General features: G+C 33.4%; 13 protein-coding genes, 1 long non-coding RNA gene, 1 other non-coding gene and 4 pseudogenes across 17 annotated transcripts; 10 read left to right on the top strand and 9 right to left on the bottom strand.

Moving 5' to 3' along the window:
- The first annotated feature begins 13,026 nt into the window (after window positions 1-13,026).
- LOC120171407 (polyol transporter 5-like) lies at window positions 13,027-15,139 on the top strand. The gene is made up of 3 exons (XM_039179110.1): window positions 13,027-13,281; window positions 13,373-13,719; window positions 13,809-15,139. The coding sequence occupies exons 1-3, from the start codon at window positions 13,140-13,142 to the stop codon at window positions 14,922-14,924; spliced, it is 1,605 nt and encodes a 534-aa protein (XP_039035041.1). The 5' UTR covers window positions 13,027-13,139; the 3' UTR covers window positions 14,925-15,139.
- A 1,993-nt stretch (window positions 15,140-17,132) lies between these two features.
- Window positions 17,133-18,215, bottom strand: LOC120171555. Its single transcript, XM_039179238.1, has one exon. The coding sequence runs from the start codon at window positions 18,213-18,215 to the stop codon at window positions 17,133-17,135; it is 1,083 nt and encodes a 360-aa protein (XP_039035169.1).
- A 4,066-nt stretch (window positions 18,216-22,281) lies between these two features.
- On the bottom strand, window positions 22,282-25,229 carry LOC120171470 (ATP-dependent Clp protease proteolytic subunit 6, chloroplastic-like). The gene is made up of 9 exons (XM_039179179.1): window positions 25,129-25,229; window positions 24,991-25,052; window positions 24,643-24,712; window positions 24,090-24,291; window positions 23,896-23,961; window positions 23,611-23,751; window positions 22,754-22,807; window positions 22,576-22,668; window positions 22,282-22,402 (listed from the first exon to the last, which is right to left on the bottom strand). The coding sequence occupies exons 1-9, from the start codon at window positions 25,212-25,214 to the stop codon at window positions 22,355-22,357; spliced, it is 822 nt and encodes a 273-aa protein (XP_039035110.1). The 5' UTR covers window positions 25,215-25,229; the 3' UTR covers window positions 22,282-22,354.
- Window positions 25,230-40,187: 14,958 nt separating this feature from the next.
- LOC120171642 (class E vacuolar protein-sorting machinery protein HSE1-like) lies at window positions 40,188-41,827 on the top strand. Its single transcript, XM_039179320.1, has one exon. The coding sequence runs from the start codon at window positions 40,279-40,281 to the stop codon at window positions 41,710-41,712; it is 1,434 nt and encodes a 477-aa protein (XP_039035251.1). The 5' UTR covers window positions 40,188-40,278; the 3' UTR covers window positions 41,713-41,827.
- Window positions 41,828-46,384: 4,557 nt separating this feature from the next.
- LOC120171554 lies at window positions 46,385-49,271 on the bottom strand (annotated as a pseudogene).
- A 4,343-nt stretch (window positions 49,272-53,614) lies between these two features.
- On the top strand, window positions 53,615-61,391 carry LOC120171671 (annotated as a pseudogene).
- Window positions 61,392-67,053: 5,662 nt separating this feature from the next.
- LOC120171553 lies at window positions 67,054-68,777 on the top strand (annotated as a pseudogene).
- A 443-nt stretch (window positions 68,778-69,220) lies between these two features.
- LOC120171552 (proliferating cell nuclear antigen-like) lies at window positions 69,221-69,991 on the bottom strand. The gene has a single exon (XM_039179237.1). It carries the CDS (start codon window positions 69,989-69,991, stop codon window positions 69,293-69,295), a length of 699 nt encoding a protein of 232 aa, XP_039035168.1. The 3' UTR covers window positions 69,221-69,292.
- A 1,394-nt stretch (window positions 69,992-71,385) lies between these two features.
- Window positions 71,386-73,196, bottom strand: LOC120171417. Its single transcript, XM_039179122.1, has 4 exons — window positions 73,115-73,196; window positions 72,545-72,901; window positions 72,327-72,413; window positions 71,386-72,130 (listed from the first exon to the last, which is right to left on the bottom strand). The coding sequence occupies exons 2-4, from the start codon at window positions 72,779-72,781 to the stop codon at window positions 71,423-71,425; spliced, it is 1,032 nt and encodes a 343-aa protein (XP_039035053.1). The 5' UTR covers window positions 72,782-72,901; window positions 73,115-73,196; the 3' UTR covers window positions 71,386-71,422.
- A 5,226-nt stretch (window positions 73,197-78,422) lies between these two features.
- LOC120171611 (gamma-glutamyl peptidase 5-like) lies at window positions 78,423-80,111 on the top strand. The gene is made up of 4 exons (XM_039179291.1): window positions 78,423-78,848; window positions 79,429-79,584; window positions 79,671-79,838; window positions 79,929-80,111. Exons 1-4 carry the CDS (start codon window positions 78,537-78,539, stop codon window positions 80,028-80,030), a joined length of 738 nt encoding a protein of 245 aa, XP_039035222.1. The 5' UTR covers window positions 78,423-78,536; the 3' UTR covers window positions 80,031-80,111.
- Window positions 80,112-81,529: 1,418 nt separating this feature from the next.
- On the bottom strand, window positions 81,530-83,202 carry LOC120171551 (coiled-coil-helix-coiled-coil-helix domain-containing protein 10, mitochondrial-like; the record flags this gene model as incomplete). Its single annotated transcript, XM_039179236.1, has 5 exons — window positions 81,530-81,782; window positions 82,012-82,169; window positions 82,273-82,356; window positions 82,501-82,563; window positions 83,157-83,202. Coding segments are annotated over 5 exons (450 nt in total), but the record flags the coding sequence as incomplete, so codon positions are not given.
- A 1,072-nt stretch (window positions 83,203-84,274) lies between these two features.
- Window positions 84,275-89,314, bottom strand: LOC120171609 (synaptotagmin-1-like). The gene is given in 13 exon segments (XM_039179288.1): window positions 84,275-84,599; window positions 84,977-85,108; window positions 85,516-85,866; window positions 85,954-86,200; window positions 86,296-86,372; window positions 86,712-86,786; window positions 87,018-87,119; window positions 87,233-87,351; window positions 87,759-87,882; window positions 87,981-88,031; window positions 88,143-88,165; window positions 88,168-88,240; window positions 88,967-89,314. Coding segments are annotated over 13 exon segments (1,614 nt in total). The 5' UTR covers window positions 89,078-89,314; the 3' UTR covers window positions 84,275-84,470.
- A 1,688-nt stretch (window positions 89,315-91,002) lies between these two features.
- On the bottom strand, window positions 91,003-93,864 carry LOC120171610 (GATA transcription factor 28-like). Its single transcript, XM_039179290.1, has 7 exons — window positions 93,386-93,864; window positions 92,979-93,062; window positions 92,765-92,898; window positions 92,560-92,676; window positions 92,272-92,377; window positions 91,452-91,523; window positions 91,003-91,342 (listed from the first exon to the last, which is right to left on the bottom strand). The coding sequence occupies exons 1-7, from the start codon at window positions 93,671-93,673 to the stop codon at window positions 91,232-91,234; spliced, it is 912 nt and encodes a 303-aa protein (XP_039035221.1). The 5' UTR covers window positions 93,674-93,864; the 3' UTR covers window positions 91,003-91,231.
- Window positions 93,865-96,402: 2,538 nt separating this feature from the next.
- Window positions 96,403-96,946, bottom strand: LOC120171493. The gene is made up of 3 exons (XR_005520877.1): window positions 96,794-96,946; window positions 96,563-96,625; window positions 96,403-96,467 (listed from the first exon to the last, which is right to left on the bottom strand). It is a non-coding gene; the product is annotated as an uncharacterized LOC120171493 (long non-coding RNA).
- Window positions 96,947-106,259: 9,313 nt separating this feature from the next.
- LOC120171461 (mitochondrial uncoupling protein 4-like) lies at window positions 106,260-106,833 on the top strand. The gene has a single exon (XM_039179170.1). It carries the CDS (start codon window positions 106,276-106,278, stop codon window positions 106,831-106,833), a length of 558 nt encoding a protein of 185 aa, XP_039035101.1. The 5' UTR covers window positions 106,260-106,275.
- A 3,989-nt stretch (window positions 106,834-110,822) lies between these two features.
- On the top strand, window positions 110,823-110,925 carry LOC120171672. The gene has a single exon (XR_005520890.1). It is a non-coding gene; the product is annotated as a U6 spliceosomal RNA (small nuclear RNA).
- Window positions 110,926-111,613: 688 nt separating this feature from the next.
- LOC120171460 (transcription factor bHLH143-like) lies at window positions 111,614-115,115 on the top strand. 3 transcript variants are annotated; one of them, XR_005520875.1, is made up of 5 exons: window positions 111,614-111,749; window positions 112,536-113,131; window positions 113,227-113,388; window positions 113,488-114,822; window positions 114,897-115,115. XR_005520875.1 is itself a non-coding variant. In XM_039179168.1 (4 exons), the coding sequence occupies exon 4, from the start codon at window positions 113,503-113,505 to the stop codon at window positions 114,616-114,618; it is 1,116 nt and encodes a 371-aa protein (XP_039035099.1). In that variant the 5' UTR covers window positions 111,614-111,749; window positions 112,536-113,131; window positions 113,227-113,388; window positions 113,488-113,502; the 3' UTR covers window positions 114,619-114,848. The 3 variants fall into 3 exon arrangements, 2 of the variants coding, with proteins under 2 accessions (XP_039035099.1, XP_039035100.1); XM_039179168.1 differs by lacking the exon at window positions 114,897-115,115 and having other exon boundaries at window positions 113,488-114,848; XM_039179169.1 differs by lacking the exon at window positions 114,897-115,115 and having other exon boundaries at window positions 113,464-114,848.
- Window positions 115,116-121,515: 6,400 nt separating this feature from the next.
- Window positions 121,516-122,854, top strand: LOC120171549 (annotated as a pseudogene).
- A 1,622-nt stretch (window positions 122,855-124,476) lies between these two features.
- On the top strand, window positions 124,477-125,937 carry LOC120171548. The gene is made up of 4 exons (XM_039179235.1): window positions 124,477-124,623; window positions 124,762-124,868; window positions 125,126-125,411; window positions 125,878-125,937. Exons 1-4 carry the CDS (start codon window positions 124,477-124,479, stop codon window positions 125,935-125,937), a joined length of 600 nt encoding a protein of 199 aa, XP_039035166.1.
- The last annotated feature ends 1,609 nt before the right edge of the window (window positions 125,938-127,546 follow it).

Raw genomic sequence — 127,546 nt, 5'->3', positions numbered from 1 at the left:
CAAATAGACGACCCGACGCCATCCCCTATGACGTGCCACCGCCTTTTCTATTGAGGTTAGTTAAAAAGGATAAAAAGACTAAGGAAAAGGAAATATTAGACATACTTCGGAAGGTGGAAGTTAACATACCTCTCCACGAGGTTATCCGAAAAGTTCCAAGGTATTGCCGATTTTTTAAGGATCTCTGTACGACTAAAAAGAAGCTTACCGGGGTCGAGAAATTGGATTTAGGCGTGAACGTCTCAGTAGTTTTCCAACGACCGCTTCCACCGAAGTATAAAGACCAAGGTATGTTTTCAATACCTTGTAAAATTAGTGAGGTTAAAATCAAGCGAGCTATGTGCGATCTAGGTGCCTCTATCAATGTAACGCCTCTCTCCGTTTATAATTTAATTTCCACCAAGCCTTTGAAGGAAACGAGAGTTACACTTCAGCTAGCTGACAAATCAATTATTTATCCTGAATGACTCATAGAGAATGTTCTAGTAGAGGTAGAAAATTTAATTTTCCCTGCTGATTTTTATGTGATTGATATGGAAAATGATCGTAGCAACATTGGTTCTGAAATCCTCCTCGGTCGTCCCTTTCTGAGCACGACAAATGCAAAAATTGATGTTCGAAGCAGTATTCTTACTATGGAGTTCGACGGCGAGATCTTAAAATTTGATGTTTATAAAGCAATGAGATATCCGGATAACGTTCATAGTATTAATTTTGTTGGCATTTTTGAAATTGTTGATGGTAAATCTAACTTGGTTGATGATTTATGCAAGGAATCGGATGATAGCAAAGACGACATAAGGGAGTTGAAAAATATTTTAGTTGTTGATTCAAATTTGATCTTAACTCCTTTAAAAACTAAAGATTTACTTTCCTTTTTGCAGACACCAAAAATTAAGTCGAAATCATCAAGGAGCCGTTTGAAGAAATCATTTTTTGGTAAAAAAGATGTTTTGACGGCCATTCTTCTGGACAAGATTTTAAAATTGGGAAATATCCGAAGAAATCTTTGTGAGAATTTTCAAATTTCTCATAAAGAACTTCTTAGTTGGAAAAAGCGAATGAAGGGGAAGTGTCTGTCACAGAACATGTAGTCTGAATCAGGTCGTCGAGCTAACGACGTTAAACAAAAGCGCTTCATGGGAGGCAACCCATTATTTTCAATTTCGTTATATTTTTATTTTTATCTTCACTTTTTGTTTCATTTTTATTCGATCAAACATGTTTAATTTAATTTCTATTTTTATTTAGTAGGAACCAAATATTTTTTTCAAACTTAAAAGACGAAGAATTATGGAAATTTCATTCAAACTATGCCAATTTCGGAACCCACAGAGCAGTGAACAGTCGCACAAAGTAGAAAAAAAAACCCATCCCATACGTACCGTTTCATTAAACGGCGCATGTTAGCAAAGCCCTTGGAGGAAGGTGGCGCATGTTAGCAAAACCCAAATGGATGAAGTCCACGACCGCTTCCACTCCATCTAGACAAACATCACAGAGATCTTCTCCTACCTACGTCCTAGCGCCTCTCATCGTGGCGAGGACGTGGCCGTGGTCGATATTAAATCTGGGGAGTACTATGTTCCTTCTCTTGCACTTTAATTTTTTCGTTTTGAGGAAAAACACTTTAAGTGAGGGGGAGTAGAGTAGAGTGTATGATTGAATTTCCCTTTGCTTATCTTTATGTTTCGATTCAAGTATATGTTGGTTGAATTTGCGGAAACTTCACTGAATTTATTTATCTTGTTGAATTTTTTTTTTGGAATGCTATGCTTGTTTGGGAACACATAATTGTTTAGGTTAGGATGTTTGTAACACCCCCAACCCGTATCCAACCCGGATACGAGCCAGAGATATTACATTGACTTTTAAAACACAACTCATTACAAATAATAGTAAAATACTTGAACTTATATTACGAAAAAATACAATAATATACATATGGTAATATAAGTTTACCAAAATATTCAGAGCATACACAACTTAACTCTTTAATTACATGCCAACATCCATTTTCATAACAAAATGACCTACTAATTAAGTTGCTTCTGATCTGATAGTTGCAGGAGTAATGTTGTCCAGCTGCTTAACCTCGATCGTCTACTTTATCAGATCCTACGTGTGAAACACTCACACGCTAAGTCATCGACTTAGTGAGGCAATATAATAATAATATCAATAAATATAAAGTAATTGCCAAAATGAGATGGGTTGCAATAATAAGATGTATGTAAACAATGCAATAACCAAAACCATGTTTCTTACACATATACTTATCAATTTCACATTCATAAGTTCGTCTTAGTAAGTTCATTAGCCCATGGTACCATACAGAGAACCTAAGGTATGTGAGTATTGTGAGGTTGTGCATTATGCTGTCACCACAGCTCATATAATTGCACCTAAGTGCCACATAGAATTGCACCTGAGTGCCGCGTAGAATTGCACCGTAGTGCCATATAATAATGTCCATAAGGACCACATATCATTCCTTAAGAATCATATACATATGCCAATGATCAAGTATGTGTCTCACCAGACCTCACACATGTTCCAAAGAATACATATATGTCCCGAATGACCACATATCATTCTTTAAGAATCATATACATATGCCAAGAATCAAGTATGTGTCTCACCAGACCTCACACATGTTCCAAAGAATACATATATGTCCCGAAGGACCACATAGACCCTCTACCCTTGGCATGCCAACTATACCTATAGTTCTCATTTACATAACATAGGCTTTCACAATTTATCTTATTTGTATCACGTAGACATATTATTTTCATACCTTTATCACATAACTCATATACCTTTTTCTTGCATATTAATGTCCCATAATACATATGGTATGAATTCATGTCATATATCATAATATGAATTCATGTCATATATCATAATATGAAATACTATCATGTATCAAAATATTGAATCTAGACTTATCACAAGTCTAGAACTGAATAAAATACATATTCATGCTATGCATATGCACTCACCTAGATTTCTTTGTCTTTCCCTCGATTGATCCTACTTGTTGATGGTTCCGAAACTCGTTTAGGCTCAATATCTACATAGTAATTCATTGATACTTATCAGTATACTAATTAATATATTCTAAACTATCATTTCTTAGGCTAAAAGAAAAGCCATTTTCATCTTTTAATGGAGGTATGCATCGATGCACTACACCATGCATCGATGCATAAATCCTATTCTATGTTTGTATTTAATGGGGATGCATCGATGCACTCCTTATGCATCGATGCATAAATCCTATTCAATGTTTTCTTTTTAAATTAATGCATCGATGCATTGCATGTGCATCGATGCACCTTAAATAATTTATGGGATTTATCATTGATGCATCGGTGCACAATGAATGTGCATCGATGCACATTGCCCAGAATTGTCATTTTAGCACGAAAATCTCTTCTTAGTCTACTTAACACTTTATATTTCCCCTCTTTATATATCCTTAACTTGCATACTCTTACTTAAACTAATTATTATCCATTTCATACTTTTGAAACTTAAAAATCCAATTCTCCAAGTAGAATTTAAGAATCTAACCCAAATTCCAACATGTTCTAATTTGAATTCTAACACCTCATACTTCTTAGTTAGCTTTATGACAAGTTAAATTCCACTTCTAATTATTATTAGGAACTCTAATCCAAGATTTCACTTTTCTACTTCCTTTCTTTGATTCTTCATATTCTCCTCATCTTATGGTTTTAAGATAATCTAAGCTTTCCTTAAGCTTAGTTATCAACTAAGGATTAATAAGAAACTTTAAATTCATCAAGAATTTAATCAACAAGAAAACTCACCTTTAGCTTGGCTTCACGGCAGAGAAGGAGAAGGAAGAAGAAAGAAATATCCAGAACCTTGTTTCTCTCATTAGCTTTCCACGTGGTTTATTAAATATCCTTAAGAAACATTTAATTATTTCCTTGTCAAAAGACTCATTTGCCCCTTTAGTTCCCCATGCTTTGCTAATTGATCCTACACCAAATATTTCAATCAATTCCCTCAACTTTCAATTTATCAACTTTGATCGCTAAATTATAAAATTTCACAATTTGATCACTAACCCGGTATGGAGGATGTTACAAATCTCCCTCCCTTAAAAAAAATCGTCCTCGAATTTTCATTGTACGAACATATAGGGATATTGAAGTCGCATATCTTCTTCACGTTCCCACGTAGCTTCTTCTACTTTGTGATTTCTCCAAAGAACCTTGACCAACGGAACTGTCTTACTTCTTAACTGTTTGACTTCAAAAGCCAATATTCTCACTGGTTCTTCTTCATATGTCAGATCCGATTGGACTTTTACTTGTTCTGGTGCAATAATGTGAGAGGGATCGAACCTATATCTTCGTAACATGGACACATGGAAGACGTTATGGATCTTCTCCATTTCCGGTGGCAAGGATAACTGATATGCCACGGGTCATATTCTCTTAACAACTTCATATGACCCAATGAATCTAGGACTTAACTTTCCTTTCCGACCAAAACGTAATACCTTCTTCCAAGGAGATACTTTAAGGAAAACTTTATCTCCAACCTCGAACTCAATCTTTTTTTTAAGATCAGAATAGGACTTTTGCCGATCAGAGGCCACTTTGAGGTTATGCTGATTTTCTCGAACTTTTTGTTCTACATCTTGAATTAAATTCGGACCAAGAACACTTCGATCTTTGAGTTCATACCAATTTAATGGAGTACGACATTTCCTCCCATATAATGCCTCATATGGGGCCATCTTTATACTAGACTGATAACTATTGTTGTAAGAGAACTCTGCCAGGGGCAAATACTTTTCCCATGATCCTTTGAATTCCATTACGTATGCTCTCAACATATCTTCCAATATCTGAATAGTTCTCTCTGATTGCCCGTCAGTCTGAGGATGAAAAGCCTTACTAAAGTTTAAACGAGTCCCCAACGCTCCATGCAAAGATTTCCAGAATCTAGAAGTGAATCGAGGGTCTCGATCAGAGACTATGGAAACAGGCACTCCATGCAATCTAATAACTTCTCTAATATACAGCTCTGCATATTTTTCCATAGAGAAATCTGTTCTAACCGGGAGAAAATGCGCTGACTTAGTTAATCGATCAACAATTACCCAGATTGATTCTCTTTTATTCGGAGTCAAGGGTAACCCCGAAACAAAATCCATCGTAACATTTTCCCATTTCCATTGAGGAATGACAAGTGGTTGTAATAATCCTGACGAAACTTTTCTACCTTCTTCAGGGCCAGTGAATAATTTTATCATTGTATGCTCCATCGGGAAAAAAAAGGGTTGAATGCGGAAAAAACAACAGTTCAAACGAAGAAAAAAAGGTTGTTCAAAAGAAAAAGAAAAAAAAAGATGTGAAATGGAAAACGAAACAAAAACAAAGAGAAAAAAATGCATTTTGTTGTTTGATATATGTAGTCTTTTTATATTGTTGTGCTTAATATTTGTTTTGATGGAGTTGAAATTATTATTTGTTAGTTCCTTGCCTTGAATTTTTTACCTTATATTTAGCCTTTTCCCTACCTTTACCTAAGCCCCGTTACAACCAATAAAATACCCTTTGATTTATGCATCTTGTTCTTATTAGTAGTGGAGATTTGATTTACTTGCAGGCTTATGGTAATACAGTGTAAATTCTGACATTGAGCGTTTCTTTACCCCAAACACGTTGAGTGATTTGAGTGAATCCCGGTAAGGTGTTGAGTTATGAGCATTTAGATTAATGAATGAATGTATATTACAATTGCACTTGACTTGTTCCAATTGGTGATGTTCAATTGATTGATTTCTTGACTTGAATAGTTATTGTGGTCTCTATCTTACTTCCTTGAATGTGAAACTTGACAAAGAACGTTTAATAAAGTGTTTGACTGATTTGGTTAATCATACTTGAGGACAAGCATGAGATAAGTGAGGGGGAATTTGATGAGTGTTCAGAATCGTTAATCTTTGTTCGTTATTTCTTCGATTTTGTAGAGTTATTGCTGCTGATTTGGTTGTGTTATGCCTATTTTCGTGCAGGTCCTTACTTTCCAGAATTAGTGATAAAACATGCAAATTCTGCATTTTTTTATTATTTGGTCACGGCTGGAGACATGGGCACGACTCTGGGCGCGATGCGGTCTGACGTGGCAGTTTCTAGAAAGTCCAGTCAGCGGCGGTTTCTAGAAGACTTCATCTGCACACCTTCAGGAAGATTGACGAGTATAGTTGCATTAGGAGACTAGTTTAAGTTTGAATTTAAATTTAAAAACAATTATTTTTTGTATTATTTAATTTTTTTTTGCTTATCCTTTAGGCTTTGAGAGGCTATAAATACCCACTTGGGGTAAGCTTAAACTCATCATTCAGAATACATTCTTCTTTTCTCTCTAGTTTTTATAAAAGTTTTCTCTTTTTTCTTTTCAAGCTCTTTTATTTTTCTTTATTTTCAAACTTGTTTTTAATATGCTAAGCATGACTTTTGTCATGCTTAGCTAAACTTTTCATAAACCGAGAGTTGTCGCGATGACTCAATTCCAACGGGAGAATTGAAACATGTCCCTAATATCTTCGAAAATCTCTCTCAATCTCTGTGCTTATTCTTTTTCAAAATCAAAACAGTTTTCAAAATCAAAGATTGACTTTGGTCAAGAGGTTGTTGTGATTAAGCGTGTGGGAGGAAGATTCGGCTTATAGAAAGTAATTCGACTTCCTGGGAACACACTTGGCGAGATATCTTCGCCAAGAGGGATTTGAGATCGGAATTGACGGTTATAGAAGCAACAATCTGAGTCGGTCGCCACGAACTTAAACGGTAATTGGTCTACGACAATAGATGTTGATAGAATCAATTCCCAAAGTCGGAATCAAAGATTGTCTTTGGTATTCAATATACAAGATAGAGTCACGGGGATAGCCCTCGTAGACAAAGTAACCGACGTGAATCCCGAAGAGAAAATCTTATTCGATGATCTAAAGGAAATTGAGTCAAAGCAAGGCTTGAGGTTATTTTTACCGTATTTATTCACAACCTTTATTCTCTTATTTTTTTTACTTTAATTGCTATAAAAAAACCCCATTTTACTATCTTTCACGCCTGACATAGACCAATCAAACATAAATTACGAATTTTCCAAGTTCCTGTGGATCCGACCCTACTTCTCTACGCTACGAATTTTCCTTTATTTATTATCCGAGAAGAAAGAAATTATTTTGACATCGAAACGAAAGTTGTCACATATTTCAAATTAACATCACATTATTTAATTAAATCCATATTCTGTTTGGGTATAACTATCGGTATTCAAACTATTGAATTTGGATCGTGTATTATATAAATTTATTATAAGGATGACTTTTTTAATTCAGTTTGTTCTATTCATAACGTCAAGATTCAAATTCTAAACCTTGTATAAGAATTCTAATGTCTCATCTCGTTAGACTTGTTGATTTTAAATTCAACTTAATCACTTTTTGGATAAACTGCGTATTCAGTATCTAAACTATCGGTTTTGGTCCGTTTTAGTAGTTTAACTTTTAATCTTTTCAAAAATTAACGTTAAATTTTTAATGGGATATTAAAATGAAACAAAGCTAAAGTTTTTAATGACGGCGTGCTAAAATGAAATAAAAATTAAACTTTAGGTACGGTTTTAAAAAAACCTAAAAGTTTATATACTAAAACGGATCAAAACTGATAATTTAAGTACTGAACATATAATTTACCTAACTTTTTCAACTATTACGTACTAATCATTTTATTGGTTTATCGAATCTATAGAGACTAAAAATGCTTTATCATTCTTTCATCTATGGTAGAAGTACGAAGCGAATATTGAATGGTGAGAAAGGTAAGATTCTGGAAAAGTATCCACCCCATTGAGCCAAACCTGAAATTGCACATGCACATATGGGGTTCCCCCCAAAGCTTAGGGTCGGTGCCCTATAAAGCTGGAGACACTCCAAAATAGTGGTAGCAAAGGACTACTCCTAGTCTCCTGTCATGTCCATTGTTATCTTGGAACTTAATTTCGGGTCGGAAACAAGGGTCTAAACCATACGTAATATTTAATTTTTCTTTTATTTTAATATCTGTCGTTAAAAATTTAATGCATGATTTACATGTGTGGTACATTTTTTATAGATAAATTATATCATTCATCACTCAACTATATTTTCACTCCTATCTTGATTTCTAAAGTTTAGTTTTTTTTTAAATTTAATTACTTAACTTTCAAATTACTCATAATTTAATCGTTCTAACTTTCAAATTTATTTTTTTATTTTTAATAGTATATTAATAAAATAATAAAAAAAATATCATGTCACATAAATTATTGAAAAAATAAATTAGAGTGATTAAAATTGGAGCAATTTGAAAGTTGAGTACTTAAATTGAAAATGTTTAAACTTTAATACTAAAATAGGAGTGTCAAGATAGTTGAGTGATGAATGATATAATTTACCCATAAAAATGCATTGTCGTTACATTTTTAACAGCGATATACTAAAATGAAACAAAAACTAAATATCGTGTATGATTTTAAAAAATTAAAACTTTGAATAATAAATAAGACCAAAATTAATAATTTAAGTATTAAACGCATAATTTACCCTATATAAAAAGCTAAGTATTAATTATTGATGTCAAGTTAATTTATTAAATATTTTAAAATATATATTTTATTTTTAATTTATCAATTATTATAAAGTTTTAAATTAATTTTAATTTAAAAACTCAAAATGTAAATGAATTATTTTAAATGAGTTGTTGTTATTCTTTGAGGTCCTAAGTCCGAGCACCAGTAATGCTAGGAGTGTGAGTGTTCAATGTCAAATGATTGATAGTTATCTTCAAACGGATATTATATTATACTTACCCCACATTAATTAAAAAATATATAAATATAAATATTCAGTTGACTCTCTAATCGTCGTATTTTTTAACAAAAAAATTAATTCGAGAGCCAATTAACCCTGAATGACCTACGTGGAAAACGTTACACCTCTGAAATGAAAATTGCCAACAAATTTCAAACTCATTAACTTCACTTATTTACTTATTTGGTCAATTGACTGCAAACAATTTATTCATTGTTTGGAATAATTTCTTGTATACAAAGTAGTGACCATCTTATAACAGTTTAATAAATTTAATAATCATATCATAATTTTTAAAAATTTAATGATCTAAATTCAAGCATAGTTCATTGATTTTTATTGTACTTTACCCTAATTTCTTTCGTATAGAATCAGTCGAACGAGCAAGTATATAATGTTTGAAGCACTAACCAGATTACCTCAACGGTTAAAGGAATTTGTTGGTGTTGTTGTTATCTCATCTGTTCCTAAAAGTATAATATTTGAAAATTAGGATACTCGTTATCAATCAGGGGCGAATGCACTAAGCTCCGATAGGGGTTAAGTGTATCCGCATTATTTTGAAAAATGATTAAATTTAGACCTCATTTTTAAATTTTTATCCGCTAATATTATCAATATTGATAATTAATCTCTCATTGTAGGTATTTTATGGAAAAAGTAAATAATTAATCATGAAATATATTTTATTTTTACAAACAAAATTAAACTTCCTATTAAAAGAAATGGTGGGTCCATTAAAACTTGAGGATGGGAAGATGCTCACTCCAAAATTTAAATTTGTTTAGGTAATTATCTATTTTATTAATTGTATGCATAGTAATTTTTTATATTACTCTATAAAAAAAATTATGTCGTTAATTTATGTATATATATTTATGTATTTATCTTTCAAAATATTTTCGAATATATTATTAATTATAAATAAAATGATAAAAATAAAATTGTGAAATCTCCAAGGCCCCAATGAATGGGTTAATAAATAATAAAAGGCGAGAAGGAAGTTAATGATGGTGGAGAAACTTACAATTATTGGAGAGTCGGCAGAGAAGTATATTGGCGGTGAAGCAAAATTCAAAGGCACGTGAGTTGGACTCACAAAAATTCAAAGGGCAAATTTCATTTGTAATTCTATTATTTTTTTGGTAAACTATCTATTTAGTACATAAACTATCAGTTTTAGTCTGTTTTAGTATCTAAATTTTTAATTTTTTTCAAAATTATAATTAAAGTTTATTTTTGTTTCATTTTAATATCATGTTGTTAAAAACTTCAGTTTTTGTTTTATTGTAGTTTTTGGGCGTTGTGGGGTGCTAATCATTCTCTGCGCGTAATCGACTCCCGAACCTTTTTCAAAATGAGTTTCTGGTTAAGCGCATATCACTTTTTATCTTTTAAAATTATTTTTCTTAAAATTATTTTAAAGGATAGTTTTAGGTATTCGACCTACTAATCCAAAGGTCGATGGCGACTCCGAATTTATTTATTTGTTTTTTTTAAAACCTAATATTTCCTAAAATTAAGTTGGATCGCTCCCCGCCATAACCTTAAAAAGCTTAAGAACCGTTCCGACAGGGTGTTTACAAGTAGTAATATCTATTTTAAAAGCTTTCGATCATTCGACAATAAGCATTCAAATACCATGTACTTTCTGGTACTTGAATCTAAAACTTTTAAAAATAACAATCATTCATTTGACTATTGAAGAAGCTTCGTTCATGTTAAAATTATTATTTTCTAAATTTTATATTTAAAATATGATGCAGAATATATTGGGACCAAATGGGACAAATACAAAAATACAAAATCATATTCACGTTTATTTCACCGCTGATATAAATGTAATTTCAGTCTTAGTTTTCGCCCAATCATCTGTGAAACATGTACATAACCTCATCTAATTGGGTGTGAAATGGAATAGCTCTCACAAATCCTACCTTAATAGCATCCTTACATGTAGTAGATATATAATTATAATTTTGAAAATATAATATATATATATATAATATATATATATATATATATTAATTCCTTGACGTTGAAGAAGCAAGAAAAGTATACGTGCAAACTTGTAAATATGATTGCGAAATATCTGTAGCATTGATTTTAGGGTAAATTACGTGTTTGGTACCTAAACTATCAATTTGTTCTGTTTTGGTATCTAAACTTTTATTTTTTTCAAAACATACATAACTTTTAGTTTTTGTTTCATTTTAGTACCCCAATTCAAAATTTAACGTTAAGCTTTAAGAAAAACTGAAAGTTTAGATACAAAAATAAACCAAAACTGATAGTTTAGATACTAAACGTGTTAAGTTTTTAACGGCAAGGTACTAAAATGAAATAAAAACTAAACGTTAGGTATGATTTTAAAAAAAATTGAAAGTTTAGGTACTAAATGGATCAAAACTGGTAGTTTATGTACTAAATGCATAGTTTGTCCTTGTTTTTATTATTTTTAATAATTAATTCAAGGGTAAACTATGCATGTAGTGTCTAAACTATAAGTTTTGGTCTGTTTTAGTACTTAAACTTTTATTTTTTTTAAAACTATATCAATGTTTAGTTTTTATTTTATTTTAGTACCCACCATTGAAAACTTAACGCGTTTAATACATAAACTATCAATTTCGATCCGTTTTAACATTTAACTTTTATTTTTTTTCAAAACCTAACGTTTAATTTTGAACGGGTGCTGAAGTGAAGCAAAAACTAAAGTTTTTAACGGGATACTAAAATAAAATAAAAACTAAATTTTAGGTATAATTTTAAAAAAAAGTAAAAGTTTATATACTGAAGATCAAATTGATAGTTTAGATACTAATAAGTAATTTACCCTCCATTTAAATATTGATGAGAAAAAGGAGTAAGGTAGAGAGAATTATTGAGTAATATATATATATATATATATATATTAGGCCGTCTATGTGGACTGAGAAATCAGAAGTTGTGGACTGGCGATTGGACAAACAGGTGGGAGATCATTTGGATAAGCTGTCCACCCCTTCCTTCTGGAGTTGACTTATTGACTTAAAATAAGAGAGGGTGTAAAAAAAATCCTGAATTTTATATATAAGAATATAATTATCCTAGTAATTATATTTGGTTGGATGGTTAAATTATTTATTTTTATTTTTTTATATTTTCTTAAATTATAAATTTATTAAAAATATTCTTCTTTCTCTTAAATTTTTGCATTTTGCTCTAAATAAGATTAAAATTAGATTTAAATTTTATAAAATAAAACATTATTGTCCAACGTATCAATATTATAAAGACAGCTAGCTTGCACAAGAGTCTTGTACCATAAGACAGCAGAACTGAGGGTTTATTGATAAAATATACTAAGAAATCAATAACTAGTTGGTTTAAAATCCGATCTAGATTTTCAATTTTTGATGTTTGCATATAGAGAAAATTAGGCTGGGAAAACCGCCTCTATAATGGATTTATGTAAAATTCGATCTAGATTTGATAATAAATAAATCAGATATAAGTCACTGATTCAAAAAAATAAAATAAAATAGATTTTTAAAAAAGGTGAAATGTATAAAATGATGACCATTAAAAATTAGTCACACGACTATTCATTATATTTTAAACTCATCACTTTTCGTTAAAAATATGGATTTGATAAAATAATATTTTATATTTGGGGACCGTTTATGTACTCTACCCTTAAATTTATTAAATTATGGTAAAATAATTATTAAATTTATTATCATTTTAATATTTTAATTGTTTTTATAATAATTTAATAAATTTAATAAATATTAAATTTATTATCATTTTAGTATTTTAATTGTTTTTATAATAATTTAATAAATTTAATAAATATTAAATTTATTGTCATTTTAATATTTTAATTGTTTTTATAATAATTTAATAAATTTAATATTTATTTGATAATTTTTTTAGAAAGTTAGAAGTTGTTTGTTTAGCTATGAATAAAATCATTCAGCATTCAACGCTTTTATTTTTTATCTCTAAATAATTCAGTAATAATTAATTTAACGAAACAATACATTGATTCAACACATAAGTAAATTTGACTTAGTGGTTCACGAAGTAAAAGAAAGCTTCTGGTCTATTTAAGCAAACTCTGCATCTCAACACTGGGCTCTGCATAGCAGATTCATGGCTGGTCTGAATCTGTAATTTTACTGTATTCTCCTCCACCACCAGCTCAGTTTTTTCTTTCCCTTTCCCTTTCCTTTTTTCTCGTCTACCAAACATGGCTGGCCTTTCGACTCAACCAGCTATAGCAGACAACAAAACCCTTGCAGATTTTGAGCCTGCAAATATACCTAAGAGAAACAAGTTTGCTTTCGCTTGTGCCATACTTGCTTCTTTAACTTCAATCTTACTCGGTTATGGTAAGTCAAGTTCACAGCTTAAGCATAGAAGAAGAAAAAAACTGGGTAAATTTTATGTTTTGATTTTTTTTTTGGCATGATGTGTGTGTAGACATTGGCGTAATGAGTGGAGCTATTATCTTCATACAAAAGGACCTGAAAATCAGCGACGTTCAAGCCGAAATCGTTACGGGTATTCTAAACCTGTACTGTTTAGTGGGTTCATGCGCCGCCGGTCGGATCTCCGATTGGATAGGCCGTCGTTACACTATTATCGTCGCCGGTGCCATTTTCTTCGTGGGAGCACTCCTCATGGGATTCGCTACGGACTACGCTTTCTTAATGGTTGGTCGTTTTGTTGCCGGAATCGGCGTCGGGTTTGCTCTCATGATTGCCCCCGTTTACACCGCCGAAGTCTCCCCCGCTTCCTCTCGCGGCTTCCTCACCTCATTCCCCGAGGTACTAAAAACTCCGGTCTTTCATATTTATATAGGAGTGTATATATATGCATGTGCAAGTATATATGAAATTTTGTTTTGTAATTGTAGGTGTTCATTAATGGCGGAATATTACTGGGTTACGTTTCGAACTATGCATTTTCGAAGCTGAGAACTGACTTAGGGTGGCGGCTGATGCTCGGCGTCGGAGCAATCCCATCGGTTTTCTTGGCCGTCGGCGTTTTAGCGATGCCCGAGTCGCCGCGTTGGCTCGTTATGCAAGGCCGACTCGGTGAAGCGAAGAAAGTGCTGGACAAGACATCGGACACCATTGAAGAAGCCGAGCTTAGACTCAGTGACATCAAACAAGCAGCCGGAATCCCACAAGACTGCACCGACGACGTCGTTCAGGTCCGAAAACAATCCCACGGCGAAGGCGTGTGGAGAGAATTACTTTTATACCCCACACCCGCCGTTCGCCACGTCTTGATTTGCGGCATTGGGATTCATTTCTTCCAGCAAGCTTCCGGCATAGACGCCGTCGTTTTGTACAGTCCGAGGATCTTCGAGAAAGTGGGGATCACTTCTTCCGACCAGAAGCTACTCGCAACCGTAGCCGTCGGATTCGTGAAAACGATCTTCATTTTGGTAGCCACGTTCTTACTCGACAGAATCGGACGGCGACCGTTGCTCCTCAGCAGCATAATCGGCATGGTGGCGTCACTGACAACGCTCGGCTTCTCGTTGACCGTAATCGGCCATTCCAACGAGAAAGTCACGTGGGCCATCGTGTTATGCATCACGATGATTCTGGCCTACGTGGCTCTGTTCTCCATAGGTATGGGGCCGATCACGTGGGTATACAGCTCGGAGATCTTCCCGTTGAGGCTACGCGCGCAAGGAGCAAGTATCGGAGTTGCTGTTAACAGGGTGACCAGCGGTGTCATATCCATGACGTTCATTTCGTTGTACAAGGCGATATCGATCGGCGGCGCGTTTTTCTTGTTCGCCGGGATCGCGACGGTGGCGACTTTGTTTTTCTACACGTGTTATCCGGAGACGCAGGGGAAAACGTTGGAGGAAATGGAAGGGCTTTTCGGTAAATTTATCGGGTGGAGGAAAGAGGCTAAGAAGCTGAAGGAGATGAAGACAACAACGAAGGAATTTAACCGTGACGATGGAACGAGTAACGGTGAGATTCAGCTAGGGAACACTGTTACTATGTAAGGGGTAGTTTAGTAATTATGTAAGTAGTCTCTGAGCTTTAGATTATGAGGTGGGGAAAATTAGTTTTTCATTTTAAAAAAAATATTTTTAATTTTCTTTTTCTTAAATAATATCCCCATGAAAACGAAGTTTGAGGTGGGAAATGTAGGCGTTTTTACTGAAATATCACATGTACAACCAATAATTATATGTCAGACATTCTCATTTTAATATTATTGATCAACGTGAATTTTCATCCGCATCTTTAAGAGATTTTGTCCGAACTAATGTCACGTAAGAAAATATGCGAATGACGATCTATGCCTCTCGGGATTTCTTACACGTACGAAAGCCTTAAAATCTCTTATAATCGTATCAAATTAATAAAAAAGTCTTAATTATATTATATCTTATTAAATCATGAATTAATAATAACTAAAAAATTCCTTTTGGAGGATTCATTTTAAGTAAAAGATATAGACCTTGGTCGGCGTTGATTTTGACTGAAAACCTCATTTTATACGTTTTTCGACGTCCTGAATTTGATTTTGTGATTTGTTTCGTCAAATTATGACATGAAGGCACCGAAATAGGCAAGTTAATCCGAAAATGTCTAGTATTTTTAGCATTTCTGCATGTTTACTTGGACATTAAATATGAAATTGATCTGACATTATATTTTTATGAAGGAACTCGCGATTCTTCTTATTGAGGATCAACCAAGTCTAAAATGTTTTGATAAAATAAAATATTACTAACAGACGGTACAAATTGCTATTTCATTAATAAACGATGATTACAAATAATAAACGATGATTACAAAGCTGTATTTTGACCAATTACCTAACAAGAAAATTAAGCACATATTACAAACAAGTCAATTTTTATTATCATAATAAATTATACTAATTATTATTATTATTATTTCAATATTCTCCTCATGGACAACATCACAGCATGTGTGAGTGTGACGGTACAAATCTCTTGCGACAATATCTGATGGGGCCGCCCTGCTGAAGCATGGCAATCCGTTGTCGAGTATAAGCAACACCGTACTGATGATACGTCTATGTTTCGACGCAAAGAAGTTACTTACCTTACAAAGTGATCCAATGTGATGCGGTTTGTGCACATGTAGGTAGGGGCGTTCATGCCTAAGCCAATGTGATGATGTTTGTGCCCATGTTTTTGGTCTAAACCCGAATTCAACCGAAAAAATTTAGTTTACACTTGACCCAGATTTAAGAGATCCCCATTCTATGTAAAACTCGATTCGTCTTTTAAATAAAATTCGAACTTAATCAAACCTCTAAATATAATTTATTTTTATTAGGTAAAATAAGGGCCTAATTGAGACACTTGTGTATCCGACAATTCAAGTTACTGATCGCTTTCGAAACATATACCAAATTGCATTGCTTCAGGGTTTTATTATTTCCCATTTTTTTCAATCTACTTCTTCGATTTTGCATAATTTTCTCATTTCTTCAATTCATCACTCGTTTTAACAAAATTTAAACTACATGCTTCCCTACCATTATAGAATGCCTATATAACTTCAATTCTTAATTTTAACTATAATTTCACTCTTTTTCGAATTTAGTCTATTAACATTGTATTTTATTCAATTTAGTCTTTTGACTGTATGTTTTTACAAATTTTTTCTTCTCATCAATTCATTGACTCTTTTATACTCCCATCAATACTTTATACTCAAAATATCTTATTTGAAAAAGTAATATTATAATTTTATATTGTATATGATACACTACAATGCAAAAAAATATGGACAACTACACATGTATATCTTTAAAGAAAGTTTATAAATTAGGACCAATTCGTATCATAATATTATAAATAATTGCGATTAAATTTATATATAAGCTCGAACAACTCAACTCGAAGTTCATACATTCAACTCGGAAAAAAATTCAAATAAAGTTTGAGACATAAAACGTCTCATAAACTCGAATGCTAAAAAAGACAATTTGGTTCCTAAACACCTGGATTATAGAAGAAACACCGTGACTAAAATAATCGATCAAGTTAAGCTGTCCCTGTAAATTCACCACTCACCCTGCAATTCTGCTGCAATATTACATGCACGATCACAGTACTAAATGATCGGCGCCAACACATCGTAACGATTGTATCGTAACATTTTTTAATATCATTACGATATGGTAACCGCATTTGCAATTTAGTACTATGTGCATGATGATCTTAAGCTTACCTGGTAAAGGGACCGGTAGGGTCTAGTTGTTTGCAGATAGAAAGGTAAGCCAGATAAACAACCCTATCTTTGGCACCAGTGCAATGGTTCTTGGTGTGCTTGCAAAAATACTTTAACTGCTCGAGAGTACAGCATCCGATCATCTGTCCCAGGAACAAGAACAGCCAGTTGATGGATTCCTTCTCCTCTGGAATCAATGGTTTTGCGCTGTTCACTTGGTTGCAGAGCTCGCATTTCGGTAGCGCCGGGTTCATCCAGATTTCTGGAGCCCTGTCGTGCATGGCGTTCCTGTTTTGCGCTATGAAGGTCCCGATTTCATTGAACTTTTGTTCCAAATCGTAAGCCGTCTCGAACTTTCTCTCGCACCTCTTGCATTGAACCTCGCCGGTGATGGTGAAGATGTCTTGGGACAGCAGATGGTTGAGGGTGTGAACCGTGGCTCGATACTCGGTGGCCCAGGGGAATGGAGGAGTTATCGTCTCGATTTTCCCTTCTCGTGGTGCTTGTGTAGAGTTCCTGCTCCGTGCACGTGCGCCCCGGGTAGTGCCGGTGCCAGTACTCGAGATGGGGACGGATTCAGCCGCTGCTGGAGACAGTGGAGAAACTGACTCTTGGGGATAAAAGAGAGGGACAGAAGAGGAAGAATGTGACACGATAGTCTCATCGTTGAAAAGAGGATGGGAGTTTGATAGCCTGAGTGCAAAGGAAGAAGAAATCATTTGTTGGGTGAACTGCTGAGGTATTGAAGGCCGAGAAACTTGATTGGGCGGTGGTGATGGTGGTTGTTGACTCGACAATGATAAAATTGGAGAAATTACTTGTTGAGATAACGGCGGCTGTTGTGGTGGTAGAGTTAAAGGTGTTATTTGTTGGGACGACAATGATGGTTGCAATGATAAAACCGGAGACGGCGGAGTAGGAGACCGCTTTGAGGGTGGCTCTGCATTCCTCAATGACCCGTTACATAAAGTTAATTCTAAGAAATCTTCATCTTCTTCTTTATTGGATTCTTCTAACTTCCTGGAAACTTGTTCACATTCTTGATCACATTCACCATTGTTCTTTCTTTTTCTCGTCATGATTTCATAAGAGTGATAAACTGTAAAATGCAGTCTTTAAATTGAGAGAGTGATAATGTATTCAAAAACTGAGTATATTGGATGATATTAAAATTTTTAAAATTTTCAAAATGTTATAAAAAGTGAGTAACGATATCTTGTGATATCTTCAAATGTTAGGGTTAGGATATCCCAAAATCAGATTATTTTTTTTCAAAAGTTTTATTTAATTATTAAATTATGTGAAATTAAAATTAAAATAATTATTTATTATAAACTATTTTTATATTTAATAATTATTTTTTTGTAAATTATTGTGCTTTTTCTAGTTTCGTTCAATTTATTTATTTAGTATGGAGGCTATGTATTTATCATATATGTAGATGTAATTTTATTATGTCAATTAAACATTAATTCATTAATATTATTGTTATTATAATATTTACAGTTAGGAAAAGTGTTAGAATATTGAGATAAAATATATTTAATAACAAAAAATAAGATAATAAAATCAAAGTAAATTAAAATTAAAATATAATTAAATATATATCTATATTTTAATAATAAACAAATTATAATAGACATTTTAAAGTAAGAGTAGAGATTAAGAAATATAAGAGACGTAGTAGATTGAATGATAACAGACATTTTATTCAATTTTCAAAATGTTATTTAGAGTGAGTAATGATATCTTCAAATGTTAGGGTTAGAATATTGTTCAAATCAGATTATTTTTCTTCAAAAAAATTATTTAGTTATTAAAATTGCATGAAAATAAATTTAAAAAAAATCAAATTTAATAATTTGTTTACTAACTTATTTTTATATTTAATAATATTTTTTAACTTTCCATGGTTAAAATATAAAAAAACTTTGATAATAATTAGTTGAATATTAATATAATTTATATTGATTAATAAAATATATAATATAATTTGTTAACATGCATTGTGTAAAGAAATAACATTTATAATTTAAAATATAATTAATTAAATAAATTTTACAAAATATTATTATTATAATATTTATAATTAAAAAGAGTCAAGATATTAATTTAAAAATTAAAATATAGATAATAATAGAAAATTAAAATAAATTAAAATTTAAAATTTAAAAAATTTAAAAAATTTAATAGTTTAGGATAATTATAAGTTAATATTTGTTTATAACTTTGTTAAACTATTGACAACACATCCTGAAAAATGTTACTGCTTGAAATCGGGACTTCTGTAGAGATCAACATTCATACCTAGATCATTTGATGAGTTGAATTAGAAAATCTAATTGAATATTTATCTATATATTCTTTTAAATAATAATAAAATTTAGACAGTGACACAAAATGTAGCATAACTTTCTTTAAATTATATATAATTTTAACAATATAATTTATTATTTACCATATTATATCTAATAAATCCGATATTTCTTTTGTAAACTTTTAACATTTAAAAGTTCTATTAATTAGAAAAGTGTAGAGATGAAATAAAAATTATTATTAATAATTAAATAGTAAATTGGATGATAATAAAAAAATTATTTTCAAAATATTATGAGAAATGAACATTGACTTTTTTTTAAATTAATATTATTCTATTTATGCACGAATCAATTTATCTCATTGGTTAAAAGAATTGTTATTGTTCCTAGAGGTCACAGGTTCGAGCACCAGCGGCTATAGCAGGGTAATTGATCTTTCATTGAAAATGGTTGAGAGTATTTAGAATATATACTACTTTGTAATCACCTTAGCTTAATAAAAAATATTATTCTATTTATTTTTAAAATTATATTTATTTTTAAAAAATAACTTTATCTTACAAAAATAAAAAGGGTAAACTATGCATTTAGTACCTAAACTATCAATGTTGATCCATTTTAGTACTTAAACTTCCAATTTTTCAAAATCATACCTAATGTTTAATTTTTATTTCATTTTAGTACCTCACTGTTAAAAGCTTAACGCATTTATTACCTAAATTATCAAATTTTGTCCATTTTAGTACCTAAACTTTAAAAAAAATTCAAAATTTAACGTTACATTTTGAACAGTGGAACTAAAATGAAACAAAAACTAAACTTCATGTATGATTTTGAGAAAATTAAAAGTTTATGTTCTAAAACAGACTAAAACCGATAATTTAAATACTAAACGTATCCAAATAAGAAGAATCATTTAAATTCTATCAAATATATAATTTAATACCATATTAAAACAATTAAAAATAAGTGATATTAAAAGATAACATCTAAAATTCAAAGGTATCCGATATGCTTTACCCATTTTTTGATTTAATTTATGAGTAATTACCATATATGAAGAAGATGACAAATCAAAGGGAGTAACGATATCTTGATCCTACCTCTCCCACTGATTTCAATTTTATACTTCAAATTTCTTCTCCTCTTTCGTCTTCGTTAACTTCAGTTTTTTTTTTCAATTTAAAAGGTAATTTTTACGGATTTATATGCTAAATGCGTTTATTTTATCCTATTTCAAAAATAAAATTATTCAGTTTTATGAGAAAATTAGATAATTATTGTTTAAATTAGGGTTTATGGATCCTTTTTGTCGATTCGGTTTCTCATTCTATCAGAATCGTTATATTTGGTTTTAAATTGGCAGTAAAAAAAATACTTAAATAAATCATTAAAATACTCTTTTTTTATTTGATTTTCGTAGTTTGATTTCAAAGAGTGATGGACAAGGTCGTGGATTGCTTAGAGAATGCTTACCAAGAGTTCGTAACTGCTGCGACCACCGTGTTGGAATCGAAAGCGGCCTCCGATGACGATCAGGCGGCGGCCGATGCTGCCTTAGAAAGCTTTAAGAAGAAATGGGAGGCGTTCAAAGCGGCTTGTGATCAAGCGGACGAGTTGGTGGATTCCGCCAAACAAAGGATAACAGCGAACACCACTTTCCCTGTTAACGAGGATATGATCGATATCTTCGCCAGTTCCGTCGTTGATTTTGATGGCTAAAGAAGGTGTTTCATTTCATTTCTTTTATTTCCGTCAAAATTATCGTGTTCGATCTTCGAACTTTAAATAAATTTAATGTGAACTGTTACTAAATTAAATCAAGATGTGTAAGGTAAGTAGAAGGTTAATTTCAATCCATAAATCTTTAAAAAAGAATGAAATTAGATGATAGATAAAAAACATATTAACTAACTAGAGATGAATATAGGTAAAGTACATAAATGGTCCCTCAACAACAATATACTATTTTATTAAGTCCTTCGACTATTCAAAGTTACAAAATGATCATCTGACTATTCATTATGTCTCAAACTCGTTCTTTTTTGTTAAAAAGTTGGCAGTATTTTGAGTTAAACGTTAATACGCTAATTGTGATATGATAAAAATATAATCACATAATATCAAACGACTATCGTATCTCAGTCATCATGTTAATGTTTAGCTCAGACAATCGTCAATTTTTTTTATGGAAAATGAATAGTTTGGAGCATAATCTCTAGTCGGGTGAACAATTTATAACTTTTAATAGTCGAGATACTTAACAAAATATCTAGTCGGGTGAACAATTTATAACTCTTAATAGTCGAGATACTTAACAAAATAATATTCTATAATTTAAGATTTAGGGTTTAAGGAAATAAATTTTTTTAACACAATATCTATCTTACACGATAATAGTATGCAAGTATAAGTTTTGTGAATTTGATATGTTTAATTTTATGATTTTCTATAATTTTATTATTATTTTAGGTTTAGGGTTTCAAGTTTGAGTCTAATTTTAATTGTATATCATGTATGAAAATTATATATATATATATATATATATAACCCTATAAATCTAAATCAAATAATTCTGTAATATTATAAATATTTGTAATTAAATTTAAACAGAAACTCGAACTACTCGATTAAAAAATTCAAATAAAATTTGAATTATAAATAAGACTTATCAACTCGAATAAATCGCAATTTTTTTACTCAACTTGATCCAACACTCACCCTAAAATCATATGATGCATAACAAGCTAAGCTTTGTACTGAAAATATGCACCACTTTGCCTTACAACTGTTATGCAAACATCTTAACTATGAACTAAGCCCATTTCTCCACTAACCATGAAAGTAAGGTCTAGAATTTGCAGAGCATAGCAATGGATGACTCGAACCCCAAACTGAGTTCAATATTCTGTTTCAAGCACACCATCTATGAGTCCAAACTCCAAAGCCTGTCAAAGATGAGCACACCGGTCAGTCTTTCTTTCAATTGTTGAAAGTGACATGCCTTAGCAAATGGAAAATCGGTTCGACCCTGGCGGTCATTATCGTTTTCCCCCTACTCGAACGAAGCAAGAACAAGCGTCGGGCATAGTGTTTACGGAAAACCAGGAAACAGCATTACCTCGGATACGGATAAGAAGCGGTCCCTCTCTGTGTATTGTTGCACTTTCTCGAGTGGTTGGCCGGTGAAAGCTGCGTACATTTTGTCGATTTTCTGCAAAAAAAAAAGGCATAACAAGGAGTTTGACCAACATGATCCGTTGGTAGCTTACTGCAAAATAAAAGGAAGACGGAATTACATGGCGAGATTGAACTGCTTCATTCACTTGACGTCGGACATCTTCAACATTGCCCTTCAAAATGAAATAACATGTGGAAAAATCAATTCAATAAGAACTAGTGTCGTGCCCTGACCGATTTCAATAAGTACATCGATAATTAGATCAAATTTCAAGCTTGTTACAGAGAGTTCAAGAACTTCAAAATGGTTTAGGGTCATCAAATTTGTTACAAGATGCATGAGCTTATCTTCTACGGCAAAACGTGCACCAAAATACCAACAGGGAAAGGTGAAAACTAATCAACAAAATCAAAGAGGCATCGGGAGTCAGTGGTATACGAAAAGCCGGGATATCCGAGAAATGATGTAAGTTAACCACGTCGTCTACCCGGGATATCATAGAACAATGAAAGAGAAGCAAGAAAACAAACATTTTTAAACTAATAATTCAAAGCTTTAATTGGAATAAATAACATAGAATGTTCTGTTAAAATTATTGTCACGAGAAAGCATTCGGTACCATCTAAAATATCAACTATAAAAGAAATCCACAATGTTTTAAATTTAAGGCTTTAGCATCGATCTAACAAGAACAAGCAGATCCGGAAGGAAATATCTCCAGGTACATTAGCTGTTGCAAAATCACATAATGAGCAATCGATCAAGAATGAAATTTCTTCACTTACAAATGATGATTGAATTATAGTTTTCGCAAGAATATTCCGAAAATTAATACTTCTGTTATAGTAATAACCATTCCTCTTGAACAAGTAAAACAGATATGTTGTACTATCCATTTCAAATCTTTTCATCCACCTTTACCAAGTTTTGTTTTCTAAATGCAGCAACTAGAATGTAAACGAAGCCAAATCATACCCCACATCCACTTTGCGGTTGGTGTATCATTATGCGTGCATTTGGCATTGCATAACGCATCCCCTTCTCTCCACCAGCAAGGAGGAGTGCTCCTTGGCTTGCAGCTACTCCGAAACAAACTGTGCCCACCTTTGGCTTTATCTGAAATAATGATGAATCAATGCTTGCAAAATAAGACGATTGAATAAAGTATGCAGTGGCATTTTCATCAAAATAGAAACTGATATTCATAATATGAAGTGGTATGGGTAAGAAAAAAAGGCTAAATGAAGATTAAAATCTCACCCAAGACATGCCATCATAAATTGCCAACACCGAATAGGTGCTTCCACCGGGGCAGTTCAAATACACCTGGCATGGTATAGGTTAAAGTTATAAACTCATAGCAGGTTCTGGAAATCTGGATATAAAGCCCTACAACCTAGGTAACAAATGGAAAATAGCGAATGCAGAGAGGATTACTAAAAATATGACCACACCAGAATATCCGCATCCTCGTTAATAGCGGCCAGAGTCACAAGCTGTGATATAACTCTTTGAGCAACCTGTGAATTGACTGGTTGACCAATAAAGATGATAAGATTCCGGAATAACACAGTTGAAAGGTCCAAAGGCCCTCCCGGAGTCATTTCTGCTGGCATCACAGGTGGATTCCCCGTTTTAGCTTGTATTGCATCATGGCTGTACATAGGAGTATCATGATGTCTAATATCATATACACAGAAACTGATGGTATGTTTAGAAGACGGGTGCAAACATTGTCTCATCCAATAGCTAACATACACTATAGGTTGGAAGGTAACAAAACCTAACGATTAGATCAAACGATTTTCCTTCCTAATGTTGTTTACGGGAAGCGTTTCAGCTTCATACCTAAACCATCAACGAATTTATCCCACTAAAACAGATTACTAGAAGTCCAAAACTAGATATTACCAGTGGTTTATTCTCGAAAAACTTCGTATACATCGTTCATATGCATCAATGACATGTAGCAGTAATATGAAAACTGAAACAAAAAGAGTAAGGAACCTTGGATCGGACTCATGGAAACCCTTCTTGTTGATCTCCAAGGATAGACCAGAAGTTCTACTAGATAACCCTGAAAACACAACAATCCAATTTATATGTACAAAAGCAGAATATCCTAAAACAATAGCTTGAGCATAATTAACACAAAATTATAGCTCTACAAAGACACTGACAAGCAAGCACAATATGAGATAAACAATTAAACATAACTACACATTTAGAAAATCAATAGTATATTTGAATCTTTATCTTCTTACACTTGAAAGATTTTAACCAAAGATAAAGCAGAATTAAAAGAATCAAAAGGGTGCAACATAAATTGATTAAATTCAAGAAATGGGAAGTTACCCATTGTAGAAGAATCTCCATAAGGGGATGGAAAAGCAGAGACTGTCAACCTCCTCGAGTTTCTGATGATTAAAAGAACACACAAGCAGGAAAAAAAATTACCAAATGCGGTGAAAAGCAGCAGAAGAAACCATGTACCTCGGAGAAATGGATGAACTAGACGTGGGTCTGGTTCGAGTAGATATAAAGAGACTCAGAGAAGAAGAAAGAGCCGAAGCTGCCATTATTGTATATGTTATCAACCCAAAGAAGCAAATTTGGTATTTTCAGGGAAAGTTCAGATTTTTTTTTTCGGGGGACGAGAATTACAGTTGCTTTGTATACTGGCTTGACCCCATTGTTCATTTCTTGCCAAAAGCCCGAATTCTTCCTTCTTGGATAGATTGGACCAATCGATTTCTCCCTCAAATTCTATTTTACGAATTGGGCCTTTTGCCGAAATACTAGTTTTGTTGTTTTGGGAAGGCTAGTTTTTTAACATGAAATCTTAAAATCAAATGGCAAATGAAAAAACGATCATTGGTGTAGTTTCTCCCATGTATATGTGGGACGTACAAGGTGCAAAAGGAGTGTAGCCACGTTTAAACCAGTCCAACCCCACCAAAGAGCCCCAATTATTGGGTGAAATCCATGAACCCCATTAATGGTGTTGAAAAATAAGAGGGCAGGAGTTGAAAAACTTGAGCTTTCTCCAAAGTCAAATTTGTTTGCGACTGAGAGATAGCTACGGGACAACAATATTCTGCAAGACGTACAGATATATTAGTGAAATTTTGTGTTTGATGATAAATTTATAAAAATTTTGAATAAATTAAATTTATAAATCTTAGAGGTTTTATGTATATTATCAATATAAAATACATATAAAATATAAAAAATTTGAAAATTTTAATGGACAACATGTCTCAACTTATCCCTTCGGCCTATCCATTCGGTAAGAGAATCATCGGTAGTCGATGTTTGAAGGAAGGAGAGTGGATTATTATGAAAAGGAAGAAAGATGGTATGTCGGTTATGAGTGGTCCATCCTTTTTAATAGAGAAAATAACATCAGTAACAAAAAATGTCTTATAATATACGAATTTAACTAACTTTTTTTGGATTTGTCAAAAATGTCCAACAAATTCGCAACGCGAATTTCAATTTCGCAACCCAGTTTCCAATTTCGCAACGCGAATATGTAAATCGCATTACGATTTTCCAAATTCGCAACGCGAAAATCAAATGTTTTTACGCGAAACATAATATTAATTTCGCAACACAAATGTAAACAGTATTATCGCAAATCACCACTAACCTAAAACCCTAGAGCACAACTCAGTCTCATCTCCATCTCTCACTCTCTACGACGACATCCGTCCCCATCTCCGACGAAATCCGTCCCCATTTCCGACTAAATCCGTCTATCTCCATCTCTCAGATCAACCCTCACAACCATTCACGGTCAGAAATGGAAAATCAACCACGAGGGTTAGTTTTTTTAATCTCTTATTTTTATTTTGAAATTTTTGTATTATTAGATTAACCATTTCACTGAGATTGCTAAATTCATTCGGTTGCTGCCAATACTGCTAAATTTGTTTAGTCTTTAACCCTGTGAAGTTAGTATTTGTCTTTGTTTTGTCTTTTTGTTGAAGAAACCCTAAATCGCAACACCAAATTCGTGTTACGAATTTAAGTTTCAGAAACTTCTTTTATTCTGCAAATTGAAACTTGAATGAATTACATTATTTCAACCAAAAAACAAAGACAAATACTAACTTCACAGTGTTGCTAATTTAAGTTTCAAGAATAAACTACTACTCTTTATGTTGTCCTTGAACCTGCACTAAACCTATATGTTGTCCTTTTAAATGTTTATATAAGTGCTTACTTCTGGAATGTTATCTGATGCATTTTGTGAACTATGATAGAATAATGACTTTGGTGAATACCGTGCTAGTTTGAAACATATTTGGCTTTGTTTTCACTGTTTAATATCATGTCTATTTATAGTGTATAATTTGTAGTTTTTGGTATATCTAACTTGGTATGTTTATTGTTTTTGTAGAAATTTTTTTCGGCTACATTGACCTTAAGGAATAAATTGAGCCTAGCCACTAAAATTGCGTCGACGCTTACACCTCTACAAAGAAAATTGTTTGAGGATACTTGCTTCGGGCCATGGCTGAAAGTGCAACATACGGGTGGAGATGCTATGTTGACACATTTGTTTCTTCAGACCATAACTAACGATCTACCCGAGGGGGTACAACGTGGTGATGAGGAGATATGGTTTCATTTTCCTCCGGCACCGGCGTATACTTGTTTTGGGCGGGAGGTGTTTTACTTAATCACCGGTCTACGCTTCAGACACGATGATGTAGGTCGGTACACTAGTCATATTGCTCGCCCATCATGGTTATATCGGGTTTTTCCTGAGCTGGCAAAGTCGAAGCCGAGTATACATGTCGACGACTTGAAGAGATTATTTGATAAAGATGGTTTTACTCGGATGGATGACCTTGATGTTGTCCGAGTATGCCATTTACTACTTTTGCATGCCAGCTTTTTAGGCAAAGAGGGCAGACAACCAATCTTCGAGGACCTAATATTATTGGTAGAGGACCTAAATGCATGAAACCTGTTTCCGTGGGGTTCATATATATGGAAAGCTACCTTGAAGAAGTTGTCGTCTGCCTTCGATGGCCGAAAAAGTTTGCGGGGCGATGGTTCTAAATACACTTTGACAGGCTTTACTTGGACCTTTAAGGTAAGAATTTCTATATAATGTTTCCAAAATTATAATTAATTAGTTAACAATTACCAATGTCTGTGTATTATATTGTTTGTAGATTTGGATATTTGAGGCTTTCCCCAGTATGCGAACATATGCGATAAAAAGATCAAATGATATTCCTAGGGCTATTACCTCGAAGAGGATCCGCATGTTGGATTGGGAAGACTTACTCCCATATACGACGATTAATGATGTAAGTTAACACACAAATACTACCATATATAAACAAGTTATTACTAGTACACGTTTAACTTTGTTTGAGCTTTTATATTGTTAGGTGGCCAACTACCCATTACAGAGGCTGACATCCTCAGATGCTGAGCTTGCCACTGATTGGTGACAAGCTAGTAAGCGGTTTTTTGATGGGATGGATGACGAGCATCTCACACTTCGAGAGCCATCACCCCATCGGGCCGATTCTATAGCTCGACACCCGGAGCCATCATCTGGTCGAGTCTCTTCTCCACCTCCACTATCACCTATTCCATCACATCATCGAGCCTCTTCTCCACCATCACCTCATGATAGGCGACCGACAAAGAGGCTCCGTCTATCTCCATCTCCCTGTTCTCTACCTCCACGGGATGAGTTAGGGGAGTTACGTGATGAGGTCGGTGCTTTGCGTCATAAGGTCGATACTTTACGTGAAGACAATAGTGCATGGCATGACGAGGTTCGTTCTTTACGTGGTGAGGTGGATTTTTTACGTAATGACAATGGTGCGCTTCGTGGTAAGGTATCTACTTTACGTGATGAGGTGGCCGCTCTACGCGAGATTGTTTCATCGTTGCAGAATGAGGTTCATACTCTACGCAATGAGGTAAATTTGTTTAATACAATGCAAATAACCTTTTTTCGGTATTATTTATTTATTTACTGATTTATGTATTAATTTATTTTCAGCGGGCCGATAAGGTAGATGCTTTACGTCGAGTTTTTCTTGCAAGACGGGGTTCACGCATCAGATGTCGTGCACATACCATTACGTCTCTGTTCACCCCACTAGTGCCAAGACTCTGTAAGAATAAGCCTGATGCACCTATCATCATTCAAGAGGCGTCTCCTATCGTTCAAGAGGCCCCTTTCATCATCGAAGAAGCCCCTCCCACCGTTCAAGTGGTCATGCCCGCTGTTCAAGAGCCCGATTCACATGGCGTCATATGTCGACATATTGATAAACCCCCTCCCATACCCGATATGATGGATGCGAGTTGGCTTTCGTATGTGTTACCGGCCAGTACCATTCCTCAGGAGGAGAGGAAACACTACCGGAAACAATTACGGATAATACCCTTTGGGCTAAGACCGCAGTTGATTTTTATCTACATGAGCGGAGCAAGGGGTGTTATTCTGACCTATGCCAAATCGACGATGCATATCATTTGTTTCTTGATCGGTCTTGGTGGGATATTTTATTAGGGGTTGAAGATAATGGCTATCTCGAAGGGGTGATAAGTCTTATATTCTTCTTATATTGCATTTTGATTAATTTTTTAAATTTATTAATAAATTCACTAATATATGTATTTTTTTATAAAACAACATATTGATGCATGGGTGTCACGTCTTCTAGTAATAAGGAAATTGAAGAAAATAAAAAATACTCGATGGACTATTATACCGACGTCTTTTCACGCAGCTCACTTGAAGGATCAGAAAGATGCTTCATATAAGTTGGCTAATGGAAAAGCTAAATTTTATCCTGCGTGGTGGGAGGTCGATAAGGTTAGTATTTATTTTTTTTGAATATTTTAAAGGTTTTCATAAATTTTATTTGATGTGCACAATTATTTATGATTGCAGGTGTTTATCCCTATTTTAGAACATCGTCATTGGCTTCTCGTCAAGCTTTAGCTCCCATCCCTGAAGACAATGGTATATGATAGCATGTTGAATTATATATCATTGTCTGATTTGAGAGATATTATTGCAAAGGGATGGAGCGATCATTTGGCTAAATACTTGAATGCACTTGATTATTGGACAAATTCTGGAAACAAGAAGCCAAAGAAGTTCAAAATTACAATGATCAGAGACGAGACTGAGCCACAACAAATGCAGCGAGCCAGAGGGGATTTTGGTCCTCTAGTATGCTTATGCTTGGAATGTTTGACGACAGGAAGTATACAGTATCTACCTCCCACAGATAGAGATAGAGCTGCAGTAGGATTGTGGTTTTGGCATTATATGGCCAGATCGATATATGCGAGACGCTGCCTGCCTGCATCCGCATGCTGAAAGTTGTACATAAACAATTGGTAAGTTTGAGCAAGTGTTGTTATATGTACTCTTTAATTGGTTTGAAAATATTTGGTTAAGTACCTATAATTCAGTAATTTGTTGTTTGTTGGTTTTAGATGTATAGAAAGTGTTGTTTGAGCAAATGTTTGGTTTCTTCAGGTTAATCTTGAAGTGAGTTGCGTGAAATTTATTTGTGCATAAATAACAGTCTGGGTACACTTTTTTTCTTTGTTTAATTGAATTTTATATTGAAAGTTGATTTGTTTAATTGATGAGGAAATAAAATTTATTTTTTGATTAATTAATTTGTAAAAGTTTATTTGTTTAGTTTGATTTGTAAATAAAATTGATTTGTTGTTTCTAAAAAATTCAATCTGCATTATGTTTGAAGGCAAAAACCCTGTTGAAAGTACAAATTCGCAACGCAAAGTCAAATTCGCAACGCGAAATAAGCGTTCCGATAGTAAAATTCGCAAATCGAAAAAAAATTCGCAACGCGATTTTTGGTTTACGAATTTGACTTTCGTGTTGCGAATTTAACTTTCGCGTTGATCGCAACATACAACATCAAACACATTCCAAGCTATAAATACAAGCTAAGGACACTTAAAGAAGCAAGAGAACAACTATCCAAAAATCAAACACAAGACAAAATCCCAACATGATAACAACTGAACAGATCATATCAATGTTCAAACTCAAGTTGTAGATTTTGATTTCCTTTTGCTTGGCACCATATGTGATTTGGATTTGGATTTCCTTTTGCTTAGCACCATATGAGCTTTGGATTTTGATGAGCATCAGAAGCATTTCAGACTTATGATTTGGGTGGTACTCAGAAGCATTTCGGACTTATTATTTTTGTTATTATTACAAGGTGTAGCCCTCAATTATCAGGATTTTTAGTTTTCATTTGTTGCATTTCTCGTATACCACCCAGATCATACGCCCGAAACGTTTCTGACGCTTTAAAGTTGACCAAAAAATACGATGGTCGGGATTTCCCTCGCGTTTAAAGTTGAAAAAAAACAATTGAAATTAGGAATAATCAATGATAACATGAATATTGGCTTGGGCTAATATTTATAGTGGAGCCGAAATTTATATTAAAATTCAAACTCAAATTGAAATTGAAATTCAAACTCCAATTACATATGAAATGAATTTGAAATGCAGTGTTAAATTGAACATGGAAATTGCATAATTGATTCATATTGTTCAAGTAACATGCTTTATGAACCATCATGCTAAAAGAAAATATTGATTGAGTTCAAAGCTGAGTTGTGAGTTGATGAGGTTGTCACACTTGTCACATGGTTGGAATAAAGTACTCACATGGAAGAGATAGATTGTTTTGTTATACACAATCCATCTTATCTAAATGAAAATATACATACAATATAATCAAACCAAAACATACATACACAACAAATTTATACATAACAATGTTCAAATAATGTACCCACAAAAATGAAATTAATCCGATGAAAAAGGGTTATTTCTAACGAAGTCTGGAACATTATTTTTCCAAATAATATACCCATAACAATGTTCAAATAATGTACCCACAACAATGTTTAATTGATTTGTTGTTTAATTTTCAATCTGCATTATGTTGAAGGTAAAAAAGACATGTTGAAGGTAAATTCGCAACGCTTATTTCGCGTTGCGATAGTCATATTTGCAACGCGAAAGTCAAATTCGCAATGCAAAAGTCAAATTCGATTTGCGATTTCGTGTTGCGAATTTGTCTTTCGCATTGCGAATTTGACTATCGCAACGCTTATTTCGCGTTGCGAATTTGACTTTCGTGTTGATTGCAACATACAACATCAATGTATATACAACATCAAACATATTACAAGCTATAAATACAAGCTAAGGACACTTGAAGAAGCAAGAGAACAACTATCCAAGCAATCAAACACAAGAGAAAATCCCAATATGATAACAACTGAACAGATCATAGCAATGTTCAAACTCAAGTTACTAATGAATATCTAACTGAAAATGTATGCATTCACACATAAAATACACATAATACAACGTTTGCATTTAAAAATCACCTAAGTTAATAAGTCCCAAAAGGTGAAGTCAGTTGTGATTGAGATTTTGATTTTGATTTCCTTTTGCTTGGCACCATATGAGCTTTGGATTTTGATGAGGATCCATTTTTTTGGTAGAGGAAAAGATGATTGTGATAGAACTGGTGATCCACAGGTCAACCTTGTATGACCACTTTCCTTGCACCGACTACATGTCGATATCCTCTTCTCTTCACCCTTAGACAGTATACGATCGTGATTTATTGGTCGGCCAGGTAGCCTGTTGTCCATGACTGGTGGTAAAACTGTTTGTAAGTCATCTGGTATCTCCCACTCAGAAGGATGTGGACATGGGTAGACAATCTCGGCATAAGTCTGTCGATATACTTCTGTAGTGTAGCAATCCATAGCGTATGCACTTGAATCATCTTGGTTTGGATAAAGAGCAACTTTTATAACATGGCTACACGGATAACCAGATGTTTGTCATTTCTTACAACTACACGTCTTTGCATTTAGATCGACAAGCCCATTTAAGTTATTATCCAATACTTCAAACAAAGTGTTTGAACATGGTTCAACTCTCTAGGACGTTGACTTCATAACACGTTTCGTTATCTTTTTTTCAGTCCATGGTGTAACACGACGTTCCAATGTTCCTGTAAATTTAAATAAATAATACTTAGTAAAATATATGATAAGTTACGAATTTAAAGAAATAATACATGCATAGTTTCTTTTCTTGTAGTAACAATGTTGAATAGAGGCTCGAAAAAACTCCATTAACATAGTAATGGGTAGTTTCCGGGAATGATGACTTAGAACGTTGATTGATTCTACACTATTAGATGTCATGAAATCATATCTTGCTCCAAGTTGATGTACTATTGACCATCTTTCAAACCCGACATCTTCTAGTGTTTGAGCACATTGAGGCAAAACACGTCTTAAACAATTTATATGCTTATTAAAATCCACTTCCCGATAAATTTTTACAGCCTTCTAGTATGTCCATTTGTGATTTTTTATACCAGCATACCTTGATTTTAGATTTCTGTACAAATGAACACCACAAAGTCAATGAAAAGCATATGGGAAACACCTTCTAACAGCGTTGTCAATTGAGTTTGTCCTATCGAATATGATTGTCAGATTGCTAATAGGACCTATGCAATCCCTAAGATGCCCTATAAACCATGTCCATGAATCAAAGGTTTCAGATTTGCCAACCCCGTAAGCTATTGACAGTATCCCATTGTTAGCATCCATGGCTACTGCTAATAAGTTTACTCCAAGGTATCGACCTTTCAAATGTGCTCCGTCAACTATAATAATTGGGCGCATGCAAGTAACAAACGAACGAATCTACAAAATCATATACACAAGAAATATAATCATTTAAATGTGAAATGCATGCAACTAACAAAAACTAGTCAACAAAATTATAATGATTTACTAACCGCAGCACCAATGGCGATAAAAAACAACTCAAAGCGTCCATCTCTATCTGTTTTGATATGAGTTACCGACCCAGGATTTTTCAGCTTTAAATTGTGACAATAAGCCAGCAGTTGGGCAAACGATGCTTCTGGAGACCCCCTCAATAATTCCAAGGCATAACATTTAGCTCTCCAAGCTTGAGAGTATGGGATACTAATCTTGAACCGAGTATTCATGTCAGTCATAATTTCATGTCCCCGATATACCCTTCCATTCAAAAACATTAACTCAGCCAGAAAACCACCCAACACCTTTTTGTTTGCCTGTTTATGGTGAGGAAAAACTTGGGTTCTTGAACATGTATGTTTATCAATAAAAGTCCTAACTTGAAACATTTCGCAATCTTTTATCCTCTTTGCAATCATACGCCACGTACAAATTTTGTCAATCATACACCTTGTTTCAAAACGATATTTGCTTGATTTGTTAACTCTTAGTTGATAGCCTTCTTTCACACATTTCGTATACAAAGCTATCTTTAAGTCTTCCATTGTATCAAAACAATCATCTTTCTTGATACGAATAACTTTTGTGTAACAATCAACTGATATCTTTACCAACTCTTCTTCCGGTATCTGAAGTAATTCTGGCATATTCTGGTTATACTCTCGTGGTATTTTCTTCTTTTTTCTTTCTTCGTGGACTTCTTTTTCTTCTTCTTTTTCTTTTTCAGGGTTATATAAATTACAGAATGGATGTTCAACATGTTAATTCACAGTCGTAACTTCCTCCTCATTATCATCAACAACATCTTTTTCGGCAGCGACTGTTTCATCATCAAAATTCGGGTATTGACCAATATCAAAATCATTACATGCAGGGTTTGTTTCTTCTTCCATCACATCATCAAAGTCCGAGTATTGACCAAGATCAAATTTCGAATACTGACTAGTACTCACAATTTTTTCTGTTGGCTCATAATCGTCTAACTGGTCAATACGAAAATCGAAATTTGGTGCTGAAAGTTGATTGGGATTTGGATTAGGAAAATGTTGTGGGTTTTGAGATTGTATTTGATATTGTGTTTGGTATTGGAAATGTGGTGAAACAAAATTTGCTTGGTGATGAAATTGTGGTGGAACCATTAAATTTTGGGTTGAAGAACTTAGTTGATTACTACCCGCTACTGACCCAACTTCACTACTTATAGGTTCAACAACATACAATGTAACATCATCTTCTTGCGAAACACTAATGTAAGCAATGAATCGTTCAACATCTTCATTGTCGGTTAACAAATAAATTTCACCTTTTCTCAGATAAGATAACCTAAATCCACTTAGAGGCTTTAAATTTAATTTCTTTGCAACACGTAACATTAGAGTTTCATAAGTTAACCTTTTTAATGACAGTTTTAGTTGAAGATTCATGGGTAAAGGCACATATTGTAAAACACCATGAACATTCTCCTATGACCCTCCAAAACACAAATCTATCCAAACATGATCAACATTAGATGATTTCATTCTAAAAATTGTAAATTAATTTACTAAACAAATTAGCTATAAACTAGATATCATCACTAACTTAGAGAAAAACATACTTTTATTAAGTTGATAGTTGATAATTTGGGAGAGAAATCATTGAAAAATTATATAGAAATAAAATTATGTAAAAAAAATAGAGACGGGGAAGGATGTCGTTGGATATAGGAACGGATGTCGCCGGAGAGAGTGATAGATGGAGATGGAATGAGTTGCGATTTAGGGATTTAGGTTATAAGTTACTGCTGCTGCGTTGTTATATACCCAAAACATTTGTGTTAGGAAACTAAAACCTGTTGCGAAATTAAATTCACGTTGCGAATTTGAAATTCAGTTGCGAATTTGACTTCGCGTTGCGAAATTGGAAACTGGGTTGTGAATTTGAGATCGCGTTGCGAATTTGTTGGTCATTTTGGCAAATCCAAAAAAAAGTTGGTTAAACTCGTATATTATAAGACATTTTTGGTCTTTGAGGTTATTTTCTCTTTTTAATATCAATTGGAGTATTTATGAAGACACTCACTGCATTAATCATATGATCATTTGGCTATTTGTAGGCCGATAACTTAAGTAAATTCGATAGTCATACTTTGAATTTTATTCTAATGTATCATGTGAGACTATCAGGAGACTTATAAATCATAAGGCTTGTTTGTAAGTTGTAACTTATCGAAAATTTATATTTTAGAAGATGTAATCTAACAATTCCAATAACCAAAAAGGTTTTTGAAGGTAAACCTAGGGATGGGCATAAGTAGAGTTGGGTCAGATTTTTGTCCACCGACCCTAGAATAATGACTCTTCCACCTGAAATCTGACTCGACCCGCATAATATATACCCTCCACCCGAACCTGACTAGACTTTTTGAAATAAAATCCGAACCCGACTTGACCCCACCTGAAATAATAAAAAAATATTATTTTTATTAAATAAAAACAATGATTTAATTGAAAAAAAAATATTTAGAGGTGCATTATTATAATTATTCCAAAATATATAATGTAAATTATTTTTTTTCGGGTCGGATCGAGTATTTTTCACCTTAAATCTAAATCCGACCTGACCAGAACACTACATTTAAAAAACCAGACCGAATTCAATTTTTTTTAAAAAAAATCAACTCGATCAGGTCGGATCGAACCCGTTGAGTTCAAGTTTCATGCTCATCCCCACGTAAACCATCTCCAAAAATATAAGAATAAAATATTTAAAATAATATTTAATCATTAGTTTAATAAAAACTAATGCGTATATTTCGTGTTGAAGAAGGATTCATATATAATTAACTTTAAATAAGCCGAAAATGTCTGAACCTTCATGTATTTGTTAATGTCACCATCTTAGACTTATAAGCTTTAAATATTACTTAATAAAAAATGCTTTAAATATTAAAAAGGTCAAGGGAAAATTATGTATTCAATCTATTATTGATTTTTTCATACTTTGGATTCAATTTTTGAAAAAAAAATTTTATATAATCTTTTATTTCAATATAAAAGTGAGGAATTGTGGGAGTGGAAAAGTGTCCTGACTCACACTGGCAAAAGTTGAAGCACTGCTTAGGGACCCACTATGCACGTGGCAGCTCCAGAGTAGCAAACTAGCAGTTAACAGTAGGGGTATAAACGAGTCAAATCGAGTTCGAGTATCGTTGAGCTCGACTCGACTTGAAAATTCTGAAATGAAACTCGACTCGAAACCTCGTGAGCATAAAATTTTAAAGCTCGACACAAATTTTAAATCTTGAACTGAAGCTCGTGAGCAGCTCGAAAAGGCTAGAAATGAAAAAAAAATCTTAAACTTAACTCGATTGAAGCCTCAAATTTAAACTCAAACATGAATTTTAAATACATAAAATCTTACTGTATAATTTTTTAAAATATCAATACATAAATATATTATATTTTCGAATTGCTCACGAATTTTTCGAATCAAATATCAAGTATCTCATTTTGACTCGTTAAGAACTCAAGTCGAACTCGAACTCAAGTCAAGTCCATTCAATCCGAATATTTATTAAACCTTAATTAAATTAAACTCGAATAACTCGTAATATATCGCGTCTGATTTACACTCTACTTAACAGCAATGGCAATTGGCAAAGAGTGAGCGTTGATTGTCCAAAATTAATGCCTTGCACACTTGGGCCCACCAATACAACCTCAAAAGTCTGATATACCCCCACTTATTTTCAGGTATGAACCTGGATGGACTTAAATATAGATTGGGAAATTTATTACTTAAGAATTTAAAATTATCGTATATTTTAAATTTTTAAGATAAATTATGTAAATAGTAATTAATATTTGAGTAAATTTTTTTACTGAAATTTTAAAAATTAAAAATTAAAAATTAATGTTATTAATTTGTAAAAAATAATTACTCTGTCGTTATCTTCATTAAATTGATGACATGAAAATATATAAAAAAATATACATTTTTACATCTAAACTACTACTAAAACATCAAATAAATTATTGAACTATAACTTTATATCTATTTTACTCTCAAAAACTACTATTAAAATTCATTCTCACTCGAAATTTCTAAGCACTTGCGTCGGAGAATGATGGGTAACCACACCTAGGCCCATTTCCCCATCATATCCACCGCTGAGACCGACAGGAAAAGAGGAAGAGGCGGTACGTGTTTGGTATAGAGAGTGGCCATTCGGGGCGAGGAATTGGCCCAGAGCTTGGAGGGCCTTCACAATGCCATAAAAAACGAGACAGAAGAGATTGGTAAAGGGACTGGAGCACGTGATTTGACAGAGGAAGAGGGACATGAATCGTCGTTGGAGATGACGCAATCGTCACGAACGATGATGTTTTTCAACTTGAGGGACAAGAGCGTGGAAACGACACGGTACGACGCAGCAATGGTCGAGTGCTTTAATATCGTCGATCATGTTGAAGACTAAAAGGAGAAGAGAGTTGGGGAGACGGTCGAAGTGATCGATTGGTTCCGATGGGTTCCATGGATCGGATCTGCACAAAACGAAGACATAATAACCTTTTTTTTTAATATCGCCACGTCATCTTTTAACGGAATTGATGTTAGAGTGACTATTTAATTATAAATCGATAACATTAATTATCAATTTGTAATTTTTTAAAATTTTAATAAAAAATAAAAAATTATTTAAATATTAATAATTATTAGTGTAATTTATATTTTTTGTATTTTTAAATATAATTTATATTTCATTCCCTTATAATTTATAAATTTAAGTTTACCTTAAAATTTTACAAATTTAAATTTATCTTTTTTTAACATAAAATTTTGGGTCGCCTCTTCTTTATCTTCGCACACTCCGTATGCTCGTCTTCATCTTGTCATATTCAACACCTCACCCCCTGTACTATTCTCACGGTGTCTTTTGGAATTCTAGTTTTATTTATATTAATAATATAGTAAATGTGAACAATAGATATAATTTATTGATATAACTTAATAATTATTTATTAATAATTTAATGTTAAATGTTATTTTTTTAATTATTTTAATCAAGGAAGTTAAATAAGATGATGCATAATAATATAACAAATGATTTTTTATTTTGATAATTTCATTTTCAGTGATAATCTTAGGGTAGCAAGAAATGGGTATATTAGAACATAATTTCGTTCAAACAGGTCGTATATTAGAAGTATTTATTCAACTAAATAACTAAGTTTATGTACCTAATAGAACAAAAGGCCCAGTTGTGGTATCTAACTGGACAAGGAAACTTTATATACTAGGTTAAATCTTAAAATCAAATTTCCAAGAAACTGCAGCAATTACCAAGAAACTAGAGACCACCTTTTCCCCATTGTTTCTTGGATGTTGGTCTTTGAAAATCAATCTTAAACCTGAATGGGATGAATTATATGGTCTCTCGGGCTAGCTCAACTTGAAAAGGGAAGTCCCTTATCACCACCATCTTGAAGATTTCGTAGAATGCTTTTATCTACTCCTTGTGACAGGAACGAAATCAGGGAATGTTTCAGGGTTGATTTCGAACTGTTGACGTTATACTCAAAGAAATCATTGAAGTTGTTGGTATCCGGCTTAGGGGCAAATCTATTAACAGACTCGATAGTACTAACTTTTACCTTTATAATGCTTGGGGTATAGTCTAATCAATCATTGATTTTTTGTAATTAGGTTGATTTGTTTCTTTTGTTGATTAGTTGATTGGTTGTAGCATAACGTTACTATTTTGGGTAATAAAATTATGGATTATCCAACAAAAAAATCAAATTTCAACATCTAATCGAACTAATAAAATTTAAATATTAAATTAAATTTTAAAACAAAATTCATATATCAAATGTGTATATTGAACCTTGAAATCTTAGAATGATCGTAGGTATTGTAGATATAGATATTTCAAAAGTATAATCATTTATTTAATTATAAATTTTTATTTAAATATAAAAAATGTAATTAGATATTTCAAATTTCACAAAATTTAAGAATACACGAATTTTAAAAATTATCAAAATACACCACCACGGTTCTATAATTATATCTAAATTCAACTACTGCATTACTCTTCTAAGCAGCCCTCGATTTTTTTTTAAATTAAGGGGAATATGGAATACATAAAAATAAAGAGAATACATTGATAAAAATAGCGTAAATTACGCATTTAGTACTTAAGCTATCACTTTTTGTGTATCTTAGAACCTAAAATTTTAATTTTTTTAAATTATATCTAACGTTTAGTTTTCATTTTATTTTAGTATCTCGCCAATAAAAACTTAATGGATTTAATTCCTAAACTATCAGTTTTGACCCATTTTAGTATCTAAACTTTAAAAAATTTCGAAACTTAATCTTTAATTTCGAACATAGATGCTAACATGAAACAAAAACTAAAATTTTTAACATTGATGTACTAAAATGAAATAAAAACAAAACTTAATGTATTATTTTAAAAAAAATAAAAAATTTAAGTATTAAAATAAATCAAAATTAATAATTTAATTGCTAAACACATAATTTACCTTAAAAATAATAAAATAAATAAATACTAAATCTTATTTTAACATATTTTGTTGCAGTACACAATTTCCATACACTTGATGGTCATCGTATCACACCCACTCTCTTCCCTTCCACGTAACCCCCAACAAAAGGCCGAGGATTTCATTGCCCTCCATATCTCCATGGATTCTCTGTAAATCTCAAAGCACTCAGCTTTCAAAGCTCTCTTCAAAAAGAAAAAAAATCTATTTTTTAACTAAAAAAATGGAGAATTACTCTTATAACTCATACCCAGACTCCGGCGAATCTTCGCCGCGATCCCGAGAAATCGACTTTGAAAACCCACACCCATGGGAGGACCAACCGCAACACGCTCAGAATTACAAGGCGAAGTTCATGTGCAGCTATGGAGGTAAGATCCACCCTCGTACTCATGACAACCTGTTAGCTTACATCGGCGGAGAGACCAAGATCCTAGCTGTGGATCGCACTATCAAATTCTCCTCCATGGTTTCTAAACTTTCCGCTCTATGCGGCGGTGGTGACGGTGAGGTTTCGTTCAAGTACCAGCTTACCGGCGAAGATCTCGACGCCCTTATTTCTGTTACAAACGATGATGATCTGGAGCACATGATGCATGAATACGATCGACTTTATAGAGCCTCGGCTAAGCCGGTGAGGATGAGGCTTTTCATTTTTCCACCGACTGGTCTGGCGAGTTTCGGTTCAGAAGAGGCGAAATCTGAGCGCGACCTGTTTGTCGAGGCTTTGAATTCCGGTCCGACTCCGGGTGTCGAAAAACACGCCGCGGTTCAAACGAACAATATGGATTACTTGTTTGGGCTCGAAAAGGGGATGCCTCCATCTTCTCCGGTGAGAATCGTCGATCCGGCGGCGGATCCAGTGAACGCGCCTCCTACACTGGAAGCCGTGGCGGCGGATCATGGTTTGAATCCGGCTGATTTTCAGAGGCAGCTACAAGAAATGCAGAGGCTTCAAATCCGGGATCAAGAACAGCTCGCTATGTATCGAAAGATGGCTGAAGATGCTGCTTCCATGGCTTATTCCGGTGAATATTACGCACAGAAGTTACCTGAAAAAGCGCCGCCGGTGAACGTACCGGTAAATTTCCAGCAACATGTGCCGGCTACAGGTGGATTCTGGTCGGATAAGCCAATTTCCGCAGGAGTTTTCCCGGAAACCGTGACTTCAAACCCCGGCCCGCCGCCGCCGTCCGAACATCCCGTCTACATGATCTCAGCTCAAGGATCTGCTCCGGGAACTGTCTATCACGTGCCTCCACCAGTTTCGGCTCCAGCACCTGGAGCACCACCGCCACATATGGGTCGACCTGTACCCGGTCAAGGCTACTACACCAACGTACAAAGAATGGCACACCCACACGAATTCTACCGGGAGCAACCTGTTTACAACATGGTGGCACAACCTCCGCCGGCTCAACAACACCCGCCAATATCCGGCATGACGCAGCAGATGGTGAGGCCGCAGAGCGGTGGAGTATCACCGGATGCTGCATACGCACACATGGCGGCGTACGACAGGCAGGTTTATTACACTGCGCCGGGAGGTGGTGTGGTGCCACCTCAGTACCAAGGCGTCGGCATGGCTGTTAGTGGTGAAACGAGAAGCGGCGGCGAGGCTAAATTGCCAAATAAACTCACTCAAGGCTCAGTTTGATTTAATTATCAAAAGAATTGGTGAGTATATTTTATCATTTTCAATCCATATTTCAATCCGTATTGCTGCGTCTTGTAGTATATCAAGTACAATTTCAAGTTATTGCCACTTAAAACACTGTGTTCTTTTGTTTTTTTAAGCTTGTGAGCTTGTTTATTATTATATCTTATAGTATAATTTCAACCAACTCTCCCCGACTCAGGTTTTTAGGTAGGTTTTGTGAGTTTTAGATCAACTCTATCAAAATTTGATAAATACTCGACTCGAATAGATTCAAACTCAAGCTCAATTTGAGTTCTTAATGAGTTGAAACGAGTTATTTAATATTTGACTCGAAAATCTCGAAAGTAATTCTAAAATATAATATATTAAGATTTTATTTTTAAATAAATTATTAATCATATTAACATTTATATGTGTATTTTTTTCTTTAAAAAATGTAGAGTAAGATTTTTATGTATTTAAAATTTTGATTTGAGTTTGAGGTTTTAATTGAATTTTATGTATGTAAGATTCATATTTAAGTTTGATGCTTTAATCGAGTTAAACTTAATATTTTTTTTATTTGAAGTTATTTTTTTGAATTTTTACGAGTTTTATTTCATGATTTAGAATTCACATATCGAATAACAATTAAAATGTATAGAACTGAATCATATTCGAATAGCTCATAAAACTTGACCCATGAAGCTAAGTCTAGTTATTTCTTACTTAAAGGGATGTATTGTCAAATCTACGAAATGATTTCAACGATTAAAGGGAGTGTTATTCTCTTTAGAAATCTCGAATTGGCGCTCTATAAGACTTAGAAGTGCATGTGTCATTAATAATTAAAAAATGATATGAACATATATCATCTTATAATCATTTTAAATTAATAAAAAAATGTACAACTGCATGTTGATAGATTCTCCGCCAAATGTAATTATCACTCTGTATAATCGTTGGTATTTGAACATATAAATTTCATAAATAACAACGATTCTCTTAAACAATTAAAATGTACATGACTAAATCAGATTCGAATAGCTCATAAAACTTGACCCATGAAGCTAAGTCGAGTTATTTTTTACTTAAAGGGATGTATTGTTAAATCCATGAAATGATCTTAATGATTAAAATGAGTGTTATTCTCTTTAGAGGTCCTGAATTGACGTTCTACAAGATGTTAGACGTGCATGCGTCGTTAATAATTAAGAAATAGTCTGAAGATATATAATCTTATAATAACTCTAAATTATTAAAAGAAATTAAAAAAATGTATAACTCCATGTAGATAGATTCTCCACCAAATGCAATAATTATCATGTTGTAGTCGTTGGTGTTTGAATACATAAACCACATAAATAACAACGATTCTTTTTTTTTTAATTAATTACTGATATTCGATCTATTGATCGACTAATCCAGATTGTATATTGCAGAGGCGATGACGACCCTATACCTGATATAAATAAATTAATTTTTTTAATCATTGAAATGAACTGATTCGTGCTACTAATCTTAAGAAATCGATTTGTTTATTAAAATATACAGATGAGTAAAGAAAATCTATTACGTTGTCATTATAAAAAATACATTAGATGAGAAATTAATCGGATGAGTACATTAGTTTGGGAATTAAACATTCTCACATGTCTTATTTGGGCACTTTTGCCTTGATTCTTTTGTCTCTAATAATGTTAACGTAATAGATTTTCTTTACTCATTCGTAAATTTTAATATACAAATCGGGTTTCTTAAGAAAGAAAATACACTAGATGGGGAATTAATCGGATTATTGTGTATTTTCTTAAGAAAAGAAAATTAATTGAAAATAATAACTATAATATTTTTTAAATAATTATATATAATTATAAAAAAATTATATATTTAAAAAATTATCTTACAACGAAAGATCGAACGAACTTATGAATTAAAGATAAGTAATTATAGTAATAATATTTTCTTTCCGATTAATTCCCAAATTAATATTATAGTAATTATTTTCAATTAATTTACGGATGAGCAAATAATTTTTTTTCCTGATTACCGTGTATTTTTGGAGATTTTCTCAAAAAATTACCTTTTCCTTAAATATTACATGTCAGACACCCTTTGAAATAATATTCTCGGTCTAACACCCTTTGTATTTTTTAATTTTTTTAGTATTTTATTTTTTCCTTAAATCATTATATTAAAACATGTACTGAAATGACGTCTTTCTTCTAGTACCTCTAACATGAACCTTCTTTGAAATATTCATTATCACCTCCTCAAGAGTTATGTTTCTCTTGAAGGATATTTTAACATAATTATTTAATACGAAAACAACGCCGATTTCATCTTCCTGAATTTCTCCATCATAATAAACAATAGCTGAAATTCGCTTCATTCTTACATATAAACGTAAATAATTTAAATAATATAATTTTATATTATTACCGTATCAACAAAATATTTCGACGTATGCTATCGCTTTCTAATTTCACAAACCTTAAAAATTAATTGAAAATAATTACTATAATTTGTTCTTCTTCAAATAATCATATATAATTATAAAAATATTATATATTAAAAAAATTACTTTACAACGAAATATCGAACGAATTTATGAATCAAAGATAAGAGGATTGTCGGGTGATATTTAAGGAAATATTATCTCAAAGAGTGTCTGCCACGTAAATATTTAAGGAAAATGTGATTTTTTGAGAAAATCTCTAAAAATGTACGGTAATCATAAAGAATTTAACTAAAGACTTCGGGTAATCATAGGAGCAAAAACTAAAGACGTTGGGTAATCCCTTAGAGTAAAATTTTAGTCTGAAGACGTCGAGATATCTTGAGGACTTTAGAAGGTACTGTATAAAATATATTAGATGAGGAATTAATAGGATGAATGCATTAGTTTGAGAATTAAACATTTTCGATATCTTATTTGGACACTTTTGCCGAGGAATCTAACCCTAGACCTACAAAATAAGCTAAAATATTACCCCCAAAAAATCTCACCACTGAAATGACAAATTATTGGCCTTTTGACTAATCGAAATTAGAATATCGATGTCTATACTTTAGGCAACAACTTCATATATTTCCTAATAGTGGGCCTACGGGAGAATTTTTTTTAAAATAATTATTAATATTTATTTTATTTGATTAATTTTAATTAAATATAATAAAATTTTATTATGAGAGCCATTTTTTAAATTTAATTTATTTCATTGACAATATCAAAAGTTAAAATTTTGATTTTATTTTAAAAATTTACTAATTATCCCATTAAATCAACTTATTTGAAGGAGCAAGTTGTAAGATAAAATCCAAACTATATAATATCATTAGCCATTTCTTTTCTGACAAGCAATCCTGAAATTCAAATTTAAATTATTAATAAACGACAATTTGCTTGTTGATAATTGAAAAGGCATGCTAATCCAACATTTGATTTCAGTTCACACCAAAGTTTCATTTGCATGAAAAATATATTAGATTAGGTTAAAACAATCATTTTAGTTATTACAATTTTAAAATCAATAAAATAATTATTAGATTTATCGAAGTATTATAAACGAGTCGAAGATATAATTTATAATAATTATGGAAATTTTAATAAATTTTAATTATTATTTTATATAATAGTTCAGGAGTAAAATCCTAACGATTGTGAGTGGAATAAATTAGGTTGAGAGGATCGCAATTACCTCTACGTTACCTGATAGGCAATAATAGATAAGGAACAAGCATATGCATATAATTATGTGATATCTATATATTTTGTCTAGAAAATATCTTTTAACTTTTATAAATATAATCTATGAAATATCTCTCACTTTATTAATATAATTTTTTTTTATGAAACTTCAATAAACAACTATCGGATAAGTTCCCATAAAAATAACAGAAAATGGCGCCATCAAAAGTGTCGTGTTGGATACTTCATGAAACTTCAATAAACAACTATCTTAGTTTGTTTTAGTACTTAAGTTTTTATATTTATTTTTAAAAATCATACGCAACGTTTAATTTTTATTTCATTTTATTATCCCATCATTAAAAACATAACGCATTTAGTATTTAAACTATCGATTTTTATCCGTTTTAGTACTTAAACTTCCAATCTTTTCAAAACTTAACGTTAAAATTTTGAATGTAATACTACATGAAACAAAAACTAAAATTTTTAATGACGGGAAAGACTAAACTTCAAGTATAATTTTGAAAAAAAAATAAAAATTCAAATACTAAAATAAACCAAAACTAAGTACTAAATGTTTAATTTTTCTTTAAATTTTATGATACGTACAAATTGTATAGTTTAATGAAATAAAATTATAATTTAAAAAAATCAAAAAAAATTAATTTTTAAATATTTTAAAAATATTTAATTTAAATTAATTAATTAATTATAGAATAATATAAAAATTCCACCTTACGTCATTCGCATATTTTCCGAGAAACAAAACACGCGACAACAATGGCGAAAAACCAAGATTGACTGAAATTTGAGGCCCCACCACCGCTATTTTTCTCATCTTTCTTTGGATTCAAGCGAAAGGGAAGGACTAAAAATTATATCGTTAGTCTATATGTATAAATTATAAATTTAATCTCTATTTTAAAAAATACAATTATAAATAGATAGAAATTTGGATAATTTAAAAAATTTACAAAAAAAAAATGAAATCAATACTTAAAATTCAAATCCCAACTTAAATAGATAGAGCTTTCTTTGTTGGTCCTTCTGGGCATGCAACTCGGCTTCCTTAACCATCTTGTCGATCTCATCATCTGAGAGACCACTAGATGAGCGGATGGTGATTTGTTGTTCTTTACCAGTAGCCTTGTCCTTGGCAGACACCGTGACGATACCGTTTGCATCGATGTCGAATGTCACCTCAATCTGAGGCATGCCTCTGGGAGCAGGAGGGATTCCTACCAAATCAAGCTCGCCCAACATTTTGTTGTCGGCAGCCATTTCACGCTCTCCTTGAAGCACCTTGATACCTATATGAGTTTGATTATAGGCTGCTGTCGAGAACACCTGAAAATCAAAGAGCCTCCATTAAACATGAAAACAAAAACAATATTCATAGAACATATGGATGGAAGCAACCAAACTAAAGCTCAAGCTTATTTGAAATTAAAAGGCAACTAAAAGAAACATGCAAAAAAATTGTGCCGAAGACACGCCTGACTCTTCTTCGTTGGAATGGTCGTGTTGCGGTTGATTAGCCTTGTGAATACACCACCTAGTGTCTCAATCCCAAGGGACAAAGGAGTGACAACAAGCAGAAGCAACTCTTTAACATCCCCGCGAAGTATACCGGCCTGAATTGCAGCTCCCATAGCAACTGCCTCGTCGGGATTCACTCCTTTGCTTGGACTCTTTCCAAAGATCCCGGAAACCACTTCTTGTACTTTAGGTACTCGTGTCATGCCTCAAACGAGAACCTCATCAACATCCTTCGTAGAAATGGCAGCATCCTTCAAACAATTCTTACAAGGAGCCTTGGTCCTCTCAATCAAGTGATTTACCAAGGATTCAAACTTTTATCTGGTCAATGTGATATTCAAGTGTTTTGCCCCAGAAGCATCAGCTGTTATGAATGGCAGGTTAATATCAGTCTGCGATGTAGATGAGAGTTCGATTTTAGCCTTCTCAGCAGCTTCACGAAGCCTCTGGAGTGCAAGCCTATCCTTTGAGAGATCAATCCCCTCAGTTTTCTTATATTCACTCACCAAGAAATCTAGCAAGGCATTGTCAAAATCCTCTCCTCCCAAGAAAGTATCACCATTCGTTGCTTTGACCTGAATATATTAGTTATTGGTACTAATCACTGCCAAAGCAAACCCTCTCCGCATAGAAAAGGATGCATATACCTCAAAGACGCCGTTAGAGATCTCCAAAATTGAAATATCAAATGTGCCCACCACCAATATCAAAGACTGCAAAGAGACCCTCCTTATTGTTCATTCCGTATGAAAGAGCAGCAGCAGTAGGCACATTGATAATCCTCTGAACATCAAGACCTGCAATTCTACCAGCATCCTTAGTTGCCTGCCTCTGAGCATCATTGAAATAAGCCGGAACGGTGATAACTGCTTGAGAAACACTCTTTCCAAGGTAAGCCTCTGCAGTTTCTTTCAACTTGGTCAAAACAAATTCCCCGAACTGGCTAGGAGAATATTGTTGTCCATTTGCTTCAACCCATTCATCTCCATTGGGAGCCTTGACAATCTTGTAAGGAACCATCCCCATCTCTTTTGTGTCTGGGGGTCACCAAAACGCCTACCAATCAGACGCTTGGTTCCAAAAGTGTATTAGTAGGATTGGTCACAGCCTGAATTTTGCAGGGGTTCCCACAAGTTATCCCCCTTTTGGTTGAAGGCAACAACAGACGGCGAGGTCCGTGCACCTTCAGAGTTCTCAATAACTTTAGGATTCTGAAATCAGTAACAGATTCAATCAGAGAATGATCACATAATAATTTAACTTCCAAACCAAACAAAAGAACTGTTAAGAACGTCCGCCACTATTCTAATTCTTACCTTTCCCTCCATGACAGCAACACAAGAGTTGGTTGTACCCAAATCAATACCAATGACATCATGCCAGCCGGCTTAGAACTGTTCTAAACGGAAAGAAAGAATAGTTACATTGAGATATCACAAATTTATAAAAAGTAAACAATAATGAATTATGAAACTAACCCGAACCAAGGTTACCTGAAAGCTCTAGTAAAACTCGTCCAATTAATACCAACTGCGGTCTTGCCACCGCTAGTAAGCTGCACAACAACCAATTAAGCATAAGGGAAGCATTTAAGCACTTAGAAAACAGACTGCAATAACCAAATCTCTAACAAAATTCAAGAAAGCCCAGTAAAAAAATATAAGACCAATTTGATCCGAAGATAAACTCAGCCAAAACCAGGACCTCGATTTTAGATAAGATAGTTAAACTACGAAAAACACAAAAGAAATCAACAATTTGTCATCCTTTAATTTCCATAGATATTAAGGGACGATTTATCAACCTTATTTTTAATTATCTAAAAAAGAACCTTCATCATGTATCAGCTATTTTATATATCACCGCTTCCAGATAAATAAATTTTAGTCGCAGGATTTCCGGTTAAGCTTAAATTAAACGACTGAGCTATATCTACTACTTTTAGTAACCTGCAGATCGATGCGAATATCTAGATAAGTTTCCTTTTCCTGTAATTTCCCGACAACCAAACAGAAGATAACGCCTCGAAGCACGGAGCAACCAAGAAATCACCAAAAATTAACATGAAAATCTTTAAAATAAAATAGGAAAAGAAAAGTTGAAACTTACGCATCTAAAGGCGGTGAGAGGCGCAGAGGCGACGTCACGGCGTCGAAATGAACGGAGAAGAGCGGCCGTAGCCATAGCTATAACTTGGAAAGAGCAGGGAAGGATCGAACAGATGTAGAAATGAGGGAACTGTGCGAGTTAATATGAAAAATTGAAAGGAGAGATCAGAGGAGGTTTCCAGGGTTCAGGGTTTTGCCTTACAAAGCTCACAGCCGCATTTTAGCCTGTCCTTCGATTCACGGCTGATTTATATGCCACGTTTTCGGAAACTCGATCTGATGGTTAGTGCAAGGCCACGCCTACTCCTACTTGTTATCCGATTAATATTGTTTAATTATTTAACAAATTAACATAAACCAAACTACCTCAATAGTTAAAACAATTATTATTTCAAAAAAATTTAAGTTCGAACAATAAAGACAGAAAAAAATATTAAATTTTAATTATTAAATGATTCAAAATCTTTACAACAGATATTACATGATACCTAGTGTCATTGTAAAGATACCTATTACGGCATTAAAGAATATTTAGTACATATAGTAGACACGACTTTATGTGTCATATACGGTTCATACTAAAGGATACCTAGTATTGATGTGGGCACAAACTCATGTGTCACATCGATTTAATATTTTGGTGCATATTTAACTCGTACCTAGAATTTTATAGTTTATTTGGGCTATGATTTATGATTAATAATTTATACACAGGTGAATAAGTTTATGAGCTTATGAAATAAATGACAAGTATATTAATAAGAAATTTTATGTGGTTCATATTATGTTGATATTAGTAGCATGATTGAGAATACAGGTAAAGTGATCCTAATGCATTGAATATTGTTACATTTACAGTTATGTGTTGCGTTGTCTTTAATATTTCTATTGATTGTCTCAATAAGTGTATACTACGTATAATGACTTTCACGTGTCGGTAAGGAGCTGACTTAAAATCAATCACCAATGATTATTTACATGTAACCCTAATGACATCTTATTGTATTCTAAATTCTCTATTTGGCATATATACAAGAAAGAAATGTCTACAAAATAAAAATTAATAGTATCAATAAATATTATTATATTAAATAATGTATTAAATATTAATAATTGGATTTTAAATCAGACAGTTTTATTTATTATATAAAACAGAGCAGAACTACGTGTTGTTGCTTGGAAACCGAATTTGAAATAGAAATCGAAATATTATATTTTGATTTTATCTGATTAATTATTTATAATAAATGCTATAATTTAGAAACTTGTGAAATAAACAAAAAACTTACTCATTTTAAATTAAAAAAATATATTTTGAATAATTGATGCTACAAACTCTCAACCTTGACAGAATCATAGAATAGGCTTAAGTAGAGAACTACCACCTTACTTCTGCAGTGCTTTCATGTTACAAAAAAAGTTATATTATTTTAGAGTTTTTTTATTAATATAAGGTGATTATAAGTGGTAGTATCCATTTTAAAAATTCTTAACAATTTAACAATAAACGTTTAAATATCATGAAGTTGTTGGTGCTCGAATTCATGACTTTTAGGCATGGATGGTAATTTAACCCGACTCCGACGGGTTCCGACCCGATAGGAACAAATTCTTTTAAACATTTTCAGGTTCGGGGGGTTTGTGAACAAAATTTTTGGGTTCGGATCAGAATCGGGTTTGGGGTCAAAAATCTCCGATGCGACTCGGATATTTTTAATTATATTATATAATTTAGGTATTTACAAAATCGCCACTATGTATATATAGTACTTTAGGGTTTTTCCACTCCATTTCTTATTCTGCTGCTGTATAGCTTCTTTCTCAAATTTTGTTTCTTTCCTCTTGTATCTGGAAATTCTATTCACTCCATTTTTTCTCTCCCACTCCGTTTTATCAACTTTGGCTTTTATCTCCTGATATAGATGGTCAACGTTCTCCTTCAAAGTTTTTTTTTTCCATTTGCTCAAAGAAAAATATAAACTTCCAAATCTATTTTGTTCAAAGGTTTGGATTTTTTCCCCTGATTTATGAGTTCTTTTATCCTTTTGGATTTAATATGTAAGACTGTATGGGGGGAAAATCTAAACTTTCAGATCCCTACGCCACAGATCAACATTGAAGATTTAGGTGGTGTTTGTTTTCACTGTGCAAGCTCTTCAAACCACTTATGTCTGCGTCGCGCAGGCCACGCGCAGACATTAGGCTTCGCAGACTGTTTGTTTTTTAGAAGACATAAGCTCTTCAAACGTCTGCGCGAGCTCTTGCAAGTCTTCAAACAACTTCAAAATTATAAAATATATTTATTAAAATAATTTTAAATAATTTAATAAGGTTATTTATTTTAAAATAATTTATTTTAAAATAATTTATTTTAAAATAATTTATTTTGAAATAATTTATTATAAAATAATTTACTTTAAAATAAATTATTATAAAATATGGATTGATTTATTTTAAAATAATTTATTTAAAATAATTATTAGTATGAATGATTTATTTAAAATATAGATTGATTATTTTAAATAATTATTAGTATGGACTGATTTATTTTAAATATGGATGATTATTATTGTAGTTGTATGAATTGATTTATTTTAAATAATTTATTAGTATGGATTGATTTATTTTAAAATATGGATTGATTTATTTTAAATAATTTATTAGTATGTATTGATTTATTTTAAAATATGGATTGATTTATTTTAAAATATGGATTGATTATTTTAAATAATTATTAGTATGGATTGATTTATTTTAAATAATTTATTAGTAGTATGATTTATTTTAAATAATTTATTTGTATGGATTGATTTATTTTAAAATATGGATTGATTTAATATTGTAGTTGTATAGATTGATTTATTTTAAATAATTTATTAGTATGGATTGATTTATTTTAAAATATGGATTGATTTATTTAAATAATTTATTAGTATGGATGATTATTTTAAAATATGAATTGATTATTTTAAAATATGGATTGATTTATTTTAATAATTTATTAGTATAGATTGATTTATTTTAAATAATTTATTTGTATAGATTGATTTATTTTAAAATATGGATTGATTATTATGTAGTTGTATGGATTGATTATTTTAAATAATTTATTAGTATGGATTGTATGGATTGATTTATTATTGTAGTTGTATGGATTGATTTATTTTAAATAATTAATTAGTATGGATTGATTTATTTTAAAATATGGATTGATTTATTTTAAATAATTATTATTGTAGTTGTATGGATTATTTAAATTTCAGTATTGTAAAACTAAAATTATTTAAATCTCAGTATTGCAAAACTCTTTTAAGTTTAAAAAGTCAGTTTATTTATATTTCAGTTCATTTTAGCAGTATGCAGACGTTAAAAAACAAACAGTCTTCTTCTTGCAGACTGCAGACTTTTGGTCCACCTCTTCTGCTACAGATGCCTGCAGATGTGGTCCGCAGACTACAGACCTTTTACCTCTGCAAAAACAAACACCACCTTAGTGTTTGCAAAACAAAGTCGTAGTGTTAGGGATGGTAAACGGGTGGGTCGGGTGCGGATACCCTTCCACTATCCCATACGCACCTAATATTTTTAAATCCACCACCCGTCATCACTCATGATGGGTAAAATTTTTTAAATCCACACCTGCCCACACGGGTACATTCTCAAATTAATCCCCACACCCACTACCCAACTGGAGACGTACCCTGCTAGACTCGCCTGACATAAACCTTAAATTATACATAAACAATAAACAATAAACATAAAACAAACACGTATAATTAGAAGCATAATAAAATAAACCAAAGATTATAAATTATATCTTATACAATATTAAGATTTGTAAATTATTCTCTAAAATTATACCTAAATTCATAATGGTCCAAAATTTAATGGGTATTTAGTGGGCGGGCGGATGCAGGCGGGTACGGTGTCAAACCCATCACCCGCCCACTACCTGCGATGGGTACCACTTTCTTAATCCACACCTGCCCACTAGCCACTAAAAATATACCCATCCCCGCCCTAATTAGAGCAGAGACAATGCGAAATCCACGAGATTGTACATGTTTGTCATCCCTACGTAGTGTAGAACCCAGGTGCAATGCAATTAGGGTTATTTTTAGGACTTTTCTAGTTTTCTATTTATTTATTTATTTTTAATATTATATCAGATCGAAGTCGAGTTTATGTTTATTTCACAGTCGGGTTCTAGTCAGATTAAATAATATTAAAGTTGGGGTAGGGTCAGATTCTGGTTATGACTTATTTGTATCTGGTCAGAGTCGAAGGAGGCAAAAATTTGACCCGACCCGTTGTCATCCCTACTTTTAGGATAACAATCATTCATTTAACCGGTGATGTAACTTGATTCAAATTACTTTTTATAGATTTTATGTTCAAATAATACATATTTAAATGTATGTTATAATCATACTTAACTTTAAAAATAAATAAATTATTTATAATTAAATCATAATTATGATACATTGAGTATTTTTGGTTACATCATTGAGTATTACTTACTCTAGTTTATAATTCCAACAAAACTATAATAAATACAAGACTTTATTCTTCTAAGCACTACCCAATCTTCTTAGCTCTAATTTCCAAGCTCTAACCATGACTTCCGGTGAACTACAGTCCCCCAATTCTCCAGACCCCGAAAAACATGCAACCGGCGACAATGGAAACCACGACGACGAGATCTCCCCCGTCGAACAAGTCCGGCTTATAGTGACCAACACCGACGACCCGACTTTACCCGTATGGACCTTCCGAATGTGGTTCTTAGGCTTATTCTCATGCGCCCTCCTCTCTTTCCTCAACCAATTCTTCTCTTACAGGACGGAGCCTCTCATTATAACCCAAATCACAGTCCAAGTATCCACACTTCCGATCGGCCATTTCATGGCCTCCGTTTTGCCCAAAACCCAGTTCGGGATTCCGGGTTTCGGGTCGAAACGATTCTCTTTGAACCCCGGCCCGTTCAACATGAAAGAGCATGTTCTCATTTGCATCTTCGCGAATGCCGGCAGTGCCTTCGGAAGCGGATCGGCCTATGCCGTCGGTATAGTCAACATTATTAAAGCATTTTACGGTCGGAGCATATCATTTTTCGCCGGTTGGCTTCTCATTATCTCCACTCAGGTAAAAACACACAGCTAAGCTAATCGGTAATTTAGTATTATTAATTACCCTAAATAATCATTGATGTCTTCAATAAAACTTAAAGTAGTGTTTTAATGTTTGGATTCATGGCGCCGGCGGCGATGGCGGGTGGCGCAGGTATTAGGATATGGCTGGGCTGGGCTGATGAGGAAGTATGTGGTGGAGCCGGCTCACATGTGGTGGCCGAGCACCTTGGTGCAAGTCGCACTTTTCAGGTAAGTAATAAGTTCATAACTTGTAAATTTTAATCCTATTAGCACCCAAATTGAACCGGACATTCTTTAATTATAGATTAAAGGGTAAATTACTATAATGGTCACTAATGTTTGGGTAAATTTTCGTTTTCACCACTGATGTTTCAAAAGTCACAAACCGATCACTAACGTTATCGTTTGTTACAAATTGGTTTCTCGACGTTAACAACGGTTAATAAACGTGACGGAAAATATACGTGTATTGTTATCTAGGAAGTGTCGGACCGTTAACAGCCAAGAACCCAAGATTAAAACAATGAGATAGATCATAAGGTTTTGACAGATGAATGAAAGATAATTTAATTTTCAACAAATCCTTCAAAGATACTTGATTACTTAGAGAGATAGAAAGAGAGAGAGAGAGAGAGCATCAACGTGTTGACGAAGATCCCAAGCTCATTTTCCGGTCGATGCTCATGAACCGCTGCTCTAAGGTCGCATACCAGTCGATGATGCTCTTCTAGTCATCTTGCATACTCCATGTCAAACAATGCAACATCCAAAGCATAAAATTCCAGTTGATACATATGTAAAAATATACTAAAAAGTAAAACAATAATGAACACAAACCTGGACTTATGTTGTTAATACCACCACCGAAGAACGTTTCCTAGACAGTGAAACCAATCAAATTCTGCATAGTTTCGGACCACTCGCTCTTGGTTTGGTAATAACCGAAACAACGTCTCCTTCATCGTTTTCGTCGTCTAACAATTGTTTCTCCAGCTCCTAAAGTTGGTTCATCATTTTCTTCTCCGGGTCTTGCGCCGGGTCTTGCGGCTATGCGACCCGCGTTGAAACCGAATTCATATACGAGCTGCCTGGTAAACCGAGGTTATGGGCCTGAATTGTGGAGTCGCCAGAGTTGATACCGAGTGGAATTTGTTGCGGCCTCAGTTGTTGTAAAAGCGGCAACCCGTATCGCTGCAACATGAAAGAATGAGACAAGAAATTACCTGAGACATCTGAAGACGACAAGTTGGTCGACAAATCGATGGGAGACAAGGGAGAAATTGGAGAAGTATGTTGGTAAGTTATGGGCTTAACTGAACGGAGATAAAGGTGAACAGGATGATTGTTTAGGAGTTTTTGCGTTTAAAACTCCATTAGTGTTCTCTTCTCGATGAGGCCAGGCGTCGCTCGGTTCACGATCTGAGACGTCGGGTCCATGAACATTCCGGGGACATGTGTCCGGTACGGTGTAGTTGCTCGGTTGTTGTTCATACTGCCAGTGCTACCCACATATATGTCAGTTAATCCACCGTAAAAATTTGGGCCACCGTCGGAGCTTAACCGAAGCCATTTCCCCTCCCTTTTGTTTTCTCTCTTCAGATAAAAGATCTAAAGGAGAAAGGAAAAAGAAACAACGGAGGGGAGCAAATGGTGGTTTTGGGTTTTTCCATTTAATTTTATTAATTAAATTTTTATTAAATATTTGGTAAAACACCGGTCAAAGGATCTCAAAAGTTCTCCACTCTGGCGGCCAATCATCTAGGTAAGCAGATAACGGTCCACGTGTGTTTTCCGTCACGCCTGTTAATGGTTGTTAACGTTAAGTGACCAATTTCTAACAAACGATAACATTAGTGACTGATTTGTGACTTTTGAAACATCAGTGGTGTAAAAACGAAAATTTACTCAACTATTAGTGACCATGGGAGTAGTTTACCCTAAATTAAATTTTGACCCCTTAATTAAAACTATTTGGGTAAAATACACAAATGATCTCTTGACTCTAGTATACTGTTTTATTAAGTCACTCGACTATTAAAAGTTACAAAATGATACTCCGACTATAAAGTGCTATTTTGTTTAGTCATTCGACTATTAAAAGTTATAAAATGGTCACCCGACTATTAATTATATTCCAAACTCATCATTTTTGTTAAAAAGTGGACGATATTTTGAGTTAAATGTTAACATGTTGATTGTTATATGATAAAATATGTTCCTAGAATCTCAACTGATTATCATATCCCAATCATCATGTTAACAATCAACTTAAACAATTGTCATTTTTTTTAATGAAAAATGACGAGTTTAAAACATAATGACCAGGCGGATGACCACTTTATAACTTTAATATAGAGATGGCAAAAAAACCCGAACCCGATGGGAAAAATCGAAAATCGAATTAAACGGGGACGGGGAAAAACCGTTTATGCTAAACGGGGACGGGGACGAGTTTGGTAATCCCCGCCCTGATTACCCGATACCCGACCTGATAAATATTAAAAATAATTATTATTATATATATATAATATTAATAAATTTAATTTAAATTAAAATATTTATATAATATTTATATATTTAATTTAAATATATATATACCAGGCCCGATACCCGACCCGATACTCGTTTAAATAACCGTTTATGCTAAACGGAGATACCCGTTTCCCCGCAGTTTTTTAAGCGGAGACGGGTACAGTTTTTTTAAATGGAGACGGGGGACCAATACCCGGCCCGTTGCCATCCCTACTTTAATAGTCAAGAGATTTAACAAAACAACATTCTATAGTTATAGGATCATTTTGTAACTTTAAATAGTCAAATGACTTAATAAACAATACCCTATAATCAGGGATCCATTTGTATACTCTACCCAGATTATTTTATACTTAGATCTTTAAATTAAAATAAAATTTCGATTCAGTATGAAACAATGAAGATTGCTTGAGGGTCTAGCATTTCACCATTTTAAAATTAGTCAAATTAAATCCTAATAATTTCCGAGTGGGAATAAATCTAGTTAGATTCAAGGCATGTTTCAATCTAGAATGATTGTTGAGTTTTCCACCTGGCTCAGCGTTTGTCTTTCTAGTTCATTTTCGTGTTCATATGGGCGTGCATTAGTCAACCCCACAATAATTAACCACAAGGAAGAGGATTCTGATGATGATATATTATTATATATTTGAATTTAAAATTTTAAAGAGAAAAATAATTTTAAATTTTTTTTTATCATTTCATCCAATATTATTCGGTTAGATAGGAACATATTTAATAAATATTAATAATTCTTGGATGGAGTATACAACGGGCAAACATATTAGATAATAAACTATTTGTTCTAAGTTATATGTGACGACGAATCAATAACTTGATGTGCTATTTTTGCACATTATTGATAAACCAACTTTTATATATAAACGTAGAAGGTTCTGTTTGGGAAGTAAGAAACTCCCTTTACATCTCCACATCCCTAAAGAATTAGGGTAAATTGTGCGTTTAATATTTAAACTATCAGTTTTGGTCCGTTTTAGTACTTAAAATTTTAAAATTTTCAAAATCATACCTAAAGTTTAGTCATTATTTCATTTTAGTACCTCATTCAAAATTTAATGTTAAGTTTTGAAAAATTAGAAGCTTAGGTACTAAAACGGATTAAAATTGATAGTTTAGGTATTAAACGCGTTAAGCTTTAACAACGGGTACTAAAATGAAATAAAAACTAAATTTATGTATGGTTTTAAAAAAATTAAAAAGTTAAGTATTAAAACGAATCAAAACTAATGGTTTAGGTACTAAATGTGTAGTTTACCTGAAGAATTTTTAGTGTGAAAGCTAAGCACATAGACAAGACAAAGGGATACTCTTTGAAAAGAAAAAAAAGTGGAAATTTCAATACAAAAAAATATTTTATATTTATTTTTTTAAAAAATATAAAATAATATTATATTAAAAATTTCAGAGGGATTATAACCCTTACCGTTCCTTCTGTGATTCTGGCCAAGACGAATCAAGAAATTTATGTAAGAAGTTGCGAATTTAATAAGTTATATTAAAATTTTTAGAGGGTACGGTGTTATAAAATTTCGAAGATACGAAATTAGATAATTAATAAAAAATATAAAAAAATCTCTCGGTCCATCCCTGGTTTTGTCTATGACCTCATTCATCGCCAAAAGTCATTCATTGCCAAAAGCATCACAATCGACCCTCTTCTGACTTTGATTTAGATTAGATCATGTGTAAAATAATGAAGAGAGAGAATTAATTCATGGTAAGTTTAAGGTAAAAAGTACTCAAAAAATAAAAAATTATACAATTTGTTATAAAAATTATATATATATAATTTTATTAACATTTTTTATGATTACATATAAATATTTAACCTAAGTTCTAACAATTGTGTAATTTACTAATTAAATTACAAATATTAGTTCAAATCTAAAGATTTGTATAATTTTAATAATAAATTATGAATTTTAGGGATTGAGGCAAAAATTTATATCAAAAGATATAAATTTAAAAAATTACATTAAAAAATTTAAGAATATAGAGTTATAAAAATTTAGAGAAGACAAAATTAAATAATTAATAAAAAAATATAAAATTCTCATAGATACGACCGTATCTGATTACCCTTTCCATCAATTCCTGATCAATAATCTATATGCATATAGAATTTGTAAGTCGATGGTATCACCGATGGTCATTGGGTCATTGGGACAGTATAATTGGTTCAGGCCACTCTTCACTAGTCAGTAGCAAAGCCTTAAAACAAGGTTACAGGAGCTCCACTGGAGGATCTACCAAGACATGTACCAATTTGATACTCATACTGTCATGAAACAGGGCTCGGGCCTTTGGTACTAGCTTCTAAAGTTCAGCGATTAAAATAGGAGTATCTATCAAAATTTATTGATGTATAATATTAGAGGAAGGTGCTTGTGGCCGTCGATAGCGGTTTACGCCTTCTGACTTGAATGAAGAATCGCGAGATATGAGGCCTTGAGCTTGCTGGGTATATTTGAAAAGCCAGAATGGTGCCTTTGATAGTGGGGGAAGATCCTCATAACCTCATATGAATGTTGATGGACCACATGTCTATTGGATCCCGCTAACAGTTTCATATTGTCATACATGTCTACTTCATGACGTTTTCGATCATACTAAGAGAAAGAATGCATAATCCAAGCAAAGACTGTAGTACCTTGATTTGTAAGTTATTTGTCTGAATGCAGGGCTTTGCATGAGAAAGATGATAAAAATGATCGACGAATGACAAGGGCAAAGTTCTTCTCATTGTACTAATTTGCAGCTTCTTATGGTACCTATTCCCGGGTTACCTCTTCACAACTCTTAGCAGCATCTCATGGATCTGCTGGATTTTCTCCAAGTCCGTTACCGCTCAGCAAATCGGTTCTGGTCTTAGGGGACTCGGACTAGGAGCCTTCACACTTGATTGGTCTACTGTGGCATCTTTCTTGTTCAGTCCCTCATCAGTCCTTTCTTTGCCATTGTCAACATTTTTGTAGGCTATGTGTTGATAATCTACATAGTGATTCCAGTATCTTACTGGGGTCTGGACTTGTACGATGCTAGTAGATTCCCCATATTCTCCTCTCACTTGTTTACTGCCCAAGGACAAAAGTACAACATAACCGCGATCATTAATGACAAGTTCGAGATCGATTTAGCAAAGTACAAAGAGCAGGGTCGAATTAATCTAAGCATGTTCTTTGCTCTCACGTATGGATTTGGTTTCGCCACGATTTCATCGACGATAACACATGTGGCCCTCTTCTATGGAAGGTAAGTTTATGTCCATCATTCCTGGATGCTTCTTCACACGAGACTATTATTAAGTTCACATAACTGAACTTAATGATACCACTATTGTCACTGTTATCGACAGGGAGATATACGATCGGTATCGTGCTTCGTACACGGGGAAGGAGGATATTCACACGAGATTGATGAAAAGATACATGGACATTCCTTCCTGGTGGTTTTACGCTTTGCTTGCTGCAACATTTGTAGTGTCACTGGTGCTCTGCATCTTCTTGAATGACCAAGTGCAGATGCCGTGGTGGGGACTCCTCTTTGCTGGTGCAATGGCCTTCGTCTTCACTCTTCCGATTAGTATCATAACCGCCACGACGAACCAGGTAAATTAATTAGTATCATACAGATGGTAAAACTGTAGAGAATCAGCTGTTTCACTGATTTCATTTCCACTGATCATGCAGACACCAGGCTTGAACATCATCACAGAGTATGTCATGGGTCTCATCTATCCCGGACGACCGATAGCGAATGTGTGCTTCAAAACTTATGGTTATATGAGCATGGCGCAAGCAGTCTCCTTCCTCAATGATTTCAAGCTAGGACACTACATGAAGATACCTCCAAGATCCATGTTCTTAGTTCAGGTACTTTTTCTTCTATCTACAATGCATCGACATATATCTCGACTATCATACAACTTATGTTGCATTTCCCCGTGCTTACCTAGTTCATAGGAACAGTTCTAGCCGGAACCATCAACATTGCAGTGGCATGGTGGTTACTGAACTCTATCGAGAACATATGCCAGGACGATCTCCTTCCAGCCGACAGTCCCTGGACATGCCCCAGCGATCGAGTCTTTTTCGACGCATCGGTCATATGGGGTTTGGTTGGCCCGAAGCGGATCTTCGGGTCTCTGGGAAACTATCGATCGATGAATTGGTTCTTCGTCGGAGGAGCATTAGGACCCCGTCGTCGTGTGGCTATTGCACAAGACATTTCCCAAACAAACTTGGATCCCCCCTAGTCAACCTTCCAGTTCTTCTAGGAGCAACAGGAATGATGCCACCAGCAACACCAGTGAACTACAACGCCTGGATTTTAGTCGGAACCGTTTTCAACTTCTTCGTCTTCCGGTACCGGAAGCAGTGGTGGCAGAGGTACAATTACATTCTCTCGGCGGCTCTAGACGCCGGGGTAGCTTTCATGGCAATAGTTCTGTACTTCTCAGTGGGAATAGAGAACAGAAGTGTGACATGGTGGGGAACGGACGGTGAACATTGTGATTTGGCGACTTGTCCAACTGCAAAGGGAATAATGATTGATGGTTGTCCAGTGAACTAATGGATGCACTGCTCTGTTATAATCTGCACGCCATAGAATTTGCAAGGAATATAAAACCATAAATTGCTGTGTTACTGTTATAAAGATGTGTTGTATATTTCAAAAGAATTTCTTCAAAATCATGCCTAACGTTTAGTTTTCATTTCATTTTAGTACGTTCTATTAGAAATTTAAAGTGTTTAGTACATAAACTATCAGTTTTAGTCTATTTTAGTACCTAAATTTTCAACGTTAAATTTTGAATAGGGGTACTAAAATGAATTAAAAACTAAAGTTTTTAACGGCGGAGCACTAAAATTAAACAAAAAACTAAATATCAGTTATGGTTTTTAAAAAATTAAAACTTTAGGCACTAAAACAGACCAAAACCGATAGCTTATTACTAAATGCGTAATTTGTCCTAAATATAAAGGTTTGTTCATTGTTATTGGGATTGTAAGAGAGACTGTCGATGAGATCTTAGTTTAATGGTAATATTAAGATCATGTTTAGATTCTCAATTTGAAATCGTTTAAGTCCGATTATATGATTGTGTGAATGTTATATATATTTTCTTTGATTCAAGTTAAGATATATTCTAGTTCTTAGTAAGATGTTGTATTATAATGTAATTTGATTTGATCATATTTTATAGGATAAATTACACTTTTAATACTCTAATTATTATTTTTGCTCTATTTTGGTCATCTAACTATTGTTTTCTCACCAAAATCATACTTAAAATCATATTTTAGTTTCATTTTGGTCACCTACCTTTAAGAAATTAACAGATTTGTTGGCGTGGTTTTAAAAAAAAAATCAATGATGTCATGACATTATCTTATGGTGACATATCAGCATCAACTTTACTTTTAAAATGACGTGTGACTAAAATAAAACCAAAATATAATTTTAAGTATAATTTTAAAATAAAAAAATAATTAAGAAGTCGAAACGGAACAAAAATAATAATTGAAGTAATAAACGTGTAGTATACCCTATTTTATAATAGTTAGATTTTGATACTAACTATTCAAATGTGTGATAGTTGGTGGCATATTTAGATAAAAAAACGAAAATGACATTTTTTAGTTGTGTTAAGAGTTCTCTTTTATTATTATTATTATTTGGGTAGATTACACAAATGGTCATTAATGTTTGAGAAAGTTTTTATTTCTTCACCGAAGTTTAAAAAATAACAAATTAGTTACTAACGTTATCGATTTGTAACAAATTGATCCCTCACTCTTAACGGCCATTTTAAAACGAAGGTGAAATAAATGGGTTTCGGTAAGAGGTTTGCTTGTTTTGTCGGTTCCAAAGGATGAAGAAGAAGACGTGGCTGTTATAGTGACCGGTCAATGGGTTAGGTAAACGGTCAACAAAGCAGCAGGTAAGCGGTTAACGGTCCATCTTAGTTTTTGGGTTAACTACTTATTTGGTCACCCACCTAATATTTAGTTTTTTAATCATACCTAACATTATATTTGGTTTTGTTTTGATCACGTCTCATTAGAAATAATGATGATACTAAAAAGAATTAATTAGATAAAGTCTAATAAAATATGGGATTATACATAGACATGTTTGATTGAACTGAAGTGATTACAAGGCAATATTTGTTCCAAAGATTTTAAATCATTTGATAATGAACGTTCAAACACCTCTGTACATGCTAGTGCTGGAACCCGAGACCTCTAAAGACAATAATCATCCCTTTAACCATTTAGATAGCTTGATTCATGCTATGATATTTTATATCATATTAAATTACATATTTATTATACTTTTTAAACTATAGAAAATTTATAGATAAAAAACATCTTATCGTCTTAGATTATTTATTAGGATAAACCACACGTTTAATATCCAGTCATAACTTTTGTTCCTTTTTTTTCATTCAACTATTTTTTAAATCATACCTAACATTTAGTTTTAGTTTCCCTTTGGTCACTCACCACTAAAATATAAATAGAATTGCTGACATGAATTTTTTTTAATGATTATGTGATACTATCATATGCTGACAAGTCAACATCACCATACATTTTTAACGATTGATGACCAAAATGAAACCAACCCTAAACATTAGGTATGATTTTAAAATAAAAAAATAGTTGGATGACCAAAACAGAATAAAAGATATAGTTGAGGTGCTAAACATACAGTTTACCATATTTATTACTAAACATAATGAAATATGTTATCCTTTCAAAAAAAAAAAAACTATTTAACTACATTTGAATTTTAATTTTAAGGTTAAACTATCTATTTAGTATCTAAACTATAATTTTTTGTACTTAAACTTTCAATTTTTTCAACACTATATCTAATGTTTAGTTTCATTTAATTTTAATACCTCACCGTTAAAAATTTAACGCGTTTATTTCTTAAACATTAATTTCAATCCATTTTAGTACCTAAACTTTTATTTTTTTTTTCCAAAATTTAACGTTAAATTTTGAATAAGATACTAAATTTTTTTATTTTACTTTTTAATAATAAGAATAAATATAAGATCATATCAGATTAAAAACTTTTTAATTAATTAATAGGATAAACTACGTCAATTGTCACTAATGTTTAGTTAAGTGTTCGTTTTCACCACTAATGTTTGAAAAGTCACAAATTCGTCACTAATATTATCGTTTGTTATAAAATGGTCACTAACGTTATCGTTTGTTACAAAATCGTCACTCGATGTTAACAACCATTAACAAATCGTTAATACAGTAACAAAATGCTGACGTGGCACGTTAAACTAGTTGACTCAGAATGTTTGACCGATCGTTTGACTTTTCTTCTTCTATCAGCTGATCTGATTCATATCTCTAAAGCAATGATTTTACTCGACCAGCTTAATATCTATAGGTGATTAAGTCTATTGCAGCACATTGCTTCTAGTTATATATAGAAGATACGCCACGGACGACGGACGCAACACCGATGTATATCAGTATACTGTGGAATACATACTCTTTTATGTGTTGTTTTTATTAAAAGCATTACTTTGCTGCCCCAGTTTCTCATTCATGTATATCAGTATATACGCATACGATAATCGCGACAACAATCTTATTTTATGTTATTCGGACTGAGACAACCGAGAATAATGTCCCAGACCGAAATAGCCAGAACCCGAATTCAAAAATATATATATATATATATATATATTTATGAAATGGAAACACCATTGAACAACTTAAAGCCTTAGTGAAAGAGCCAACAAGTGTTAAATGAAATGATAAGAGAATTCTGGGATTCTTACATATTATCATAGCATTCACAAAAGCAGCAAATGGTGAAATGTAAAATACCATTATGACAGTCTAAATGAAGAACACTATGGGGCTAAAGAATATTGTTGACATCAACCTTGGGAGTGAAGCTTTACCTTGAGAACAAATTCTATTGATTCAGCGATGAAGCCGAACCAACCACCATTTTTCTGCATGGCAGCGTCAGTAGACCCGGCAGCGGTGGCGGCTGGATCCGCTTTATAGGAGGCTCTCGGCTTTGGTTAAAAGTACTTGGAAATTGACGGAAGAGTCAAGTGAAGTAATCGGAGGGATACTGTTTAATTATTTGGCTCAACACTTACATATTTTTTGCAAGACATATCCCTAAGCCATCGTCAAGGTTGTGGAGTTTGCTTTGGAGATATGAATCCGATCATCTTATAGAAGAAGAAGAGTCAAACGGTCGGTTAAACATGCTGAGTCAGTTGGTTTAACGTGTCACGTCAGTATTCCTTTGTTGTAGTAATAATTTGTTAACGATTGTTAACGTCTAGTGACCATTTTGTAACAAACAATAATATTAGTGATGGATTTGTAACTTTTAAAACTTCAGTGGTAAAAACGAACACTTAACTAAATATTAGTGACTATTGACGTAGTTTATCCTAATAAAACTTAAAGGTCTCGTTTTCTCTGGGAGACGGGGGTGATTTTTGTATATATATTTAGTGTCTTTTAGATCATATATCATTAATAAATCAGTGATTGGTCGAACATATAGTACGTAGATAATTTGATTGGCCATTGCGTTGTTATGAGGTTTATTATTAATGAACCTTTTATCTAAATTGAAACTTTGATCGAATAAATAATAGGGCAAAGTAAAGTATACATTTAGTATTAAAATATTAATTTTGTTATGTTTTAATATCTATATTTTTAACTTTTTAAAAATCATACCTAATGTTTATTTTTTATTTTATTTTAATATTCGCCGTTAAAAATATAGGTACTAAAATGAAACAAAAAGTTAACAGTGAATACTAAAATGAAACAAAAAGTTAACTGCGGGTACTAAAAGTAAAAAAGTAAACGTTAGGTATAATTTTAAAAAAATTAAAAGTTTAGATACTAAAATAAAATAAAGGTGATAGTTTAGATACTAAACATGTAGTTTACCCTAGATAATATCATAATTTGATGATGAATTCATAGACATGCTTTTGACGATATTTACGAAGACTAAGTTACCACATGAAACTCAAAAGTTTAGATATCATCACAGGTGAAATTACGAGCACCAAAGAACAATTTGACACATTTCAATTTAAGATATTAAATGCTCACTCATAGTATTCTTGGTGTTCGAACTCGAGACCTTGAGGAATAATAATAATTCCTTTACCACCAATGTCGCTTAATTCATACAAATTTTATATTATTAATATATAGGTTTAATATAAAAATAAGTGTCTATACTATACTCGAAATTAACTTTTGGTGCCTAAAGATTTTTTTTCACTAAAAATAAGTGTTTAAAGTTTCATCCGTTACATTTTTAGGTGTCTACCGTTAAAAAACTCGTTAAGTGACACGTGTCACGTCCATATTTTAGGTATCCGAATCCGACCCAACCTGAACATCACCTTTAAATATATATTTTTAAATAAAGTTTTATCCATCACTTCTAGACACTTTTTTTTGTGTTAAGCCTAATAAATATATTTGTATTAGGTCAAATCGAATCGAATCGGATCAGGTTCATAGTTTATCTTAGAAGATGAATCAGATTTCAAATTTAATGAAATTATCATAAATCAGGATCGAATTAAATTTTAGATAGAGAATGTATTTTTCAAATTAAACCATATTACAAAAAGCTTAATCAAATCCAACCCATAACCATCTCATACATGATCATCTAGCATATTAAAAACAACTTATCAAAAGTTCTCTACAAGATACCCGGAATAAGTTATTTTTTACTATTATTTTATAGGGTAAACTACATAAATGACCACATAACTATAGGTTGGGTCACGAAATGACCACTATTTTTAAATTTACATCAATGAACTAGTTAAACGGTTTTAATATAACTACTTGCAATTAACACTTAACGGAAGTGTCTACGTGGCGGTTAAAAAAATTGATATAATTAGCACCCTGCTTTGTTTTCTTCCATTTTGGTCATTACTTGTATATGATTTGTTTCCTTGCATTTTCATTTAATCCAATTTGATCATGATTTTGTTTTTAATTTGTCCAATGCCTTAATTTAAGCATTAACTTTAAAATCTTTTATTCTAGTCATGTATTAAATTTGTTGATTAAATCCCCTAGTTTTTAGAATTAATCAATTTGATCACCAGGATAAATTACAAGACAAAATCTTCAAATTTTACGCCCCAAGAAAGCATTAAAGAATATATCCATGTTTCATTTTCGAAATCACAACTATCTTTTACTTTCTCACTTCTCTTCTTTGTTAGTTCATTATGTTGGTTATATTCTTAATGCTTTTATTTTATTTTCTAATGGCTGGCGTGCACATATATGGAAGAGCTTCAGCTAAAGGAAAACGTGTACAGGTAAAGTGCACTTAACTTACATTGGTAAGCAATACACTATATTTCCTAATGACAGGATTACTTCTGTTAAGCTACCAATACCATGTCTGGCATCAATTAAGTTTAAAATTTGCAATTTCTTCACGTAAGGTTGGCCAACTTGCCGATTGATCATAGTTTGGAATTTGGATGCTGAACAACATCTTTGACTATCTAAAGTTGAACTAAACTTCCTTCTTAATAATTATTCTTCTCAGTCCAACATGGGGGCTAAAAATCATGGCATTGTCATGCCTGATTCAAACAAGGAAGCTACACTAAATGCTATTCTTGCTGCTGGTTTTTGTGCTTCCGAGCAGAGGTGCATGGCACTTAGAACAGTAGTCTTTGTTGGTGACTCAGAAACCTGGTATTGTGTTCCCCCCCCCCCCAATATTGCTGGTAACTTTTTGAAGCTATGATTAAGGGGGATCCTGAATTTTCCAGGGTGAATGACCTGGTAGAACGTGCCAAAGGTCTTAAAGTTAATGCTGGAATCGAACCTGATGCGGACCTTGGTCCAGTTATTAGCAAAGAGGTAATGTGTGCTTCAGATATTTCCCACATTTTCTGCACTACCACTGGCACAATACTAGTAATCATTCCTAAACTTTTTTTTGATATTGAAATGCCCTATTCTAGGAGGACAATATAAACTCTGTTATTTGTCATAGGCCTACCTGTAACAAGGTCTCAGGTCCATCACAGGGTTGCCTATTTTTGTAGTGCAGATCTTTCTTCCTTTTTATCTTATCTGTCATCCATACACCTTTTTTATTGCCAAAAAGAAAGAGTAATCTAGATATCTACAGGCAATGACACACTAAGAACTTTCAAGCACAGACGATGCAAGGATGAGCTCTGGCCACTCATCATGATCAGGTTATTGAAGGCTACTGGTATAACATATTATTAGAAGTATCAAAAACACTGACTAGAAGCTGGGAATTCCAGCAAAAAGTTGGAGCCTGAGTCAACTTGAATCTATCTAGGAGGATGGGAGCTAATCACACCAATTATGATTCCCTTTTTAATGTTCGATTCATTCTTCTATTTGTTTGGATCCTTGATGTTTTTTCATTTATTTTTCATCGGAATTCTTCTGCATTCACAGGCTAAACAACAAATATGCAGATTAATTCATGACTTGTAATGCATTGTTTAGATTGCGATCCATAAAAATACCAAGAGTGGGTGGGTTAAATGACTTCAACATTCATAGAAGATACCTGACTACTCTATTTCGGTCTGTGCAGGAGGAAATCTTTGGCCCAGTTCTTATTTGCATGAAGGTGAGTTACTTCCTGTTTCTTCACTAATCATACTTTTTCTTTCTCAAGTGTTGCCAACTATTTCTTCTTTTATTCCCCATGTTCAGGCTGACAGCTTGGACGACGCGATAAACATTGCTAATCGAAACAAGTACATCCTGAAGCAGACTCCCTCGTTTGGTCCTCTTTAAGTTAACATGTTCATGTTTGTTTTACCTGTGAGTTGTGCTCTGTTTCAGATATGGTAATGGTGCTTCTATATTCACTAATTTCGGTACTGCAGCGAGGAAATTCCAGACAGGGATTGTTGAGTATTGCAGAAAACAAAGCTTGAATCAAACAGAATATCAGAAGTATTTTCATTAAGCTTGCATTATACATCACCTAAGCTAATTACTTATAGTAAATTCATAACAAACTTTAACAAACTAACAACTTCTAGAATAGTTTCCTAACAGACTTGACAGGTATGCAAGCTATATCCATCAGCTACAATCCTGCTCCCATGTATGACATTACACAAGCACTCTTCATTCACGTGAGCTTACATCATTCACTCAACATTCTCCCTACTTTCTCAACCGTCTTGATGAAAAGATGAACACTCGAATCGAAAGTGCGATACATCCTTCCGTTCAACTTGAATCGGAAGTGCTGATGCTTCCTTCCGTTCGACTTGAATCGGAAGTGCCGATGCTTCCCTCCGTTCGACTTGAATCGGGAGTGCCGACGCTTTCCTCCGTTCGACTTGAATCGGAAGTGTCGATGCTTCCTTCCGTTCGACTTGAATCGGAAGTGCGATGCATTCTTTCGTTCTTCTTATTCACCTTCTTTTATCTATTCTAAACTTATCTACTGCATGATTAGCTAATGGATTAGTCTCATCCATCCATTTCATCTTCAATCTTAGGTGCCAAGTAAAACCTGATATAACCCATCTCAGCAATCTTGTACTCAACCACAACAGGCAGTTCTAAAGACAGGCTGATTGACATTGTATTCGACAACAGGGTAGCCTTTGTAAATGAATTCATGTACCTCAATGCAAACGTCAACAATACCGGATTGTTTATCTCTATGATTGTCGCTTCTTCTGGTTTATCTACACTGGTGTTTTGCCTGAGAACAATATTTGTAGTCCCAATATCACCAGCTGTGGAAAACTTAACACCTTCTTTGGTTACAGAGATAACAACAGTATCACCAAGGCTAGCAAGATCTTTACAAACCCTTGCAAACTCAGATGAAGGCATCCTAACAATAGCTTGGTATTCAACATCTGGAATTCCAAGGTGCTCGCCATCAATATCAATTAGCTTCAACTCAAAAACCGCTATCTTATCTTGTTTTGGGTTCTCGAACATGAAAGTAACAGTCCCCATTGAGAGGTTCCTATCGCAGCGATAGTGCTCGAACCCTTCCGATATGAGCAACAGAGCCACCAACGCCACTTGGCTCGAACCCATCGCCTGTAATGAGAATCCAGTCGCCGAACAGTCGAAGTTCACATCCCCACTCTGCACTTTCTCTTTCCCTAATGCCTCGATCATCTTCTCCCCTAAATCATAAACAGTATCCATATCCGTCGTTTTAAGAGTCAATTTCCAGTTTTGATGCCGCCCCAGAAACTGTCGGACCGTCTATTTGGATTTCAAAAACTTCGCCTTCGATCACTTCGATTTCTTCCTTGACTCTTACGCCGATGGACTTTCGAAACGCTTGCATTAGAGCTTCTGTTTTCGACATTTCCAGAGAGAAGATTTCACTGCCATAGAGCACAGAGAAAGGGGTTTCAAGGCCAAGGAACTTTGTGATGCCCATGGCGATGGCAGTTTTGCCAGTTCCAGGTTGGCAGTTTAGGAGCGTGAAACCAAAATTCCCAGGACTTTGGCGAAAGATACCATGTTGAGTATTGCAGAAAACAAAGCTTGAATCAAACAGAATATCAGAAGTATTTTCATTAAGCTTGCATTATACATCACCTAAGCTAATTACTTATAGTAAATTCATAACAAACTTTAACAAACTAACAACTTCTAGAATAGTTTCCTAACAGACTTGACAGGTATGCAAGCTATATCCATCAGCTACAATCCTGCTCCCATGTATGACATTACACAAGCACTCTTCATTCACGTGAGCTTACATCATTCACTCAACAGGGATCGAGGCTGGGCAGGTAAAACTATAGGTGAAATATAGTAGGATATATCTAAATTTGTTCAGAGCTGCAAGTAGATAACGTATAAAAGTACCTGTTACGAAACACATAGGACTAAAGATAATTGCTTCGTTGCCTGTTAAAGTTCATATCATTGAGTTGCTTTGATTATATTCAGGTTGGCAACAATGTTCCCATACCAGTTCCCTTGCCGTTTTTCTCGTTTACAGGCAGCAAGGCATCTTTCTCGGGTGACCTTAACTTTTACGGTAATATATACATTATCACTAACCTGGTTCTTCAACTCACCATCCGCCGATACCCCCAACCCCAAATTTTTACCGGACTTTATGACTTGGAAACTCTTGAATTGCAGGGAAGGCTGGCTTTAACTTATTCACCCAGACTAAGACTGACTCAATAACGGAAGGATTTACCTAGCGATGTCGACATCGCAGAAGTTGTAATCATGATGTCGGATTGTTCTTTCAGGAGTTCCTGTCTGCTATGTTCAGGAAAATGGGAACAAATGGTGAAACTTGTTATGAAGGGGGAGATAATGTTTCTTAATGTTGGAACTAGTACTGTTTTCAGAAAAACAATAGTTTGGTGAGCTTTTCTTCATGTATGTAAGGCTGAAGCATTTAAATTATGGTTGCGGACACATTTTCGGTCTCACTGCCCTTATTAAGGATAAAGCATTTTCATTTTAAACTATTATAAAGACCACTTCTGGATGATAAATTTCTACATCACACTTCAAAAACTAAGAAACCCCTAAAGTAGAAAAAGAACTTTTATTTAGATGACGTGTTACACAAGTTTTACGACTGGATATTTGAAGCTCGACTCAAGTACGTTCACTTTTCTGAAGATTATTTAGCTTCTGAATCTGGGCCAAGTGCTTCCTTCCCCAGAGATGACAGTTCAAGTCCTCCGATCGACTGCAGGTTACGTTGCATATGGTGCAACGAAATTGAGGGATTTTTGTATCACCATGTTCCTTTCCAACCTGTTGCAGCCCTTCTACATTTGCACTCGATTTTACTTGATTTCCGGTCATATTAGTTGTCGGTAACGACTTCTCCGATTCCTCTTTCGGTAGATTACATTCGCCTGTGTCGGGTTTAGGATTCACTGCCCTGTCGCATGTGGATGGATTATTGCTGGGAGGATCAGAGTTCATAGGCGCCACTGAAGAAGCAGCTGATACTTGGCCTTTGGGAGGTTTTTGCTTCTTTTGGCTTCCCTGGATATTACTGATTGAGCCATGTTTCCGAGGTTCAACGGCCGAACCCGAACCAACATTGCCTTTGCAAGGCTGGTTCTTTGCATTCGTTAGCCTCTCAGATGCATTCATGTGTTTCCTTCCTTGGAGATGGATATTCAATATTCTCTCACTTGTGACTTTTACTCGACACATAGCACAAGTCCACTCCTTCTGAACTTGCTTATCCGAAGGTATCTCGGTAAGCTCAAAACCCACTTCTCCGCTGGTTTCCGGAAGCGTCATAGCATCATTCACTGCCTTAACGGCATCGGGTCCGGTTGCCTGAATCTGCAAAAGTAATTCAAGTCAGCGCTCCTAATCAAAAGTTTGTAGAAGGAAATGGAGAATTCGGCGATGCATAAAAGCCTAATTCTCATGCATATTCGAAGTTTTTGAGTCATCCTGAAACAGAGATTCTTCTTTCGCTCGGAAGTTCTCGTATATGATGACGCATTTCCGAAGAAAAACGATTACAGAACTTTACCGGGTTCACCGGAGCAACTTCCCCTTTCTCTGTTGCTTGGACAGGTTTTATGTCTTTCTGCAATATGCTTGGCTCAGTCCCCTTTGGCTACATTGTGAAACACAACCATATTAGATCATATAGAATGCTCATAAGTAGGGATATTCATATTCGATTTTAACTACATTAACCGACCGAACTGAAATGTGTGTCCGACACATTCAAACATAAATGTAAACCTCTTTAGCTTCAGGTGATCCATGTGCCTGGACACATTCATGAGCTTCTTCACCAAGAAAATCGTAGTTCAAAAAGAACTCTTGCAGCTTCCTGAACCAGTTAATGATGGTTGGCAAATCCACACACACACACATGGATGAACAAAGTGGTCGTAGACGTAAAGAGCCCCGTCGAAACGGGGTATCGTCGTCCAGCAGATGATCATTAGCTTCATGTACGGCCAGAACGGCAGCCATCGAAGGATTCCAATGAAAGCATGTTCAAACAGGCAAATCAATGAGAAGATAATCCAGTAGGTAACCACTCTCTTGGTCTCAGGGTTGGAATTAGCCTCGATTGCTTGAACGGAAGCACGTCTGTGGACAAGGCAAGGAAAACACGATCAACCATTTTCATAAATATATATATATATAAATACTTTGATTATGCCATGAGAAAATATGTTAGGAATACTTACAGAGGATAACCCAAGGCAAAGAGAGGCCTGAAAAGCAAAGGTAAAATTTATTAAGGAATCCATAAACACATGGGAGGGACTAGAATGAAAAAGAAAAAGAAAAAAAAATCACCAAGCAAGAGAATCAAAGCTTATCAATGCAAACTTGACAAGAGCTTGAAAATCCATCATGGATTCAAAGCTTCGAAGCTCTGCAAAAATGGAAAGCTCAAGTACATGAGAAAACCCCTTGGAGTAAGCAAACACCGGGTAAAAAACAAGCACACACAATTTTAGGTTTAAATATGTCAAAGGTCACTTTACTATTTTGAAATTTATAATTCAGTCTATTTTATTTCATCTTTTGAATTTTAGTTATTTTTTATTTGAAAATATTGTTGTCTTTCTAACTTATATTTAATTTTTTTAATTGAAAACCTTACAATTTAAAAAAAAGCTTTTAGTTCACTAACCTTTAATATTTAAAAATAAACAAAAATACCATTAATTGAATAATATATATTTAATCATTTATGTTTATAGTTTTTAATGATCAAATTGATAACAAATTTTAAACATAGAGAGAGGGACTTATAATTTCAAATAAAAAATAATAGAAGGACTCAATTTCACAAAAACTAAAGCATAAGAAAAATATTAAATTTTGAAATATTACAAAGACCTATGACATATTTAAACCAAAACAAAAGTTAAACCTAGAGTTTTACTGAAGAGTTAGCATGGTGGCTTTAACCACTTTATTTATAAGATTCCGGTGTTGGAAAATTTGAGTTTACAACTTTGATAGTCGCATAATGTGGAGAGTAACTGCACGCGTAGTAGCCGAGTTCGAAATTCGAATTCGATGGTTCAATGGTCGGCGAGTACAAACTACGAAACACAGATACGCGTTAAGCAAGGTTATACTATAGGTTACAGAATCCTCGTACGGATAAAAGAAAAAGGCATACCGGTGGTTAGGGATGGACACAAGATTTAAATTTGATAGATTCTGATTCGATCGAGTTATTTTTTTTTATTTTTGGGTTTAGATTTCTAGAAAATATGTTTTGATTGGGTCGAATTTTGTTTAGGGTGAAAAATAGATTACTCGACCCAACAAAAAAAATGTAAATTTACCTTATATATTTGAAGATAACTACAATAATAACTTTGTATACATTATTTTTTTTCAATTAGATCCTTATTTTTATTGAATAAAAATAATATTTTTTTAAAATATATTTATTTCAGGTCGAGTTTGAGTTTTATCTCAAAAAATTAGATCGAATTTGGATCAAGTGAAGCCACTATAAACTCAGGTTGGGTCGAATTTCGGATAGAGTTCATATATTTTCGGGTCAGGTCAGATTGACCGAAAAATCGAACGATCCATGCCTAGGATGGCAACAGTTCGAGTTAGGGTCAACTTTTTAGTCAACCCAACCCAAAAAATATGTATCACACTCAAACCCAACCCGACCCGAAAATTACATATTCTTCATTCGACTTAACCCGAAAAATATATATCCTTCATCCAATTCTATCCCGACAAAAAATTTTAGAATATAAATATGTCTCGACTAAACCGATCCGGTATAAAATAAGGAATTAATTAAAATATATATATTTTTAAAAGAAAGTTACATTATTATCTTCGAGTCAGGTCAAATTGTTATTTTCACCATCCACCTAAACTTGACCCAACCCGACTTCAGCCCTTAAAAATTTTTGATCCAACCCGAACCCAAATTTTAAGAAAAAATACGATCATATTAGATCGAAACCATCAGATTGAAGTTAAATTATCATTCCTATCCATGTCCATCCCCAGGGGTGGTCGGCACTCGGCATGTTGAAAATGGTTCCTTAACACGTGCAATTATATGGTTATATGGGGAAGTTTAATATACAATCATCTAAATTAAGGAACAACATAAAATGAGTGAGGTTGAAATTTTGATTAAAAAAATATAATATTTTTTGTTTGAAGTAACCTAAAATATTAATTTTTTTTAATATTTTCGGTTAAACTAAAAATATTATAAAAAATATAATATTTTTAATTACCAACTGAAATGTTATAGAGAATACAATATTTTCGATTGAATCAAAACTATTAAGAAAAAAAATTAACATTTTCAGTTGGGTCAAACTAAAAATGTTATATTTTTTAGGGTTAATTACACGGATGATCATTTATGTTTGTGTTTTGTCTACTTTTAGTCAATGATTTCAAAATACATAAGATAGGATCACCTTCGATTTTATTTAATTAAAATATAGTCACTTTTATTTTTATTTATTTAAGATTTGGTAACACAGATTAACTGTTGTTAAATATTTTTGTATAATCATATATTTGGTCCATGTTATTTACATATTCTCTCAATATAGTCATACTTTTAATAAATTAAAATAAATTTAATCCTCAAATCGGATGATGCCATGTGTCACTGGTGTCACGTGTTGTGCCACATGTCACCATTTGATTGGATGACTAACTTTATTTTAATTTAACGAAACAAAGCAAATTTGAATATAATTTAGAGAATTATTTTTATATTAAGCCTAATTATTTCCCTGATCGACTCTTATCCTTCCTTCTACGACACAACTTAATTAGAACTTTATAACCTAATAGTTCAACCACATTAGCAAATTCAAACATGCTCATTACAAGAGTATTATATCAATCATAATAATCAATAAATTCATATACAAGCAATGACGGATCTAAAAATATTTTTTAGGGTGAGCACACATATTAATTATTGAAATTTTTCGTATGGGTTGACACAAATAAAATTTCAAGATGGGCACCCATAGTAAAATGGACAACTAATATAAAGAAATTCGAATTTTAAGGTAGGCACGTGCCCACCCTGGATATGCTTTGCATCCGCCACTGTATACAATATCTTATACACATCGCTACATTGTAAGAATTTTTATTTGAATAGAAATTGTTAATCTTATTAAAAAGATAATCTTAAATATGAATCATTTCCACCTTTTACTATTATTAAACAATTATTTTAAAATTAATGAAGTATTATGTAAGTGAGTAAAAAAGTTTTTAGTAATCTTAACTCAACATGTAATTTTACTTGATGTTTAACGTATTAACTCTATGCATCGTTAGTGATTCAAATGATAACGCATCATTGGAAAATTTTAAATTTTTGAACGGTTGTTGTGTGGTTATAAAGTAATATATGTTCAGTAAAATTCCGTCAACATAAATCCGTAGTAAATCTTCGGACATAACTGTTTAACTCATAATTTTTAGGAAGAATAACATTTCGTTAAGCCACTGAGATTACTTGATGGGTCAAAATCTTAAATCTCTTTTGTTGATAAATCTAGAGTGAACACGAGATAGCGCATTCATTCAATAACTCTAAATTTTCTGACAATAAACGCTCATATTCATGTATACGCGGTACTTAAACCCAAAATTTAAAAAATAATAATAATAAATCTATTAACTACTAAAAATAATATAAACCATAAAACTTAACTTTAATTTTTCTGTATATTATAAGTATTTAATTTAATCAAGCTATATCGTTCGACTTATTATTAATGAAAAAAATCACTTATATTATATTATTAAATAATTCTAATCACAAATTATTTAAAGGGTAAAATACACAAATGGTCACTGAAGTATGAGTAAGTTTTTATTTTTACCACTGAATTTTCAAAAATAACAAAATAATCACTAGTGTTATCGTTTTTAACAAATTGCTCACTCAACCGTTAGTATTGTCACAGAGATTTGACGTGACATGTTTGATAGCTGAGCTAGCATTGTTTGGCCATGTTGGCACCATTTGACTAGTTATTTTGACTCCCATTTGAAATATATAGATATAGATTCTTTGTGTTTTTGGTTTACTACTTGAAAAAGAGGAAAAGGAAATGGACGCCGGTGGTGCTGTCGCTGTATCTTCTTCGATGACAGAGGAGGAACTGTCTCTGACTGTAAAATGGAACGGAAAAGAGAATACGGTTCAAGTCTGCGGTGATGATTCAGTTGTTATTCTAGAATCCAGTCGGTACTACCACATCTTCTTCGGCTTCCCTATTACCACCTTTCCAGCCATATTCTTCCCCGGCCCAGCATTGGAAGGCATTGAGTCATCGCTGTCATAAACAGATTCATGATTGTCAGCACCTGTTTCATCAGCGTACACACCACCGTCATCTTTCTCATTAGTTTCGCCGTCGTTTCCCTTCTTCACCACCACTTTATTAATTTAGTTTCTTTCCAAACTGATGATACAATATCCTTCCCTCACGCATTTATTCATTTATCAACGTGTCTCTTTAGTTTCTGTTCGTTAACCTCTTTATCTTTGATATCAACAACTTCACCTTGCCCAATATCAAAGTCATCAATAATCTCCAGAATCTCAACCGGACCAACAATACATCTTCGACAATTCCAATCACGGTCATCTTGAGAGAGGGCTTGAGGGAAATTTGAGAGAGCAAAAGGGAGCCATCGGAGAGTTTGTTTCCGATCTTAGGGTATAACAGTATAAAAGCTTCTGTCTTTTGGGTAAAATATTCGTCACCTGGCAGATTTTTCGTTTGAACTCGATCACTGAATCATCATCGCAAACTCAAACAATGTACTCTTTTCCGCTCCATTTTACTGTTGACGTCAGCTCCTCCTCATCATTGGAGAAGATGCAGTGACAACACCGCCGGCGGCCTTTTCCTCCTTTTCAAAAAGTAAACCAAACTAAAAAAATCTATATATTTCTTTAAGTGGGAGTCAAAATAACTAGTCAAATGGTGCCAGCATGGCCAAACAATGCTAACTCAGCTACAAAATGTGCCACGTCATTTATGTGACGGTAGTGACGTTTTTAAACGGTTGAGTGATCGATTTGTTATAAAACAATAATGTTAGTAATTATTTTGTTACTTTTGAAATTTCAGTGATGAAAATGAAAACTTAATTATATTTGAGTGACCATTCATGTAGTTTACCCTTATTTAAAATGTAAATTAAATATTATTTAAAGATGATATGTAAAAATATATTAAAGAGAAATACTAATATAATTTTTTTTGTTATAATTACCAAAAGATATTATTATTTATATTTTAATTTATTAATAATAAAAATTACATAATATAATTAACTGAGATTAAAAATTTATGATTTATAAAAAATATTAAAATTAAATTCAATAATCTAAAATATAAAATATCCGAATCGACCGAGGCCATATTTGTAATTAACGTTACCAAAACCTTACTATAATAAAAATCCAAAACGCTCAAAGTCTGTGCATCCCTATAGTATAAAACAACACCAAGAACAGTGAATCTCACTCTTAATACCTCCCACTCTGAAAATTTTTGAGAGAGAAAATTTTGATCTATTTCCCTCTCTTCCTCTCTCTAAAGTCTCAATCTTTAAGCCTTCAATATATATATTTATATATATATATATCAAGAGAGAGAGGGAGAGGGAACTTGCTTTTGATTTGATTCTGATTTTGTTTTGTTTTAAAGGGAATTTTGAAATTATCATGGGTGGTGGGAAGAGATTTGCTGTTCTTCTATGCGCGGAGGATTCGGATTACGTCAAGAAGAGGCACGGCGGTTATTACGGCGTTTTCGTCGAAATGCTGGCGGAAGAGGGCGAGACTTGGGACGTTTTCAAGGTGGCCAATGGAGAGTTCCCCGACGATGACGGGATCGCCGATTTCGATGGATTCGTTATAACCGGGAGTTGCAACGATGCGCACGGGAACGATGTTTGGATCTGCAAGTTGATTGCTCTTTTGAGCAAATTGGATTCGTTGAACAAGAAAGTTCTCGGGATTTGCTTTGGTCATCAGGTATTTTCTTTTTCTTTCCCCTCCCTTCGAATTCGTGGTTTTCTCGGGAAAATCTTAGCTGTAAATGAATCGTAATCGACAGTTTCGGATTGCATGGATGAAAATCAATCATCTAATTTTGCCTAAACTTTTGTTTTAATATTTTAAATCGAAATATTATATATATATAAATTATTTATTATTACTATACATGAAATTTAAAACTAGTTTTTAAAAATAATTACGAAGAATAATAATTAAATTTGATTTCTTTACCTTCTATTTTTTTTTTCCACTAGAAAATTTTAGCAATATATTAAATGTAAATTTGTGATAGAAGTAATAATTTTAACTTAAATTTTTTATATTTTTTATTACTATGTGATAGATTTAATAGTTTCTCAAATTCGATATTTTTATTATTAACTTGATATTTAGTTGAAGTGCCTTTGATTTTAAATTCGAATTCAAAACACGATATAAAATTTAAAATATAATATAAGTAGATAAATAATTGAATATAAAATTTAAAAACTTGGATAAATACTATCAATATTTTAAACTGAAATTAAAATATAATAGTTTTTGTTATTTGATTCAGATTCTTAGTCGAGCACTGGGAGGGAAAACGGGGCGAGCCATCACGGGGTGGGACATTGGGGTGACATCCATTCATTTGTCATCGTCTTCGTCGAAGCTCTTCTCGTCCCTGAAAATCCCGACCACTCTTTCGGTGATCGAGTGCCACCGTGACGAGGTTCGAAACATCATCGTTCCGTGTTATGTTCGAAACATGTCTACACGTTGCGTTTGAAACATCTTTGTTCTGAACGTGGCTTATAGGTTAGAGAACTCCCGCCGAAGGCGGAGGTGATCGCATGGTCCGAGAAGACCGGTGTCGAGATGTTTAGGTGCGGCGATCATATACTCGGAATCCAAGGCCACCCCGAGTACACCAAAGACATTCTTTTCCACCTGATTGACCGCCTCTTGCAGCTTAGTTTTATCGAAGTACGTACATCGACCGTCGGATCAATTCCAAGCTCATTGATGATTATAGTGATTTGAATCAAGTATCGACAATTTGTATGTATAATGCAGGAAGCGTATGCTGATGTGCTGAAGGCAGGGCTGGTGAAAGTGGAGCCTGATAAGGAAGCATGGAAGAAACTGTGCACCGGTTTCCTCAAGGGTAGGCTATGATTTAGACCAGGTTTTCAAGTCGCGGTCGTGTTTTCGGTCATTTCGGGTTTACAGTGATTGTGGATTCGGAGAATTTTCAATTTTCAGAAAGATGAATTGTAGATAGGAACCCTTTTTTGACAAGTTTTTAAGAGTTTAGGCAGTTTTTGAGAGCTGTGCTTGTTTTTGAAACTTTGATTTTGGTGTGTTCTCTGAGTTAATAAAATTTGCAGGTTTTAAATAATTTCATATTCCACTTTCCACTTAAGAGTTCAAACCTTTTGTTTAACAAAAGAGTTAATTGCACTATATAACCCTATATTACGACTCATTCTAAATCGATCCATAAACTGTTGGTCATTCCAATTTCATCCCTAAGCTATGACTCTCATTCTAAATTGTTCTCCAAACTTTTAGAAGTTTCAAATTCATTCCCAAACCATGACTCTCATTCTAAAATAGTTTCCCAACTTTTGAACGTTCCAATAAAATCCTCAAAATCATACAAAAGTTTGAGGATGAATGCAGAATGTTCAAAAGTTTTGGGATTGAGGGTTGTAATTTGAAGATGAATTTGAAACATTCAAAAATTGGAGAATCAATTTAAAATAAAATCTATGGTAGAAGGATGAAATTAAAATGTTGAAAGTTTAGAGATGAAATAAAGGTTAAAATTTGAGGTTGCATTTGTTTAAAGGACTAGAAGTTAGAGGAAATCAAGAGTTCAAATCTTAACTAAAATAGATAGTTTAAAAAAGGGAGGACAAGGAGTCGAGATATTTAAGAAAAATTAGTAGTTCGAATCTTAATATTGTAAATGGAGACAGATTGAGAGAGTCGTTTAATAATAAATCTAATTTAAATATCGATAGTGCTATAAATAAATGATATGTTAATAATTTTCTCATTTATTCTCAAAATGATATGTTAATAACATATTTATTCCATTTAATAAAGTAAGATGGATGATTAGATGATTAATTTTAACTTTAAAATTAAATTATAATGTGAATAGGATGGGCATGGGTCAGGTTGGGTTTTTGGTCCACCCGACCCGAGAACAAAGGATCTTCCACTCGAGATCCGATCTGATTAAAATAAGATTTCACCCAATCAGAACCCAACCTGATATATAACTTAGAAACCTGACCCGACCCAAAATAATAAAAAAATATTATTTTTATTCAATAAAAACAATGACTTAATTAAAAAAAATTATATATAGGGTATTATTGTAATTATTTTTAAATATATAATGTAAAATTATATATTTTTTCAAGTCGGGTTGGGTGTTTTCACCTTAAACCCGAACACAACCCCGACCCGAACATCACACTTAAAAAAAACCTGACCCGACCCAAATCCCTTTTTTTTAAATCCAACTTGATCGGTTTGGGTCGGGTCGGAACCCATTGGGTTCGGATCCCATGCCCATCCCTAAGTGTGATCCAAGTTGAGCCTTCACATGATAATATCATGGTTGTACCTGTAAAAATAATATCATATACTTAAGATGACACTTCCAATAGTAATATCAAGGTTAAACCCGTAAAAATAAGTATCGCTTAAGAGTATTCATAGTCCATAGATATTATTGAATCATTGAGGGGAAACATAGATAAACAGAAGTCCAAAGCTAACATCCCATGCATGGGCAATAAATGAGGCATAAATTTAGGCACCCAACATTGATCCAGAGTTCCTCCTGCACTCGGAAAGCATATCCATGTAGAATTGGCACTTGCTGATTTCGTTTCCGGAGCTGTTCAGGCACTACAAGGAACACAAACGATCGAATATCAGTATATTTGTTTTGTTATACCTTATACGTTCCGAAGCTGTAAAAACCCGGGATCGAAACCCTGATTTTAACTGCTAGCATTTGATAAAACATGATTTAGATTCAAAGTTCCAAGTCAGCCACGGCATGCAAAACTTCTATGTTTCAATAAACAATAGAGTTATCAAGGAACCGAGTAATAGAGGGTGAAGTTCCACATACGTCTTGGAAAGCCTTAGAGTGTGTGCTGCATGCATCAGAGCCGGTAAAATTATTGGCAGCAGCCTCGTAAACCACAGTTTCATGTTGAACAGTACGAGGACCCATAACAGCATCAACAGCCCTGTGGGCCACAGCACTTCCTGTGCCAAAAGCCATGCCTGGAAAAGATCAAGAAAAGAATCAACTAAAATGAGAATGATGAATCATTATAGGAATAGAAGCAAATAGCCCAGCATCTCAGAAGGAGATCTATTCACATACCCTGAGCTATGGTTGAACCTATGCCTCCAAGAAGGGATCCCCCACCTCCGCTCTGAGCAGGGGCTGGAGGAGGTGCATGTTGAGCTGCAACGAAAGATTATTATACGGAATTAAACATGACACTCAACCGGAGAATCACTTATCAAAATCACATATGCTAAGATTAATCAATCTATGAAACTCCTATCACTACGTAAATCATACACTAAATATAATAACATTAGTTACCAGGTCGAGGCGGTGGGCTGCGTGCCGGAGCAGGACGAGGGGCTGTGCGAGAACCAGACCTTCCTGAAAAATAGAATGAACAAAATGGGAACCAAAGACAAGGGGAGAAATGCAGAAATTCCACAAATAACAGATACAGCATTAACATATAAATCAACAATATTTATCACCCTCAAATCCAAGTTACTTCAATTGTATAACAATGAAACGTTCCAATTACAAGCTCAAACATGAAATAATCACAAGGATAAGAAAACTACTCCATAGCAAGCTCATTTTTTTTTTAAACCTAGATAATTCGACAAAGTATCAGAATGAAAACAATACCAAATAACCCTAGATAAAAAAAATCAAGGAATGAAGAAAACCCTATAAAACAAATGAAATGTTCCAATAACAAGCTCAAACATGAAACAATCACAGAAGGATAAGAAACTACCATATATCAAGCTCAGTTCAAAAAACTATATAATTTGGCAACGTATCAAAATGAAAACAATACCAAATAACCCAATAAGAAAAAAAAATCAAGGAATGGAGAAAACCCTATAAAACAGGTGGAACAGGAAGCTAAATAAAAACAAATTAGAGATAAATTTGAAAAGAAAATGTTTGAATTAAGCATAGATCTGAAAGAAAAGAGAGGAGAAACTAACCAGAGCTTCGGCGAGGTATGGAGGCGGCGGCGGCAAGTTCGGGGTTTTATAAGGAAGGAGGGTTTAGCTGGTTAAGGGATTATTAAGTAAGAGCACGATGACTGTTGATTGCCCAAAAGCTCCAGAAATGACTTTGGTCATATTCTCTTATTAATCCCTATACTATGAATAAGTTATATATTTAAATTTATTATTTATATTATTTTAAATACTTGATATATGAATTATTTATAATTTAATGAGATGGTTTGGATTATATCATAAATTTTTAAAAAAAAATAATGAAATTATATTTTAAACTTTCTTATTAGTCTATGATAATTATAAAGTAGTATATGTTCAAAAAAAATTAATCTATTGACAACTCGTACAAATCCTACGAACCACACTCCTTCGTATATGTCAGGAGTCCATTGGTGACAAGGGGCTCGGGAAAGCTTGAGCCCAATTTCTAGAGTGATGAATATAAGCACAATTGAAATTCCTGGGGAGTTATAAATTTGTATATTGATAAGACCATTCACTATTTTTTGAAGGTAATATTGTTCGAACTCAAAATCTATAGGAAAATTAATATCTTTAAATATTTTATAATTTAATTTGATATCCGAATAATCAAAATAAATAAATGCAAAGTAAATAATCAGTAACAATGAAGAATAATTATTCATATTAATCGTTAAGTCGAGGGTTGAAATTATGGATGATTGTTTAATTTGAATTTTATAAGTTTTGATTAAATTCTATAAGATTAAATTTTAAGGAAAATTAAGTTTAAATCATATCAGGTCAAATATTTTTTAAGATAAAGTCAAATTCAAATTTACTCCGATCAATTCTTGACCACTCGAACAATTAATGGGATCTGAATTCAACCCTTTTTTAAAAAAAAAAATACTCAACCTTAGAATAATAGTATAATTTACTATTACATATTTAAATGTAATAACTGTAATACCCTTATTTTCTATATATTTTTAATTATTTATTTATTTTACCTAAAAAAATAAGAAAGTCTAATACCCCGCCGACCCATGACTATCCCTAATCAAATCGAAACTCGATAGAGTTGAGCATATAAAGGCAAAACATAGCTCAAATGGAAAGGGAAAAGCAAAAACACAAACAAATCATGGTCCAGTCTTCCATTTTTAGTGCTATTATGAGCAGTATTATCACTGTTACATTCAATTAATGTACAGAAAACAAACAAACAACAATGAAGCATAATCTCAAATACAGATCCAAGATTTCAAGGAATGGGTTTTCTCTGTGTCTGTATGTATGGTGTAATCCTGAATTCAAGAAATGGAGTCATTTAGTTCTCCACTGCAACTCGATCTGGATCCGTCCGTTCTTCGAGTCTATCAGATGGTACCTCTCATTGATTCTTTTGTTGCTAACAACATCGGAAAGATTTATTTCGACATACCCTAGTGTTTCCTGTTTCAATACACAATAATCCCGTCAGTCACGTAATTGCGAAAACCGGGAAAAACAAAACCTGAAAATGCCAAAAACAGTTGAAACAAAAACACATATAAGCAAGCATATGTATGAAATATCAGCTATAATTCTATTTACATGAACCGCATAAATCTCAATACAACTCATTCAGTCATCACACATTCACCCCTTGCAACTGATATTAATATCTGATATATGATCTTCAAAATCTCAATACAAGGAAAACAACGATGAAATATGAACATCTGAACAACAATTGTCATGTAATTATGCCTATAGAATGCCAAACTGAAATTTGGCAACAAAATAAATTGATTGCTACGAAACATGCCCGCAATGATGCAAAAGCTCACCTTTGGATGCAGCAGGCCAATTCCCGACGAACTGCTGAGGACTTCCACGTGCAATTTATCGTTAACAGGAGGTTCATCCAGCATAAATGAGAATTCCTCTTCCCACCTTGGATCTCTGTTTTTCTTTACATGCTGTACCAATAAAATTTGAAAAGCATGTCATTTGTAGGAATTACAGAGAGAAAAAAATCTCAGAACCTTATCTTATATATGGTTTCAATATCACAATTATTCAATAGAGTTGAAAGCTTGCTGACAATCTTTGATTCTTTTTCAAATAAACATAAAAATATAAGAAAAGATGTAATTACGAAGGAACCAATGAGCACCCTTGCATGAACTGACAAGAACAGGTGAATATGAAACAAAATAGTGTATATTTAAAATTAGGGTAAAGGTTAAAACAATTTTCCATAATGTTTTATAGGTAGAAAGTTCCTTATAAAACAACCCTTGAACTTTGCAAAAAAATCTAGCAAACAAAAGCGAGATATTAATTTCTTAAAAGGATATTTTAAAGGCTACTGTCAATAATATACCTTAGTCTTTTTCTTCTCGCCTCTAAAAAGAACTGTCACAAATGGATTCGTGTGGTGCTTTCCTTCAACATCTTGCGCCTCGTGGACAATGACTACAAGCACCCCTCCACCATCAGGTGTAGTATCAGGAGCCTTCTGCAGTGATTTTGACTCATCAAAAGATTTTGGTATTTCATCTTCTTTGAAGGGCTTATATGTTAGCTCCACCTCAAGCTGCCCACGCGACTTCTCGTTTTGAGCATCATTTAAGTCCATATTTTTAAGAAGTTCAAGGGTCAAAACTTTGTGCTCATCAGGAGTAAGATCTTTCAAAGGAACCACATTCATTCCCATCTTGTCGTGCTTCCCAACCTGAGAATGCGAAGAAACAGTTAAGGTAACAATAGAAACAAATGATAGAACTTCAAATAAACCGAAGGAAAAAATTGTAAATCTTACCCGCTCCCAGTCATAAACATGAAGCTCCAAGGCCTGGGTCTGGGGATCTTTGACAATCATATTATGTTCCTCATTCCATTCTGGGTTCAAGTTCTTATGTTTCACAGCGGTTTTCTTAGATGTAAGCTTATCCTCAGTTAGCTTTAGTTTAACATAAGGGTCTGATGCACCCATAAGATCTTTTTTCTTTAGCTTCATTGCCCTTATAACTTTCACATGGAGAATTCCTACGGGCCTCTTAAAAGCTCTGCAAGTTCAAATGTATAAGCTAATACCAAAGGAGTGAAAGAAAAAAATACCGATCAAGTGATAATAGAATACGAGAGCATCCTTGAGACATACTTTGATGGATCCAGAACTGGTACTTGCAGGGTTTTTGGCCAAAGATACATGTTTGCAACCTGATCTTTGATGAGCTCCTGCATCACATGCATCCCTTTTTTAAAATCCAAAGAAATAAACTATAAGATCATATAGATAGTGCCAGCTGAGGCCTTGGTAAGATGTTTTCCCTATCTCTACAAAATATGATGTCATCCTTGAAAAAGTTAGCACAAATGTACTCATCACTAACAAAAGGTCTGCCAACTTCTATACTAAAATTTGGGCCTCTAAAAGGAAAAGAAAAAATATGACTTAAACCAATTGAACTTTTGGTAAAAGAAACGCACCAAACATATAATAAAGCCATGTTTATCAAGTACTCGGGTAAGAAACTAGGAAATGAGATTTAGAGGGAACATCATATGGCATTTTACCTGGACAAACCTGTAAAGACCAGGTATGGACATGAGATCAGCCCCGATAAGCTTCAACCCAAAGTCAATATGTGGCTGCAGATAAGAAGACAAATGATTAAGAGAAAAGAGAACTAATCACGATTCATCAAAAAGTCAAAATACTGTGACATTAATTTACTTGTACAAACTAATTACGTCTAAGAAGGGGCAAATTTGACATGGACACAGAATTTGCAGTTAAAAATACTTGGTCAAATGAAACATCAGATGCATCAGAGATTTAAACAATAGATACAGAATTTAATTCCATCCATGATCTCAAACCTTCTCCATCAAGGACACAAAGATATTTGCAAAACAAGGAAAGCTTGGAACCAAAGGCTTTAAGGTAATACGTGGCAGAGCGAATACTTGCAAATCCACAACCTGAAATCATCCAAGCAACACATAATTAACAAACAACCTACTCTATCCTCTCTTAACACAAGTAGTTAACTGTCAAAAAAATATTCTCCTTTATGATAGGACAAAAAAACAACCTGGACAGTTGCCTTTAGGCCAAATGCTTTTACAGAAACAGTAACATCAGGATTTGCAGCCCACTTTATTAATGGTTCCATGATTAACTCCTTTTCTTCTGTGACATACACCTTCATACCTATCAAGAGGAAGAAAAGCAACAAGTTCAGTACCAAATCTGTGGGGAAAAAAGGAAGAAGAAAGACAGAAATTACATACGCTGCAAAATTTAGTTTTGATCTTTTGGACCTTAAAATCTAGGATCACTGGTCCAAGACATTAAGCACTAAGGTCTCCTAAGAGTATGTTGCTTTCACCTATAAACATTTGGGACCAAAACTATAGTGTGCTCATGTGTGGGATGTTTTGTTGGGGAGGGGAGATACCTTTTCCTTCAACTGAGACAAAACTTATCTCAGAATGAGGAGCATATTATTTGGACAAGCATAGATAATGACCATTTTTGTCAATGTGAAAAACCGACTTATTCAACAATTTAGCAAACATCATAACAATTGATCCTAGAAAAGTAATTGATTGATCAACCTTGGAAAGTTGGCGGCAAAGATCCTAATGTAAGCTTTTCAAATTCGACAGCATCAATTTTGTACTTGGGAATTTGCTCCGCTATTATGGGTTCGGCAATATTCTTGGCAGTCATGCAAATGGCCTACAAGGAGTAAGTAAACAAAAATGAGTAAAGATCCAATAACGAACAGATAAGAAGATGTCATTAAAATAGAAGTTTGTTTGGACTAGAAGTCAAACCTTGTCAAGATAAGGCCAAATATATTCCAAAAACTTGTTTATCCAGTCAACCTTCACATACACCACAACAAAAAGAAAAATGCAGTTAACATAGTAAAAGGCAATAAAATATATGTAGAAGGGCCTGGAAGAATGTGACAGAGACTAATGATATTGACGTACACGATCATAATCTGGGTTTTTACCCATAGAGGTATCTCTGGAAGCATCCTTTGTAAAGTCTCTGAGTCTTGCTCAACCAATGGACGGATTTCAGGATCCTGATAAAGCAAACATGGGCCTAAATAAACACCAAAAAAATTGCAAATACAGGTAGCAGGTATAAAATATTGACAAAATGCAGCACATATATGATAAAACATTCTTTCCTTCAGCTCTCCCTATATGTTGTTTTTTCCTCATTTACCATGAACAAATGAAAAAAAATGATTAGGTGAGGCAATGTTACTCAAACTTGGGTGCGTATCTAACACAAATATGTTCAGCTTTTTCCCTAGATTTCACTATTTAGCTCTTAGGAGGATTATATCCCCGTACCCATATTCAGCCATGGTCAAACTTGGGTGTCAGAGGTGGGTACTTCAAGAGAAAAAAAGTGTCCAATTCATCCGAAACGTTGCTTATTATTGTTAAGCTAAGCTCTAGGGACCCTGCTACTAGAATCATAACTAAGTAATATTTCAAACGATGTAAGTGCATCTGTGACTAATCCCATACGATTTCACTAGCATTTGACTGCTACAGCTTCCACCAGTTACGAAAGCCTTTCAAGGGATGCAAAATGACTAAAGAAACAATTCCTAGCACCGTCAATCAGCAACAATAATAGGCATCAAACATTCACGACAAATCAACTTGTTACAGAACAACGAAAGATGCAGAAAAACAATTAAGAATCGAATCTAACAAAGAGGGGCAAGCATAAAATACGTTCTGTACTAAATTTAACACAACATAGAGAGAGAGAGAGAGAGATGAAAGAGTACCTTGACATCGCTAGGCTGAAAGAAGATGAAGAGATAGTAACCGATCAAAAGACCCGCCGAAATCCCAACTCCAAAACCACATAAACCCAAAATAGTACTAAAAAACCCCATCAATTCCAACACAAACACTTAAATAATCCCTAAATCACCAAAGTTTATCGAACTTCAACGAGAACGACTCGCGATTTCGCCGGCGGTGAAAGCGATCGGCGACTTCTGATGGGTTTTTTCTTAAGGGAAAAAATGGAAGTTCAAAATGATGCCAAATGGCAAAGAGAGAAAGATCTATCTATCTATCTATCGGTTGAGTGCTCTTGTTGGGATGTTGGATTCCACGAAGAAACGGTTCTTGGGGTTTGCTGAGGAACCGGGTAATTAAAGTAAGATTAAATTTTATAAGACTGTTTTACTACTACGGTTTGATTAGTCGCAGTTATACCCATCCGTTACTATTTATCGTGTATTTATTTTTAGTATGACAAATGATTCCGGACTATAGGATATTAATTTATTAAGTCTATCAATTATTAAAAGTTATAAATAGTCTTTTAATTATAGAATGTTACTTTATTAAGTCCTTTAACTGTTAAAAGTTACAAAATGGTCGTCTAACTATTCATTATATTTTAAACTCATCATTTTCATTTAAAAAATTAGATGTTATCTAAGTTTGACGTTAACATGACGACTGAGATATAACAATTGTTTGAGATTTTGAGATCATATTTTATCATATCACAATCAGTAGGTTAACATTTCAGCTGAGAATGTCATTAATTTTTTAACAGAAAAAGACAGGTTTGGAACATAATGAGTAGTTGGACGATCATTTTGTAACTTTTAATAGTTGAGGGACTCAACAAAGCAACAATATATAGTCGAAGGATCATTTTGTAACTTTTAATAATCGATGGACTTAATAAAATAGCGCACTATAATCAGGGACCATTTGTGTACTTAAGCCTTACTTTCGTTAATTTTCTTTGATTTTTAATTTATAAAATAAAATATTGACTATATTGAAATATTGTAAAATTAAAATTTTTTAAAATTATATTCAAATTTAAACTAAAATTAAGTATTTCAAACTTATATTTAATTTAATTGTATCAATGTTGGTAATATTTTTTTATTTAAATTTAATTAGCGATAATCACTTAGAATGCTTAAATCTAATAAAAATTAATTACAATACAAATGTAAATAAATAAAATAAAAATCATGCATCTCATAATTAATATATAATTAACTTGAAATCTAGTTTATACAATACATAAATTTCTTGCTTCTTTTAAACTTATAAATTTAAGATAATTATATAAATTTATATTTGGAATTAAGATATACAAAAGTATTAACCAACTAAGATTCAATTAATGTTTATATAAAAAAAAAGTATTAAAAGAGAAGAAGAAAATTAAAAGAAATGAGAAAAAGAAAGTATAATTATCGGTCATATAATAACTTAATTAATAAATTTATATTAATTAAAAATATATATATATTTTTAAGATATAATTGAAAGAATTGTTGTAATTATTTAAGGTCTCGGGATTTGAATATTAGAAATACCAAGGGTGTGAGCGTTCAATAAATATATACTACTCTTTTACTTACCCCAGATTAATGGGGAAAAAATATATAATTTAATTTAATAGTGTTTAAAATAATTATATTTTCATTAGTTTTAATTAAAATTAATTAAATAACAAATAGATAAAATAATTAGTTAAGAAGGGATATATTCATATCTCAAATTGACGGAATAAGTTTCCATTTTGTTCAAAAGAATCCAAGAAAAAGAAAAACTTTCATTTCAGTCACCAAATAGTTAAACCCTTAAGGAGGTTCGACTAGTAAACTATTGAACCCGACATGACTGATAATGAACCTAATCGGCCACGATCCGATACGGTTTGATCATTTGTAGTTGTCGAGAAGACGATACGGTTTGATCATTTATAGTTGTCGAGAAGACGATGAGCAGAGAATTGTGTTGGACAGGAGAAAGGAAAAGATCAAAAACAAGCTGCCATGGAAGAAAATTTTCTAACATAAACACTCGAGTTCTGTTGTTCTTGTTACTCCTAAGTTACAGGCACTGATTAGGCTGTATCTCGCAATCTCACGATTCCGCAATTCGTTACATAAATGAGCGAAACAATGAAAAACCATATATATACCTGTTTTTTACAACAAAGTTCCACATCTGCCTACCAACCAGCTAGTAACATAGCACTCACCGTAATCGACGGAACCGGCTGCTCATCTTTCGGCGGTGACAGTGGAGTTATCTCCGTTCGATGAAGATACAACATCTGTAGGTGCAGTTACAGCCTCCGCGTCGTTAGCTTCAGCATCGCTCTGATGAACACCCCGTCAAGTAACACGATTTAATAAGACTTATAGACTACTTTGGGAAATAACTAGATGAAAACAAGTAATGAATCGCTATGATCGATATTGGTTTATGAGTTGGCAATACCTGCTCGGTGGTCTTCGCAGTCGGATCCTGGATTGCTGCAGTGAAGACCTTTGGAAGGTCTCTCAAAACACCCTGCAAATCAATAGTTCCCAATTGAAAAAAACCAAAGAAAATACAGAAGATTATGGAAGATTTATCACTTTCTGATAGATGGGCTGATTTCTGCAAGTTACTAGACTTCTAGTACGAAAGAAGAATCTCGATGTTAAAATCTCTTAAAATTTTGATTTTATTGCCTGTTCTCATCTAAGAACGTCACAAGATCATTCTGTTTGATCATTGGATAAGAAAATTAGGCTTTTGGCAAACTTGTAAGGTTTGCTTGATTATGCACCCAAGAAAGATGCTTTTCCTATAGTTCCGATCTAAGAAACACGAGCAACTGATAGCAAACCTATAAGGGCCAAGAAAGATTGCCTGTCCTCATCTAAGAATATCAAGAGATCATTTATGTTAGATCATTAGATAAGAAACTTAGGCTTTTGACGAACTTTTAAGGATTGCTTGATTATGCACCCAAGAAAGATGATTTTCCTACAATTCCGATCTAAGAAACTCGAGCCACTGATAGCAAACCTATAGGGCCAAGGATGGTCCATGGCTTCCCCTCTCGACAGGTCATACTCCAGAGATGTGCTGTTCTAACAATCACACGATTTATCATAATCTTGTGCAAGTAAATATCATTAGAATCACAAAGAACACACGATCATCGAAAAGTGTGTGGACTGTCAACCATCACGTGGTATGATCTCTTGAGCCCGCATGCAATCAAGCGAGGAATAGACTTACGAAAGAACTATTTTGTGATTTCACAAACCTTATTTGCCCACTTGAGTCCGCAAGCATTACAAAGAGTCCTTCGACCAGCAGGTCCACGCCGCATCATAGGGGTGGACTTAGAACTAATTCCGCAGTGCCTACATCTACACAGAAAATTTACGCCAAACAGTAGGAAATTAAAGAACATATCTACAGAAGTCCCTTCTACTAGCACACAACAATCGATAGCTGGAGTACAAACTCGAAACTAACATCGTTAAATAAGGTCTAACACCATCCAGTTATACATTGAAAGAAAAACCCGATCATAGGAAAATCTACTCACAAAGTTTCTTGCTCATCTTGTCCAGAACCTGGCGTCCCATTTGATCCCGAAGAGGCTGAGGCTACATCATCGGAAACTGCCTTGGCTGATGTGAACTGTCCCTTGTTGCGTTGCATCCTGAAAAACCACATCTAACATGTTAGAAAGTGGCTTGAAAAAAACAACCTCCAAGTGGAGAAAGTAGAGAAACCGATCATATGAATACCTGAGAGCCACTTCTTTCCTCACGGTATAGCGAATTTTCTTATCAAAGCACCGCTCTTTCCTCTTCTGCCTGAACCGATTTAAAGAAGCAGCCCTCTGTGGTTGAACTGACCTCCCACGAAAGTCACTCATACCCTAGGAGAACACAATAAAAGTACAAAACATGAAACAAAACACTTCCTTGAACAAACCGGAACTGTTAATCTCCGGCATACCCTTTGACTAACAGGAACTGCCCCCATTGCAGGAATGGCTGAAGGGATTTCATATCCACCTAGAAGTAACAATACCGCTTGTACCTGAAAACACCAAACACAAAGAATTACACCATAAATGCAACATAAGAACACGAAGAAATATCATAAACAAACGCACAGCATAACAAGCAGACAAGCTACACCATATTTGTATGTAAATTGAGGCGAAATGGAACAGGACCTTTCTTCATTAGAGTAAAGGCAATTATTATACCTCCCCAAAAACAAAGATGCAGAAACCAATGATTTTCAGCTATATTATTATCACTAAAACATAAAAAAAGGGCTAAATAATGCACCAAATTCACAAATAAATCCATTAATTAATCCAATCAACCTTAACCCAGATGCAGAAAGCAACGAACCTTATCAGGAGAAACCGAATCAAACACATAGACTTCCCCCTGAAATGAGAGGGCGAGCTGATCGGCGCCAGCATTACCGGAACCACCGGGTAAATCGGATCCTTTTCCGTAAATATGGGCATGAGAAGGCTCTTCCATGCCATTATTCATAACAGTAAGAACGCCGCTGTTTTCTTGGTATCCGATCCGAGGGTTATCCACCGATTCTTCCCCTCCACCGCCTCCATCGCCGCTTCCTCTAGGGACGTTATCGTCTTGCTCTTCTTCCAAGTTCTGTTGTAAGTTCATGGCATCTTAATCGTACATGGATATCTGCTGGTGGTTCAAATTCGCCATTCCTTTTGCATCCGAATTATCACAAACTTTTTTACCATAAAAATTTTCAAAAAAGGGAGGGGGAACAATAATTAAAGAAGCATAGGAAGGAATTGAAAACTTTGGGTGAAAATATTTTCCCCAAAAAATAATAAATTTATTATAATTTAAAAAGTTTGTGTTAAGGAAAATATTAATTCAAGTGAAGCGAGAGGAGAAAGAGAAGAAAGAGATTGGAAGAGGAAGGAGAAAAAAGGGCATGACAAGAAAATTAGAAAAAGCCCATCGGAATGATGATATTTACGGTCTGTACCACTGAAAGACACGTGGAAGGGCACCTGAATAAGTCAGATTGACGTAGAGCAACCAGGGTATGAAACTTTTTTTTTTTCAATTTGATCCAGATAATTATTCAAGAAAAATAATTTTCAATATTATTTTAGAAAATAATCTTTAATTTTTAAAATACGAATCCGTCAAAAAAATAATTTTTTAAATCACGAATATGTTATGTAAAAAGTTAATTTAATAAATATATTTATTATTTATTTAAAAAATTGAATTCGAATTAAAGAGAAAGCAAATTTCAGAATATTTATCATTTTTATAGATTTTATAATTTATAAATTTTCTATAATTTTAAATTATTTTCATGTATATATTAATATGTCACGTAAACAATTTGGTGTACGTAAATATCTCATATTAATTATAATTATTTATTATTAATCAATTTATTATTTTCGTGCAAATCTGATTAATTTAACTAAAAATAAAATATTAATAATTAATTTGTGTATATGTTAATAATAATAACAAGGATTAATATAAAAATAAGTGTATAAATTATATCATTTTTCTTAAATAGGTGTCTAATTTTTGTCAATCTAATTGTCTAACAATACAAACGTTACCATTTTAGATGTCCGGATTATAATCACCATTAAAAATTTTGTTAAGTGACATTTGTCGTGTTTTTGTAATTTTAAAAAATCTTATTTAAAATAAAATATATATTTTTCTATAAAAAAAAACTTAAAATATTCTCAAATCTTTAAAAAATCAAAACTTTTAAAACCCTAACTTTAATCTCTTTATCACTATTGCCCGCCATCAACACCGTCAATTGACCAAATATGCAATGACATGTGACCAGTGAACCACCCACAAATAAAACTCTCGTAATTTCACAAGGACTAAACACCCAACTGTGGTATAAATGCAATATTTCATTTTAAACATTCAAATCCTTAAAAGTTACTTAAATCGATCATGATGATCGACCATTGATTGGATGTGACAATTGACCATTTATGCCACACTGCGAAGGGGCAAAATATTAATTAAAGTTTTAGGGGATCATTTTGCAATATTTTGAAATTTTTGGGGTATTTTTGAATTTTAAGGAAGTAAAGGGGCCTATTCATGAAATTTCCCAACCCTTGTCAGCATGAAAAAAAAATGATGAGAAACTGGTTGGGAGACTTTGAACGCATGACCTCATGTTCGGAGAGTTATGCCTTAGCCATCAGGCTAGACCACTGTTACTGAAGTAATGGTTAAAATAATTATTAATCTTATCTTATTGGGATTTTAAATCCCCAAAATGAGTGTCTCCCCAGGGTGCAACGAACCAAACCCAGAATCTTCCAAAGCAATACTCCTCCGACCTAAGCAGCTTGTTCCTCCGTTCAATCACCGCCAACCAGCAGTGGTTTGCACCACCACGACCTTCAGCTCTGCCATCGTTGTGTGACCTAATCCCGATCGCTTGTCTCCCTAATTGGCCGTCATTTGTCATGATATCGAGAGAATTCGTTCGAAAAAACCATCGTCGTGCGTGGGGCTTCTCGACCGACAGGGAATCTTCTGGAATCAGTCCAATTGGATCGGACATGGCTAAATCGGTCCGATTAAACTATATTGTTTTGATTTGAATCGGTTCACTGAATCAACTCGTGTTAAGTCAGCTCATTTGAGTCAACTCACATCGTTAAATTTGATCAGAGATGATTTTAGTCAAAAAGTTAAAAAATTTGAAAAGTCATATTTTATGTTTTTTGATGTCCTGAGTTCGAATCTGAAGTTTGTTTCGTCAAATTCAAACTTTGTAAGCTATTTTTTAGCGTTATTTCCTAATTCGATCCATTTTTCCCGACTAAGCTACGTTTCTGACGTAAATTCGTTTGCTATGTATATGAGATATTAGAATGTGGTGAGTTCAAGGGTGATCGAATGGAGTTTATTGGACCGATCAATATGGCTCAAAAACCAAGGTAATACACTAATACTTGTATGCTTTTCGAAACTCATTAATAATTAGTAAATGCATAAATGTAAATCATTGATCAATTATGTATATTTAATTATTGTTGGACTCGAACTGAATACGATATAAAAGCAGAACATTGTATAAGATTCAGATGGCTCGCATAAAATATTGGAAGATCGATCCGAAACCATTATTAATATACATGCATGCATGCATGCATACTATACTCTTACTTTTTCTTATTGTAGACATAACTACCATCCACAGCATTGAAGTTGGTGACATTGGTGTGGATCAGAATACGAACCAGACTTCCATTGGCCATCATGAACTGTGAAACCAATCAATGAAAGCATTTTCATTACATATACATACATAAATACATGCATGCATACATACATACATACATATCTCGGGAGTCATATCAACGTTATAATCCCTGCTTGATCCAAGTTTTTCTGGAGGCTTATCATCTCCCTTGAAATGTTTCCAAAGCTACGCCATAGCAAAAGAAGAAAGACGAGATTCAGAAAACAGCAAAGGAAAATATAAAAGACCAAAGGTTTCATTCATCAAAGAACAATGATGACCTGCACAAGATTAAGAGAGGTCGACTCTCCACCATAATAGTCATTCCTATCCATGTGCAGTACCTGTCACAGGCAAAAAACAACATGCAGAATATAATACGAAGCAACTGGAAGAAACTGAATCGTAAAAGGAAAACCCAGATTTCATATTTTCGTTCGAACCAAACAGAAGATAGAAATGAGACGGAAGAAAGTGATGAAAAATTGATTAAATCAGAGGGTGGAATGTACTTTGAGTCCATCAACGGAGAGAACGCCACTGAGAATGCATTCCTTAAGGCCGGTCCCTAGAACTATCACATCCTACTCTTCATCCATGGCTGAATAACTCGATCACAATTGTTCTTGTTTTCTGAGATTTCAAGCTTTCTTCTTTTGAATTGTGTTCTTCACTTCTTCTTTGTATGTATGTATGCTTGAGAGAAAGAGAGAAGGGTTTTCTTCTTGTTAATGTTACAGTTTGGAACAGGTCTTTAGAGGGACACTAACGAGAGAGCTGTGCTGTCGGGAAGTTACTAAATTCACGCTATTTCATGCACGTGGAATGCAATCCATGAAGAGCTTCGAGACCAACACGTACTAGGTTGGGGTTTTACAATTATTAATAAGTTTATTTACAATCTCGGCTATTTTTTTATTAATATGTGAGGTAAGTAGATAATAATATATGTTATTAACCTTTTAATATTAACGTTCACACTCCTAATATTTATAATGCTCGAATCCGATTCTTCAAGTAATAATAATAATCTCAGCTATTGGTTTCTATTAATCTAAATTGATATATAATTATCAATCTTAGTTATATATATATAATTTTTTTACTTTCTTTAAAAATTTAAATCAACTCTCAAACATTAAAAAATTAATTTGATCATTGAATTCAATTAAAAATTAATTTAATTTTTTTATCACTTTATCATTCATTGTGGATTATCACGTCAGTAATGTAGATTATCAAATCGTCATTATGATCTGTCATGTCAATATCATAACAATCAATGTTCAGTTTTATTAATCAAATAATCAAATTGATTTTTTATAGTTTAAAAGATAATATATGCAAAAGAAAATTCAAGAAACACATTAGTTTTCTTGAAATATTTGAGGACCTCATATGCTATTAAACAAAAAAATTTGCTTTTATATTGTGTTTATGTATTTTCGTGTATTTAAAGTGTTATAAATTTGCACGAACTAAATAATTTTAGTTTTAAAATATTTATGTTCTAAAGTGTCCTTTATCGTTAAATAATTGACGGTATTCTAAGCTAAACATTAAATTACTGACTGTGATATAATAAAACATTATCATTATAGTGGGGCATTGCGAACTTTACTCTAATTTTGTCTACATATTTGGGAAATCATATCTTATATTTATATTTAGAAATATTTATAATATTTTCTACATGGCTTCAAAGGTGGGTTTTGGTAACTAACATTAGATGTCCTAATTCCATTGGATTACTTCAGGTGATGTCGTATCAAACTAACAACAACAGCGGTCAACCAATTAATGAGTTTAATTATAACGTAAGTCTTTCATATTAGTTTTAAGTATTAAATGTTAGTTTGAATCTTATGTGATGTACGTCTATCGACCAATGCTTTAAGCAGTAATTGCGTGTGTTAAAATTGGGTGAGAAACCCACTCATCTCATAGCTTTTTAGAGGTGGCTTTTAATTAAAAAAGAATTAAATAACCGACCAATTAGAGTTAGATGTCCTAAATCTATTGAATTACTAGAGGTGATGTTTTATCAAGCCAATAACAATTAGAGATGGGTATGAGATCGAATTTGATGGATTTTGACTTGATTTATCCGATTGATTTAATTTTTTTTTAAAAAAAATTAGATTTGGGTTTCTATTTTTGTAAGGTTATGTTTTGATCGGGTTAGATTCGGGTTTAGAGTGAAAAATATATGACCCGACTTGCCCCGAAAATTATAATTTTACCTTATATATTTAGGGATAATTATGATAATACTCTCCATGTATTATATTTTTTCAATTAAATTCTTATTTTTATTGAAAATAATAATATTTTTAAATAAAATTATTATTTCGGGTCGTGTTCGGATTTTATCTAAGAAACCCAGGTCTGGTTCGGGTCAGGTAGAAAGTGTATATTTTTTTGGGTCGGGTTCAGGTCAAATGGAGGATTTATAATTTTCGTGTTGGGTCAGGTGGATTGAAAATCTACGCTTTTTAAAACTTATGTTATAGTTACTACGCTTTTTAATTAATTTTTATTAATTATTATCGTCTAACGTCGTTAAAAAGAATTAACATGACATGTTAAAATCTTTAATCTTCATTTTTAAAAATTGACTTTGGTGAGTTTTCGACGAACATAATGAATCCCAATTAATTTTAACGGTGGGAAGATTCTGTTTGATTATAAGATTAATATAGTTTAATTTCAAATTGATCTAGTATTTGACAATGACATCGAAAAGGTTTATAAATTTAGTTTTGATTGAAAACTGAGGAGATTGGAAGGTTTTACGAAGAGTTCAAGCTAAAGGAAAGAAGAAAAAAAAAAGACAAAAATAAGAGTAATTTGATAATCTTTACATTTGGTGAAATCGAAGAACGATAACAAAAAAAAAACAAACAACAACGAAAATATGAACGAAGATTGTCAATTTAGAAGCAGAAAGTTATAGTTCTTTAGAGTTACATCAATTTTTCTAAATTATGACTAACGACGTTGATCATAATAAAAATAAATTAAAATTAAATAATTATAATACAGATTTTAAAAAATTTAATTTTTAATTTTGATTGAAATTTGAAAAGATTGAATTTTTTTTCAATGAGTTTGAACCAATGAACGATAACAAAAAGGAATGATGATTGTCATAATATAAATTAAAATTCTAGGAAAATTACAAATTTCGATTAAACTTTACTCTCTCCCCTATTTCACTCATTATATTTTAAATATTTTCAATTTCCTCACTAAATTTAATATATTGAGTTTTTTTGTCGCTCAAATATTAAATAGTTAACGACGTTAAAATGAGTTGTTGTATAGATGTAAAATGACGTCGTTTCGGTGAAAATTTTATTTTTTTTAAAACTACAATGTTTTTAATGGTATAGTGGCCAAAATAGGAGAGAGGGTAAAATTCAGTGACCATCAAATCCAATGTATTAATTTAGTGAGAAAATTGAAAACTTTTAAAGTTCAATGAGAAAAATAGGAGAAATAGTAAAGTTTAGTGATGAAATTTTTAATTTACTTTGTTTTTAGATTTATAATCTGTCATATCAATTTTTCTTCATAACACTAACAGCGATGATTATAATGAAAACAAAATAAACTTTTAATAATCAAAACATAAATTTTTAAAGTTTAATAAATAAAATAAGAAAATGCTAAAAATCTAATAACAACCCGGTATAATTTATATTTTAAAATTAATTATATTTATAAATAATTAACCCAAACTGTTGTAAATGTAGTGTGCGAACGACCTTCAACCATTAAACAAATTAAGGAAGACGATGACAGATCGGTTGCAAATCTCACAGCTAATCAAACCCTAATTTGAATGAACCATCTTCTTTACTTGTAATCTTTACCTTTTCCATCTTATATAGCCGACAAAAGAAACCCTCTTTCTTTACATCACTCTCTCAATTTCCTCCATCTTCTCCAATACTTTGCTTTTCTCATGTTTTCTTTTGATTCATTATCCATGTTACCAGAACCTGAACCTGGGTTCTTCTGGACCTTCACTCTTCTCACCTAAACGAAGAAGAAAGCGTCCAAGAAAGAGGGGTTTTTTCCCCGATAAGTGGATACGACAATGGAGATTGAGAGGTTTAGGTCATTGCTTTGCCTCTGTTGCAGAGCCCGACCCGCGCGTGTTTCACTATTGGGCGGAAATCACACTGCCGCTAGGTTTTGCACTCGCTAGAAAAGATCTTCCTTTCTGCTAAGCTGTTGTTTTGATTTTCTCTCTGTTTCTGTAATTTTCCGCGAATTTTTTCTTGGGGTTTTTTTCCCAGAAAATTTTGCCATCGAGAGGTGCCCTTTAGCTTAATTCGGCTGAATTTAAGCGATTTTGAGTTTGTTTTCAGACGCAGATCCGGTTATTCGACGGCGGAGATGGCAGGTCGGCCGCCTCGACCGAATCCCCACAGCTATAATCAGCTCAATCACTCGCAAAGTCCGAGGATTTCGTTGAATCCGGACACCCTTTTGGTCATTAAGCTTCCGGATCCGAGGTTCTTGCTTGTTCTGTCGCGTTCGTTGTTTTTAGCGACATTGATCATCACATTCCCTTGCATTAGGTCGTTTTTGAAAGGACCTTCGGCTTCATCAGCGGCGGAGCTTCATCGGAGCTCTGGTTCCTTCAGCTCGGAGTACTGGAACTTGCTCTGGCGAGATTTTGCCGAGGAGGGTCTTTTCAAAAGAGGGCAGAAAGCTCTCGTATTGAACTCTGCAATCGAAGGGTTCGATGTTGATGTTGTTGATGATGATGAAGGTTCCATGTTTATGAACAATGATGGGATCAGTGTGGTGTTCGAACCCGATTTCGGTTCGCACAGCTCTTTGCCGAAGGAAGGGTTCGATTTCGTTTTCGTTTGGGGTCTATCGATTCGGAGTTCGTGGATCAATTAGTGAAAATCGGTGGCATTGTTGCAATGCAATTGGGTGATGAAACCTCGACAGGCTATCAAAAGCAGTCTGATTATAGAATCGTTTATCTTAAGAAATTCCGTTCTACAATCGTTGCGATGAAGAAACTCGGTCCGAAGAACCATTCCTTCGATTCTTCTGCGAAAAGAAAGCTTTGTGACATGACAATGGAGGCTAAGAAGGCAGCATTGAGAGGCTTAGAGGATGCTCTGTATGAGCCACCAAGGAAAAGAGCTGCATACTCAAAGAAAATCAATTTCCTCCCCGATCTGTTAGGCGATTCCCTCGAACATTACCCTCGTAGGGTGTTCATCGACGTCGGATCCAACGATGTCGACGATAAGAACAACATCGCGATGAAATGGTTCGAGAAGAACTACCCCAAAAGGAACCAAGAATTCGAGGTTTACGGTTCCGAAACGGTGAGCGACCGGATCGATGTTCCGGATTGGTTGACAAAGAATGTAGGCGCAGAAGATTACGTCGTGATGAAAGCCGAGGCCGAAGTCGTGGAGAAGATGATAGAGCGGAAAGTGATGGGTCTGGTGGACGAACTGTTTTTCGAGTGCAGAAATCAATGGCAAGATCAAGTGAAGAACAAGATGAAGAAGAATAGGAAGAATCATAAGAGCAAGAAGAGCAAAAGGGCTTATTGGGAATGCTTAGCTCTGTATGGTAAGCTCAGGGATGAAGGAGTTGCAGTTCATCAATGGTGGGAATGAGAATTGCTCAACAATGGAAGCCATTGCCATAGCTCATTTGCTACAAAATCTGCATCTTCTTGTGTTAATGTGTAATATTAATTGTTAATCATTATGCTTAAAAGTCCATGTGGGGGGATTTGAATGTGATTTTCCCTTGAATAAAATCAGTTTATCTCTTTAATCTCCAGGTGTTTGACGTTGATCTATTATGTTAAAATAGGGTAAATTATGCTTCTTCATCACTTAGCTTTGATCATGATTTCGTTTTGGTCACTAAAGTTTAAAAGATTTCCATTTGATCACTCAACATTTAAGTTGTTCCCATCTTATCACTTGGGTGTTAAATCTAAAATAACATGATGATGTGGCTTTTTGTTTTGTTTCGCCGACGCGAGTTGTTTTCTACTGACGTGTGAGTCACCTCATCTTTTAACGAAGTTAAATTGATAGTTTAAGTACTAAACATGTTAAGTTTTTAATGACGTGATATTAAAATGAAATAAAAATTAAATGTTAGGTTTGATTATGAAAAAATCTAAAGTTCAATTACCAAAATAGATATATGATCAAAGATGAGTAATAGAATTTATTGCATAATTTTTTATTCAAAGATGAAATTTGTAGTTTAGTTATTAAAATATGACATCCCTTATAATATATTATTAACGTTAATTAATTGTTGTTAGCATTGTTTTCAATAAAAAATATAAAGAGAAATGATTATTATAAAAATTATCTCTAAATATATAAATGTCAAGTTATACTTTTATTTTATGATTAAGTAATTTTCATTTTAAACTCGCACTCGACTCGACTTGACTAGGCTTCATCATTAAAAAAAATCAGATCCAAACCCAAATTTTCATAAAAAAATAATCATATAAGATCGAATCGGATCAAAATTCGTTGGATTTAGATTAATGTCAAACTTTAATTTCATCAACTAAAATTATGGGTAAAATGCACAAATAGTATTTTAGTTATATGACATTTTTCTATTAAGTATATTGACTATAAAAAATTAACCTAGAATGATATAACATTTAATAAAATTGACATCATAATAAATTTAACCTTTAACTTTTACACTTTATTTTAATTTAAACATAAAATAAAAATTAATCCTCATTATTTTACGGGTAAAATACACCATATATCACCTAACTTTAGATGATGTATCATTTATAACATCGAATTTTTTAATTTGTCAATTATAACACTAAACTTTGATTTCCGTTTCAGTTATACCCATTGGGTCGTTAAATCGTTAACAGACGGATCAAAACGATGTCATTTTGGTGAGGTATCTACATCGACAGTCGTCAGTCACGTCATTGTACCGTTAACGATTTAACGGTTCAGTGATACGATTGAAATGAAAATCAGACTTCAATGCTATAATTAACAAAATTGAAAGTTCAGTGGTATACATGATACAACTTCTAAAGTTTGATGGTATCTGATAAAATTTACCCTTATTTTAGTATTCTACCAATTTAATCATTATTTCTTTCTTTCTTTTCTACTCCAAGTAATATTATTTCTTTGATGCTTCATATAAAAAATATCTCCGAGCTGACGCTATCTTTTCATGTTTAGCAACAACCATTAATCAAGATATTCCAATAAAAGATGAAAGCGTTTGATTCATATTCCCCGTCCTCTCATTCCCTTAAAGAATCGAATTCCCAAGATCTAACGATTTTACGTTGTAAATATCTGTTTTGAATACTCGTAATTATTTGATAATGAATGCTTAATCATTTCTGCTGTAATTGCTAGTAATGTTATTGATTCGTAACAAATTGGTCACTCAACATTAACAGCCGTTAAATTAGGTGACAAAAAGCTTATGTCGCACGCTAGTCTGACTTTATTTACATCATTTGACCACGTGAGACCATTTTGACCAATCCTCACCTCTTCCTCTTCTTCAACTAAGTTCTATTCTTTCTCCGAGACAATCTTTTCCAAATCTCAAACAAATCATATATTGTTTAAGAAAGAGTGCAAACGAGTATAGTACCAGGATGGAGTAGAGAGAAAAACCTTAATGAACATCTCCAATGGAGCATCGAACACATCATCCACTTCAACGGAATTCAACTTAGGTTTGAATGATATGCTTGAAAAAAAGAAGAATAGTGATTTAAAGAAGAAGAAAGAGATAAAGAGGTGACAGTCTATCAGAATGATCTCACGTGGTCAAATGTTGTAAAAAAGTCATATTAACATAACGCATCAGCTTTCTGTCATACAAGTTAACGGTTGTTAATGTTAAGTGATCAATTTATTACAAATCAATAATGTTAGCGACCGATTTGTTACAATTCAATAACGTTAGTGACCAATTTATTACTTTTGAAACTTCAATAGAGAAAACGAAAATGTATTCAAATATTAATGACCATTTTTATAGTTTATCCTTAAAATTTAGTGTTCTTTATTAAAATTCAAATTATTTACATCATTATTTTTTTGATTAATTAATTAATTAAACATCATTAACTCTTGAAATAAACTATATTTGATGATGATATATATAAGACGACTGTCGCACCGACCTAAAACAATTTTATTAAGAGATATCATATTTAAGGGTAAAATATATAAATAGTCTCTTAAATTTTAGAGCGCTTATATTTTGATCACTCAACTTTTGAAACTTGTAATATAATCATCAAACTTTTAGTTCATTTTCAATAAGATCCATATTGTTACCTCCCGTTAATTTTTACTGAAGTCGCACTTAACTCTCAGTTCTCGACTTCGAGATCGAAGTCCTACGTGCGCAGTGACTATGGAGAGATAATATGCATCCCGAATAATTTACGTGCCATGAATATACAGCATCATTGATTAGCATGTGTGAATGTTAATGAGTATTTTCACGTGTGAATAACGGTATTTTGAAGTCGTTTTAAAAATTAATAATCGATTGAAATAGTCAACAAAACGGGTAACGGTTAGCAAAATTACATTCGACTTGAAAAAATCAAATTTTTATTCGAGTAAAATTGAAATTTAATTTTAAATTTTAAGATTTATTAGCTTACCTAATTCATATTTTAAAAAATTTTCTTCGACTCAATTGAATATACTATCTTTAAAATGGATAATAAAATAGAGTTTCGATCTCTTTTCAAGCTTTCCCTAGTAAGGGTGTTCATATATCGATTAAAATCGAATTAACCGATTGAGTTTTAAAAAAATCGGTTAATTTTTAGTTTGGTTGGATAACTGTTAATAATTTTTCAAACTTCGGTTATTGTTTAAAATTTGGTTTGAAATTGGTTAATTAACATAACTAGTCAAATTAATTGAAATATTTAATATATTATATTATTATTTATGGTAAAGTACACAAATAGTCCTTTGACTATAAGGTGAAGCTTTGTTGAGTCCCTCGACTATTAAAAGTTACAAAATGGTCAATTGACTATAGGACGTTGCTTTGTTGAGTTCCTCGACTATTAAAAGTTAAAAAATGTCACCCGAGTATTTAGTATATTCCAAACTCATCATTTGTTGTTAAAAAAACTGACAACAATCTGAGTTGGATGTTAATGTATTGACTGATATATGATAGTTTTAGATTATGATATCCAATTTTATTATATCACCTTATAGTCAGGGATCATTTTGTAACTTTTAATAGTCCAAGGACTTAAGAAAGCATTACCTTATAGTTGGGGACAATTGTGTACTTTACCCTATTATTTGTATTACTTTGCCTCAGAGGTGTTTAAGTTTTGATTTTAATTGAATTAACTGACCGAATTAACTGATCAAACTAATTGAATTAACAGAAAATATTAAAACATTTAATTTATAATTTATATTATTTTTAAATTTTGATTAATTTAGTTAGCCGATCAAATTAATTGAATTTTATTCGGTTCAATTAAGTTTTTTTTTTCAAAAATTTTGATTCGATTATTGAGTAAAAAAATTAGTTAATAAATTTTAGGTAATTCAATTCCATCAATTAACCAAATCGACTGATTGATCACCGCATCCTTCCCGGAAGAGCAAAAGGGATCGTAAAGCCGAAGCTAAAAACACAGTGCTTTAGAGCACTTAAACAACTATGGTCATAACTCAAAAATACTGAGCTGAAACAGTCGGGATAGTGAGTCGAAAACTCACCGCGTCAAACATTCAATAATTGAACACGAAGAAGGTTTTCCCTCACATTCCTCTCTTTGTCGTCTTCAACCTCTCATCGCATATAAATCTATACTTCACTTCTTTCACTACACAATAAATTCTCTCTTTATAATTCCCAGTTTTTCTCGCACTTTCACAAGAACAAATTCTAATTCTTTTCAGCAATCGAAAAATAAATCATGGGTCTTAAAGGTTTCGTAGAGGGAGGAATTGCATCGATCGTCGCCGGCGTTTCAACTCATCCTCTCGACCTCATCAAGGTCCGCATGCAACTTCAAGGTGAATCCCATATCCCTAATCCCTCTGTTCAAGCTTACAGTCCAACACTCGCCGTGAACTCCGCCACCGCCGGAAATGTGTCGGTCTCTCAAGCTGTTTCACAGCCTCGTGTAGGTCCCGTTTCCATCGGTGTCCGTATCATCCAATTGGAGGGTGTTGCCGCGCTTTTCTCGGGCGTCTCCGCCACCATACTCCGCCACACTTTGTATTCCACCACCCGTATGGGACCCTACGATATTCTTAAAAACAAATGCAACGACAAAGAAACTGGGAATTTGCCGCTCACGAGCAAGATACTTGCTGGTCTTATCGCCGGTGGCACCGGCGCCTCCGTCGGCAACCCGGCAGACGTAGCGATGGTACGGATGCAAGCTGATGGGCCGTGGGCGTCTCCCTATCGACGCAATTACAAGAGCGTGAACGACGCATTGGGTCAAATGACAAAACAAGAAGGATAAACATCGGCATGGAACGATGGAGGACCTGATGTTCCGGCATGGAGATGGGATAAACATCGGCGTTTCACCGTTAAGACTGCTTATAACCGACGTATATGTAGTACGGAGAATACCGATCGAACTTTACGTTGGAACCAGATCATACACTATCGAGGCCTCCTGCGAGTTAAGATGCTTCTTTGAATGCTAGCTTTATAAAGATAAGCTTCTACCGAATGAACGTAATGGATGACACATGACGATGGGCACGCATTGTGCAGTCTGTGGTGCGACGGTGGAGTCCAATTTACACATATTCAAGGACTGCATGGCTGCTGGACCCTTCTGGCAGGGAGTGATCAAACTGTAAGGAGTTTCATAGTTTGTCATTAACAGATTGGATCGAAAGGAACCTCACCCAGTATGACCACTTTCCCATTAATTTTGTAGATCGGGACCTTTTATTTGGTCCGACTATCTGGTGTCTCTAGAATCGAATCTTGTTCGATGATACTTATGTGGTTGAAGAGAACATACTCGTACAAAGTAAACATTTTCAGACAGAAATTGTCACTGCGTTGGCTAATCAACATCAAGGTCCAGTAGATCGTGGGAGTTCTATTTCCTGCAATCTTTCTCGACACTGTCCGCCTGATGGCTGGTTTAAGGTGAATGTTGATGGGGCGCACCAGATTGACGATGGATTATGGGATTTTCTAAAAAAAAAGGTTCGAATGATAAAGCAAACTCAATATGATTGAAGGAGCGGATTCCATTATTTTCTTTAATGAAAAAGAAAATAAAATGTACCAATGGAATTTGGGAACTACACTCAGAATTCTGAAAATCTCCCATCGACGCCTTAATTAGCGGTGGCATGAGCAACGAAAAGAATAAATTACATATTTAGTACCTACACTATCAGTTCTAATATGTTTTAGTACCTAAACTTTCATTTTTTTCAAAATCACACCTAACGTTCAATTTTTATTTCATTTTAGTATCACATTAAAAGAATAGAATATATTTAATAAATTTATATAAAAATAAAACATATTTTTAATGTTATTATGTAAAATTAATTTAATATATGAATTTAAGTTAAGATATATAAAACATTAAGAATTTAAGTTTACATTAATATACAACATAAATAAACATATGTAGTTAAATTCGAACCAGTTAACTAGTTTGGCTCAATGGTTGAGCCTGGCTTCTTCAACCCAGGAACCCCATGTTTGATTTCCTTAGGTATCATTAGGCGCCCAAGTTTTTTTTCCTCTGGAAGGTGGGGTGACACGTGTCACCCTATTATTGGTGAGAAAATATATTAAATTAAAATAAATTTAATCATCCAATTGGATGGTGACACGTGCCATTACACTTGGCGCACATGACACCATTTGATTTGAGGGTTAAGTTTATTTTAATTTATTAAAATTAGGACCAAATTGATAGAATATATAAGTAATAGTGACCAAATATGTAATTATACCAAATAGTTTAACTACTACATCAACTTCTCTGTAAGTGGATTAACCGAATGCATTTAAATAGTTGAGTGACTTGATTGACAAAATTTCAAAAATGGTGGTCAAAATGAAAAAAGGGCAATAGTTAAGTGGTCACTAGTATAGTTTATCCTTTATTTTAATAATTTATATAATTATATGTTGAGTCCTTTAGAATTTTAATTTTTTATAAATTAAATTAATAGTGTTCATCGATACTCGTCGAGCGTGACATACTCATCCTATAAATTAAAAGTTTAGTGATGCTTGAAATAATTTATTCTAAATTTAAATGCAAATCATTTTCTATTTCACCCACAGTTATTTATTAAATATTTTTATTTTTATAAATATATTTATTTATATAAAAATATTTGTATTTTTTTTTGTTGCTCTCCCGGTTCTCAATGCTTCGCTTGACTAATCCAGACCAACTCGAGTTGCACAATTGACTTTGGTGGGTGAGTCTCCCAGCGGGAATTTTCTGCATACACAAAGACTCGAACTCGAAACTTGTTTAAGCGATATCAAGCTGCTTATCACTTGAATCAACCTGTTGGTTAAAAATATTTATATTTATTATATCGTAAATGTGACAAAATCAAATTGAAAAAAGAAAAGTATGTACATGTTATGGCATAAGTATTGCCATACAAAACTCACAACCTTATAAAGAAGCTTTTAGAGCATGGGTACTTTTATAAAAGCAAAGCCATGGAATAGCCAAGTGATTGATTCAAAGCTTCAACACTCTTAATTATTTTATTGAAGAAATTTGGTTAATTCTTTTTATTATTTTAATATTGTCACATCCACCCCTTTATTTTTAGAATTTTATCTTGGAGGACTACTTTTTTTTGTAGTGCTTCATAAAGGGTAGACGTTATAATAGTATGAATACATGTTCATGGATAATGTTCATGGATAAACAAATAGAAGCATTGTTGTGAAATGCAATGCTTGTTCCCTCCACTCTAAGCAATAAGGCAAGAAACAAAATGGGGTTTATCATTCATAATCGGGTAAATTATATATTTAGTACCTAAACTATCAGTTTTTGTTTGTTTTAGCACCTAAACTTTCACTTGTTTCAAAATCATATCAAACGTTTAGTTTTTGTTTTATTTTAGTACCATGCCTTTAAAAACTTAACACGTTTAGTACCTAAACTATTATTTTTAGCCCGTTTTAGTACCTAAACTTTCATTTTTTTCAAAACTTAAAGTTAAATTTTAAACAGTGATACTAAAATGAAACAAAAATTGCACGGTTTTGAAAAACTTGAAAGTTTAGGTACTAAAACTTACAAAAACTGATAATTTAGATACTAAGAGTGTAATTTACCCTTCATAACTTAATACCTTCATATTATGATATAAGAATTTACCGGAACATCAGGATGATCTTCTTCTTCCTCATTCTCTCTTTTTTTGGACATTTTCAAAAAAAAAAAACTTTTGAACCTTCGATTATTGTAATTAATAATTCTATGTCTAAAATTAAAAGAGATAAATCGTGATCTTAAAAAACTTAAAAGTACTAATGATCAAAATTAAATTTAATTATATACATTGGTTAGAGGTTTAATGCACGGGGATTATAATGAAACTAGAAAAATGATGGTTGGTGGTGTGCAAAAAGTGGTCAATTTAGGGTTTTAAATCACGGTCCGAAAACGTAGTAGCGCCCGCGACGGCCACAATCACGATAAACCCGAAATGATTGAAAACGCGACCACGAATGCGATTTAAAACCATGAATGTCATTACAATAGATGATTGAATACTCTAAAATGCCCCACAAAGTCACATTATCTAATGTGGGATCATGACTAGGGATGGGCACGGGACTTAAATCTAACGAATTTCAACCCAACTCGATGGATATCGATCGAATTCTTTTTAAAAAATATGGGTTCGAATCGAGTCGAGTCTAGTATTTTAAAATTTATTTTTGAGTAAAGGATGTATCATTTTCGGGTAGATTCAGGTCAGATGGAAAGTGTATAATTTTCGAGTTTGATCAGAATGACCGGAACCCAGCCTATACCCATCCCTAATCATGCCTCCTTTACTCATTACTAGTTGGTTGAATCTGCATTGGGTAATCACCTGATTAGATTGTTAATGAGTGATTCTCACATGTTTTTGTCTCTCCCATTCATGCCATTAACCTTTTAGCTGAACACCCGATTAAATCTAAGTCCGTTCATGTCATTACCATACATTATATAAGACTCTCCATAAAGATTTTGGATTTAAATATTTAATATATCTTTTAATCGAATATTTGATTTGTTTAAATATATTCTAATTATTTATCTTATTGTGTTTTAAAACAATTAATTATTGTAATAATTATTTAGATAAACACGTTATTTGTATTTACAATTATAATTATATTATAAAGTGCATTTCGATCTTGAACTTTTATTTTTGATTGAGAACTTATACTTTTAAAACTAGTAACTTTTTTGTTTAATTAAAAAACAAGTAGAATGTCCCTTCGGGGACATCCGATAAAATTGGAACGATACAAAGAAGATTAACATGGCCAATGCGCAAGGATGACACGCACAAATCGAAAAATGATTCAAATATCATCTTTATTTCATAAAAAAAAACAAGTAGGATGATGATTTAACTCATGAAATTGTAATTAATTTTTTGGTAAATTACGCATTTAATACTTTACTTATCAGTTTAGGTTCATTTTAATATACAAAATTTCATTTTTTTCAAAATCATATTTAACGTCTAGTTTTTATTTCATTTTAGTATCCGTCGTTAAAAACTTAACGCGTTATTACCTAAACTGTCAATTTTAGTCCGTTTTAGTACCTAAACTTTTATTTTTTTTCAAAACTTAACGCTAAATTTTCAATTGGTACTAAAATGAAACAAAAGCTAAAGTTTTTAACGATGATGTACTAAAATGGAACAAAAATTAAATTTTAGGTATAATTTTGAAAAAGATGAAAGTTTAGGTACTAAAATAGACCAAAATTAATAGTTTAGGTATTAAATATGTAATTTACCCTTAACTTTTTGAATCAAATTTAAAGGACTATTGTAGATAAAATATGTGTTCAAGGACTAAATAGAAAATCTAAAAGTTATTATATGACTTATTTATTCTAACCACTACAATAGGTAAAATTACAGTACCTGAAATAGTAAAAAAAAAAGTCTAACAATTAATAATTTGGGGGTGAAAGAAAGCGAGGGTGAAATGGGCATCCAAATTGTCTATATGTTCCAGCTCTCTCTTAACTCACTCACCTCTTTCAGACACATACACCATTCTCTCTCTCCGAGTTTCAACTGTTGTCTCCTGTTTCTCTTCTCATAGTTTCAAGATTCTGTCTTCATCTTATCTCTTTGGTCCCTTGGATCCCACCATAGCAAGCTTGGGTTTTTTCTTCCTGTAAGTTTTTGTATTCAAAGATCTTTCCTTTTTGCAGGTTTTTGCATGTTGTTTTTTACCCTAAACCTTGATGGGGTTGCTTTGTCCCTGTTTGTTTACCGAGAAAATGAAAAAGAGGGTTTGGGTTTTCTATATTGTTTCTGGGTTTTTTTAGGCTGTTGTTCTTCCATGTAAGTTTTGTTTGTTTGTTTTAATGATTTTATCAGTTTCAATAATCGTAATCTCTCTAGGGTTTCTACATGTTTATTTCATTTCCTGTTATTAGATTTAATTATAGAATTAGATGCTGCTTGATGCATATATTGGCTGAAAGCAGGGATTCAAATTGCAGTTGCGGTTGCGATTTTGCTTATCGTGATTGCGGACATAGTGGGCGTTATTTAAATCACCGATGAAGTAGAAAACCAAAATCTATTTATGATTGTTAATGTTCATACCAGTAATGAAGGGAAAGAAACGAAGTTGAATTCTTTTTTTACTACAATTCCAAGCTATGTTAGTGGTAGAATTGTCGGATATCGATATCTATATTCGACACAGGGTGTTCGTGTTCTAAAGCTTCGCCCATATCTGGAGAATTACTATCCGCATCATTTCCGATATATGTCGAACATAAATACTTTAGCGAAGAAGAGAAGAGTTGGCATAGTTTCTAAGCAATAGTATGCATCAATAATAGTCTCTTGTTGTATCTCTTTGAACAAGCGGATTATCCTGTTTCGATTTCCTTATTTGTGGCTTATGCTTCGCGAATGTCTTCTAACGAGAAATCCTTTCTTTTTGCAGAGAAATACCTGGTTTTACACGAGTAATAACGTTAAAGCTGTGCATAGTTCGGTGAAACAAAGAAGAGAAACAGCATGCCTTGGTTCAGTTTCTTTCGCAGAGTTGTGCGCTTGAATTTATACTGCAGAGTTATTTTGTAAAATCTGTCTTTTTCACTTTACCTTTGTTTTTATATCAGCTAGCTGTTCTTTGCTCAACCATCCATGGGATCCACCCACTTTTATTTATTCTTTTGTGATCAATATAGGATTAGTTAGAAATATCGGTAGTTAGAAATATCGGAAGTTAGAATACTAATCCTAATTCGAGCTCCTTCAGACAGTTTATTGCTTTCGAACCGTTTCTTTAGTACTAGATAGATATTTTATTTGTCTTATACCTTGGGTGAGTTTGGCTGCTTTGTTATCTGGTATTTGTTTCCGTTCTCGTCCTATATCGATAGGAGTGATTAATCCAAGGAGAAATACGTAGTTATGGTGTGCCAAGCAGCTAGTCAAACAAGATTTAGAGCATTAAAACATGAAAATGGGATTGCCGGAAAACCAACGATTGTAGTTAGAGTAATTGCATGCTTTCAACCAATGGAGGATTGTCAGGTTAGTTTAGATTTTTTCATTTGAATCTTTGTATTGGTGATTTTTATAAACGGTATGTTTAAATTGATATCGTGCTGATTTTGCTGTTCTCGCAGGCTGAGTACTTCCGTCATTTACTTAAGCCGGTCACGTAGATTGATTCCATATCTGTGGTATATTATCAAGCCAGAATTTATAAAGTTTTTCTTCTCAACATTTGTTCGTTACAAAAGCATTTAGAAGTTTAATATACGGGATCGAGCATTGTCCATTACCTGGTATGTTGTTACCACTTACCACCTCTTGTTTTCATTGTTATTAATTTTTTGTTCCATTTTCATGTGAAAAAAAAGTCGTTTCTTATTTGTGATCCGCAGGAGTGTTCTAGTTGTATGGTTTGGACCAACGATTCTTCGGTTTTCCCTCAGCGTTCTTCTTGGCAACTGCCTGACTTAAGGTGCATGAGATCATCATTAGCGCCCAGGCAGCAAGAATGTTTGCCTGCGTATTTGAACCCTGGCAGTCACATGCTTTCTGCGAGTATATCAAAACCGGGTTTTTTGGTTCCGGATACAGATCATGGCAGTCATTTGCTTCCTGCAAATATTACAATGCCAAGGCCAGCAGATATTTCTGTACTAAAAACGGAACAAAAGTATCATCCCCACGAGTTTATTCAGCAGTTTTACCCCGGTTTCCCGACTTCATTGCCCTCTTCCGGTTCATATCTCAATGAACAGCAATTCAAGTTTACTAATGGACACGGGGGAAGGGCTACAGCTAATTTGGTCCCTGGCTCCTCGCAGAAAGGGCTGATTATTTTTGATCAGTCGGGAAGTCAGACAAGGTTAATTTATGGTCCTTTTCAATCTCCATATCAGTATGCGATGACTTCCACCACAGAGGTAGCTTCTTCCCTCGATTTCCATGTAGGGCAAGCAGTTAAAACAGATAGTCTCATTCCCACCCCACCAGCTTTACAGGAGGAATATGATGAGAACCATTTGGGTGCCGAAGAGAGTGAGATGCATGAAGATACCGAAGAACTTAATGCTTTGCTTTACTCAGATGAAGATGATGATGCTTATGGTGACGAAGACGACGATGAAGTAACGAGCACGGCTCACTTTCCTATTGGAATTAAGCGAAACTATGAGGATCAAGACCATGGTTATGATGTAACGGAGCAAGTTGCCAGTTCTAATGGTCCAAACAAAAGGCAAAAGCTACTGAACGATAGGAATAAGCGACCGATAATAGTCGACGAAGGCTATCACGAGTATGATGCTGATGCAGACTCAAGCAATGCCATTGGACCGAATGACGGAGAGAAAACTTTGCATGATGAACAGTCGATAAAGGATAAGATTCGCACGACGATAAAAATCCTGGAAAGCATAATACCCGATGCCAAAGGAAAGAACCCATTGTTGGTCCTCGACGAATCTATAGACTACTTGAACTCCTTAAAGCTCGAAGTCGAGACTTTAGGAGTGAACTGCTACTAGGTTTGCACTCCCTCCCTTTGTAAGTATGCCGATTACATTATTTGGTAGGAAAAGAAGGCTGAAAATGAACCAAAGTCTCAACTCGAATGATCGATGAATTTGAAATCATTAAACTCGCCTTTTCTGTGGGGCCGACCCGTTTTGTCATCTTTTTTACTTTCTCAAGGAGCCTGATGGGGGGCCAGCCAATGAAGGAAAGGCAAGGTATGCCATCTGCTCTTTTGATTAAAGTAGGTTTATGGTTTTGTTTGTTGACCTGAAATGATCATCTTTGATAGTAAAAAGCAAGTCATCAATGCTTTGAACGCATTTTGGGGGGGGGGGGGAGGGGAAGAGTCTGCTAGTAGTGTGGTGTGTGCTGTAAAAAACAAGGCCCCCACCCCCCATGGCCATGGATGTGGTGTAGTGTGCATGCGCGTTAGGTCGAGCTGGGTCCCGCTACCCGACCCCGTTCCTGTCTCTTTTATTACCTTGAGAACAACACATCATGCTTGATATTTTCTTTCCACCTTTCCCCTACAAGTATGAAGACAAAAGCTTCCCCATGGTGTCTGGTTTTCTTTTACCCCGGGAGGTGTCCATCTTTCGATCAAGTTCTGTGGGGAAAAAGTCTGGTTCCCCCCCCCTCTTCACGTGAGTTGTTCTTGAGTGTCTGCCCCTTGTGGAATGTGTTTATGATGCGTCTTGTTTTTGTGTAGTTTGATGATGTCTTTGTACTAATAATTGGAGCCATGACTGGTTGATGCTTGAGCTCCAAACCATGACTGTTTGTTGTACTGTCGTTTTCAGTGGTTTGTGTGAATGTAATAATATTTGTCATCGGTATTATCTCGCGTCATTCTTTATTTATTTTTTTTATTATAAGGAAAAAATAAGAGAAATTGTTTGAAATTAAATAAAAGATTTAATATAAAATGAAAGTGAATATGATAGATGTATTAAAGTAGAATATGTTAACCAATAATCGGTTGGTCTAGTGGGATGAGACATTAAGTTCCTTAAGCAAGGTTATAGGTTCAAATTCTGGCATTTGTAAATGGAGTAAATTGGGTTGGGAGTCGTTCTTGCTTCTGCAGTATTCGATTTGGATTAGTCGGTCAGTAGATCGGATACTAATGATTAATTAAAAAAAATAGAATATGTTAAAAGGGACGTGTGATTCATTTGTAGTGGGAGCTACGTGTGAAACATGAAATGCATTATGAAATAGTGAAAATCATGTATCTAATGCCTGTCTGATTAAGGAGTTTCTCTATAAGCTCCTTTAATCATGAAGGAGGTTTTTAATGAGGTCTTCAATTCCTATAAAAAATGAATCTAATGGCTGTTAATAAGATATCTTATTTTTTTAGGGATAAATTAATATATAGTTTTAAAGTTTGATAATTTTTCAATTTTATATTTGAATTTTGTGTACTACAACATTAAGTCATGCGCAGGGATATGTATAATATCAAGATCTGATGAATTTCGACTTAATTTAATTATATGTGTTATTTTTTAGTTTGAGTTTAGAGTGAAATTGTTGATCCAACCTGAAAAATAATATAATTAATAATTATCCATTTAATAGGTAGGGATACTTATAATAATACACTTATTTAAAAAATTTAATTAAAACTCTATTTTACTTAATAAAATTATATATATATATATATTTGAGTAAAATCGGGTAAGATGAAAGTTTTACCTAAAGCTGGATTGAATTTTTTAACTGGGTGGAACCTCCTTAAATCTGAGTCAGATCAGATGTCAAGCTGTAGGACTGAATGCTCAAGCCGAATTTGGATCATTTAAAAACTCAGTCGGACATGACGTATACTTATTTCTAATAAGGCTTAATACCAAAATAATTGCTTAAAATATATCGTTTTTCTCAAATAAGTGCCTAAATTATTTTTTGACTTATACATATACCTAACGTTACAAACGTTACCCATAATTTCAAAATAGAGTGGTTAAATTTAAATTTTTTTAACTTTATTACCAAAATAGGAGTGAGAAGGTAGTTGAGTGATGAATGATGTAATTTACCCATAAAAATTCAGGTTAAATTTTTAACGTCAATGTACTAAAATGAAACAAAAAACTAAACGTTATGTATGATTTTAAAGAAATTGAATGTTTATATACTAAAACATATTAAAACTGATAAATACGTAATTTACCAAAATATATTTGACGAACACTTGGAATTACCACGTCACTAAGTGAGAGTTTTTGATCAATTTGTGAGATTAATTTAATTATTAGTTTAACGTTAATATAATTTAAAATTGGAATTCATTAAAAAATAGAATACAAGTAAACTGAGTCAGTTTGTATTTAATTATCTTTAATTAAAACTATAAATATTTTAAATATTATACAAAAATATAAATTATAATTTGACCCAATCCACGAACAAACTAGCTTAGAGGCACTAATTGGCATGCTACTATTTTCCATAATTGGTATCCCAATGAAGTTAAGGAAATAGCATTGATATTATGAATTGAAAACAATAGGATGAACTTCTATGAGAGTTTTGATTATTAGTGGCATAAAATTAAAATAAATTTATATATTTCTATTATTTCTTATACGTATATTTGAATAATTTAATCGTTAAATATATCTATATAGGTATATTTTATATGTAAGTAAAATTTTCAGTCGATATTACATTTTTATCTCATTTTTTCTAATAATCTGGAGTAAGTATATGACAGTATTTGTTTAAAGATAACTCTCAACCTTTCGACATTGATCACTCACACCCCATTCATCTATGGAGCTCGAACCCGAATCCTCAATGAATAATAAGAATTCTTTTACCACATGGCCACTTTGGTTCGTGCTCATTTCATAATACCATCTTTATTATTATATATGTAACGATTTAAAATTTTCCGTACCAAATAAATTATTATTATTATTATTGTTTGGGCACATAAAAATTTAAGTTAGGGGTGGTTCTCTGGTCCATAGTCAAGGTATACCTAAGACATAATTAAGATTAACATAAGAATTTATAGATTGTCCACATAAATAATTAAATTTTCTTCACGCTTGCGTACGGTAGAAATTATTTTTTAATGTGAGGGTCCCAAATTTTAAGACCCTTTCCGACATATCGTAAATTACACTTACTAATAGATGGGTATGTACAAACTTCCGATTAGTCAACGAGAGGGTGATGAAAGCAATTAAGGCTAATGGGGCCAATGGATGTTGAGGCCATATATCTTGTGGACCTTAATTACCTTAGTCCTACTACTTAGAACCCATTTTTGTTGGGGTCTCGAGTGGTGAGGTAAGTCTCGTGAATAGAAGATGTTAGTTTTATAAGTTTAAATTCGTCTACTGACATAAAATCATGTGTTCGTCCTAATGACAGGGTTGATGCGACTTCTAGACATCGAAAGATACGTAGGGGGGATTTTAGGGATGGGTTTATGATGCAATGCAAAAAATATTAAATTTGGGAGCATTTATGCAAAGCAACCCTATGGAAAGGAAAAGTGGTCCGTTTATGGAATTGTGCCTTTTCTTTCTACAATATGCGCCATTGAAAGGGAAAATACTTGCAATTTTAAGGCTGCGTTATCCGTACATCGTGTCCTTAACTGCAATGGGTGTTTTGCATTTTCATGGTATGTATTATTGTGTAAAGTTTTATGTTCCTTTAGCAGCTATATATTTAGGGATGACAACGGGTCGAACTTTCGGTCAACTTGATCCGACCCGAAAATATGTATCATCTACTCGAATTCGATCTAACTCGAAAAATATATATTTTTCACCCGATTCTGACCCAATATGAATTTAAAAATTAACATCCGACATGTGTCACATCTTACCTTTGTTAACTCCTGGTTGAATGATTAATTTAAAAATTAATCATATATTACATTGTACTTACTCTCAAATTAATTATTAATTATTATATTAAAAACAAAAGATTATTATAAATATTGATTGAATTATTTTTAATATATATGTATTAAAAATTAAAGATTAATATATTTTTATTTTATTTATAGATTTATGATTTTTTCAATATTTAAGCATAGGGATTCAATAAAAGGAAAATAGAACCAACAACCTATGGCAGGCAGGAGGCCAGGCCCTGGGTGCCATAATTGATATAATTTGGAGGGTGAGCTATGGGTATGCGCAAGGAATGAGTGGCGCTACAAAAGGAATATTATTTAATGACATAATTCATGTGTATTTTTTTCATATATTTATTGATTGGTAAATTTGCATTTCGTATTGTGTTATAATTATATTTTCGTATATTTAAATTATATATATATTATATATTAATAATATATTTCTGTATAAGTTTTGAAATATTTGATTGTTTACATTTTTGAGATTTTTTTTATCATATCATGGTATTATTAAGGTTCATTGTTCATTTATAATATGAGCATTGCTATTATAATTAAATTAAGGGTAAGTTATAAATTTCATAACTAAATTTTATTCTCTCTCTCTTATTTTTTTCACTGAACTTTATGCATTAGGTTTTTCAATCACTCCATCGTTAAATAATTAACGGCGTTAAAACGATACCGTTGAAAAAAAATAAAATTTTCACCAAAACGATGTCGTTTTTCATCTATATAAAAACTCATTTTTAATGTCGTTAGTGAGGAAATAACTGAGTGACAAAAAAATCCCACTATATTAGGTTTAGTGAGCAAATTGAAAAGATTTAATATATATTGAGTGAAATAAGAGAGGGAGTAAAGTTTAGTAATCGATTTAAAATTTACCCTTAAATTTGTATAATTTTATCGATTAAGTGATTGAATCTCCTCCAGCTACTCTCTTCCCGATTTTACATAGGTAAAACGTGTGATCACTCATTATAAAAATCTCAAAAACCCTAAATTCTTCTTTTATCTCTCGACACCATCAATAATTTTCTTGCTGTTATTATTAATTGTTGGTAGTAGTGAAATGAAACTTACGAGTGAACGTGATGGCGAAGGCAATGGTGGGAAAGGAGCCACGGATCACACCATTTGTCTCCCCCCACGTGTATGTAGGGACGGATACGAGATTAGAATTTGACATATTTTGATCCGATCTGATCTTATTAAATTTGATATTTTTTTAAATTAGGTTCAGGTCGGATTGGATTCGGATTTTATCTCAAATGAGCTAATCAAGTTCGGATCGAGTGAAAAGTGTAGCATTCCGAATCGAATTTGGATGAAATATATATAACTTTCGGGTCGGTTCAAATTAACCGAAAACCAAAACCATGTCATTCCTACATACCTGTCTCCTTTGCTTGTTGGTCATTGACCAGACATCATAAAGGAATGCATCGGTCAAATAATTTAGAAGAAATATATATATATATATATATATTTAAGATCTAATTCATTTGTCATAGTATGCGTAGAACTTGTAGTTAAAGTATGATAGTTCCATAAAATATAGTAATAAATAATTGAAACTCGTCAATATCGACGTGATAAGTTTCATATAATTTTCCGTCAATCCATATAAATGGTTATAATTTTAATATATTTTATAAAATTATTTTTTTCGTGATAAATTATATATATATAATTAGTATTTAGACCCTCATTTCAAGAAGAAAAAAAATTAATTTGACCCTTTAAAAAATTAAAAGATACTTTTAATTAATTCCACTTTTGAAATTTTTAACATTTCTCATTAATTCTTAATTTTTTTTTGGAAATTTTAGTTTAAGGTTCTAACATTTTCAAAGTTTTAAGAGTTGTCTAGGGGATGGCATTAGGATTAGGTACTAAATTCTCATTTATCAATATGTATGTAAACGAACCGAACGAATATGAACGAGGGTATATTCATATTTGTTCGTTTAACTTTAATCGAACAAACGAACAAATATGAGCAACTAAATGAACGTAATTTATTGTTTGTGTGTGTTCGTTAAGAAATTTAGCTTATTCGTGTTCGTTTATTGAAATGATAAACGAACATAAATGAACGAACATAAACAAAAATAAACAAACGAACATAAATAAACAAACATAAATGATTTGAGTTTATATTTGGGAAGAGTTTTATCCAAAATAATTTTTGGATTTATATTTTCTTTAATATATTTGAGTATTTTTATTTGAGTTTAAAATTAATTAGATTTTAAAATATTAATGGTTTTAAGGTTAAAATTTATTAGGTCTTAATATTCAAATGATTTTGAAGATTGGGCTGAAAATAAGCGAACGAATATAAATGTACATAAATGAACGGATTACCGAACGTTCATGAACGTAAATGAATGAACGAGTCATTTGTTCATGTTCGCTCATTTAATTAAATGAACATAAAATTTTGTTCATGTTCGTTCATTTAATTAAATAAACATAAAATATTGTTAATATTCATTTAATAAATAAATGAACTTCATGTCGAACGGTTAGTTGAACTTTCGGTTTGTTTACATGCCTATATATAAATTACCAATTGGTATTATTGCTTCAATGTTTGAATTACTTTTCTTTCAGAAAAATAACTTTTAATGTTTAATGTTGGCAAATTTTCTCATCTTGATCCCTAAACTTATAACTTTTTTTTTCATTTTCAGTTAGATTATCACGGCATCGGAGGGGAAAAATCGAAATTGAGGGACTAGTGTGGACTGAGATAAAGTTTAGGGATTAAATTGGAAAAATATCAAATTCAGTTACAAAATGAATGTCGTTGAAACTGGCTTTTGCTTTAACTCCTTGGAATAAAGAAGGTGATAAAAAACTGAAGTGTTAAATGAAAAACCATAATGATTAATGGCATAATTCTGTTAAAAACACACGAGATTTTGATGTTCTTCTATAAATGCCACTATAAAGCCATTGCTCCTTCAACAATTAGTGTTGCAGAGGCAAAGAAAATCCCAGTTCAAAAATGGAGGTTAAAATCGAAACACGAAAGCTAATAAAGCCATCGTCCCCAACACCAACTCACCTCAGAGAATTAAATCTATCAAGCTTCGATCAAATCGCTCCTTCCACTCACGGCACCTTCGTTTTCTTTTTTCCAGCTAATAATAACGAAGAACTCATCAATGGCGAAACACTAGAAAAGCTCGAAGCTTCGCTCTCGGAAGTATTAACCAAGCTTTACCCTTTCGCCGGTCGGCTAGTCGAGTACCGGAACGCCATCGACTGCGGCGATCAAGGCGTCGAGTATTTCGAAGCTCGAGTTTATAATGCGGAGCTAGACCAATTCATCATGGATGAGCTCGAGGCTAAATCGGTGAACCGATTGGCTCCTTACCCGAACGAGCTCGTTTTCACAACTAACATACTTGCTGTTCAAGTTAACAAATTCGACTCCGGTGGTTTGGCCATCGGAGTTAGTTTGTCACACAAGTTCGCCGACGCGTTCACGATTTTCAATTTCTTGAACGCGTGGGCTACTTGTTGTCGAACCGGCCTCGTTGCGGTGAAGTGTTTGAGCTTCGAGATCGGATCGGTTTTGCCCGCCGCGACGTTCTCGGCGACGCATAAGGTCCCAGTCCCGGAAGATAACTCGGAAACTCTGATCACAAAGAGGTTCGTGTTCAGCTCATCCGGCTTGGATGCCCTGAAAACGAAAGCGGCTCCTTTCGTTTCCGATAACTCACGGCTCTCCAGGGCGCAAATCTTGATAGCCCTCACATGGAAGGCTCGACTCGAAATATCGAAAACGAAACACGGATCGTTAAGGGATTCATTAGTCATTACAGATCTTCCCCTTCAATTTCCGTGGAAAAACAAACTTGCCGATACCAACAAATGCAGCAGGCAACCTGTTCAAGAACATCACGGTTCGATTCACAGCAAACGATGACCGTAACCCTGATCTTCTCCTACACTTGGTGGATCTAGTCGGAACCGAGATCCGAAACGCGGCCGAATCCTTTGCGAGAGCTGAGAACGCCGCCGTTTTGTTCTCGGCCGCGAAGGATTCGTCGAGGGTGATCCATGAGGAGCTGGTGAAAGGGAACACTGATATATGCTTGTTGACGAGTTGTTGTAGGTTTCCATATTATGAGGCTGATTTTGGCTGGGGGAAGCCTGGGTGGCTGGCCAGTGCTCATAAGGCTGTGGAGATGGTCCTGTTGTTGGACACCGAGTTCGATGATGGTTCGATCGAAGCATGGGTCACGATGGAACCGGAGAACATAGCTCGGTTCGAACAAGACGATGACATTTTGGCTTATAGTTGCAACCCTTCTGAATATTTCACTCGACTGAACTGAGAAATCAATATAAAGTATTGTTATTCAGACAATGATTTTATACACTAATTCTGAAAAAAAATATTACGCAAACGATGTTATACGATTGTTACGTGTGACGTGTCATTTAATTATATTAAAAATTAAAAAAATTTAAACATGAAATATTAGTACAGCTTAATTTATAATTTTTTACTATTAGTATATGAGATAATAATCCTAGTTGTGTCCTGTGATTCATCTCAACATTTAATGTTACTGAAGGATCATTTTGGCTCATACCTTATTTTGATATTTTTTAATATGTAACATTTTATTTTCTATTAAAATAATATTTAACTGAATATAAATTATCAGTTAATTATCGGTCAACATTCATTGTTGATGTGAAAATTTTAACGTACTCGAAATAATGATATAACACATGTCATGTGTCCAAAGGAATGTCATATAACATGTTATGTGTCTAAAATAATGATGTATCATATGCTCAAAGTGATAACATGAAAAATATCACGTGACCAAAATGATATCATAATGCATTGAACATGTCCATAATCTCATGTCACATGCCATATTTTTAATGTGATTATGATCTTCTCGATAAATAGGACTGGACTTATCCCGTTAGTGATAAACATTTATCGATAGTTAACTAATGATTTCAATTCAATCAAGGGTTACTTTGACCCTAAATAAAACATTAGATGTTAAAATATTTAAAAAAGAATAAGAGTCAAGGTGACTAAGCAGTCAAACATTAGATATAAATTTTAGGGTAAATTATATGCTTAGTACTTAAACTATTATTTTTTATCTGTTTTAGTATCTAAACTTTCAATTTTTTCAAAACTATACCTGACATTTAGTTTTCATTTTATAATCCGATGTTAAAAAATTAATACATTTAGAACTTAAACTAACAATTTAGAACATTCTCAACCATTTGACATTGAACGCTCACACTCCTAGTCAGTGATGGACCGAGAGGGGTGGGTTGGGACAGTCTCCCCCTGAAAATTTAAAATTACCGTATATTTTAAATTTTTTCTATGTACTTCCTATTGAAAATCTGTTTCGCCCCCTAGTATTTTAGTTCCCCCCTTGAAATTTTAGTTCATCCTCCTTAAGTTTAATTTCACCCCTAACATAAAATCTTGTGTCCGGCTAGGAGTCTTAGCATTCTTTATGCTAGAACCAATAACAATTCATTTATCACTGAAGTCACTTTGTTCGTACTATTTTAAAACAAAAGTAAAAAAATTTACCTTTTCAGATATTTAATCTTAAATCCACCAAAGACTTCCCCTAAAAATATCAAGAATAATAAATTAATCAAAACGTTCCAAAACTAAGACCGATAAGATATTGCTATGAGATAGGATAAAACCACAAAGAAATACATAAACCGTACGACTAACACTAATCCTGAAACTAGCAAACGCCTTGGCTTGCAAGCACCAATTCAGGGTTTGCTCGAATTAGTAATTCAGGGTTTGTCTCTAAGCTTTAGTTTTCAAACGACAAGTCGGAAAACACATGTGAAAAGAAACCTAAGAAAGAAGTTCCAGGAGAAAATCCCACATCACAGGGAAACAGTGTAATTTGATCGGACAGTTCTTCTCCGATGTGGATTTACAAGGATGGAACAGCGGCCATTCGAGCCGATTTTGCGGCCTGTAGGTAGCATACCGAATTCTTGTGAACATCTTCATCACAGGTTTGTTCTTTTCACACCAAATTTATCTGCTGAAATCAATGGCTGTATCTATATATATGCTTCGCTGCTGGTTTCTTTATCAAGCGTGAACAACCAAAGGCCTGCGATTCATCAGCAACAGGAGCAAACTGGATACTGAAATGTTTGTCATATGATGATCATCTTCGAATCTTCATTTCAGCACTGATTTTAACCTATTTTTGAACAGAATTTCATTGTGATTAAATGCAGTTCTGCAATAGAAGAGATGGGGAAAGATGATAGCTCACCTGGTGCTGGTTCAGAATCTCCTTCCAAGTTCAACTTCTCCCTTTGGTATGAACTCGGTTGAGTTTTCATTTTTGGTTAAATTGTGGTCTAGGTCCCTCCATTATGCTTTTTTGGCATAGTTTGTGACGTTGTCCGAATAGCCTATTCTAATTGAAATGTTGATATTGATTTTTTTTCTCTTAAGATAGTGTGTTCTAATTAATTAAAGTATATGAAATAAAATCATAATTTAAGAATAGTAAAGGGAAAAAATGAGAATTTGTCATAAATAAGCAAAAATCACCATTTTTCATGCATGGTAGGGCAAGATGCCTTTTGGGGCCTGCGTTGAGTTTCTTCTTGCCGATCTGGAAGGGTAAATGGGCAAATTTGATGAGGATTGAAGGAGAAGCAGAGATGGTGGTGGAAGTGGCGGAGAATGCGGCGGAAGTGGTGGAAAAGGTAGCCACGGTGGCGGAGAATGTTGCAGCCGAGGAGGCGGAAAAGTTTCCCGATTATAGCTCGCTGAAAAAGGCTGCCATGGTGGTGGAACATGTTTCGGAAATAGCTGCCAAAGATGCTCATTCCACAGCAGAATTCATTCATCAGGTAATCAAATTATAACTACTTATTAGGTCCCTGTTGGTTTTGAAGTTAATTAAAGGCTTAATACATTTTTTAGTGCCTAAACTATATCTCAAAATACGATTTGGTGTCTAAAGAATTTTTTGCTAACAATAGGTGCTTAACGTTTTTTCCGTTACACCTTTGGTGTCTAACGTTTTCTCCGTTACATTTTTAGGTGTCTACCGTTATATTTTTTAAAAATTTTCAATAATAAAAACATTATTTGAAAAAAGAAAAAAAATCAATCCCCCACCCGCCCCACCATTTCACCATCGATTGAATTTTGTTCAGAGCAGTGCGAGGAACTCAACAGTGGCGGCCGTGTAACGTACAGACGGCTGTAGCCGTCAAAATCACATAAAATAACAACGAAAAACATAGAAATCATGTGACACTTTGTGATGTTTTTCACAATGATCGGTACAATTTCACGGTGGGTGTGGGATAGGGTTTTGGTCGCGACGACAAGACGGTTTTGATGGTGTCAACTGTGACGATCATAGACTGATGGTGGTCGATCGACGGCGAAAGATGTAAATTTTTGTTAGGGGACGTTTGTTTTTTTAATTATAATATTAAGTTTTTTTAGATAAAATAACTTTTGAAATTTTATATGTGTGGCACGTTCAGATAACGACCAAATTTAATTATCGTCACGGTCCAGACACTTAAAAGTGTAACGTTAAAAACATCAGGTACCTATTGTTAGCAAAAAAATTCTTTAGACACCAAATCATATTTTGAGGTATATTTTAGGCACTAAAAAGTGTATTAAGCCTTAATTAAATTAAGTTTTCCCCCTAAAATTTTCTGTTTTAATTAATATTAGGTCCTTATCAGTATTGAAATTAATCAAATTAATTTCTGACCCCCATTTTTAAAAAATATTTCTTGAGTCCCTCTAAATTTTGGAATTAGATAAACTAAGCCTCATCCCCCAATTTTTTCAGTTTAAATACTTTTGTAGGTTTCTATTAATTTTAAAGTTAGACAATTTGACCCCTAATGTTTTATATATTTATATGAAATTATTGATCTTTGTGGGTAAAACGCATAGGTTGGGGAAATAACGCATGACCTATATGGCTTGGAGGCATTGCTTTAACCAATTGGTGAATATTCTTGATGTCACATTGCATTTCCTTGTATCATTCGTGTAAATATGAATATAAAGTTATTAAATTTAGCTTTATTCGATGTCTTTAGTTGGTAATGAGAATAAAAAGTTATTAGATTTAATATTTATTCATGATATAGTCCTTAAATTGTACTTTTTTCTTACTTTCGTACCTAATTTTGTTTCTAATTTGTTATGGTACTTAAATTATCATTCTGGTATAGTATATGTATATCTAGGAACTAATGACTTTAAAAAAGTGGCAATTCTTCACGAACTAACTTACCTCAGTAATTAAAGGAATCATTATTGTTCCTAGAGGTCACGGGTTCGAGCCCCAGCGTCTGTAACAGGGGGATTGAGCGTTCATTGTCAAATAGTTGAGAATAGTTAGAACATATACTACTTTGTAAACACCTTAGTTTAATAAAAAAAAAGTGACAATCCTAACTAATAACAACATGCTACATGTTTTGCCTACCCATGGATGATATCATAAGTTACTTGGCACTGGGATAGCAATTTAACCCGAATCTAATGAGTTTTGACTCGACCCGATCCGATAGGATCGGATTTTTTCGAAAATAATTTTGAGTCGGGTTCGGTCAGATTTTTTAAGGGGCGATGTCGGGTCGGGTTTGGGTAGAGGGTGAAAAAACTCCAACGTGATCCGATCCAAAAATAATAATATAATTTTCTTAAAAATATTATTTTTTTAATTAAATCCTTTTTTTTGTCGGGTCGGCCGGATCAGATTTATACTTTAAAAATTCAGGTCGTATTAGAGTCGGTGGAGGATATATTTTTCTTCCAGATTGAGTCAAATTGGGTGGAGGTTATAAATTTTTTTTATTGGGTCGGGCTGAACTAGGGATGGCAGATTAAGTCAAGTTCGGGTCGGTTCGGGTATCAGAGATTTTTTCGGGTCGGGTTCGGGGATGGGGCAAGGTACCCCCACCCCACCCCGATTATATATATATATAATATAATATTTTTATAT

Source organism: Hibiscus syriacus, unplaced genomic scaffold (genome assembly GCF_006381635.1).
Source record: "Hibiscus syriacus cultivar Baekdansim isolate YM2019G1 unplaced genomic scaffold, ASM638163v2 tig00111834_pilon, whole genome shotgun sequence".
Taxonomy (NCBI): domain Eukaryota; kingdom Viridiplantae; phylum Streptophyta; class Magnoliopsida; order Malvales; family Malvaceae; genus Hibiscus; species Hibiscus syriacus.
This window is presented reverse-complemented; position numbering and strand designations above follow the sequence as displayed.

Bases quoted from the DNA above. Each gene is read 5' to 3' on its own strand.
- LOC120171417 (XM_039179122.1), bottom strand. From the start codon at position 72,781: ATGGCTGCCGTTCTGGCCGTACATGAAGCTAATGATCATCTGCTGGAC. The intron at 72,414-72,544 runs GTTTACATTTAT...TTCACAATGTAG, and splicing joins GATCACCTGAAGCTAAAGAG to CCAAAGGGGACTGAGCCAAG. The intron at 72,131-72,326 runs GTAAAGTTCTGT...TTACTTTTGCAG, and splicing joins AAGTTGCTCCGGTGAACCCG to ATTCAGGCAACCGGACCCGA.
- LOC120171460 (XM_039179168.1), top strand. From the start codon at position 113,503: ATGGTTTGGACCAACGATTCTTCGGTTTTCCCTCAGCGTTCTTCTTGG.
- LOC120171470 (XM_039179179.1), bottom strand. From the start codon at position 25,214: ATGGCAGCTTCGGCTCTTTCTTCTTCTCTGAGTCTCTTTATATCTACT. The intron at 25,053-25,128 runs GTACATGGTTTC...TTTAATCATCAG, and splicing joins AGTTCATCCATTTCTCCGAG to AAACTCGAGGAGGTTGACAG. The intron at 22,669-22,753 runs GTAATTCCGTCT...TTTTTTTTGCAG, and splicing joins AAGCAGTTCAATCTCGCCAT to AAAATCGACAAAATGTACGC.
- LOC120171555 (XM_039179238.1), bottom strand. From the start codon at position 18,215: ATGACGAGAAAAAGAAAGAACAATGGTGAATGTGATCAAGAATGTGAA.
- LOC120171461 (XM_039179170.1), top strand. From the start codon at position 106,276: ATGGGTCTTAAAGGTTTCGTAGAGGGAGGAATTGCATCGATCGTCGCC.
- LOC120171552 (XM_039179237.1), bottom strand. From the start codon at position 69,991: ATGGATACTGTTTATGATTTAGGGGAGAAGATGATCGAGGCATTAGGG.
- LOC120171611 (XM_039179291.1), top strand. From the start codon at position 78,537: ATGGGTGGTGGGAAGAGATTTGCTGTTCTTCTATGCGCGGAGGATTCG. The intron at 79,585-79,670 runs GTTCGAAACATC...CGTGGCTTATAG, and splicing joins TCGAGTGCCACCGTGACGAG to GTTAGAGAACTCCCGCCGAA. The intron at 79,839-79,928 runs GTACGTACATCG...TGTATAATGCAG, and splicing joins TGCAGCTTAGTTTTATCGAA to GAAGCGTATGCTGATGTGCT.
- LOC120171548 (XM_039179235.1), top strand. From the start codon at position 124,477: ATGGAACAGCGGCCATTCGAGCCGATTTTGCGGCCTGTAGGTAGCATA. The intron at 124,624-124,761 runs GTTTCTTTATCA...ATTTTTGAACAG, and splicing joins ATATATATGCTTCGCTGCTG to AATTTCATTGTGATTAAATG. The intron at 124,869-125,125 runs GTATGAACTCGG...CATGCATGGTAG, and splicing joins AAGTTCAACTTCTCCCTTTG to GGCAAGATGCCTTTTGGGGC.
- LOC120171407 (XM_039179110.1), top strand. From the start codon at position 13,140: ATGGCTGGCCTTTCGACTCAACCAGCTATAGCAGACAACAAAACCCTT. The intron at 13,282-13,372 runs GTAAGTCAAGTT...ATGTGTGTGTAG, and splicing joins TTCAATCTTACTCGGTTATG to ACATTGGCGTAATGAGTGGA. The intron at 13,720-13,808 runs GTACTAAAAACT...TTGTAATTGTAG, and splicing joins TCCTCACCTCATTCCCCGAG to GTGTTCATTAATGGCGGAAT.
- LOC120171610 (XM_039179290.1), bottom strand. From the start codon at position 93,673: ATGAACTTACAACAGAACTTGGAAGAAGAGCAAGACGATAACGTCCCT. The intron at 92,378-92,559 runs GTGAGTAGATTT...TTTTCTGTGTAG, and splicing joins CAAGATGAGCAAGAAACTTT to ATGTAGGCACTGCGGAATTA. The intron at 91,343-91,451 runs GTATTGCCAACT...GTTACTTGACGG, and splicing joins CTGCGAAGACCACCGAGCAG to GGTGTTCATCAGAGCGATGC.
- LOC120171642 (XM_039179320.1), top strand. From the start codon at position 40,279: ATGGAGAATTACTCTTATAACTCATACCCAGACTCCGGCGAATCTTCG.